At 37.7% G+C, this 140,339-nt stretch overlaps 13 protein-coding genes and 1 non-coding gene across 24 annotated transcripts; 7 read left to right on the top strand and 7 right to left on the bottom strand.

Moving 5' to 3' along the window:
* Window positions 1–24,075: 24,075 nt before the first annotated feature.
* Window positions 24,076–27,713, bottom strand: LOC116255174 (mannose-1-phosphate guanylyltransferase 1). Of its 2 annotated transcripts, none has more exons than XM_031630953.2 (5): window positions 27,537–27,713; window positions 25,632–25,872; window positions 25,459–25,521; window positions 25,117–25,356; window positions 24,076–24,975 (listed from the first exon to the last, which is right to left on the bottom strand). In XM_031630953.2, the coding sequence occupies exons 2-5, from the start codon at window positions 25,740–25,742 to the stop codon at window positions 24,304–24,306; spliced, it is 1,086 nt and encodes a 361-aa protein (XP_031486813.1). In that variant the 5' UTR covers window positions 25,743–25,872; window positions 27,537–27,713; the 3' UTR covers window positions 24,076–24,303. The 2 variants fall into 2 exon arrangements, with proteins under 2 accessions (XP_031486813.1, XP_031486812.1); XM_031630952.2 differs by having other exon boundaries at window positions 25,632–25,799.
* Window positions 27,714–33,925: 6,212 nt separating this feature from the next.
* On the bottom strand, window positions 33,926–37,617 carry LOC116254686 (uncharacterized). The gene is made up of 5 exons (XM_031630223.2): window positions 37,281–37,617; window positions 35,464–35,578; window positions 35,285–35,374; window positions 34,334–34,432; window positions 33,926–34,211 (listed from the first exon to the last, which is right to left on the bottom strand). Exons 1-5 carry the CDS (start codon window positions 37,346–37,348, stop codon window positions 34,113–34,115), a joined length of 471 nt encoding a protein of 156 aa, XP_031486083.1. The 5' UTR covers window positions 37,349–37,617; the 3' UTR covers window positions 33,926–34,112.
* Window positions 37,618–39,117: 1,500 nt separating this feature from the next.
* LOC116253807 (CASP-like protein 5B2) lies at window positions 39,118–43,607 on the bottom strand. 2 transcript variants are annotated; one of them, XM_031628753.2, is made up of 4 exons: window positions 43,156–43,607; window positions 40,545–40,677; window positions 39,651–39,861; window positions 39,118–39,532 (listed from the first exon to the last, which is right to left on the bottom strand). In XM_031628753.2, exons 1-3 carry the CDS (start codon window positions 43,284–43,286, stop codon window positions 39,658–39,660), a joined length of 468 nt encoding a protein of 155 aa, XP_031484613.1. In that variant the 5' UTR covers window positions 43,287–43,607; the 3' UTR covers window positions 39,118–39,532; window positions 39,651–39,657. The 2 variants fall into 2 exon arrangements, with proteins under 2 accessions (XP_031484613.1, XP_031484612.1); XM_031628752.2 differs by lacking the exon at window positions 39,118–39,532 and having other exon boundaries at window positions 39,563–39,861.
* Window positions 43,608–45,911: 2,304 nt separating this feature from the next.
* On the top strand, window positions 45,912–52,097 carry LOC116255002 (NADPH-dependent aldo-keto reductase, chloroplastic-like). 2 transcript variants are annotated; one of them, XM_031630692.2, is made up of 8 exons: window positions 45,912–46,105; window positions 46,380–46,511; window positions 47,893–47,943; window positions 49,177–49,253; window positions 49,349–49,436; window positions 50,234–50,503; window positions 50,601–50,849; window positions 51,856–52,097. In XM_031630692.2, exons 2-8 carry the CDS (start codon window positions 46,380–46,382, stop codon window positions 51,937–51,939), a joined length of 951 nt encoding a protein of 316 aa, XP_031486552.1. In that variant the 5' UTR covers window positions 45,912–46,105; the 3' UTR covers window positions 51,940–52,097. The 2 variants fall into 2 exon arrangements, with proteins under 2 accessions (XP_031486552.1, XP_031486551.1); XM_031630691.2 differs by having other exon boundaries at window positions 46,370–46,511.
* Window positions 52,098–53,545: 1,448 nt separating this feature from the next.
* LOC116254323 (NADPH-dependent aldo-keto reductase, chloroplastic-like) lies at window positions 53,546–60,671 on the top strand. Of its 5 annotated transcripts, none has more exons than XR_004172682.2 (9): window positions 53,595–53,797; window positions 54,002–54,142; window positions 55,269–55,319; window positions 56,337–56,413; window positions 56,508–56,595; window positions 58,299–58,574; window positions 58,676–58,927; window positions 59,906–60,062; window positions 60,403–60,671. XR_004172682.2 is itself a non-coding variant. In XM_031629658.2 (8 exons), the coding sequence occupies exons 2-8, from the start codon at window positions 54,011–54,013 to the stop codon at window positions 59,987–59,989; spliced, it is 960 nt and encodes a 319-aa protein (XP_031485518.1). In that variant the 5' UTR covers window positions 53,546–53,674; window positions 54,002–54,010; the 3' UTR covers window positions 59,990–60,671. The 5 variants fall into 5 exon arrangements, 3 of the variants coding, with proteins under 3 accessions (XP_031485518.1, XP_031485519.1, XP_031485516.1); XR_004172681.2 differs by having other exon boundaries at window positions 59,906–60,261; XM_031629658.2 differs by having other exon boundaries at window positions 53,546–53,674; window positions 59,906–60,671.
* A 451-nt stretch (window positions 60,672–61,122) lies between these two features.
* LOC116254324 (uncharacterized protein At2g39795, mitochondrial-like) lies at window positions 61,123–63,271 on the top strand. The gene is made up of 3 exons (XM_031629660.2): window positions 61,123–61,557; window positions 62,367–62,710; window positions 62,808–63,271. The coding sequence occupies exons 1-3, from the start codon at window positions 61,294–61,296 to the stop codon at window positions 62,965–62,967; spliced, it is 768 nt and encodes a 255-aa protein (XP_031485520.1). The 5' UTR covers window positions 61,123–61,293; the 3' UTR covers window positions 62,968–63,271.
* Window positions 63,272–65,264: 1,993 nt separating this feature from the next.
* LOC116253832 (uncharacterized) lies at window positions 65,265–70,831 on the bottom strand. Of its 2 annotated transcripts, XM_050078133.1 has the most exons (7): window positions 70,541–70,831; window positions 68,960–69,021; window positions 68,736–68,775; window positions 68,481–68,555; window positions 67,301–67,463; window positions 65,813–66,086; window positions 65,265–65,730 (listed from the first exon to the last, which is right to left on the bottom strand). In XM_050078133.1, exons 4-7 carry the CDS (start codon window positions 68,539–68,541, stop codon window positions 65,539–65,541), a joined length of 690 nt encoding a protein of 229 aa, XP_049934090.1. In that variant the 5' UTR covers window positions 68,542–68,555; window positions 68,736–68,775; window positions 68,960–69,021; window positions 70,541–70,831; the 3' UTR covers window positions 65,265–65,538. The 2 variants fall into 2 exon arrangements, with proteins under 2 accessions (XP_049934090.1, XP_031484646.1); XM_031628786.2 differs by lacking the exon at window positions 68,960–69,021.
* A 2,853-nt stretch (window positions 70,832–73,684) lies between these two features.
* On the bottom strand, window positions 73,685–79,112 carry LOC116254832 (PRA1 family protein A1-like). The gene is made up of 8 exons (XM_031630433.2): window positions 78,650–79,112; window positions 77,240–77,280; window positions 77,073–77,151; window positions 76,692–76,778; window positions 76,503–76,591; window positions 76,334–76,405; window positions 76,119–76,253; window positions 73,685–74,058 (listed from the first exon to the last, which is right to left on the bottom strand). Exons 1-7 carry the CDS (start codon window positions 78,805–78,807, stop codon window positions 76,150–76,152), a joined length of 630 nt encoding a protein of 209 aa, XP_031486293.1. The 5' UTR covers window positions 78,808–79,112; the 3' UTR covers window positions 73,685–74,058; window positions 76,119–76,149.
* A 1,297-nt stretch (window positions 79,113–80,409) lies between these two features.
* On the bottom strand, window positions 80,410–80,483 carry TRNAV-CAC (transfer RNA valine (anticodon CAC)). The gene has a single exon. It is a non-coding gene; the product is annotated as a tRNA-Val (tRNA).
* A 1,987-nt stretch (window positions 80,484–82,470) lies between these two features.
* On the top strand, window positions 82,471–92,961 carry LOC116254891 (folylpolyglutamate synthase). 2 transcript variants are annotated; one of them, XM_031630526.2, is made up of 15 exons: window positions 82,471–82,921; window positions 83,002–83,067; window positions 84,292–84,401; window positions 85,114–85,174; window positions 87,196–87,279; window positions 88,087–88,143; window positions 88,628–88,642; window positions 89,705–89,740; window positions 89,841–89,918; window positions 90,118–90,282; window positions 90,374–90,640; window positions 90,754–90,832; window positions 91,152–91,298; window positions 91,463–91,617; window positions 92,751–92,961. In XM_031630526.2, the coding sequence occupies exons 1-15, from the start codon at window positions 82,787–82,789 to the stop codon at window positions 92,808–92,810; spliced, it is 1,515 nt and encodes a 504-aa protein (XP_031486386.1). In that variant the 5' UTR covers window positions 82,471–82,786; the 3' UTR covers window positions 92,811–92,961. The 2 variants fall into 2 exon arrangements, with proteins under 2 accessions (XP_031486386.1, XP_031486385.1); XM_031630525.2 differs by having other exon boundaries at window positions 82,472–82,921; window positions 88,628–88,688; window positions 89,705–89,751.
* A 6,517-nt stretch (window positions 92,962–99,478) lies between these two features.
* Window positions 99,479–105,915, top strand: LOC116254669 (serine/threonine-protein kinase ATG1c-like). Of its 2 annotated transcripts, none has more exons than XM_031630203.2 (13): window positions 99,479–99,955; window positions 100,840–100,957; window positions 101,079–101,137; window positions 101,260–101,324; window positions 101,809–101,902; window positions 102,040–102,120; window positions 102,213–102,321; window positions 102,940–103,012; window positions 103,102–103,460; window positions 103,566–103,918; window positions 104,180–104,471; window positions 104,576–104,646; window positions 105,444–105,915. In XM_031630203.2, exons 1-13 carry the CDS (start codon window positions 99,719–99,721, stop codon window positions 105,678–105,680), a joined length of 2,148 nt encoding a protein of 715 aa, XP_031486063.1. In that variant the 5' UTR covers window positions 99,479–99,718; the 3' UTR covers window positions 105,681–105,915. The 2 variants fall into 2 exon arrangements, with proteins under 2 accessions (XP_031486063.1, XP_031486062.1); XM_031630202.2 differs by having other exon boundaries at window positions 100,840–100,999.
* Window positions 105,916–107,381: 1,466 nt separating this feature from the next.
* LOC116254947 (protein NEDD1) lies at window positions 107,382–117,647 on the bottom strand. Its single transcript, XM_031630618.2, has 10 exons — window positions 117,373–117,647; window positions 114,758–114,870; window positions 113,780–114,040; window positions 113,542–113,646; window positions 112,720–112,785; window positions 112,320–112,541; window positions 110,338–110,898; window positions 108,960–109,613; window positions 108,438–108,620; window positions 107,382–108,178 (listed from the first exon to the last, which is right to left on the bottom strand). The coding sequence occupies exons 1-10, from the start codon at window positions 117,614–117,616 to the stop codon at window positions 108,071–108,073; spliced, it is 2,517 nt and encodes an 838-aa protein (XP_031486478.1). The 5' UTR covers window positions 117,617–117,647; the 3' UTR covers window positions 107,382–108,070.
* Window positions 117,648–122,163: 4,516 nt separating this feature from the next.
* LOC116255112 (protein RETICULATA-RELATED 1, chloroplastic-like) lies at window positions 122,164–127,715 on the top strand. The gene is made up of 7 exons (XM_031630870.1): window positions 122,164–123,285; window positions 123,411–123,509; window positions 123,635–123,855; window positions 125,801–125,870; window positions 126,092–126,171; window positions 126,937–127,001; window positions 127,217–127,715. The coding sequence occupies exons 1-7, from the start codon at window positions 122,707–122,709 to the stop codon at window positions 127,408–127,410; spliced, it is 1,308 nt and encodes a 435-aa protein (XP_031486730.1). The 5' UTR covers window positions 122,164–122,706; the 3' UTR covers window positions 127,411–127,715.
* Window positions 127,716–136,321: 8,606 nt separating this feature from the next.
* LOC116254068 (protein MIZU-KUSSEI 1-like) lies at window positions 136,322–137,706 on the top strand. The gene is made up of 2 exons (XM_031629132.2): window positions 136,322–136,694; window positions 136,782–137,706. The coding sequence occupies exon 2, from the start codon at window positions 136,931–136,933 to the stop codon at window positions 137,534–137,536; it is 606 nt and encodes a 201-aa protein (XP_031484992.1). The 5' UTR covers window positions 136,322–136,694; window positions 136,782–136,930; the 3' UTR covers window positions 137,537–137,706.
* Window positions 137,707–140,339: the final 2,633 nt, after the last annotated feature.

Here is a 140,339-nt window from a genome sequence, read left to right as displayed (position 1 = left end):
CCCATTTGCCCCTTCAAACTTTGACTATTTTCAGCGTTTAGGAAGACCAGAGCAGAAGTAGGATTTGTTTCATGACAACTCCACAATTCCTCTAGCTCCTTCCACAAATGCTGAGCTTCTAACTCTTCTCTTTCAAGCCCAAATTTTCCCCAATTTGAAGACATGTTCTGAGACGATCCAGCTCTTGTATCCTCAGACCCAATTTGTTGGAAAACCAGCCATTGGGCCCCCTTTTGCCCATCAAAGTCTTACTACTTTATGCATTTATGAAGACACGAGCAGAAGTACGCCTGAAATTGGTTTAGCTTTAGGAAGCAATAACTCTTAGCTTAGAGCTCCGATTTAGGCATATAATAATTCGTTGAAAAGCCCTTGACATTCTCTATCTAAATCCAAAATTCAGTCCAAACAGTCTTCCAAATTTGCCACACCTTGCTGACTATTTCTGTAGTTATCTATAGAAACTTATTGTGTGAACCTTGAACTTCCACCTTAGGACTAGGACCGCGAAAGATATAATCCTAGACCTTATTCTTGTGTTTCATTGATTAAAGAGTGGCAATTCATGCATTTGGATGTTTAGTATCACATTTCATGGCATTTGAAGCACATGTAATGTGTTGTTTAGTCCCTTTATGGGTCATTTGATAGCAAAATAACTTTGTGTTGTTTTATTAATCTACTGATCAAAAGATCGGGACAAGTTCATCAAACGCTAGAACTATTGTTCAATGCACCTACTTTAATTTTTGGGATAGATTTATGAGATACACACAAAGTGTTTTTGTTGCCAAACAAATTGTTAGTGTACTCCGCTTTTGTCTTTTTACTATCACTTTCTTTGCTTATAATGCTTTCATCGCTTGTTAAGCATGGTGCCTTGCATATTTGCATACATTTCATTGTTGGAACTTGATTTCCCACAGCTTTTAGAAGTCCCATTTGTTTCTCTCCAAACTAAAGCCATTAGTCCCCTTTAGTATTAGAGGCAACCATTCGCCCCTTTTGAATTCTAGAGAACCAAAAATTAGTTTGTGTTACATAAGTTGTAACTTCATGTTCCAAGCTTAGCTTTTCATGATCTATATGTCCCTGGAAAGCTTCAGATCATGTCCCACAGCTACCTCCAAAATTTTCTAGAAATCGTGTTCATTTGTTTGCTTCTCGCTTTGTTTTAGCAGAACCTATTTTCTATCGTTTCTGTAGAAACCCAAAATTCTCAAAACCTAGAAAATGTATTTCTCTTGTTCTAGAAGTCTAAATTTTTATGATTTAGGTGTCCTTAGAAAGACACTATTTGTCTAATTTCCGAGCTCATTTGATAGGTTGTTTGCCCAAAACAGTGCAACCTATTTTTTACAAAGCCCTGAATTTTAAGATTCCTTGAAATCGAGAACTTGTATGAACTTATTGACTCTCTCTCTTTTACTCTAGGACACCGATATGAATTCCATCATCTTCAACCAACCCTAGGGCCAGTCCAGAGCCAATGTCCCAAATTTCATTTCATTTGACCTTGTTTGCGTAGTTTGTTGAAGACAAACATGGACGTTGTGAACCATGTTTTTTTTTTTCATTTTATGCCATATTTGTGTTCTTTTGGTGGCTCAATGAAGCATAAGTTGCAATTGGCAACAACTTCATGTCATTGATGTGATATGAGGAAGCGTACACCATTGTCCATTTGTTTATATTTTTATATTTTCCATATAAATTATATTATTTGTATTTTATTGAAATATTTCTATCTATATTAAATGGGCATGCATAATATAGCATTCATGCTATACACACACATTACTTTCCATTCAGGCTAAGTACAATGCACATCCCAACAAAAATCAAGAAAGATGAATTCAGTTTATTGAAGTGGTTCATCTCCTCTTAATTTCTCCAAGAAACACATTATTTTCCAAATTTAGAGGCATGCAAGCTAGTTTATAAATTCCTAGTTAAATTTTATTCATTCAAACATCAAAATGCTAGGTTGTCCCTCAATTTACGCTTTTATTTTAGCTCAATCAGATGTGAGTCCACTAACTGCCCTCTTTAAGTCAATTGATCATCCGCTTTCCCTAGATTTGGCCATGTTATTTTCTACTTAAAGATGAATTTTCAAAGATTCCCTGATTATCCACTTTAAGCCAAAGAAACTTTCATTTATCCTCTAGTTTGTTAGGTTGTCCCCTTTAAGATGCCAGAATTGTTCTTGCATTCATTTTCAATTAAATGCTTTTGTTTTCAAAATGAATTTCAAAGTTCCTACTAAATTTATATTTTGAATCTATGATAGTTTTCCTCTTCGTTTCGAACCTTACTCTGCCAAAGTCGACCCATAGAATTGACCCTGGTTCCAACTTTGAAGCAGGACCCAACTTCAACATGCCTACATCAGAACTGTGTTCCAATTAGGACTGGACTTTAATGCCCCTTTAGCCTGATCCCAGACTTTATTTCTTTTAAAATCTAGGTTTAACCATCTTTACATCTCTTTTCAAACATGTTTTTTATGTCATCGCTTTCCGAAACTCATGCATTAGGTAGATTTAGGATGCATGCATGGACCCCATGATGAACGGGCTTTCCTAAGAATATTATGTGCATTTGTAAAACCCTAGAAGTTTACATAGGGTTTTACAATCATGTGTTTTTCTACTTGCTTATTGCATCATTTTACTAAAACAAGCCTCTTTCAAATTAGCATGCATTCATATAGGCATTTCTAGGTCTATATTAAAACACATAGTTAATATTAGGCATTGCTCAACCCTTCCTTTCGTCACTCCTGGTGAGGGCACCAGGTACAGCCGAAGCTCATACCGACAGGTGGGGTCCCATTTCCCATTTCCTTTATTATCTCATATTTTAAAACAGAGGCAAGTATATCTTTCCAAGTTAGCCATCAATTGCTGTCAAAAGTTTTCATATATAAACAAGTGTTCAGCACTCAAGATGAAGCTTTGCCCAAAACAATCTGAAGCTCTATTCTTGGGTCAAGGAAAGTAGTTGAGTTCAAGCTCGGCTACCCAAGCTTGACTTGTGCTCCAACAACCCTAGCTCCCTCAAGCTCAGCTAATGTGATCCATTAAGAATAGTAAATTGTGATTTACATTAATAGCATTCAAGAGATAGGTAACCCCCCACTTATTTCTGCTCACATCTAGCAGTTAAGGAAATTAAGTTTGTCATTTTTGAAAATTGTGAATTTCTAAAACTATTAATTATGAAGCATTTGAGATTGTGAAGTCTAAAACGTTCTTTGAACATATAAAGTCCAATAGTCCAAGTCAATCTATGGATCCAACTAGATTTGGTTGAAAAGGCAGAGAACCTGATGGCTCAACAGATTGAGTAGGAAATCATGGGAAGAAAAGATATTAATAGATAAAATCTAGTTGGCTTAGCAAATTGCAAATGAAATCATTATTCAATCGTTCATGTTGCCTAGAAAACATGTGTTAATTGAGGAAGTTGATGAATGCTTTCAACAAGAAAGAGGCAAGTCAATTTGATGACCTTGGAGTGCCGATGAATCCAGAAAAAAAATCTCAAATACTAACGTTAAAAATTTTTTTGATGACCATCATGGAAATCTTGTAACCAGCTCTCCTAAAATAAAGGATAGGATTGAGTTGGCACTCCACTATATTATGAAATAAAGCTTGTCACATGTTATGGCATGGTGGAAGTACCTTTCTCATGTCCTTAGGTGGTTCAATCCATGGAACCACGTAAATATGTTTGTCTTCTCTTTTTTAGTCTTTATTTTGCATCATTTGCATTTCATCAAGATTCCTGCTCTGTAGTTGGTTGAGATTCACCATCTGCATTTTCTTTGTCCTGAATTGATATGATGAATTCGTAAAAAAGAAATAGAGCATTCAAATTTCTTGAGTCCTTGATCATGATTAGTTTAAACTTGGCAGTACTCATAGTCAAATGGGCCTTGAAAATTGTTATGAAATGAAAAACGATATGGTATGCTTCTATTACTTTTGCATGTCCTGGTGTCCAAATTTCAAATTTGGAGTTGAACCCCAGCAACCAGTCGTTCGTTTCCCAGTTGACACTTGAGAGTCGACTGGGAATGTGATTGGAAAGTAGCGTAACACCTCAAAAGTTGATCCATTATCATCCCACTGACCAAAGAGAGAGCCGAAGCCACGGTAGATGGTTCGCACAATCCAAAAGATTTTTCCTTATGCTGCAATATACAAGACAAGATCTCAAAATATGTAAGAACCAAGGAAACCAAATATGTGATCTTGTGGTCAAAGAGCATAACCATGTTATGGAACTGAACCATCATGCAGAAACAACATCAAAGATCCCATTTTTCAAAAAATGGATAATCTGTGGAATACTACCACACAGATAGAAGAGATGAATCAGCAGAAGCACATGGAAGCACGCAACATCATAAAAGAAGGTACCAACGAACCTGCTTCTGCTGATTGTTGCTTGTTGACAAAAACTCTATTGATTAATCAAAGGTAGACTGGATACCTTTTAGATTTAGGTAGTCACTTTATATTTTTCTAACACATACACAAACACACACACTTAGCCACATGCTTGCAGAAGGGGTTTGAAGAGCAGATGTTTAAGAAGTCTTGGCAGATGTTTAAGAAGCATAAAGATCCAAAGCTAAGACCGTGCATGAGACATTGAAGTGGTGCCCATAGGATTTGATCCGCGAGTGCCCGACACGATGGCTGAGGCCTTACCCACTACACGAACTGCCTCGGGAAACTCAAACTGTGGATTATCAGCCACTTGGTGGCCTGTGATTGGCATGTTCACCCAATTGGCAATCACATCCAACAGTTCCTTTGAATGTGAGTTAGAGAAAGTGGGAAAGATGAGGGCATGCCATATTCTGACCTAGAAAGCTTAACATATTTAGTGAAGTGTGGAGCAAAATTCCAAGGGAGTGAGTAGTGCTCTCGCTATTTGTAGTGGGGAGTTTGATTGGTTTGTCCATAATGTGAGGTAGGGACAAAAATGAAGCACCCCACTTTATGAAGACACTGCTCGTGTCTTCATAAATGCATAAAGTAGTAAGACTTTGAATGGGCAAAAGGGGGTCCAATGGCTGGTTTTCCAACAAATTGGGTCCGAGTACTAAAGCTGGATCGTCTCAGAACTTGTCTTCAAATTGGAGAAAATTTGGGCTAGAAAGAGAAGAGTTAAAAGCTCAGCATCTGTAGAAGGAGCTAGAGGAATTGTGGAGTTGTCATGAAACAAATCCTACTTCTGCTCTGGTCTTCCTAAATGCTGAAAATAGTCAAAGTTTGAAGGGGCAAATGAGGGCTCAATGGGTTGGTTTTTCAACAAATTGGGTCTTAGAATACTAGAGTTGGATCGGCTCAGATATAGTCATCAAATTGGAGAAAATTTGGGCTAGAAAGAGTACTAAAGGTCCAAAATTTGCAAAAGGAGCTAGATGAATTAAGGAGTTGTCATGAAACAAATCCTACTTTTGCTCGGGTATTCCTAAATTTAGAAAGCAGTCAAAGTTTGAAAGGGCAAACGGGGTGCTCAATCATCTAGTTTTCCGGCCAAATTGGGTCTCAGAATATTAGAGTTGGATCAGCTCAGATCTTGTTTCCAAATTGGAGTAAATTTTGACAACTACCTCACATTATGGACAAACCAATCAAACTCCCCACTACAAATAGCGAGAGCACTACTCACTCCCTTGGAATTTTGCTCCACACTTCACTATATATGTCAAGCTTTCTAGGTCAGAATATGGCATGCCCTCATCTTTCCCACTTTCTCTAACTCACATTCAAAGGAACTGTTGGATGTGATTGCGAATTGGGTGAACATGCCAATCACAGGCCACCAGTGGTTGATCATCTGCGGTTCGAGTTTCCCGAGGCAGTTCGTGTAGTGGGTAAGGCCTCAGCCATCGTGTCGGGCACTCGCGGATCAAATCCTATGGGCACCACTTCAATGTCTCATGCATGGTCTTAGCTTTGGAGCTTTATGCTTCTTAAACATCTGCCAAGACTTCTTAAACATCTGCTCTTCAAACCCCTTCTGCAAGCATGTGGCTAACTGTGTGTGTTTGTGTATGTGTGAGAAAAATATAAAGTGACTACCTAAATCTAAAAGGTATCCAGTCTACCTTTGTTTAATCAATAGAGTTTTTTTCAACAAGCAACAGTCATAAACTCCTCTGCGATGCGAGACGAGTGCAGAGCCAGAAAAATTTTCTGGAGGGAAACTGATTCAGAAGTTTTCATACCTGAATGGGCACTTACATGTATACATAATGTTAAGATGACACTTGCAGCTCTTCTAGATAATCTCGATGCTTGTATATGAATTTCCTTGTTGCATCCTGCAACTTTTACTAAAAAAATTTCATAAATATTAGAAACAAGTATGGAGACAAGGGATCTTCTTACTTCAATACATGTTTGTTCTCGAAGTAATTACCCCTCTACCCATTAACGAGAACTTTGTAGAAAGCATTTTCCACACATGTCATGACCTTGCCAATCCATTCAATGTGAAATCTCATATGCTTCATGTTTGCAATCAGGAAATTCCAATTTAGATAATCATATGCTTTAGTTAAATCTATTTTCGAACATACACTTGACGACTTACCTCTGGCCAATGAATGAACCATTTTGTGTGCAGGTAGAAAGGAATGATGACTATTCCTACTTGCCAAGAAAGCTCCTTGTCCTTGGTGCGCCGAGATAATTTTTCCAACAATCCATTCATTATTGAGACCATCATCCCACTAAATGAATTTTAGAATACTAATTCTTAAAGCTATAGGGTTACAGCTGGAGATATGAATGAGAGATTATGATGTAGGAACCAATACAAAGTGGTTCTTCTCCAGGTTTTTAACCAACTTGCCTTAATAAAAAAGTCTCTTATTGCATTCGAGACATCTTCACCAACTATAGTCCAATGTTTCAGAGACAATTTTTTATCTTGAAGTGCCATTAGTCTTTGCCCCAAAAAGTTCGGACCTTCCCATGAATTGCTTGGAAGCATTCCTGCTGAAGCATGATTTTCATAAAACTTCTTGAAATGTCCATAATAAGCCCACTAAATTTTCTCTTAATTATAAAGCTTCCTTCATCTATCTCAATACTAGAAATATCCTTCTTCAACCTACTCTTCTTCACCATGCTATGGAAAAAACCACTGTTCTCGTCTTCTAATTTCAACCACAATGCCCTAGATTTCTAGGACCAGTATTCTTCTTCTCTTAGTGCCTCCATGAGCAAAAATCTAGTTTGTAACTCTGTTTACGTGTCATTCAACATGATCCATTTCATGACAATAATGCAATTCCTCTAGCACCTTCTACAAATGCTGGATCTTTAACTTTACTCTTTCTAGCCCAAATTTTTTAAAGATAAAATTTGAACCGATCCAATTCTAGTTTCCTCCAACCCAAGTTGTCAAGAAAACCAGGCCATTGAGTCCCCCATTTGTCTTTCAAACTTTGACTACTTGCTTTCTACATTTAGGAAGACCCGGGCAAAAGTAGGATTTGTTTCATGACAACTCCTTAATTCATCTAGTTCCTTTTGCAAATGCTGGACCTTGAGTACTCTTTCTAGCCCAAATTTTCTCCAATTTCATGATTATATCTAAAACGATCCAACTCTAGTATCCTAAGACCCAATTAGTCGAAAAACGAGCCCATTGAGCCCCCCATTTGCCTCTTCAAATTTTGACTATTTTCTGCATTCAGGAAGACTGGAGCAGAAGTGGGATTTGTTTCATGGCAACTCCACAATTTCTCTAGCTCCTCCTGCAAATGCTGGGCTTTTAACTTTACTCTTCTAGACCAAATTTTCTCCAATTTGAAGACAAGATCTGGGTCTATCCAGCTTATGGGCCCCCTGTTTGCCCCTTCAAAGTCTTACTACTTTCTGCATTTATGAAGACCCGAGCAGAAGTAGGCCTGAAATTGGTTTAACTTTAGGAAGCCATAACTCTTAGCTTAGAGCTCCAATTTAGGCATATAATAGTTCGCTGTAAATCTCTAGACATTCTTTGTTTAAATCCAAATTTTGTTCCAATCAGTCTTCCAAATTTGCCACACCTTGCTGACTATTTCTATAGTTATCTATAGAACACTATTGCATGAACCTTGACCTTCCACCTTAGGGCTAGGACTGTGAAAGATGTAATTCTAGACCTTGTTCTTGTGTTTCATTGATTAAAGAGTGGAAATTCATGCATTTAGATGTTTGATATCGCATTTCATGCATTTGAATCACATGTAATGTGTTGTTCAGTCTCTTTATGGGTCATTTGATAGCAAATAAACTGTGTTGTCTCATTAATCTACTGATCAAAAGATTGAGACAAGTTCATCAAAGACTAGAACTATTGTTCAATGCACCTACTTTAATTTTTGGGATAGATTTATGGGATACACACAAAGTGTTCTTGTTGCCAAACTACATGTTAGTGTATTCTGCTTTTGTCTTTTTACTGTCACTTCCTTTGCTTCTAATGCTTTCATCGCATGTTAAGTATAGTGTCTTGCTTATTTTCGTACATTTCATTGTTGGAACTTTATTTCCCACAGCTTTTAGAAGTTCCATTTGTTTCTCTCCAAACTAAAGCCATTAGTCCCCTTTAGTATTAGAGGCAACCATTCGCCCCTTTTGAATTCTACTTTTTGCTTTCAGAGAGAACCAAAAATTAGCTTGTGTTACAGAAGTTGTAACTTTATGTTCCAAGCTTAGCTTTTCATGATCTATATGTCCCTGTAAAGCTTCAGATCATGTCCCACAGCTACCTCCAAAATTTTCTAGAAATCGTGTTCATTTGTTTGCTTCTCGCTTTGTTTTAGCAGAACCTATTTTCTATCGTTTCTGTAGAAACCCAAAATTCTCAAAACCTAGAAAATGTATTTCTCTTGTTCTCAAACCCAAAATGTATTTTCTACTTGAAAATGAATTTTCAAAGATTCCCTGATTATCCACTTTAAGCCAAAGAAACTTTCATTTTTCCTCTAGTTAGTTAGGTTGTCCCATTTAAAATGCAATAATTGTTCTTGCATTCCTTTTCAATTAAATGCTTTTGTTTTCAAAATGAATTTCAAAGTTCCTATTAAATTTATATTTTGAATTTATAATTAGTTTTCCTCTTCGTTTCGAACCTTACTCTGCCAGAGTCGACCCTTAGAATTGACCCTGGATCCAACTCTGAAGCAAGACCCAACTTCAACATGCCTAGATCAGAACTGTGTTCCAACTAGGACTGGACTTCAATGCCCCTTTACCTGATCCCAGACTTTATTTCTTTTAAAATCTAGGTTTAACCATCTTTACATCTCTTTTCAAACATATTTTTTATGCCATCGCTTTTTGAAACTCATGCATTAGGTGGATTTAGGATGCACGCATGGACCCCATGATGAAAGGGTTTTCCTAAGAATATTATGTGCATTTCTAAAACCCGGGTTTTCCAATCATGTGTTTTTCTACTTGCTTATTGCATCATTTTCCTAAAACAAGCCTATTTCAAATCAGCATGCATTCATATAGGCATTTCTAGGTCTAGATTGAAATACATAGTTAATATTTAGGCATTGCTCAACCCTTTCTTTCGTCACTCTTGGTGAGGGCACCAGGTACAGCCGAAGCTCGTACCGAGAGGTCGGGTCCCATTTCCCATTTCTTTTATCCCATATTTTAAAACAGAGACAAGTATATCTTTCCAAGTTAGCCATCAATTGTTGTCAAAAGTTTTCATATATAAATAGGTGTTCAGCACTCAGATGAAGCTTTGCCCAAAACAATCTGAAGCTCTATTCTTGGGTCAAGGACAGTAGTTGAGTTCAACCTCGGCTACCCAAGCTTGGCTTGTGCTCCAACAACCCTAGCTCCCTCAAGCTCTGCTAATGTGATCCATTAAGAATAGTAAATTGTGATTTACATTAATAGCATTCAAGAGATAGGTAACCCCCCACTTATTTCTGCTCACATCTAGCAGTTAAGGAAATTAAGTTCGTCATTTTTGAAAAGTGTGAATTTCTAAATCCATTAATTATGAACCATTCGAGATTGTGAAGTCTAAAAAGTTCTTTGAACATATAAAGTCCAATAATCCAAATCAATCTATGAATCTAACTAGATTTGGTTGAAAAGGTATTCGGAGATGCAATCCAAATGGATCAACAAATTGAGAAGGAAATCATGGGAAGAAAAGATATTGAGAGATAAAATCTAGTTGGCTCTGCAGATTGCACATGAAATCATTACTCAGTCAGTCATGTTGCCTAGAAAACATGCATTAATTGAGGAAGCTGATGGATGCTTTCAACGAGAAAGAGGCAAGTCAATCTGATGACCTTGGAGTGCGGATAATTCTAGAAAAAAATCTCAAATACTAATGTTAAAAGATTTGTTGATGACCATCATGGAAATCTTGTAACCAGCTCTCCTAAAATAAAGGAAAGGATTGAGTTGCCACTCCACTATATTACGAAGAAGCTTGTCACATGGTATGGCATGGTGGAAGTACCTTTCTCATGTCCTTAGGTGATTCAAACCATGGAACCACGTAAATATGTTTGTCTTCTCTTTTTGAGCCTTTATTTTGCATCATTTGCATTTCATCAAGATTCATGCTTTGTAGTTGGTTGAGATTCACCATCAGCATTTCCTTTGTCCTGAATTGATGAATTCGTAAAAAATAATAGAGCATTTAAATTTCTTGAGATCTTGATCATGATTGTGCTCTTACCATTAGGTGCCTTCATGCATAAGTATGCACAGTAAAGTGGACAACTATTTCACAGTCTTTGTGTTTTCTTTCCCATTCCTCGAGGGTTTTTGTTGTTCAATTCACTTTTTTCCCCCAATAACTTGAAGCTGAAATTGTATATGCTGATGGAATTCTGGATATAGTTGCTGCTTGGCAATATTGGTTTATGCTTGTGTGATCATTTATGAGGTACATGCCAATAAGCAAGATCCAGATGTACTTCAGACTTTAGAGAAGACCAAGAGGAAGTGCATTTGTATCTATTAATATTAAGCACAAGTTTCAGGAAAAAATATCCAATCACTACTGGGATCTTTTATCATGTAATTTGCATCTCCGTGATTGAGTATAAGATGTATAAAGTATTTTCTGAAGTGTAATAACATATCCAGCCAATCAACTGAAGACATTACAAAGGAAAACAACTCAGAGTATGTAAGCCACTGGGCTATGTCATGTGGTTGGTTCCATTTTCAGCATTATATAAACTATAGTATGACTGCCTTTCTACAAGAACTTGCGAAAGAAATTTTAGGAGAAAAGAGTTGCTCATATTCTTTGGTGGGTCTATTACCAGGACTTTCATAGTTACAAGAGTCCAGAGAGGAAGACAAAGTTTATAGAAAAGAATGTCTAACTAAAATATCCAATGCTGCTCCCATATTCCTTTCCCATCTCTGACATCTGAAACCTTCTATGTTTTAAATGGTGAATTGAAACTCTTGTTGTAACCTTCTCGTCATGACTGGCTTTCTTGGAAACAGCTTCCTTGAATTTGTTCCAGATGGCTTCCTTCACCTGTATTCTTTTTGGTGGCAATGGCTTCAGGGCAGCTCCTAAACCTCTGTTCACACTTCACAGACTGCGTCCTGTCCATGTTGTTTACAGTGCACTGCTTGATGGCAAATGGATAGATGGCAGGCCAGGTTCAGCTTTTAGCTTGAGAAACAGTGGTAATAGTAAGCAAAGCAGTGATGTGTGCAATTTACAGGCAGTGTCTTTGCTTCTGTACCAAGTCACTGAAGGGATCCATGTTGAGCCCCTCAAGATGCTATTCAACATAGCCTCTATTTTATGGCAATGAAGACTCTTTTCTTCAAAGTTTGACGATAAGGGTCTATAGGACATGTGACTGGTCAATGATTGCTTGACATAGGTCAGTTATGAACTTATGATTTGCTTCGGTATTACCAATTTCCAATTGGCTAAAACAGCTTATAAGTACACCATGTACCAGATAGCCCCTCTGTTTTTTTTTCTAGTTGGTGTTTATCACTATTCCTTAAGTCAGTTAGATAGTTGACAGTAAGAGATCTTCCTTTGTTAATCTAAAAATGCAACAAAGTTGATGGGAATCTAACCTAAAAGGCTAAATGTCTTATTATTAATCATTAATCTACTAAAGTTGTTCATTATGATGCACCTGAAGATGTTGTATAAGAGTGAAAGCAACTGGTTATACACACACACACACATGTTAATAACCAACTATTAGGACAAATATCTCATCGTCTATCTCTTCTCATTAACTCTGAAAATTCACATGAAAAGAAATAAAATGTGTTATTTGAGTAGAAGGAAGTTTGCCTTAAAAGGTGTTTGATAAGAACGTTGTATTCCAAGAATACCATGTTTTTCTTTTAGAAAGATGGTGCCATTATGTTCCAAGAGTATCTAGTTGTAAAGAACTTCAGACTTTAGTCCATCAAAGGAAAGAAGCCATTGGTTGTCATTTCTCCATTGACTGCAAATGACTTGGCCAGTAATGTAAGAAGCAGCTGGTAAGCAGAGGAATGCTACCAAAGGAGAAATTTCTTGAGCTTTCCAATTCGACGCAGAGGAGTGCTAGAAAGCACTTCTTCTGAATACTCTTTGTTTTTCAGAACCTGAACTTAAAAAAGTTAGTAAAATGTGGTTGAACTGTGAACAACCAGGAATATTGAAAAAGGTACTTAGGTGCAAACTGTCCTCATATTGTTGAATAACAGTGCAAGAATGAAGTGAACCTTCTCAATGTCACGTCTCATAGCAATAGAGAAAAATGTGACCAAGTATGTGGCTAATGTTCAGCAAAACATGCTTCCAAAAATGATCCTCTGTGAACAGCCTAAGATCTAGATTACAGAAAATCCTCAGCTGTAGGTTGATATCAAAATCGGCATCCTTCTCTCTTTCTCAGTTTTCATGTGCCTTTAGATTAATCAACATCTGGAACTCAACAACGCATAATGGACAGAATAGAAGCAGCTGAAAACACGAGACCTTCACCAGTGATTATGGACGCATTATTATGTGAGGTTCATGGTTATAATTTTTCTTCTTACTATGCATATCATGGAACCGATATAATTAAAGGGGTCCATTAGAAACTATGGCCTGTGGCAGTAAGAAAATTGACTTACTATACAATGGCAGTGTGAGTACAAGTCTATTGTTAAGCACATGATTTTTATTCATTAAAAAGAAAAGGGGAAAGATGATAAAAGAGATTCTCATATCATCAACAGACAACAGGCGTGTGGAAACTTGTAATATTAACAGCCATAGAAGAAGAGGTAGGTCAGCAATATCCTTGCTGGATTTTTATCAACTTTAGCAGAATTCAATTCTGGGCTACTCTTGACCAATAATCATCTGGCCATATTTTATTACTTTGCGCAACTTTAGGTTGGCACTTGGCTGACTGAATAAGTGATCCATGGGTGAGCATAACTCTCTGTTTTTCTTTAACACCCATCTTCCTTTCCCATCTCCAGCATCTGAAACCTTCCATGTTTTAAATGGTGAATTGGAACTCTCTGTTGTAACCTTCTCATTATGACTAGCGTTGTTGGAAACAGCTTACTTGAATTTGTTACAGATGGCTTCCTTCAGCTGTATTCTCTTTGGTGGCAATGGCTTCAGGGAGGGCAGCTCCTAAACCTTTGTTCACAGACTGCATTCTGTCCATGTTGTTTTACGCTGCACTGCCTGATGGCAAATGGATAGATAGCAGGGTAGGTGAAGAGCTTTTTTAGTTTGAGAAGCAGTGGCAGTAGTAAGTAAAGCAGTGGTGCACAGTGTAGAGAGAAATTTTTTTTTGCTTCTACACCAAGTTAGTGAAGGGATCCATGTAGAGCCCCTTACGATGCTATCCTCTATTTTATGGAAATGAAGACTCTTTATCTTCAAAGTTCGACAATAAGGGTCTATAGGACGTGACTGGCCATTGATTGCTCGACATGGGTCAGTTATGAACTTATGATTTGCTTCGGTATTACCAATTTCCACTTGACTAAAACAGCTTATAAATACACCATGTACCAGACAGCTCCTCTGTTTTTTTCTAGTTGGTGTTTATCATTATTCCTTTAAGTTGGTTAGATAGTTGATAGTAAGAGGTCTTCCTTTGTTTTTTCTACTTGGTGTTTAATATCATTCGTAGTTTGTTAGATAGTTGACAGTAAGAGATTTTGCTTTGTTTTTTCTCCTTGGTGTTTATAATCATTCATTAAGTTGGTTGATGTAATGTTATCTCTGACACGATAGTCATATGTAGGCTAGCTTCCTTTTCTAAAATTTGTTTCCCAACTTTCGATTTGCCTGCTTTTGCTCACATAGATCGCCTCCTCCATGCTTTTCCATTTGCTGGTAGGTTCCAAAGGTTTTTAATCACCCAAAGCAGCGTAAAAGATGTTGTTCAGCTGTGTTGATCGAACATGAAAAATACTCTATTACAGTCTGAGTGTCATTTGGCAGAGGAAAAGAAAACAGTAACTAAGAGAATTCAGAAATTGATCTGCTAATGATTATAGAAATAAAGTGAATACTAACTTCATCAAGCTTAATCAATATGAAAAATAGTGGTTATTAAATGAGTTCAGGATCATAAAACAGTAAGAAAAGAAAACCAGGGCAGTGGTATCTGATTTGAATGCAACAACTGGATCATTTTTTCCATCCATTTGACGTAAAAATAGGAGCACAAATGTGTGATCTGAAGTGCCCGCATCTATTAATGTTACTGCACCTTCTTACGACCCCTTTATCAATGTCATATAGAATTGGCTCAAAAGTCCCTGTTCTGAAGGAAACCATTGTGGTCAGCTTTTCCTTACGCCCTGCCCTCTGTGAGGTGTTCGTAGATGAAGGAAATAAAAAAGAAGAGAAATCCTATGATTTGCCATTTTACTTGCATGTTTTTCAATCTGGTTCCCTCTTGTTTGAACTCTCTGCTCTTCTTCTCCCTTTAGTTTTTTGTTCACGCAATCCATTCTTCATTATCACGTTGCTCTGTTTTCCTCATGTCTCAAGCTCTCTGCTCTTCTCCTTTTAGTTTTTAATTCAGACATCCATAGAGGGAGAGAAAGAGAGAGAGAGAGGAAAATAAACATTAACATAAGACCAACAAAAATTTGAACCTAAAAAAGAGATTACATCTGAAAATCAGCTCTTAATTTTGTACGACTAGCAACAGGCATGAGGAAACTTGTAATATTAACAGCCATAGAAGAAGAGGTAGGTCAGCAATATCCTTGCTGTATTTTTATCAACTTCAGCAGAATTCAATTTTACCAACTTCTGCCGAATTCAATTGTTCACACAATCCGTACTTCATTATCACGTTGCTCAGTTTTTCTCATGTCTCGAACTCTCTGCTCCTCTTCTCCTTTTAGTTTTTAATTCAGACATCCATAGAGAGAGAGAGAGAGAGAGAAGGAAGGAACATTGTATATATATAACTAAAAACAGGACTCCAAACAAGAACTTAGGAGCTTACACAAGGAAGGAACATTATACATAACTAACAGCAGGACTCCTAACGAGAAGTTAGGAGCTTACAGAGGAGCACAGAGCATTAGAAAAAGAAATTCAAAGATAAACACCTAAGACAAAAACACGCCTACTGAGACTAGGATCACGATCAGGTTCTGAAGGAGCTTTGGACGGCAAAGCGAACGGACATGCCCCTTGGCGTGTGCGACACCGAAACTGATAGGTTGTGTCGCTGGTATGGAGGCTGGACGCCGCGGCTGAGGAGCCAGGCCATGAGAAAGGATGGGATGGCTGCTGCCATGGCTAGCAGGCGGGAGGAAATGCAGCTCCACCAGCCCTCCTGCCCCGACCCTTCTCCTGCTGCGCGTTCCATTACCCAGCTTTCTCTTCTGATGGTCTTCTCCTTGGGAGTGTCTGGTAGTCTTCTGCACACGATGCTTCTCTGGTGGAGTTAAATAGGTGATGATTTTACCAAATGCAGGAAAAGGAGCACTAATTGAAGGGCAAAAGGCGCAGCCTTCCTTCAATCGATCGAACAGAAGTTGAGGGGACTAAGGTATTCCACTTGAGGTAATATACCTTAGCCTCGTCCAATGGCGGTCGCGGGCAGCATCCTCCGCCCTGCATCTTCATCTTCAGCAGAGGTTGATGCCGCTGCAGCTGCTTCATCTTCTTCGTTCCCCCATTCGATTCAGCTGAGATTTGGCTGAAACGGTTACCCGTTTACCGACCTTCCTCTCCGAGCGCTGGATCAGCCATCTCCCGCTCCCGCGCTATTTGAATTTTTTTTTCTTTTTTTGTGTGAAACTCTGTTTACGAATATGGTTGTTTATAAAAAAGAAAGAGTTATACGAGTATGAGATCAGGCATTATCAGCCTAATCAATTATGATTATATTGCATATCAAAGCCTCATGTTTGATAAAATTTATCTGATACAAAGAATTAACCAATTTTTTTATCCTGTTTTGGATGGAAAGTGTAATGCGACCATATTTTTCCATCGAAACCTGGGTTTTATTGGCACATGTAGTTTTCCAAATACGATTGCTCACTCATGTCACCAATGTTTTCGTACTTGTATCCTACAATAAATCATACATATATATTAGTAGTCTAGACGGCTTTAACTAGTAAGTCCTTATCTCTACACACGAGGCATGAACATATGGTTAGAATGGCATATAATTCCAGTTGATTCTCTTGTATCCTTTTGAAACATATGTATTGGGGTTTCCATCCCTAGCACATGGAAACACTTGTTAGTGTGAGGATGGGAATTGGGACTATGGTGGAAGAACACACGTAAGCACGAGCGTATGCATATGCAGACAAAACACACAGGAATGAGACATATGTGATTCGAAGTTTTCTGAGAAAGATATTTGGGGTTGTGGTGCAATGAAAAGCGATATACATGCAAGTAGTCCACCTTTCCTTACAAGAGTTGTTGGAAGAGCAACTCTTCGCTATATATCATCCTTTTCTAATGCTGCATTAGAGCAACTTGGCAGCAGGAGTTGTATTCCTAGCTTATCTTATGCAAGCGATATACTGTCATCCAAAACAGCAACTTTTGGAAGATGGTAGGTTCCCTGTGCCCGTAACCAGCTTCTCTTTCTTTTGGGGTTTGCATGCCACGACATTTGCCCACACCGGGCCACAAAGTATCTCCAAAAGTTGCTCCTCGCATTAATTTGGAATGATCAACTTTTGGGGTATGGTTAGTGGCATACCCTTGCATGAAAAGTTGCTCTAATGCAGGAAAAGGATGTTCATCAAAGGGAGGTACGTTGGTGGCGTGGAGGAGATGGTAGACCTCAACGAAAGTGGGGAACTTGGGGAGATGCTGGACACCGTCGGCCCAAAGGGTGAGAATTCCGGCGAGCCTTGTGAGGCCTGCGGGGACTTGAGGTTCATTCCTTGTTTGGATTGCAGTGGGAGTTGCAAGGTCTTGGACGAGAAGGAGGTGTTTGTAAGGTGCACACGGTGCAACGAGAACGTCCTATATGTATTTCCCCATCTCTTTTTGGAGCATTAAATCGTGATTGCAATCCATGTTGGCTTCTTCATATAATGTTACTTTTCATGCACGGGTATGCCACTAACCATACCCCAAAAGTTGATCATTCCAAATTAATGCGAGGAGCAACCTTTGGAGATACTTTGTGGTCCGGTGTGGGCAAATGTCGTGGCATGCAAACCCCAAAAGAAAGAGAAGCTGGTTACGGGCACAGGGAACCTACCATCTTCCAAAAGTTGCTGTTTTGGATGACAGTATATCGCTTGCATAAGATAAGCTAGGAATACAACTCCTGCTGCCAAGTTGCTCTAATGCAGCATTAGAAAAGGATGATATATAGCGAAGAGTTGCTCTTCCAACAACTCTTGTAAGGAAAGGTGGACTACTTGCATGTATATCGCTTTTCATTGCACCACAACCCCAAATATCTTTCTCAGAAAACTTCGAATCACATATGTCTCATTCCTGTGTGTTTTGTCTGCATATGCATACGCTCGTGCTTACGTGTGTTCTTCCACCATAGTCCCAATTCCCATCCTCACACTAACAAGTGTTTCCATGTGCTAGGGATGGAAACCCCAATACATATGTTTCAAAAGGATACAAGAGAATCAACTGGAATTATATGCCATTCTAACCATATGTTCATGCCTCGTGTGTAGAGATAAGGACTTACTAGTTAAAGCCGTCTAGACTACTAATATATATGTATGATTTATTGTAGGATACAAGTACGAAAACATTGGTGACATAAGTGAGCAATCGTATTTGGAAAACTACATGTGCCAATAAAACCCAGGTTTCGATGGAAAAATATGGTCGCATTAATGCACTCTTGTAGAGCTTTTGGTTAAATTGAAATGTAAATGTATGGGGTAAATTGATTTGTTGGCTCTCCTGTAGAGCACTCTTGGAAAGTTGAATCCAACACAACCACGCATACCAAATATACAGTTGCACTTAATTTAATTCTACTAGATATCATTGCTCAAATCTCTCTCTCTCTCTAAATTTGAATCTCTGAAATCCACTCCTCTGGCAACTGCCAGTAAGGAAATTCAGATCCAACTACCAATAAGATTCATTTCTGGCATGTAACTTCATTATCTGATCTGCATACGAGTCATATCTGACTGAGATCTGATATGGATCAGACCAATTTGCGTGTGAACTTCAGATCAAATTTCGTTTCCATAACTGGGTCCAAATTCAATTTTGAATCTGAGTCCAATCATATGGTATCTCATTGGATTGAATACAAACGCGGACCTGACCTGCGTAATAAACTTTACCATCCAATACCACTCAACAAGAGAGTCTAAGCCCTCACGTTTTCCCCATCCACATAGGATATTAGGTGTGCAGCCAGTCAGTGTCTCGAGCTGCTATGCTTCTTGTATTCTTCCCGCTTGCAACCCGAGACATACTAGTGTGTTTGAATTGGTCAATCTCGGGCTTGGCACTGCAAACGCAAACAGTGGACGGCGGAACGCCGAAGGTACTGCACGACCTCTTTGAATGCGCATGGTAAAAAATATTAATTCAAATGCAGGTAAAACCTTGCAGAAACAAATTAATATTTAGTATGTAAAACCATGCCTTACAAGGACAACACTTTTAAACATAGAGCCCATTTAAATTTTAACCTTTATAGTTTTTCAATCTGATTATGAATGAGTTTGTAAGAGTTTACGATGTTCCTTCAGGCATATATTGCATTCAGAAACAAAGGAAAAAAACTTGGCATTATTTTTTTAGAGTCATAAATTCTAGCTAAGGAGCATTAATGGTTTAAATCTTAAACTTTGTTGGGCTCCCTGCATATAAATAAATGAAAATTTGTAAGTAAGAAAATTTATGCATCACATCAGTTATTTTATGTAACTTATTCAAAAGTTTTGATGAAAATTTGTAAATAAGAAAATTTATGCATCACATCAGTTATTTTATGTAACTTATTCAAAAGTTTTGTGTGTTAATTTCTTTCAGGCAAGTAGAGGCTTATTCAGAATATATAAACTACTTTGCAATGGAGCATACTTAAGATTTGAGATTCAAGAATCTGATGTGACATGTTTTTTGGTGATGTGGTAAAAAATTTATGGTAAAATATATGGTTTATGAAACTAAAGATCTTGAGCTCAACGTTGTACTTAAGATCTGCATTTGAAATCATCATTTTACTTTCTTTTTTTTCATTGAAAAAAATATCTGATTGAAGATTAGAGTGAGAAGACCTAATCTTAAATTTATTGAAGATTAACGATATGTCATCCACGTCGAGGAAACTGCTACATGAACACCAACGGAGCTCATGGATCATCATTTAATGCAATTTTCTTTTTTATAACCATTACGAATTAAGACAAATTATGATGAGTGTGAGAAACTTATATTGAATTATCCCTCACTTTGTTCTTCTCTTGCAGTTGGCAAAACCTGTCCGCAAATTTGGATCAGGCAGTCGGATCTTATTTTTGCCTGGATTGGGTGCCCTCAATGTCCAAACTTGTTTACATGCTTTAGAGGGAAAATTTTTTCAATATTCCAACGCAGGTCCTGACCAATTTGCTATTTAATCAGGAGCTGCCAGGTTTTGCAATTTGGTTGCTCAAAACTGGAAGTCTGAATCAGCTGAAACTTTGGGTAATCTAAGTTGGACCTGGACAGAGGAAGAGCTAGGTGTGCAGTTGCCCACAGGTGTGATCGAGCTACTTTTTTTTTTTTAAAAAAAAATACTCATATTGGTTCCTCCACATTATTTAGTTTGTCACATATTAGAATCATCTTGATGGCAAGATATAACAATAAAAAAAATAATAAAAGACTTTTTGGTCATCTAGAATTAATTAACAACTTTTTCTCATTCTATTGTGTCAATCATAGAAAGATCAATGGCTAAAATGATTCTTTATCGGTCATGCACTTTAAAGGTCATGTACCTACCATTTTTTTTTCTCTCTTACTCTCTTTATGTATGTGTGTGCAATTCTGAAAAGCAAGATTTTCTTTTACCTAAAAGAAATGTTATGAATATTGGTCGTTTTTTAAATTAAAAAAATATTTTTAAAAGCATTCAAATTGATTTAAAAATGAAAACAATATGTACCCACTTCTCATGAGTTGAAGCAATTCAACTGTTTTAAGGACCGTCCAAGGGGGTTGGCGCAACATATGAGGCGGGCTGGTAGGGAGCCAGCATCCATTGCAAATTTTTGTAATTGAATTATACCAGAGACATCATTACAAGACACCAAAAACACCTTATAGAAGTAGGAAAAAGGGGAAAACTTCGGCTTTCACTTAGATAGTGGGATTAACCTTCCACTCATCCAAAATAGTGACAAAGAAAGAAAGAAAAAAACAAACTCAATATTATCAAACTCATGGACGGCATCACTGATTAAAGATCATTACTTGTCACCAGTGGCACCACAAGACAATTGATTCCTCTTTATCGGTTCTCAGTGGCTCATATCAGAGCATGTTTTGATCCAAATTTTAAATGAGTCCGACTTCATAGAACTGGGGTCCTTCTCAAATATACGCAGCAAGAAACTGCACCACATAAAACCTCTTTGTTGTCCCAAAAAAAAGTGCTCCAATTGTGTTCTGAAATCGTTCTTCTTCCCCTCTGACTTTCACTGTCAGCCATTGCTTTATCAGTTCATTTCTGGTTAAATCATCTTAAAAAGAAGACAGCCATACCTTAAAAGACTTAGCATAGTTGGTTGGGTAGGCGGCACGTTGGAAGTGTATTGTTAGTTTGATTCCATGGGCACCATTCTCTTGAGACCACAAACATTAGGATGGCGACACCCTATGAAAGGTGTACTATACTCCACTTAAGGTTCCAAAATGTCGGCCAACATCCCATTAGTATGGGAAATATAGGGTCTTTGAGCTTCTTTTCTATGTGGTGGGTTGCAGTAGTGGAGCTACATATAAGCTGGTGCGGGCAGTTGCCCACACCAACAACTATTTATTTTTACATATTTTTATATAGATTTCTTATAATTATTTACTTATTTATATATGTTGTGTTCATTCAGAAATAAGAATTTTTATAACAATACCGCATAACCAAAAAATTCTGACTCCATTACATCGAAAGAAAGATGATAGCGACATATAAATTGAAATTTGAAGTCATCCACGTTAGTGCATATTGGCAGACGTATAAGCCATTGAAGCTATACATGAATTGCAAATAACTAGAGGAGCGAAACTCATCCAGCAATTCCCGTCCTGTTTGAATTTGGTTCAGTTTCAAATGGGTGGTGGCGGTCAGTTGTCAAGTTGGTGCTCAGAAATACAGACACGTTGTGCACTCCGTGCCGCACCTGCAAGTGAGAAGGAGATGGGAATTTATGTGCAGGATAAGGTATCCAAACATTGGATTCGGAATCCTGTTTCGTCGTTTCAAACAAGTAGACATCTTGAACTTTTTTCCCCACCCTTTTACTTTTTGGTGACTTTCACATCTGACTCTAGGCAATTTTCCTAGTGAGAAAAAGAGAGACAAATCGTGTTAGAAACTTTCCCAGTTTCTTCCAACTGGGAGTTAGATGTTAAGACTTTTTAAGCTGAAGTTCAAGTTCAGGATTACATTTTTTGGATGAGCGAGAGGTTAACAACTATTTGTCAGAAAAAAAGGAACGAAGGCCCCGAATTCTCCCATGTCTTTAAAGTTTCGGGTCACCTGTTTTATACTTCAACGACCCTACATATTCTCAAAGGACAACACTTGTATGGGTAAATAACTTTATTTTGTAGAAATGCAGAGCTTTAGCCCTGGTTCTCAAGTACGGATGGAGGATCCATTTAAATCTTAATACGAACCAAGGTAGATCAAACCTGTCCGCAGATTTGGATCAGGCAGTCCAATCTTATTTTTGCTTGGATTGGGTCCCCTCAATGTCCAAACTTGTTTTTCGTGCGTTAGAGGGGAACTTTTTGCTATATTCGAACGCAGGTCCTGACCAATTTGCTATTTAATCTGGAGCTGCCAGGTTTTACAATTTGGTTGCTCAAAACTGGAAGTCTGAATCAGCTGAAAATTTGGATAATCTAAGTTGGATCCGGAAAGGCAGAACTATGTGTGCAGTTGCCCACAGGTGTGGTCGAGCTACGTAGTTTTTTTTTTTTTTTTTAAATATTCGTATTGGTTCCTCTACATTGTTTAGTTTGTCACATTAGTGCCCCAGCTCAATCACAAATTTCAGGCTGTGCTGGTGTACTTCGATGTTACCCTAATATGACCTAGGATCCCCTAACATATATATATATATATATATATAGCATGTCCCATGAGAAATGTTGGTCAGAAATTTGTTGGTATATAAGGAATCATCTTATCCGTTGATATTTGTAAGATGGAAAGCTGAAAAAAAAGGTCAAAGAGAAAAAATATGTCCTTTTGGTCATCTAGAATTAATTAATAACTTTTTCTCACTGAGTTTTCCTTTGTCTTCAATTTTAAAAAGTTCAATAGCCAAATGGTTCTTTACCAGTCATGCACTAAAGGTCATGTACCTACCATCTTTCCATCTTTTTTTTTTTTTTTCTCCCTCGCTCATTTTGTGTGTGTGTGCATGCACGTGCAAAGAGCAAGACATGAAAGTGGCACATTTGTGTATCATAGCAGGTTGAATAATATTGTCTCTAAAATGCAAACTTTAGGGGTCCTTTGGAGTTGAAACACTTAATAAATCTATCACAAAGATTGAGGCGAGACAAATTCATGAAACACTACCAAAGTGTTGCATTTGCCAAACAAACCCTTAAAGAATCCAAGAGGCTATACATTCATTGGCCCGTTCAGTCTATAAAAATCGGTTCTCTTTTCATGTTCAAGATAAGGAGTGCATGCCTGCAGTAATAGTTCCAAACGAATTGGATAATAAAATAATTAAAATGAAGGTTTTTCTTCTTTTCTTTCCCTGCTGTGTAGAGTTAGAAACCTCTGCAAAACACACTCAAAATCTAGATAAAGCTACTCGGAATCAATTGACTTCCAATACTTTATATGTTTAGCCAATCTATATCCCATCCATCTAAAAATGGTAGCTGGAACTTGCCTCAAGGGTTTAGCATAGCTGAACAGTTGGTCTAAGGCCAGTTGTTTGGTTCGGTTCTCATGGCTCTCAACCCCATCTGTAAGCCTAAGCAAGTATATGCCCTGAAGGCATGGGTCCTACTAGTTGATACAAGGTGAAAGGAACAGTAGGAAACCAAGTGTGGCTCTCTTTTGGCCAAGAGCTGTCGTTAGATAGGAAATAGTTGAAATCTTAAAAGGATCTTTCATTTTTCACTTCATCTTCCACAGGAACGATGCTGTAATTGAGAAAGAACGATAATAACAGAGACAATCCGAATCACTGGAACTATAATTCCCGCGCAGGTGGATTTTAATTGCAATTCGCAGTGGATTTTAATTGCCCATTCATGTCACATGCCTTCTCATCTTCAAAGGGGTTATTCTGGTGTTGACGGTCCTTCAATGAAACACTACACGCACAGACACAAACGTCAGACAAACAGTGACTATTCAGTAAGAAAACTAAGATGCTTGTGTACATCTAACAAAGACCAGACCTCTCTTTCTCTCTCTCCCTCTCTCACATAGATACTTCTTTACAGTTGGGGACGGAACGGACAGGACTTTCACGGGAACCGTGATCAACACCAACTGAATGGAGTTACTCCCCCCTTTCTCGTTGCATTTCATTTAGTCATCTACTGCATTGATCAATCAAGTTACATCACGATTTCGGGATGCAGAATGTTGGACTTGATCTCCTTGTGGGGAAGTACAACAGCTCCATTGCTGTATATCTCGTCCGAGACATGGACATCCTCGCCCAGTATGGTCATGTTCGCGATGCGAGCCCACTGACCGACGGTCGAATGCCACCCAACTATGCTGCTGGAAATGCAGGCATGCTGCTTGATGCGTGATCCTCGCATCACAGTGCAGCGCGAGAGACGAACACCAGATTCAATGACGCAGCCGGGTCCGATGGCCACGTCGGGGCCAATCAGGCAGCCTTCACCAATCTGTGCGGTTTCATCGACTAGGACGTTTCCGACAATTTCAGGACCAGAGGCCAGCATAGGAGATGATGTCTTGCGAAGGGAGTCCAGGTAGAGTCTCAGGCCTGTGATGTAATCCCTTGGCTGTCCAATATCCATCCAGAACCCTGGCAAGACCATTGCATACAGTTTGTTTTCTGCTGCAATATTCGGAAAGACTTCTTTCTCAATCGAGGTTGGCCTCAATTGAATCCGATCTAAAACTGCAGGATTCAGTAAGTAGATCCCAGCATTGATCTTGTTTCCCACAAAAATTCTTGGTTTCTCCACGAACTTATCGACCTTCCCAGTTTGCTCATCAAGAACAACCACACCGTATTTGGATGGCTCATCAACCTGTCCAAGAGACACAGTTGAGTTCAAAAATGGCATAATTAAGATCACACTGCAGACCAAGAACTCTCTAAACAAATTTCTAAGAGATGGATTTAGAATTTCTTCTGTGGAAAGAAAAAAGGAATTAGTACATAAGCAAACCTTGGTGACCATAATGGATGCCTCTCCACCGTGGGATTTGTGAAATTCAATCATTTCTTTAAGTGGGAATTCACTGATAACATCGCTATTGAGGACAAAGAATGGCTCTCCGGAGCCATCGATCAACTTATCCCTTGCTAGGGCCAAGGGACCAGCAGTTCCCAGTGGTTCAGTCTCCCGTGAGCAGGTGATCTTAATGCCAATCTTTGACTCAAACTCCTTCAAGAAGTTAAGCATCACCTACGAGGAATTTTTGGCTTTTAGCAAACCAGCTAAAGAACGGTGTAGTTCCTAGAATAGAATAGCGAAGAATATGTTCAACCTCCGATGGCTGATATTTACCTCTGGTTGGTAATTGATGGCCAACACAACTTCAGTTACTCCAACAGCCTTTAGAGCTTCAATCTACGAGCACAATCACCAAAACCAATATTAAAATTTTGGATACATTCACCAGAAAAAAAAAATGAAAATGATAAAGAAAAGTGGCATAAACTGTCACATTCCAATAATACCTGATGAAGGATCATTGGTTTATTGGCAAAGTCCACTAGAGGTTTTGGGAAACTAAGAGTAAGCGGACGCAGACGAGTGCCAAAACCTCCTACGAGAATGAGGGCCTTCATAGTGATACTGACGAACTTACTCCAAGAATGCTTTCGAAGGCCGAACGAAGAAAATGGCTGATCAGAATTAAGGAAATCAGTATGATTCAGTTATCAAAGACAAAACATCTTAGCGCGCTTTCAAGTACACCTGAAAATTTCAGTAATAGAAAATAAAAACTAAAGCCTTGTTTTTCAGGAAAAACCTGAGCAAAAGGTAACTGAATAATGACAAAACTCACGCTTGGTAGGTAAGATTAAAGCTGTAAAAACTAATACGCATGGACAAACTTCATAGATGCTAAAAAATTCGGTGCTGAATAAGTGATACATGCAACCATGTAAGAAAATGTCAAAGCCCGAGCATTAATGGCAGAATTGGAGGAACTCCATATGCAAGTGTCAGAAAAGAGCTCGAAAAAGAGTTAAACCAGGTGTTAAAAGACGCAGAAAAAAGGGGTATCTGGAAGAAACAGCAGATTTTCTACGAGGGGAAATGCGATACAGAAAGGCAAGCACCATAAGGATATACGCTGCACAATAAAACCAAAAGTCTATGGAGTGAAATAAATGAAGCCATTTTGAAAAGGTTATGAGTCTCCAGATACAATAGCAGCAGAGGAACACGCCAAAATGGACAGCTGTTAGAAAAAAAGAAGCTAGTAAGCGAAGACGAAATTTACAAAAGACAATGAACCGATTAGAGAGCGAAGCAGACAGCCGCTTTCAGCTAAGAACCAAAATCATGAAGGTTTAAAAGAAACGAAAAGCAGAAGGCGCATAAACAAGACAAAATCTGTCGATTTAATGCTCCAAGCAAGAAACCGGAAAAGCGGTACATGTATGTTTGTATTCAGTCATATTGCACATCAAGCAAACAAAAGGCATTACGCATGTGTGTGCGCGTGCCTCGCTGTGTGTGTGTGGGGAGAGAGAGAAAAGGAGAGAGCTGAAATGGGCAAAGCAAAACGTATCTGGTAAGGGAAAAGTTAAGAAATTCGTGTTAGTAAGTGAAGACGCAAATTTAATTCAGGCAACGCCAGAACACAAATAAAATTTCCTAGAGCTAGGTCCGCGTCTACAGCGTCAGAACAGGCAAGACAGACTTGTTAAAATTACTTAACAATCATCTTTTTTGTTTCAATTATGTAAAGTCCTCAGAACGTAATCACTACGTCCAAAAATGACGACAACCGGATAAAGAAAGAAAATAAAAGAGAAATTTCTGTATATCAAGTAAGATTTTTAAATTGAAGAACATATTCATAATCTGACAGTCGAATTCTATATCAACGGTAGGGAAGGAAATCAACACAAGATCTCAGTAAACAAAGAGGACCTGAAGCTTGAAAATTCTTCATAAGGATAAGCCAACGCAGGAAAAGAAGAAAGAAGCGCAGTAAAATATCAAAAAGAAGGAAAAAAAAATCCAATTGAATTACGAAAATCCTTCTCAAAATGAGCACGCAAACGCGCGTAGACTTGCAAATGAAGCAACACCGCTAAAGCCACAATAAAATTTAACCAATCTAATGCAAAAACGCGTTGCAGCGGCTTAAAAAACGCCCCGACGGAGCTTCTCGGAGTATTCAACCAGTACGACGCTGAATTTTCCATAATCACAAAGAAGACAGAGCAAAACAAATTTACAAAAACTACATTGCAACAATGATTACAAAACGCGTCAAGTTCGTGAAAGATTACAGAAAATCCGAAACCACGAGCGTTCGAAAACAGATCCCCCACAATTTTGGGGATAAAAGGGCCAGAAACTAGCGGGAACGCGCCGGAAACAGATGTTCGCCGTATACTTACCGAGAAGATGAGAGATCAAACCAATAAAGATCTGCAACTGAGTTTCCGGACGCGAGCCGTCGGGAGTCCGGACAAGAGGCCTTCCCTCGCTCTTCCTCCCGGCGCAGAGACAAAAAGAGGGAGGAAGAAAGAAAGAATGAAGGCGGGGCGGGACGTGATCTTCAACATGAACGAACGTCGCTGGCGGGTATTTAAGCGCGTCGAGAGATCGGGCGGATCTCAAACCACTCGCTTTTCCACAGTTTAAGCAACCGATTCGAGTCCGCGCGCAGCAAGGCTTTTTCCCACCCCTCGACGGGTCAACCCCCTTTCGGGCCTTCTGCCTAACCCACCCCGGACCGCTCTCTCGAATCCAGATCCAGATCACACTGCCAACGGTCATGATCCTATTAAATGGATTTGGATCATCAATACATTAACGATCCAAAATCAGTGCCGCCAGATTGGGTTTCTAAGGATCTCGAGTTTACCGAACTTTTGAATCCGTTTTGATGGTAAGATTTGGATCGGAATCCGACCAGATCCGAATTTAGCTACGTTAAGGGAAAGTTGCCGTAAATTAGTAAGGAATATCCGAATCTAACTACGAAGTCTATATGTCAAAGCTAGATGTCCGGAAAGGAGCCTGCCAACGACTTCCCGTTCATTTCCCATTGATCAAACGTTGAATTAGATCCTCCTTCGTTGCTTTCATTTTTCTTAATTATGGCATCAGACGGATTGGATTCCAATAAGATGTACTCTTAATCTTTCTCCGATGTTATGTGGATTTGAATTAGAATAAAGAAAACTCTATCACTTATCTGCATCTGAATTTGAGTATGAATCCAACAACAAAATCCACTGCTGCATTATGATGTGTTAAAAACGGGCTTCCAAAGTGTATCAACATTGGATCTAAGAAATTTAGTAAAAACTAAATCAATATGAATTCAAGTCCATTCATAAATTTGTGCAAATCCAAAGCTTATCCGATTAGATGGTATATGATTTCTTAATCGAATATTAATTTTATTTTTCGTATCTTTCTTCCTGGCATTAGTTTACGTTCGGGTTGATGCTTATCAGAATTGAAGCTTCTACCGGTCATTGAACCCACCGATTTTTTATAGCCTAATAGGCAGTTGAATCGGATATTCGATCGAACCATTCCGAAAAGTCGGATATGGACAACAATTTATATCCGATTAAAAAGTAAGGTGAGATTTGGACTTAACAAGATATATTTGGTTGGATTCATATTTGAATTCAGATATACATAAATATCCAATCGGGTTTGACTTCAGATTCATAGCGGATTTAGTTTAAAGTAGATATATTGTACCATTTAAAATAGATATTCTACACCCAATGGCTTTACATTTTGAAAATGGGCCTTGTTCGGTTTAAAATTTGGATTTAAATTCAAATGTGAATTTAAAAAATTGATTTAAATTAGATTTGTGGTGCAACATCGGATTTTGGATTTGTTTTCGGAGTTGGATATTTCTTTTCTTCATTCGAATTTAAATTTGAATATGTGAAATCATCTTGGCTGTTTGTTTTTTAAAGTGGATGATTGAGAGAAAACAAAGAAAAAAAAAATAATATTGAAACTTTTATAACAATGGGAAAGTCACATCTCTTCCAAAGTAATTTGTGGTCAATTTCATTCTTGGCATTAGCTTAATTAAGATATTTTGAAACTAGGTTTGGATCTTTGGTGGAGTCAACTGGAAAATAAGCCTAAAAAACTCAGTTGGAATTGCTTTTAGTCATGATGAAGTTCTTAAAACCAGGGGGTGGAGTCAAGGGGTTAGTCGGGGCATGGCCCTTTTCAGATTTAAAAATAAAATAAACAATTTATATGTAAATTTTTAAAATTTTAATTTGACTTATATAAAAAATTTTGAAAAACTATATTTTGGTCCTTCTTAAAATTTTAAACTATAATTCGATTCTACTAGCAAAATATAAAAATTTTGAAAAAATATATTTTGGTCCCTACTAAAATTTTAAAACTATAATGCCAGCAAAAAAATTCGGACTTCACCTATGCAAAAAAAACAAGGGGGGTAGTGGGGGCCATGGCCCTTTTCAGATTTAAAAAATAAATAAAAAATTTACATGTAAATTTTTAAAATTTCAATTTGACTTATATAAAAAATTTTGAAAAACTATATTTTGGTCCTTCTTAAAATTTTAAACTATAATTCGATTCTACTAACAAAATATAAAAATTTTGAAAAATTATATTTTGGTCCCTACTAAAATTTTAAAACTATAATGTCAGCAAAAAAATTCGGACTTCACCTATGCAAAAAAAAAACAAGAGGGGTAGTGGGGCCATGGCCCTTTTCAGATTTAAAATATAAATAAAAAATTTACATGTAAATTTTTAAAATTTCAATTTGACTTATATAAAAAATTTTGAAAAACTATATTTTGGTCCTTCTTAAAATTTTATAACTATAATTCGATTCTACTAACAAAATATAAAAATTTTGAAAAATTATATTTTGGTCCCTACTAAAATTTTAAAACTATAATGCCAACAAAAAAATTCGGACTTCACCTATGCAAAAAAAACAAGGGGGTAGTGGGGGCCATGGCCCTTTTCAGATTTAAAATATAAATAAAAAATTTACATGTAAATTTTTAAAATTTCAATTTGACTTATATAAAAAATTTTGAAAAACTATAGTTTGATCCTTCTTAAAATTTTAAAACTATAATTCGATTCTACTAACAAAATATAAAAATTTTGAAAAATTATATTTTGGTCCCTATTAAAATTTTAAAACTATAATTCCGGCAAAAAATTTCGGACTCCACCTATGCAAAAAAAACTATTCTTCTAACAAAAATCAAGGAATTTCAACAAAAAAACTCCGGCGACTGGCCGGAAACCTCTGTTTAATCTCTCTTAAGACTGACAGCGACACGGCAACGGAGGCGATGAATTAAAGCAAGGAAAGAGGCCGACGTGGTTTTGTAACGCACCAGCAACCAACGGGCAAAACAAGATCAATTTCGGGAAATGCAACGAAGAACAATGTACAAGCCCCCACCGCCATAACTCAACCATCTGAAACTACGCAACCATTAAAATATAACTGAACAAGATGAACAAGAAATCTAATGCCGAAAGATGCAAAAAGGGACCATTCATTTATTCAAATGTGAGGAATCTCGTTAATAAGGTTGTGTAAACTTCTATGAAGTAAAGAAACATAATTGGTAGTTGTTAGAGTACTATATAATCTTCAATGATCGCCTTTAAGAAGAGATTTAAAATCTGTGTGGCCCCTTCATTACGGTGGACGGCAGCCATTGTGAGTATTAATGACGTAGTACTTTTGAGGAGAACCACCATCTTTACTAAAGTAGTTGCTTTAACTATAAGTATAAAACCTCTTTTATTGCAAAAGGAGTATTAATAATATATAATTGAAGCATAATAAAAAAGGCATACAAATGGTTGGTAGAAGCTTCGGCTCTTTATAGAATGGTGGGTCTTTCCCATTCAGATCATCAAAGAGATGTAAGATCAATTTGAGAGGTGATTTATCATATGAACAGACTTGCACTAGATGCGGACATATGCATGTGCTGTATCAATGCTTATAAAGAGAGCTTCCAATACACATTTCTTAACGAGAACATACATACCATATGGCATTCAATGCAGTATTTTTGGTACTTTCTTCACATAGAAAATCCATGTGTATAGATAAGCAAACATTCCAGGATGGGAAGGGAATTACTTTAACTAGTTAAGAGAACAATTTTGCCAAGCAAAAAGCAGGATTGGTTCCTTGTCATACTTGGGGTGTCTTCAAAACATCTCTGGATAGGTCTGAAGATCTTTTCTCACATTGTTAACCTGTTTCTACTCTTAGATTGGTTTTTGATGTTGATAATTGACTGTATTTTTTTTCTTGTTGTTTCCTTGATCTATTGGTGGGGATCTGCCTAAATACAGCTCAATTGTCACAACAAGGAAAAGAAAAATCTTCTTTGACTTGTTCATAGATGCCTTACATAGGCGGTCACATCAGAATCTCCCTTGTAAGGTCAATGGCTTTGATGGCATGCACATCGCTACCACATATGCACGCTTTTGACCTTGGAAAAAGTTGGCATATTTCGACTGCATCGTTCTACTCCATGTAAGAAGATCACCAAATTATGCCAAGATTTTGGTTCACGCTTTTGACCTTGGCAAAGGTTGGCATATTGCGTCTATATTGTTCTCCCCCATGTAGGAAAATCACCAAATTAAGCCAACATCTTGGTTCAGTCTATGACAGGAGATCATGACGTACGAAAATTTCTCGTTTCTATTCACACGGATAACTGAATGTTATGAAGTATAAAGGGTGCAGCACAATCCGGTGGCAGGGGTAGAGCCATTAATTTTTTATTAAGAGACACTAAATATAAAATTTTAAATTTTTAGAGAGCACCAATATGTAATTGAAGAAAATTTCCTATAAGTATCAACATGAAAATATATTTTTTTATAGGATTGAGTGGGCAATTGCCCATACGGCATTGATGCTTCTGCCTTTGCCATGCAGCAGGACAGCTCACACTCAAAGGGTCTGAGTTTTGAATCTCATTGTCATGCTTCAGTATAAAACTCCTTTGTGTTGCAAATGGTGGCAAGTGCGACATACGGATTGAAGGATGTACCTAAGTTTAGGGTTTGTTTTCTCCTAATTAAACCGAAAAAAAAAAAATGTTCATAAAAACAGCGCCAGTGTTTCATCCTTTTTCTTGTATCCTTGTCGTGTAGATTCATGTTGATTTCCCTTGCACAAGCAGCTAGAAGAGAATAATTTTTATGGCCGGTGTTGGCAGCACAATGGCTGTTGCTCCGTCAACTCTCTGATAAGACAATCGGTGCTAAATTTCTAATCATCGACTGGATCACGTTATTAAATTGCTCTGCCGTCCAGACCAGCAAGAAGAGGGTGACCATCCCCATGAAAAAGACGCTGGAGACGACTTCAATCGCGGAACTCAGTTTCACAGTTGTTGGTCGTAATGTAGGTGCATTTGAGCAGTGTGACGCCATTTCCTTAAATCAATGAGGCAAGCTCGTGAGGTAGCCAACTTGATTCGGGGCTGAGTCAAACAAGGCCATACCTACACATGGTTGTGTGAGGATCAAACTTTTTATTAGACCCTTCCATTCGCTAACACCAATTGGTTCACTGGTTGAGGCTCTGGGACGACAATCGGGTTCAGAATGTGACAAGTTCCTGAGGTCCATTAGGCGGTGTTTGGTAAGGGAAATGCTGTATTTGTTCTGTCCTAAAGACTATAATAAATTTCATTTCATACAAAATTCTTATTAAACACTCTCTTGGTAGTCCACTGCCCTGTTCATATGCGATTCGAATTGTCTCTATATGCCCTCGTAATCTTCCGGACCCACAATTCACCCCCTCGACATTCCCATCGCAAACCGTGTGAGCTTAGAAGAACACAAATAAGGTAAGACGATCAGGATATAGGCTTTATGAGATCCAACCCAATACTTTTAACCTGATGCTGACTCGTGTTCAAAGTCAAGCCAAACATGAAGGCGTGATTGAACAATTATGAATTACCACAAGGATCCAAATATCAGGCTTTTAGCGAGATCCAATAGTGACGATCACATCCCGAATTAACCACCAGACGAACACCTCAACGTCTTGAATGAGTCGGATGTCTTCGAAAGGACACGTCAACCACGCTCTTCTGGTCTAAAGCGCGCCCTGAACCCTGCGATCGATTGGTTAGCAACCCATAGGAGTTGACCAACATAGAAAAGTTGACCAACAAAGCCGAGTTTTCATTCTCAACTCACTTTCCGATGGTAAAATATGAACATCTTATCTCATCCACGCGCTCTGCCCATTGTTTAGCATCCTGGTTTGTTAGTCTAGCGGAACCAGGAAACAAGTCAAATGGGCAGGCAGATTGACAGAGTTTCAAGTACGACAAAAAATACGAGCTCCGAATACAAACTAACGATGGATTTTTCAGACACTAAAATATTATCCTTGAAAACATTGGATAAAGATAGCGGGCAAGAACTGGAGAAGCACATAAGACTGCAAAAAGTGGATATGGAAGGCAAAGCCAAAGAACACAACGAACACGAATTAGCTTACAAGAACGAAGGAGTTGCCACAAACTAAAAATCCATTGTAAATAAGATGGATGTTGATGTTCATGAATCTATTATAATTATGATGTTCGAGATCAGATGATAATGATCTACCAACGCCAAGCAGCAGTTAGACTTAAAGGCAAAGAAATATATGATCAAAAGGCAGATGTGCTCGAACAGTGAGGCGTGAGTGTTAGAGAGGTTTTAAGCAATCTGAGAAGGGGACAAAATCAGAACAGTGTACATCAGGTAGAAGACCATTTTCTCCCTGCAAATGAGCATAAAAGATGGTCGAGCAATAAAATGTTCATCCGCAAAGAAAACTGCAATAATTTTTCCTAATTCAAAACATTTGTCACAAATAGTACCTAAAAGACTACAAAAAGGGTACATAAACATCGAATTCCTGTTCAGCACGTTCACGCGTGCTAGTTGGTCTTCGTCTTCACTACCTTCCTCTTGGGCTTCTTCGGAAATGAGTTCTTCATTCCAAGGAAGAACAACAACGCACCAAAAAGGGCCAAGTTCTGGAAGTTCGAAGTGTCGAGAGACAAACAAATCAGATGACCATAAAAGTCCTCGACAAAGCAGACCAAGAACCAGAGAGAAAGACAGTTAAGAGAAAGGGATCCTTATAAGGAAGACCTACCTGAACAAACTCAGAGAAAACAGGGATGAACTCAGGTTTCTCAAAATTATAGTTGTAGAAATCATGGAGAAGGGGTGTCACCAACGCCAGATAGATAAGCTGCAGGAATAGGTTATCAATTAGATATCGAATAGAAAAAGTAAATGTCATAACGTGAAACAGATTCTGGTATTGGAATGTGCAACTGCATCCTGACATTATTAGCATGTTCAATTGTGAAGAAACCCATGTTCTGAGAAAGCCGGTGTTGTTGCCACCGACGTTCAATCCCTAATTAATTAAGTTAGGCGTTCTGCCAAAATGGCAAAACACAAAAAACAGACGCATCATTTGTCAAAAGGGATGTCCTGCTGCATGAAGACACAGACCAACCAGAATCCAACAACAGTAGGAATGACACATCCTGTCCCTGGTGTTCCAGGGGCAACAGCCAAAGACACACTAGAACGCAAATGACATTTGCAAGTATCCTTCTCCATACCTTCTGTATAATTCACCAAAAACTTAGCAAAACATGCACTAAGAAAGTTCGCAAAGTCCCAGAAGGGAAAACAAGCAGTGTTCTTCATCTTAAGAAAGCCTTTGAAAGCTTAACAATTTAGTAATCACAACTATCCCATGCTAAACCAAATTGACACAAAACATGAAAACTCGTTAAAACTTGAACACAATTGATAATTTGATAGCATTGCAAATATCAGCACCCAAAGCAAACGAAAGCTTAAAACAACAAAAAAGCAACAAGCTAGTTGTCGCTAATCTGCACAAGTGTTGTGTAGACAAAGGTATGCAAGCATCATAAATGATGCTATAAAGAAAAGGCAAATATTGCCCAAAAAAGTCAAACTAAAGCTCAAATCCTGAACCTTATACTATAATGCCAATGTCCAGAAAGAATAGAAACACAGGCTTAATAAGGCAAAAATAAAAAGAGAGACAAGAAATCTATACCAAAAGCCAAGCACCAAAAGAACTGCCAAAGATGAAGAGAATGCCACCAACTCCTTTCAAAGCAATGGCTGCAGCTACAAGATGTTTAATCTGCAAAACGAAGATACTCAATCGAGTCACAACTCACAAACCAAGAACATCAGCAATTTTATTGCATTAACTTGCAAAATCTTATTCACCTCGATAGGTGGAAGCTCGATTCCAAGGGATTTTGTGACATGGCCTTTAAACAAGTTGTACTTTGGCTCAAATTGCTTGACTGAAGGTCCACCATCAGTGCCAAACTCATTCAGCCTGAAATCACCATTGCGTGGATAAGTCATAAAACAGCAAGCAACATTTGAAATCAAAAAAAACATTCATCCTAACTCCTAAGGTGCCATGACTTGTGTATGCATTCATATCACACTAAAATAATAGAAGTTCCACAACTAGAACTTGTGAAAAACTCCAGAGGAAACAGCCTATTTTTACATAATAAATCTCTTTTCCCTCATGAGAGAAAAGCAAAAATTTCCTATATAATTTAAAATTATGAAAAGATTCAGACACAGAGTCAATAGGCAAAAGCAGCAGTGTACTTAAAAAATGATAGTAAGAAAAAAAATACAAAAAACTTCCAGTGAACAATAAAGACGCTTCCAAACTAGTGCTCGAGTTTCTGAAATTTAACTACGACAGAGTTCAAGTTCCACAATGTTCGGAAAATTAATAAATTATAAGCAAATCCAGTTTAGGATGGCACCCAATAACACATCAAGAAAAATCAGGTATAGCCAAACTACCGGTCAGAAAAAAAAAAGAATAAATGGAGCACTATAAATCCACTTTTCATAACCTACAGTTTTTGTACCACAGAAGTACTGGATGTTCTACTTCCACAAAAGGAACCATTACAGTAACAACTCTAACAGTTACATAGAAAACACGTCCTTGTGCATTTTCATAGACCGCATAGTAGTTAGTGGCTCTAAATTTTCTGATAAGATCTGTAGTAGGAGCCCTGTTTGCCCAATCGATTTTGTGATTTATCATGTCATAGTAAGGTATGTGTTTTCAGGATTAGAAACCACAACCTGAAACTGATTTTGGACTCAAATTAATGAATGAATTTTGCCATCCATCCAGCAAAAATCAACTTCAGATATGTTAACAGGCAGTTGGAGATCTAGGATGCAATTCAAACAAATGAGCGGTTAAATAGCAAGAGAAAATAATTAAAGACACCAAGAAGATGGAACCAAAAAATCTCCCACCCTCAATCAAACGTTTTTTCCAAGCTAAATACAAGTACATTCCAAATTTTGCCTAAAAGCTATATCTTCTACAAGGAGACGAACATCAGAGAAATCATTCATGGCACTCATCACTGGAAAAAATTACGACACGGTCTTTAAGGTACTGGTCGGTAAAAGGGAAGGTCAGGTATGACGACCTAGTGGCTAAACAGTAGTTGAGCCAGTGAACCTTCTGGTAATCTCATGAATATTAACCTAATATCCAATATTTTAGAAGATAGGTTCAAAGACCCTGGCGGGATCTGTTGTTGAATGCTGCACACTGGGATCCTTCAGTCAGTGCTTCATTGTTCAAAACCACTTCCGAAAACATCTGCTCATTAACAATACGCAATTTTCACAATATTTAAGCCAAAGAACGCAAGAAATTAGACTCCACCGTGCATATTTAGAAAGCACCGCACAAATAAGAAAAGGCGAACAAGGGAGCAACAACTATGAAAGGAGAAACGCAAGCAGACGATCACACTACCAGGCTCATCAAGTAGGCTAAGCAACAAACGACGTAAGTAAGACAGAAACGGAACTTCACTCACATCAGACTCCAGAAAACGTGAAAGCTCCAAAAGCTTCGAAAAAAAAATCTTTCGAAGTAAACAACGAAAAGTGAAGCATATTTTGAGAAACAGAGCGAAGAAAATAACTAGAAAAAAAAAGACCTGGTTTGAAGGCAGAGAGAGATAAAGAGAAATGCTCACATTTGCCATGCTGACAGTACGAAAATGCAGGAGAAGAGTACTCTCCCGAAGAAGGAAAAGAACCCCATGCCTTCAGGCCAGAACGACGCCGCGTGATCCGCCGGAGAAGAAGCAGTCCAGCTGGAATCTGGGACCAGATCTAGGGTTCTCTGCTGCGGTCGTCAACTCTCCCGGATCCTCCACAGGACGCAGGGAATCCGTCGAGTAGGTCCCCGCTGGCACTACGCTCCTCTCTCCCTCCCTCAGCCGATGCTTCCTCTCTCTTCTGCAGAAGCCAAGCGGTCCACCGAAGCACCCCTCCCTCTGTCTCTCTCTTCTGGGCGGACCCTCCAAAGCGTTTCCGGACCCAGCCTTTTATACGTCCGGTTTCTTCTCGGGAGGTGTTCGTCGTTTCAAATTGAAGCAATCGCCGCCGTCGACACGCGAAGACGACCGTGACAGATCCGACGGCTCCGCTGGCGTTTGTGTTTCCTATTTGGCCGCTGACGTGTCTCCTTTATGTTAAAACGTGGTTGACCAAAGGAAACACGTAAACGTCAAACCCAACCGAACGACCTATTCATGTGATCCGAGCCGACTCAAGCACGAGTCCGAATCGAACAGCACCAGGCCCGATGGCCACCCGTAATCAGGACGAAGCACGTGAGCTGCTGCTCTTTTGTATGGCCATATGGCTCAGCGATCTCATGGCATGAAAAAATAAGTTTTGTTTGAGCTGCGCCGATGAATCCTACAAAACTTATGGGCATTTATTTGACACCCCTAGGGCGCATCTGATATACTCAAAATCACAAAATTTAGTGTTAAAATGCTCATTTTTTTAAGAAATTAAAACTATTAAACAAACTGAGTAATTTGTTTCTAGAATTAATAAATTAAAACCTGGAATTTTGATTATTTTTCAGTTTGAAGAAGAATTATGATTCTGGAATTTCCATTCTATGTTTTGGTAGAGTCAGGGTGCCGCCAAAATTTGGTTAAAATCTACTTTTTAACAAAACCTGATTTTGTCATCTCCAAGGGGATTGGTGCAACTGTTGGGACAGAACCGGTAGGCGGCTCATTCCCATTTCAAATCTTTGTAGCATGAACCCTCTCTTCTGCAAAATAAAGAATCACTAACATGCAAGTTGAAGCATAACGAGGTGGCAATATGAAACACCAAAAACATGTCTTGTACCATATGAGATAAGGGGTTGTGTAGGGCTTCAGCCTTTTTCTGGACAGTGGGAAACATCCCTCACCCATAACAAAACCTGATTTTGTCAAAAGAAATGAAAAACCTTAACAGTGGAAGTTGTTTATAAAAGAATAAGTTGTACATGTGTCACTCAAAACAAACAGACTAAGTTTTCAAAAGTCATTAAAAAAAACTCACAAGTTTTATAAAATTGAGTTACGAGCCATTCAAATGCCTCCTTAATATTGTAATGCAAAACTAAAACTAGTTTCTTGGAAGCCTGATATGTATGTTTGAGTATTAAACAATGTTTTCTATGAAAAGTTTGGAAGGGCAAGTTATTTACGCTCTTTGGAAAACATAATTTTGAGAGATGGATTTATATTAAAGTTGTCATTTTGTCAAAACTGGGTTTTTTCACAAACCCAGTTTTAATTGTCACAAACACCTTGCCTCCAAAAAGTTCATTTATAGGTATAACCCAAACACACTCTTAAACGACATCATCATCTAATACAGTATAGCTCCATGAGATTCGAACTTAGATCCAAAATCGGATTGAATTGTTGGTTAATTTGTCAGCAAAAGATTTTCAAGTCCTTGAGAGGAATACTTGCTTTATAAGGAGAAAATTTTCACTTGAAACATTGTTACCAATCAGGTACTAACAGCAATAACAGCCGCAGAGATGGAGTTTTTTACAACAATGAATCTATGAAGACTCCTAACTGTTGAATTCATTCTGCTGTTCCAATTTGAATGAGAGAACAGTGGTTTTACAAGTTTGACAAATGGTTGAAATTAAGAAACCAAATATTGGCAGGGCCAGCATGTGATTCCCAAAATATTTGCTTATCAACTGTTTGAGGCCCCAGCGACTTCAGCCACTTAAACGGTGGGCCAGACTACAGTGACAACCTCCAACGGTCAGAGATGGCTGGCTGAAGACACCCACTTCAGACGATAACAACTTTCATGTATTCCATTTGCCTACCTCTTACCATGGAAAGCATGACAACAGGTATTTTGTTCCAGCAATCAAACGACCACGATGAGATCTCCCCCGCTTTTGCTAAATATGAATGAGAGAGAGAGAGAGATGTGATGACTATAACAGTTGTTTGTAGATACGCAAAATTAAGTTCCATTTTTATATACAAACATCAGTACACGGCCAAACGAGCACCAACCTAGTTCTCAGACAGAAGCCAAAAGCCAAAACATTATGAGTGAGGAAAGTGCTATGAGAAACCAGGTACCAAACGCCAGAGCAACTGAAAGCTGAAACTTTTGGCATGGCATGGGAGCATTCTTGTTATTGCAATATCCCACGTCCCTTGCATAAAGAACCGTCACCCCGGCTGATGAGCATGCTGCTGCAAGAGAAAGTATCGCCGTAACCTGCCAATATTCATTCATACATGCAATTCAGTTCAAGATAACTCTTCTCACAATTTAAGCCAGTCAAATAAAGCACCAAATATTCTGGAGGGCCTGATTCCTAGGCTACAATCTGAACCACTTTTCCTACATCCACAGGCATCCATCTAACTTGCAGGAGACACAAAGTTGGGCCACCTCTAATCAATGGCGCTTGTAACATTTTCCTTCTACATCAATCTATTCACAATAAAAGTACAAACAAGCTCCACACTGCATAAAATGCTAAACACTGGCATTGCTATATCCATCGATAAGGAATATACGTGAACGGAAATGGTTGTAGGTCAATGTGAAGCCAAATCCATAACAGCCCCAATGTGCATAGACATAGTGGAACAATTGTATTGGTTCAAAAGGACCTGGTCATACATACTTCATCAAGTTTGAAGATCGACACAAACTAGTCATTCATTGGCAACATCTAGACATGGCCTCTGTTTCTAAGCCAGCCAAAATAACTTGAAAAGTATAATAGCATTACTTTGGGAACTCGTGCACTCTTCCTCTCTCTCACACACACATCGGTTACTGCAAATTTCTCCAGCGAGAGGGAAAATGGGAAATGAGTAAAGTAGAAGATGCATAGCAAAAAAGCAGTTAAAAGTTCCAGTCAAGTTGGAGCTTTACTGGAAGAGCCTTACCCAGTCACCAACAACAAACAGGCTCACTAGGACAGGATTCTGCAAGTCTCTCTTGATTCTCAAGGCATAGGCATCCAGACATGCTAGGCCCAGGCTCCACAATACTTGAAGGCCCATTGAAGCAATCAAATAGCTGAAAGTGAAGAAGATCTTTAGAGAAACTATCTTTTTTTTCCTTTAACACAAAGTCCATCATGAAATAGTAAGAACAAAGAAAATCCAAAGCTTTTGAAAGTCAGCATGATCCACAAAAGAAGCAGCTCCTTAGTAAAGGAGAAGACATTCTTAATAGGAAAGAAGAACTTTATTATCAAACATCTTCAAGATTTGTCCTCCTGCCTCTCCAGTAGAGACGTGCAAGTGGAGGTATTTTCGCTTTTATATGTAAAAATTCAATCACAAATGATATTAGAAGCAACAATGAGATTAACATAAAATTTATTTGACAACACACACCAAAAGATGTGGGTCATGTTTCCGTGGAATACGACCACAGCCCTTGGAATGAAAACAAGATTAGACTTGATGTCAGAATTACAACTGCAAGTTTATTGTATTTGTCACCGACTCACCTGTCATGTAGATTTTAATTGGGAAATCAGTAGAACCTGAGACACTCGTGAATATATGATCAAAGGACCCCATCCCAACTTATAAGCCAGATATCTTTGCAAGCTCAAGTGGCCAGACTTGGCTGGCTACAGCAATGGATTGTCTCTTCAAGGCCATGTTAGTGTGGTCAGAAGGAGAATTTTTGTTCTCTTCGTAGGACTTGTTTTAGGTCTCATATTCTCATCAGCTAAGCATAGAGTAAAGACCAGAAGTGCAAAACGCAACAGAATTAATTTTTAATGTTGCAGGAGAAATAGATCTTTGGCAGATATTTAATCATGACACTCGCCAGCCATGTCATGTGGTGCTTAGTGTTAATACTCTTCCATGATCGACTGTCCTCTCATATCAGCAAGAAATGTTTTGCTGTTTAACAAAATATATACTACAATACCATCTAAAAGAAGATTTATATGACCTAGCATTTCATGTAATGAAACATACTCAAAAGCTATATACAAGTAGGCTCTATAAACGTAAATACATATTTATATTTATATACAAAGCAGAATAGTGCCAGCATTATTTATAGCTAACACAAGACACTGAGAAATGTCAAGGATGAGTCACTTGTTGGATCTAACCTGATCTGAGATTTGTCAGATTTTGAGATCACAGTATAAAGAACAGACCCCACCTTCCCCTCTCTCTTCCTTTCTCTTCAGTTGATTTCACATAAAAACTTTGTCAATGAACACAGAAAAAGCATGGTTACTGCTTGAGATCCGTTGTTCAAATGCTCTTATAATAGCTGCCGAAAGGCTACCATTCTAAACATTGTGGCCACATCAAATTCTCATCATGGATTGCTTTTTATGTGTTCTATGCATTATACCCATCACCATGGAATGCATGGGACAGAATATATAGCTGCTGGAACAGATGTATGGACCCTGCAATCAAATTACCTCAAAGAGGAATACCATAAAACATGCATTTTCATAATCAGAAGCACTTCGTCACCTAGGGCCTAGATGGAAGGAGAGCACCAGGAAACGTGCCCCCCTCCAAAGGTATGTGCACTTCTTCCTTTGCTTCTCGCCTGACCTCTCATCTCGCCTTTCCCTCCCAGACGCCAAGCTTCTTATTGGCTTCCAAACATTCCTTACCCACCTCTCCATGATTTCTGCTTCCCTTCTGTATATTTTTCTTACAAACATGTATTATTCTTTTTATATGTTTGTTTCAGTGTTTTCACATTTGCTGGTACCAGTGTCCTTGTCTCATCCTGCACTTTCTTTTTTCTTGTTCACATCCCAACACCGGTTCCACATATTTTTACTTTTCCCCTGCTTCCATAGGCATTTCACAATTGCAACCCCTTCCCTCTGTTTTTCTTTACTCACTTCCTTATCGTACATCACATATCGCTTTCCATATCCACTTCTCTTCCTGGTAAGTATGTGAAAGTGATGCACCTTAAATTACTATTTATATCGATGAGAGCCTTGGATTTATAAGACATGGATTTTGGTGTTGAGTTCCTGTGACAGAGGGTCCGAGGCTCTCGAACGCACCTTCACACTTTCTCTGTTCACGGCTATACCCATTTCTTTGGACTCTGATTGCAGATATTTCTTGATCAGTCTAAGCCCATGCAAGTACTTGTCGTTGCTTTACACGAAAGAACAGAACAAACACTTCATCGGAAACCCCTAGCACATTATTACTCAATGAATCGTGTTACATCGAATGTTGCCTAAGTTCACGCATGTCTTCCACCAAATAAGACCGAGAACAAACACTCGTAAGATCAAACTAACCAGCCACCTGCAACCATGCCCTTTCTAATATATACTTGATCAAGTACAAGCCATACTTTCGAATAACAAACAAGAAATTTGCCACAACAACCGATTCAAAGTGACAACTCTTCCAGAATAATAATCCTAAAAAGGAACAACAATCGTGGCAAAAGCAACACTAGCAATCCTATGAAGAAAAAGGCATTCGCAATTGCGTAACAATAGAGAAAAAGAGAGGGGGAGGGAGTAAGAACCAGAAAGCAGTGTAGCTAGAGAAGCCAGTAGCCGTCACCATGGCGGCAATCGAAGCCGCCGCAAATAGACACTGACCCATCCGGAGCAGCAGGCCGCTAATGGTACCCGGAGTCCCCGGAAGATCCTTCATCTCTCTCACTCTCTCGCTGCCTGAAAGATGTCGGTCGGCTTCAGACAGCCCAACGGCCCAACTGCAGAAAACCTAACAGCAATCGAAACGGGCACGAGTCGAATGGCTGGGAATTGTCCGGAGACGAAATCCAATGACCAGAAATCGTTCTCTGCTGGGAACTCGACGGGAATGTCAGAAAGCATAACCCTAGAAAGCAGAGACTACCATTTTGCCTATGCGAGAGAGCAGGGCCACGTTAGAGAAGGAAGGGGCTTTCTTTGTTTTGCCATTTTTTGCTAGTATTCTATGACCTCGTCTCTGCCTCTTTCCTTTCCATTTTAATATGATCGGAGAAAAGAAGACATCCGCCGGCATCAGGCGGCCGCAGTGCATACTGGAGGCTGGATCTAAACGGTTTGGATTTGGTTCGGATCTACTCAAACTTAATGTTATAAACTTAGTTTCCTACTCAAACTTAGTGTTCTAAAACAAATGGGATTTGATTAGCATAATTTACGTGTAGGTTAGACATGAATGCAGATGTAAATATTACGACAAATTTGATTAATTATTTGGTATTATTTTTTAACAATAAACAAATTCAAATTTTGGTATCATGCGGTGATAATTTTCAGTTGCCCTCTTTTTTGTTGGAATTTTTTTTATAACTTTTATGAGTCTTCAATCCTGGTTGTGAGCTCGCTTGTTTTTAATAGCTCCATCTTTACCAGCTGGATAAAAGCGTGGCTTGCTTTTTGAAAAGTTTATTTACTGATCAAATGCAACTTTAGAGTGACTTTTTGACAGTGAAAACCAGAGGAAAAAGCTCATATGCTGTAAATATCGGTATAATAAAATTATATCTTACTATTTTATGAATCATACTTCATGCAATCCAAAGGATGGCACTTTGAGTTCCACGCGAAAATTTTGAATATGACATGTTAAAGCAAAAAACAAAAGATAATTTGAAAAAGAAGGGATAAAGATAATTATCATATTATATATATATATATATATGTGACAAAAAAAGAAAAAGATTTTGTTTCCAAAACACAGTTTCACTATGTTTACATGACAAGAAAAATGAGTTTTTGCCAAAATCTATTTTTCAAAATGGAGTGAATAATCTATCACTTCCATGTTATTCATAAAAAATAATTGTTTTGGTTCTGATAACCAATCAGACAACCCAACTTTTTCGAAAACACTATTTAAAAAGGCTAGTTTCATGCATCTAAACATAAGCTCCCACACACTCTCTCTTTCTCTTTCTCTCTGTGCAGAGTGGCACGCAACTGCAACGATCATTTGAAAATTTCAAAGTTACTGACGGAAAAGAGAATCTTCTTCTTTAGTTTATAAAACAACTTTCAAACAACAATTATAAACCAAACTTTTCTTTTTGGTTTAAATGCTTGCAAAGTTTTGGTCCCTCTCCTCTCTCTCTCCCTCTCTCTCACTAACTTTTGCTTTTTAAAAGACAATAAATTCTATCTATCTTTTCCATCTGTTTACCTTAATGTGATCACCTAATGTAGAGAGGTGAATAAGAGCGAAGTCGATCACAAGTTCAGTCAACTCGAGCCCGGCTCAACTAATGAAGCTTAGAGCTCGACTCAACTCGAGCTTGAGAATCGCTAGACCAAAGCAGCTCGAACTCGACTCGACAATTACGTGTTGACTTCAAGTCCGACTCAACTAAGGTTTAACAAACTCGTTTACATAGAATTGGTATTCATCGTTAGGTGTTGAGTTCGAATTCAACTCGATTAAGGTTCAACAAACTCGTAAACTTGTTTGAATATATCGACTTGATTAAGGATCGACAAACTCGATTAAGGCTCAAGCTCGACTCGATAATTACGTGTTGAATTCGAACTCAACTCGATTATTTGAATGAATCAAATAGACTCGTTAAGCAAATGACTCAGCTCGAATTGGTTGACTAGCAGAACTTTAACGAGCTCTTTCTTCACCCCTACTAAAATGTTGTCAAATTTAATGAAACCGGAGCATTCCCTGTTTTCTACCGTTGTTTACTCTTATTGAGTATATATAGTTGAACGCTTCGAGAAAATAAGGTATAGGTGAATGGCGTTGGCTCTTACTATCTAGATTACCATCGTTTTTCCTATCAATCATTTATTATGATGAATTTGGCAGCGCTCATGTTGATAGTCAAAAATACCATTCAATTATATATACACTTTTTGTTAACGAAATAAATTAGTGTTGTTTTCTTTCTTTCTTTCTTTTTTTTTTTAATATCAATACCCACAGGGCGCATAAAATAACAATGTTATTAGGACGTGGATTTCTCTCTTTTTTTTTTATACTCCCAATTCTCACAAATGCATATTCTTTCGGGTGCTTAAGTATGAGTGAAAGACTGGATCATTGGTACCACTAAGAGTTGTGGTGCGTTCATCTTTTCAACCGTATGTCATTTTCTATTAATGTAAAGCAACGAAGGGATGATATATTTTTTTTTTCCTTACAAATATCAACGACGGATTTGACGATCAGAATAAAAAAATAGACTCATGCGTCAATTGTGAACAAGTTGGTGACTAAATTTGAAAACGAAGCAAAACGAAAATTTGGGAGAAGGAAAACGTAAAAAGGACTGCAGCTTTAATGTGGTCGTCGGAAGCTCCAAAAGGAGTGGAGGAGAACGAAGGTGAAGCAACTTGATTTCGAAGTCGTCGTCGTCGACTATTGCTATTTCATCTCCTCTTGTCGGCGCTTCTCCGCTCATCGCTTTCGTGATTCTTCCTTCCATTCTGGTCGCCCGTCTTGATCCGAGCACCTGCCCTACATTCCCGGTTTGAAGAGTAATGCCGATCTTCTTTTCTCTCTGTTTTTTCCTCTTTTTGTTCGTTTTATCATCTTTCTGGACGTATATTTTGTAACGGAAAGAGCAAATTCGATGTTATTTCGATTTCTGTATTCTGTTGTGATCGCATGGAAATTTTCGACATAAAAGGAAGATCGCATGTGAGATTGTGGCCTTTTTTCTTGTGCGAGTTTTTTTGACTCACTGGATTTGGGTTTCTAGCTAGAAGTGAGAATTCTGATTGGATCTTGTCGTGCGCAAGGGGTTTGTAGATGGCGGAGGAAAACGTCAATGGGGTTGTCTACTTTGAGTTGAACACCGGAGCGAAAATGCCGTCGATCGGCCTCGGAACGTGGCAATCCGAGCCCGGACTCGTCGGCAACGCGGTGGAAATTGCTGTCAAGGTAAACTTTAGTTCATTTTATTCGTCTGCTTTTTCCTGTAATTTTTGTCTACTTTTTTGAAGTTCTGTTTCTACTTTTTAGAAGCTTCGTTATTTTAATTTCTTGATCTTTCAATTTGACCCTTTTCCATGATATTCTGAATTTTTTTATCAAAAAGTAGTAGTCACAATCAAAGGAGTTCAATAAGACGTCACTAGAGTGACTTTTGAAGTAGGGAACTGAAATTTACCCTCGTTTGGACTAAAGACACCTTTAACTTCGGCGATTCCGTTACGCGATCGACCGTCTTGTAGAGAAGGCGAGCTATATGGTCTTAGCAAAAATAGTGAGGGTGTTACTTGCGTTTTGAGAGTTTGATTTTGTCCATTTCGGACAATGGTCTTTTCTTCTGGCCATTTTCTGTTATTTAAAGTTTAGAGGTGTTTGATTTCTGGATAAAACTTACTGTTTCTGGAACAGAGTCTTCACTTAAGAACATTGTGTGAACACTTGTTTCAAATGTACCTTGCGCTTGCTGTAAGAAACATGATGCAATCACAAAATAGTATTTTTTTCCATTCAAAAGTTGAACGCTTGACAATAATAGCGCAATGTTTTTCAAACAGAAATGTAGTGATTTAGAACATTATTCCAAGAGGGCAAGAGCACTTTATTCTAAACGTCCTTTTTGAGTGGATAAGAAGTTACAGGTAATGTTGAAAAAATGGGACCATATTTCCTATCTCCGGTCGAAATTTAATATGCAACAGCTCTGGGTGGCCCTAAAACGATGCCCCATAAAATCCCCTTCTGGTTAAAGGGTGGGAGCACGATTGCTCGTGTTAGTGACACAACATGATAGCCGCTTTATTAAGTCGAGCAGTAAACTGGTGAAAAATCACGATATTTTATTTTCATGAGATAGCCTATGGTTATTTGATCCCTGTGGCTTGCGATGTTTCATGTAGAAAGAAAATTGAGCTCGTCGGTATGCTCCGGGATCCTAACTTGAGCTCCGTTATAAGCACCTTCTTATGGGTTTCTAAAAATTCTAAAATGAAATTAGAAAGATAAGAACCGTTGATCAAAATTAGGGTCAAAATTAGAGGAAATACCATGAAAGAAAAGTAGGGTCAAAGTTCCTGCTTGCAAGCGCCGTTGATCGTTTATCTTCTTGAGATCCAGTACTATGTTCAACATTGACAAATCACATCAAGAAATTGGTGTGGCATGGAGAAAGAAACTAATGCAGTTATGCAACAGTTGTACATTGGCGTCCCGCATCCCTATTTCTATGTTCTAAATCTGTTTCTTTCAACCAGCTTATGTTTTCTAGTTTGGTCGAACTTAACAAAAGGACTATATAGCTTTTATCCTAACAATTTCTTTCATGTTGTTGCAGGCTGGATACAGGCATATCGATTGTGCTCGACTCTATGAGAACGAGAATGAGGTTCGGACTACTGATTCATATATGCTTGATCCGTCTTTCTCACCCGCACCGTCGTCGCTACTCACTTCCAACCACCAACAACATCGATATCGCAACATAACCACCTTTTCTTTTTAGCCGACTAAATTGACAATGAGGAAGTTTACATTCCATAAAAGTTCAATCTGCAAGAGATCCAGGCCACATGGCGGAGAGGTAGGGTCCGGGCCGGGCCGGGCAACCCAGTCGGGCTCCCCCGTTTAAAAATAAAAAATAATTTTTTAATTATAAAACAATTTTTTAATATAAAATATATTTATTAATAATAAATATATATTATTAAAATAAAAAATTAAAAAATATATATTTTTTTTAACTTAAACGGGTCGGCCTATCAGGCCCGAGCCCGGTCCCAGAAAAATGCTGGCCCAGGCCAGGCCGGGCCAGCCCACTCGGCCCGACGCCCACCTTTAGCGGAGAGATGCTTCTTGTTTGATGGATACGGCATAACAATTGCCATTCCAGCCGGGTAGTTAAAGTTACCTTTTTGTTGGCATGAAAAATTAAGTTACCTTGTAGTCTAAAACTTTAAAAACTGTTCATATTAATCCACATGTGAGCGGCGTTCTTATTTAATGATCATTTCCTTTTAGACTGGCGGGGAATCATGATTTGAATAAAGAAGAAACAAACAGATCATATTCCAAATTGTGGTACTAATGCAATAATGTTGACCTTTTAAATTAACATTGCGGGCATATCATACTCATCGACCTTTATCATCTTGAGTATAATTGCCATTCCGGCCGGGTAGTTGAAGTTACTTTCTTCCTCGGCAGGAAAAATTAAGTTGCCTTGTAGTCTAAAAATTTAAAAACTGTTCATATTAATCCATATGTGAACGGCCTTCTTATTTAATGATCATTTCCGTTTAGACTGGCGGGGAATCATGATTTGAATAAAGAAGACACTTAAAAACAGACTATATTCCAATCTGTGGTACGATTGCAATAAACCTTTTAAATTAACATTGCGGGCATATCATACTCATCGACCTTTATCATCTTGAGTATTCTCTTTTTGTGTTTGGGTTGCAGTACTTTCAACATGTAAGGGACACATCTGAAATCACTTTAGATTAATAAACTGATATATCATTTGAACAAGAACTGACATATCACTTCATAGGCTTGAGCTTTTATTGACAAAATTTAGTTCTTGATACAAATAAAATAGCCCTGTAATTGGGTGCAGATCGGGGTTGCCCTGAAGAAGCTGTTTGATGAAGGAGTAGTAAAGCGTGAAGATTTGTGGATTACCTCAAAACTTTGGTTGGTTTTATTATTGTTTTCCATTTGGAATTGCTTCTTTTGTCATCTGCTTGAGCATTTTATCTGTCAGATTCTTGACGTGGCTGGCCCTACAGGAATACAGATCATGCACCCGAGGACGTACCGGTGGCTCTGGAAAAGACGCTGAAGGACTTGCAGCTAGACTACGTCGACCTTTATCTTGTACACTTTCTGTTCCCTTTATTTCATCCTTTTCAACTTGCAAAGGTCTGCTACTGGTCTTCCTCTGCATCAAGGTGCAATACGTTACGTAGTTCGCATATATGATCTGGCCTAGAGTAGGCCGTTGCTTGGGTAGGAGTCAACAGGTTGACTCTGTAACCCTTAAGAAGCCAGAAATTACAATCATTTACAAAACTATCATTTAGGAGACCTTGCTCATAGTTTCAATTTTGTAAGTTCTCGCACTTCCGATTTCTCCAATATGGGCCTCAATTTACTATCAACTGACAAATGAGGACTTGGCTTCAGCTTTTGCCAGTTGACTTTAAATAAAAATATCAACCTTGTTGATGGAAGGGATAGTGAATAGTGATATTACGTTCTAATTCCTTTTTGCATAAGAAGTGGACGCTTGACGATATGCATGTATAACAAGAATTGTAGACACAGCTCTCACGGGATTGGCATCTCTCGGTCACATTTGGTGATCACGTATTTGCCAGTCGACGTCTGTCGTGTGAGACTAGAATGTTTCTTCGTTTAGCCCTTCTACGATGGTAAGAAAGTGCACCACTAAATTAGCCAATGATCCATCTAGTGAGCCAGTGAATGCATTGTTTTCTTCTTGTATTTGGTTTCAACTAATACAAGCTTTTTATATCCTTCACGTACAATTTTCACCCCAAAATTTCAAAATCGTCACAAAAAATCAACAATAGCATATAAACATTCTGCTTAGTGCAAAAATTTGTCACGGTCATATGCTGGAATAAGTTGCTTTTTCTTCACCCTGGAAGATCCATTGGCCACTGTGGAAGAAAACTGCTGGCGCTGATCCTGGAAGCCTCTCTGCCTCTCATATTCCTAGCACCTGGAAGGCTATGGAGGCTTTGTATGATTCTGGCAAGGCACGTGCTATTGGTGTGAGCAATTTTTCTTCAAAGAAACTTGAAGATTTACTGTCATATGCGAGGATCCACCCCGCTGTCGACCAAGTTGAATGCCATCCTGGATGGCAACAAGCGAAACTTCGAGCAGTCTGCCAGGCAAACGGTGTTCACTTCTCTGTAAGTTGGAAAATATCTACAATAGCTCGTTTGGCCTGCTTCCTTATTGTCATGTGCACTGGCACTCATTTTTAAGTATTATTGTTTGTTTATGTAGGCCTATTCTCCATTGGGATCACCGGGGACAACATGGATGAACAGTAACATCTTGAAGCACCCGATCCTCACTATGGTTGCAGAGAAATTGGGCAAGTCTCCTGGACAAGTGGCCTTAAGGTGGGGAATACAGAACGGACAAAGCGTCCTTCCTAAAAGCACTAAAGAAGCTAGGATTAAGGAAAATTTGGACATTTTCGGTTGGTCTATTCCAGATGACTTGTTCTGCAAGTTCTCCGAAATCGAACAGGTTAGCTTTCTTATATGATTTGGGGCCCATAGCTGGCTGAGTTTCAAACTTTCAATGGAACTTGGGAAAAAAGAAGCACTTTACATCAAATTTTCTTAGTTTTTTCTATGTTCTATATTTGACAAGATAATTTTAGAAGCTAGAAGCAATCGTACCACTTGCTTTTCATCTGTCTGTTATGATGTAGAATGCCCATGTAGTTATATTCTCGCTGCTGATCATTGCTTCTGCTGATTTTTTTTTTTTGTCTATGATAGTGTATAAAACACAATTTTTTTTTTTTGTATGTTCATCATTGTATTATATCTGATTGCGTGTTTGGTGGAATATTATCTGCCCTGCCAACCATAGACCGGTTAACGTGCATCAGAACTGCCATCATGAGCATATATTAATGTCTGATTTATCAATGCATGTCCATCAGAAATTTTATATTGTTACTGGTATTGTAACATTCTGGAGAAGATCCTACCAATTTCTTTGTTTGACTTGCGTGATTAAGTACCTGGTATTTGGTATAGTGGTATTCATGACCAACAACCCAAAACCCTGCTTGGTAACTAATTTATATATGCTTTTTCCATGGTCAACAGTGTTGAAGCTTAGAGGGCATTTGCTAAAAGGACATTGTGTTCTTCAAATACATGTTCTTAGACCGTGTTCTGGTCCTAGTCTCCTAGAAAATACAGTGTTGTATTATGGATGTTATTCTTAAGTCCTAGTCAAGCCGCCGGACGTGATCAAACTATGTTCAGTTGAACAAGAACATAGCGTTCTTGGGACATCTGTTTCCAAGAAGAACAATACGTTTTTCCGATCGAACACTATATTAAAGGTAGTTTGCTTGAAATTGTGGTTGTCTCCAACCACCCAAATAGTGCACAAATTCATAGGTTCAGCACTCTTCAATCCTTCATGGGTGGACCGAGCTCTTGTTGGCATCAACTAGTTCTTCATTATTCATAATGTCGAATTTACTAATTGTTCTGTTTTTAATCATGGGCAGAGGCGGCAGTTGCGAGCTGAATTCCTTGTCCATGAAAACGGTCCCTACAAAAGTCTGGAGGAACTGTGGGATGGTGAGGTATGAGGAGGTAGTGAAAAATTTGCTGCAAAATTTATTGAATTTTCCTGTCTTTGTAATAAAATTTCCATACATCTTGATAAACTGAACTTGTATTAAATGGTTGTTGGAGTGTTATGCCGTCGTTTGAATGAATAAAGCTCCTGATGACATTTCCTGTGAAATTTAATTCTGTGAAGGTCCAAGAACCGATCACTGATCATGCAGTCAACCGGCTTATAGTGGGCGATCAAAAAAAGTCTCCTCATTCTACATATTACCCTAAAGTACCTAAATAAAGGAAAAATGATGTCCATAACGTCCTTGGCCTTTGGTTAGATAGATGTCTTTGCCGGTTGTGAGGACCTTTATATATTATGCCATCCTTTGTTGTTTTGGGTATACATGAATAACTATGCGGATGTTTCCTGTAAATGGATTAATGAAATTCATCTTCATTAAGTATCGATGGTTCTTGCACACGGAACAATAGGTTTGAAAAGAAATCCGGCCTTCATATATCAAATGCCCTTAATTCATAGGCAACCACTAATTTTTTTTAGAATTAGAACTTTTTTGTGAAAGGTTTACCAAAAAGTGCATTGAACTTTTGATGTCATAAAATTTTTCTTTTGAAATCAAAATTTCTAACTGAAATTGAAATTGGAATGAAAATTTCAGTTATAGTTTTCTTTGTGCTTAATAGTATGGAAATTTGATTATATAATTTAAAATAACTTGTTCGTTAAAAAGTTAAATTAAAATTTTAGAATTAAAGAATTAAAGCCTTCATGTCTTGTGCCTAAAACAAAAGGATAAAAAAAATCCAGAATTCTAGAATCACAATTTCATCCTCTTTGATGAGATAATTACATAGTTTTGGTTCTAAAACATGCCTATAATTATGGAATCAATATTGTTTGTCTAATAACACAATTCTCTAATTTAAAACATGAGAATTATCATTTTATAGTTTCATTGATTCCAAGCGAATCAAAAGTTTCTTTAAAAGGAAATTTGATGAGGCTACAATTGTGGAATTCTATAATAAAAATTCTTATTTTTTTTATAAAATGTGAATTGCGTTATGAAAAAAAAATTGGTTTCAGAATTAGGCTCGTTATTAAATCAAAATTTTAAATTTTAAAATTGTTATTCTATCTTAAGAGGTGGAATTCTGATTTCAAAATTTAGAAAGAAAAAATAATCTTTCGTTAAAACACGTTATAATGGTTTTAATTCATCAATTATAGAATTTTAATTCATGTTTGATTATGTTTTATCAAATAAAACTAGAATTAGAATTTTCATTCACATTAAAATTCGGGGCTAAATTTTGTTTGTAAAATTTTAATTTTAAACTCAAAATTCAAAGCCAAATGCCGCCCAAAAGAATTAAAGGAGGGTATGATATAAAAGATGGCTATAGTTAAGACATGCACCCCAATTATACTTCGCAAACCCAGAAAGTGGGCCAGCCAGAGTCGCGTCGTTTGAACCATACGGTGAAAGCCAAAAACTCGGAGTCGTTTTATGAAATTGTATTAAAATCATAGGATGTAAAACGTAAATTCCCAGTAAGCTTAGCCAATTGCCTGGAACTTCGCGCGCGAAAAAAGAAAACAGAAAATAAGGAGAAAGCAATGTCTTACGCGCGAAACGCGACAATGATGGAGGTAAGAAATAGGAAAACGTGAAACTAAATTCTAGAAGCTTCGGCGCTGCTGACGGAAGAAGGTGGAGAGGAGAGCAGAATCGAGAGGTTTGGATTTCGGAGGCGCCCACTGTCGGCACTCATTTGCTTTCTGCCACTCCTCTCTTCTCTTCGTCTTCTCCCTTCATTTTGGCGACTTATTTCGATCAAAGAAACACTCGTCCTGTTCCGGTATGGACAAATTTATCGAATCTTATTTCGATCCCGTTCTTCTTGAGAGGAAGAAAAAATTATCGGATGAATCATTTCCGCTTGACGTGAAAAATGATGATCGACTACTACACTGCTGGATTATGCGCTTCTGTATGCCTAGTTTCTGTTTTTTTCTTTGCGCGGATAATTGAGGGCTTTTGCTGGATATTTGGCGCGTTTTAGGTTTCTTAGATGGCGGAAGGGAACAGCGATGGTCCTCTCTTCGTTGAATTGAATACTGGAGCGAAAATGCCGTCGATCGGCCTCGGAACGTGGCAATCCGAGCCTGGACTCGTCGGCAACGCTGTGGAAGTTGCTGTCAAGGTAAGTTCTTTTATTTTTCCCCTAATCTTTCATGCGTTTCAGGAATATGATTCATCACTTGATGTCCCTGTTCAAGTTAGCTTTCCACTTTATACGTCAGAATCATTCATCAACAAAATGCTAGTTGATTGACGAGTTATAAGTTGGAAAGGAAAAAAGAAAATAAAATAAAATCATGGTACTTCTCGTTGTTTGCATTAAGTCACCAAGCTGATGATTTGCACCAAAATTATCACCACTTTTCCTGGGTTGCGAATAAGTGCCATTTCTTTTGGCATATCTATAATCTATGTGAAGGAAAGACAATGTACATCGGTAGCAGCTGAGAACCCATCTTTTTTCCTTCAGAAAGAACTTATATGATGCCACATGGATCAACAACTCTACTGAATACTCAAGTCTAAGGTGTAAAACTCTGCCTTACCTTGAGAACTGGGCCGGCCATGTAGGTGCAACCTTTAAATAGACGATTAAATGACTTGAAAAAATTTCAAGGGTTTGTTTCTGGACTAATTGTTTTTTTCACGCTTAGCTGTCTGTAGTCTGATGCTTTATGATGAAAATAAATGTCACAGCAAGAACGTCTTTATGAATCCTGAATTTTCAAACAAGTTAAAAGTTCCATTATCTCCCTTTTATCAGAAATATCCTGCCAAAAAATGTAAACAAGGGAACAAAAGGCGCAACAAGTAATAAATGAAACTGCCCTCATGAAGTTATCCTGAGAAAATTGAACATATTGTAGAGAAGGTAGAACAGTGAAACCATGATATTTCCTTTTTGTAGAAAAAAAAAGTATTAAACTATCATTGTGTTGACTATTGCTCTTAGCATTCAACTTCTGATGTTTATGAAATATTGGAACGTATAAGAATGTTGAAGTTCCTGTAATCTATATGCTTGTGGTTTTTAGAGCAGATACTGAAATCCCTTTCTCTTCTTGAGATATTACTGTATTAAGCCGTGTTAAAAATATAAAATTAAGTAGCAAGCTATCATGGCATATCTATCGGTACGTGCTGATTTTATTTTCTGTTTATGTGCTTGTTTCTTCCAGTGTAGAACAGTTGGCAATTAGGACCATGGGGTGTTTTGCGACTGACAACTACTTGTGGCCTTGTTTCAGGGTGGATATAGACATATTGATTGTGCCCGAATCTACAACAACGAGAAAGAGGTGCTGGCCACTGGTTGGACGCTTCGAATTACCCATACCTCTCTTGCGTCTCTTTCCCCAGCATAACTACTTTTCTTACTCTTCCTACGGCCAAACAAATTATCAGAAAGGAGTTTTGCACCTTCTAGAATTTAATGTGGTTAATCAGCATGAGACATGTCTAGGGGATATTCTAATTAAACAAATGCAGTTATTCCAATTTCAGATAGCTTTCCTCTTATTTAGCGAATGTTAAAAATAATCTTCGATGTTTGTAGTTGAATATTAAATTGCGGAAACGGACCAGTCAACAATGTTATTTTTTATTTTTCGATTCCTTTAGACTAGGGAAACATATAATTATGATGTTCAAAACTGACAACGTCGTAAATAATCGTAAACTGTAAATGTCATAGTAATCATAATTCATATTGCAAGGATGTAGCGATATGATGTGATATTTTAAAAACTTTTCGATATTATGAAAATATTACAATGTACATCCTTTTTTTTGTTTATTTACATTGCAATTGCAAGATTTTCAACATATATTAAACATCTGCGATACATGACACGAAATTAATCGAAATTTATTATTGTTTTTCCCATAGTCAGAAATATAACTATCGTGTAATAATTACAAAATTTTGTTGTTCTCCAGAAAGTTTCTGGGAATTCACAAATTGTAAAAATAAACAGAGAAGAAGATCAAATTACGAGTTTTTACTATTTTTCTTGCAAAAAGCGTTGATAAAATTCAAAATAGTTACTAAAATATTATATGAAACAAAAAACTTTAGTGTATACTAAACACGATCTAAAAAACAACGCGAAAATAATTTTTATATTCTTGTGAGCAATTGGAATTGGTGATATTTTCAAAATATTGGGGAAATTTTTTGGTGATATTATCACGTGATATTTTTTGTTAGGTGCTTTTTTTTTGGTCGAAAATTGACAAATGATTTCATGAATCTGAAATTTCGGTGAACATTTTTATTTTTGATGTAACTAAAGAAACAATCTGACTTGGTGCAGATTGGGGTTGCCTTAAGGAAGCTGATTGAGAAAGGTGCTGTAAAGCGTGAAGATTTGTGGATTACGTCCAAACTTTGGTTTGCTCTTTTGTGATTTTCTGTTTGGAGTGGCTTCTCTTATCATCCGTGGAAACATCCCCTCTCTTAAGTCTTAACATGGATCGCTCTACAGGAATAGCGATCATGCACCTGAGGATGTACCTGCTGCACTGGATAAAACATTACAAGATTTGCAGCTGGATTACGTTGACCTTTACCTAGTACGGTCTTGTTCCTTTTTCTTCATTTCTGTTTGCTTCTTGATTCAGTCTAATATGATTACCACAGGAATGCTCTACCTTGAAGGCTTGAACAATTGTTTTTGAAGTTGACAAATTTGTGGCATGGATTTGGATATCCTGATGCTTGATAGGTTGAGATATAAAATTTTAGACTCATGCTACAGAATCATGAAAGCTAGCCCATAAGTTATTAGGGCAATTGGGTTGACTCAGACGACCTATGAGTCAACTGCCCAGTTTGCCAACTGTTTATGCATCGTATTAGAGGTATTTTCAGATGGTCGGTATGCTGGCATGTTACATGCCATCTTGCTGAAGTAATTAACTTAAGGGAATTCAATTCTACCTGCTCAATTGCCCAGAGTCACTTGGATGTGCTTCTATAAGGTCACAGGGCTGTTAAAGAATGGGAAACCTAACAAGTGACAAGCACTAGAAGGGAAAAATCAGTTCTTCAGTTGCCTTGCTTTTTCTGGTTTACGATAAAATATTTGCCTTAGTTAGTATTTGATTACATGATCAGTTGATCACCAAAGGGTGTTACTTTGACATAGTACGTCTCCATGGGAAATGTCCTGCAGTCTCTCTTTTACGAGCCCAACCCTTTCCCTTGGAAAGTGATGTGGTCTTTGGTTGGTTTCTTTTCTTCTTGCAGCTGGACAGTCGCTGGCTGGTCTATGCACTGGGGCTGTCATGAGTCCATGGAACCGACAACGTGATACTCCATCATTAGGTCCTTTTGCCCTATACATGCAGAATTGTCCTTTTGAACCGAATCTTTTAGTTCCGTTTGCGGGTCACAGGCATTGCAAACATTGTATTTTCTACTACCTCGTGCACTTTTGATGGAGAGAAATGTTTTGTTTTGTTAGTTTGTGCCTTCGATTGAAGCGAACTATTGATAGCTGGTCGACTTATGTATTTCAAACTATGCACATTGTCTCACCATCAGCAAACATGGCTGGATATGGGTGCAGGGTGTGGGTGTGTGCGACATGGCTTTGACACGGAAAATTTGTTAATAATTTTTTTTTGAATATATAAATAATGAATATATGTCTGCTTTTGGTTAAAATCTTATGGTTGCCCTCTCTCTCCCTCTCTCTATCTCTCTCTATATATATAATTATACACATATATGTACACACACACACACACACACGTGCATAAGTGTGTTTGTATGTATATATCCATGTCCTTAAGCATAAGTTTATTGAAAGCACTTTGCACCAGTGTCTGCATTTGCACCCATGTCACATAGTTTTGAAGATGCGATTTATATTGAAAATAGGATTTCCTCAGTTGGCATTTCTTTTTTGCATGTATACAGATCTAGGGCTGTATGCATGGTGGGCTCATGTAGTAGATCTCTTGTTTCAATTTAGTGATTACACATTTACCTGTCCATGTTGCTTGATTGAGACTAGGATGTGTCTGCGCTGATTTTTCATACAACCCTACGTGTACAAACACCAAATATCTAGACAATTTTTCCATTGAGTATGGAGTCTTATATGTCCGTTCTCTTGCTTTGTTAATTGCACCTTATTGATCATTATATATCTTTTCTGTTTCTAGTCAATCAAATTTTCACAACCAGAAATGTGTGCCAGAAGTCACCTTTAGTACAAAATGTGCTATTATTGTATACTAAATCTAACTTTCACTATGCATCCTGGAAGATCCATTGGCCACTATGGACCAAAAGGACTGCTGGCGCTTCGGATCCTAAAAACTTCTCTGCTTCTCATATTCCTAGTACATGGAAGGCCATGGAGAAATTATATGATTCTGGCAAGGCACGTGCAATTGGTGTGAGCAATTTTTCTTCAAAGAAACTGGGGGAATTGCTATCATATGCAAGGATCCCACCAGCTGTAAACCAAGTAGAATGCCATCCTGGATGGCAACAAACAAAACTTCGAGCCTTTTGTCAAGAAAAAGGCATTCACTTATCTGTGAGTTGGGAAACCCTTACATGTTATTTTTGTTCATAACGTAATGCCTTTGTTTTATTACCAGAGAATTAAGTTTTGAATATTATGATTTGTTTGTGCAGGCTTATTCTCCACTAGGTTCACCAGGATCGACATGGCTTAAGGACAATAATGTCTTAAAGCACCCAATCCTGAATATGGTCTCAGAGAAACTGGGCAAAACACCAGGACAAGTTGCTTTACGATGGGGACTGCAGAATGGGCAAAGCGTACTTCCTAAAAGCACCAATGCAGCTAGGATTGTGGAAAATTCTGATATTTTGGATTGGTCTATCCCAAATGACTTGTTCTCCAAATTCTCCCAAATAGAACAGGTTTGTATTCTTGCCTATTGCAATTTAACAGTCAATGATGAGTCGAGTTTAGTACAGAAGATGAAGGTTGAATGCTTTGTATCATCTAGCTTTTCTTAATAGGGCAATGTTTATCTTTGTCAAGGCTCTATTGCAGCTTTAGAAGTTACTTGCATCCCTAAAACTCCCTTTGACATTGCCACATGACATTTGGCAGTGTTATGCTTGCGGACCATTTTCATGCATAAAATATTTTTTCCACCACAATGAGCCTGACCATTCAGTGAAAGAATAACAGCTATGATGAGTGTATACTGTTGGTCCGCCTAAGGAACATATAACAATCTAATCTAACTTCAATTCCTGGATCTTGACTACATTCATTCTTGTATAAAAGCTGTTCTATATACTCTTAAGTTGTGTTTGTTTCACTGTGGGTCTCAGATCCATGGATTTAAGGTTGGAAACTCCCACCACCTTTCCCCCTAATCCGATCTTAAATTCATGGATTTTAACATGTTGCATGGATTTAAAATCCATGCTATTGAGACATGCTCTCTCAAAACATACCTTTTTAGATCCGAGGTTATTAAATGCAACCTTAATGTCAAACTCTATCTGAATTTATTGCCTAGTAAGCCATCCATTCTGACCATATGTTATTGGTCTGAATTTGCAATGCATCCAAATTTGTTCATACTGCAGGATGGTCTTTCACCATATAATTCGTTCTGTATGAAGCTGCCCCTGCATGCTCCTGAAGACTGCAACAGATCCCCTGAGCTTCTCAGTCTTGTTTGTTATTAAACACTAGCCATCATGACCCATAACTTTATCCATGACTAACCTTGAAATTTTCCAGTCTTTTGAATCAAACATTGAGTTAACTGCTTGAAAAGTTTGGTTGCGCTTGGCAGTCTCAGATAGTCCCAGTTTTGGTGCAAGTGCTGTTATTTGTCCATATTGTTTCCGGTGACTAATATGTTTTATCATGTGCAGCGGCGGCTAATTCGAGGTGAATTTATTGTTCACGAGCTTGGCCCTTACAAAAGCGTGGAGGAGCTATGGGACGGAGAGATCTGACTTAATTGTCCCAAACGTTGCAGCTTCTTTACCGCGTCTTATGGTTTCCGAGATGAACTCCTCTTGTTTGCTGGTGAACTGATTATTATTGTTATTATGAATCTATTTGGATGGCTTTCGGGTTGTCACTCCACATTCCATCGACCATTTTTTTTTTATTTTTATTGAGATTGAAATTAGAACTGTTTCTGGGCTTATGGTTTTCTAGCTTGCAAAAAATTTAGAACCAGTGGAGCAGGTCTGCATCACATGCCACCACGCCCATGAATCATGTATGGCATCAGGACATGTTCGAGCAGGGTTGATTTAACTTGGTCTATTGCATATTTGTACTGCATGGAGTTTGAAATATCCCTTCTACGGCTTACTTTTGTGCTGGAAGCTTACAACCTTGTTTTTCCTTTTCCTTTTAGCGACGTTGAAGAACCGCCAATGATTGAATCACCTTGGATCAATCTCTCTCGATCATATGTCTAGATTGTTGAGGCTTTTGATCATACCGGGAGCAGACTATATGTCTTCTGAAATCATATTCCCCAAGGAAAAGGAACATTCATGTCTTATTTTGGTGAAAGGTGATCACCGCTTTTCTTGTAAATATGGCTTGGCGTAGTGCTTGTGGGGTTGTAAATAATTTTGTTCATATGATAACTGTCCACATAATAATAATTGTTCACACTTATGCAGAGTACTGATTGAGACTTATACTCGTATTCTTAGAAAATATGAATATTAAGTGAGATTGATAATTTGTCAAATAAGAATGAAACTCTTCGATTATACACAAATAAATTCAAGTGCAGTAAAACAAAGGAAATACAATACATCCAAAAGTGCCTGGTATTAAGAAACTGAAGGCTGACATGGTTCCCTTCACAAATTGTAATTATGAGGTCCATCTCAGCCGTTATGGATCGAAGAGTTCACAAAAAAATTAAACTTCCCAATTTATTTTGAGGTAAACCGACTTTTACAACATTACCGGACGCCTAAAACCCTAAATCCTAATCTTAGTGTGAGAGGCTGCGGCTAAGACGCCACAATGGGTCCGCAGTCGCGTGGGCCTGACGCCTTCCAAGTTCCAAGCATTAATAATATGCACAGGTTTGACGCCTTAAAACCTAGCGGGCTTTTCATCTGTCTTCGTCCGTCGTGAAGTTCGACGCCCAAGGGCGGGTAGAATTGACGCCTTAAGCCCTTATTTACTCCGTTTTAGGCGTGACTTGCTGACGTTCAAAACCCTAGTGTCTCTTCGTTTCTTTTCTCGAAGAGAAAAAGTTGCAGGAGAACCGTATCCTCGTCCAATGGCGGTCGCCAGCATCCTCCGCCGAGCATCTTCCACCGTAGTTCCTTTAGCTCTCAGGGTTCTGAGGACGCAGACAAGCTTCTACCACTCTGCTCTCCTTGCTCCTTCGAGTTCCAGGCGTTTGGCTCAAGAATTTTGCAGAAGAGTCCCCTCTTCTTGGTCGTGTTTTTCATCGACCGCCACGAAAGGGGAGGACGCGCGTCTACTTGAAGTCATCAAGTCGGAGATTAAGTGTGCCGAGGAGTCTGATTATCATGATCTGGTATCTTGTGAAATTTTCCTTCTCTATTGCTGCTGTATTGCTTTCTTTGGTTGCTGAAATGTCTGTGGGTGTGGATGGATGATTCGTGGAAGATTTGTTTGTTTTTTCGCCCTAATAAGCAGAATCGAACCCCTAAACCTTGTCTTTTGAGATGGGTTTCCTCATCATTTTGGTTTCACTTTGCTTAAAGATAATTTGTTACGTGTTTTTGTTGCTTGCTATAGAAAAAGGACCATCGATTCTTCAAATTCCTCTTACGTGCTTATGGTCATTAATCTATATTGGCATCAGTAGCTCGTTATGCGGCTTCCTGAATCTAGGGATTAAAACTCAGGTATGACTAATTGATTTGGCCGAATAGTGATGTGCTAGTCGATTAACCTTATTTAATTTTAAAGCCAACCACAATGGTGATGCTCAGATGGGCAAGGGAAAGAAGGGAAGTTCTGAATCATCAGTAGTGCTCCAGTCTGGAGCTCTCTACTGCTTCGACCATTCTCCCCAGAAGCAAACCCCACTGTCATCCCCCTGCGTAGGACGTAAAGTAAGGAGTTGCTTGCAACTCCTTATGGAAATAGCTCTGGTGCGGCAATTTTGCTCTAATTGGCGTCCGCTGATCCCCTTTTGCTTCAGAGTTTTGGTGTAAAACAAATACAGTAGTCGGCTTTTGACAGTATGGCGTGTAATGTATATATCTCTGCATCTGATATCATCATTTTCTTAAGTGATGGAAGTTTGTGCCTTGGTGAAATGATCTCGTGGTGGTTTTAGGCGTTTCTCTAATTCTTCTGCTTTTTTCTTTCTGATAGAAAGATGAGGTTCCGGAGAATTTTCCTTTTGAAATCCAAGATAATCCTGGTGAGCAAACCATCTCATTAAAAAGACAATATGATGATGAACTTATCACCGTGGAAGTTCATATGCCTGATCTTGTGACTGGCGAGGAGAGGGATGGTGGCGACGATGATGGCACTGATACCGAAAGACCTGGTCAGTCTGCCCTCACTTTGGTGGTTAACATCGCCAAAGGTGATGGACCCTGTTTGGAGTTCTGCTGTTCTGCATATCCAGATGAAGTCACCATAGATAGCATGTCTGTTAAGGAACAGGAAGCTTCTGAGGAGCAGCTTGCCTACGAGGGACCAGATTTTTCGTATGTGACTTCAGCCTTTTTTGTTTTTCAGGTTCTTCTTAGTGTTTCTTGTGAATACATTGTTTGAACATATTTTTCATCTTTGTGGTTGGTATAGGGACTTGGACGAGAATCTACAGAAAGCGTTCCATAAGTATCTGGAGCTCCGAGGGATCAAGGGAAGCACAACAAATTTCTTGCACGAGTACATGATAAATAAGGATAGCAGAGAATACCTGAATTGGTTGAAGAATTTGAAGAAATTCGTTGAAAAATAGAACGTTGCAGGCGGTTCTTACAAATGCTTCTTGTTGATCTGAATTATAATCATCATTAAGCTTCTTTCTGTGCTTTAGTCAGTGATATGGTGTGAAATAAGTAGTAAACTCTTCTTGAAAGTTTTGTAGTGGGATCCCTTGTCAGGGTTCCGAGTTCATTTATTTGCTAAACACAAACAAATGATTTTGGTTACTTCGGCTCCAGATGAATCTGCAGAGTGCGAGAACTTGTTACTTAAGCATTTCATTCTGACTGTTTTCAAGTCATGATAAATTTATAATTGAATGTCCGTCTTTGTTTGTACTCGTATGTTGAAAGCGAACAAGTGATTGTTTCAACTTCAGCAATGGACTAATCGACGTACTGAGAAAACAAGATTTTGCAGTAATACATCCTCACTTGTGTGTCACGTGCTGATTTTATAGTTAATGTTAACTGGTATGTTGATGGCTGGTTATCTATGGTGAGTGGTTCTCTAGCCGTGAAAATGAGAGGGAAGGTGTGGATGCCTTTTTTCAAGTGAAAAAGGTTGACAATTTGTTTTAATTTGAGTTTCATAGATTTGAAGTTAATGGTGCCTTGTATTTTACGGTTCTTACATCGACAATTTGCTATCATCATGGATTTAGGGTGTGCCCGTTATTAAATCTAGGTCTCGGATCTAAGCTCCAGAGTACTCAAGATACCCCCATGGGGTCTAGCACAGGTCCAATAACCTGGAAAAGGCATTTAACAGATCTTCCAAAAATAATATCCAGGAGCTACACCAGAATGTATGCTCAAATATAGAACTGGCGAGTCATCGAAACACTAGTGTAGATGAACATATTCCCGCCCGTTTTTCACTTGGAAGTTATGATCCAGTCTCTCTATGCACTTCCATCCATCTACCACTTGTTCGCTCCCCATTAGAAAGCATACTATGAAAGATGCAAACGAGTAAGCATTTCAAGCAATTGGAAGTATGAAATTCAAGTTTAGATGTGAGAGATGTGCTTTCGATTTTTTCAACATATCAGTAACATTACTTGTCAAAAGCTTATTAAAGGCTTTCTAATGTGCCAACGGATTTCCGTCCACTTGGCTGACCAGTTAAAGAACTTGGTGTTGAACAATGTCACGGTTCAACGCCCAACATTCTCTTGGCACAAACTAGATCAAAAAATGAACGAGTTTGCTAGTAAAATCATCGGCACTGAAAAAATGGCCAAGGCTTCATGAAAAAGAAAGAATGAAGCTGCTTCAGAATTGCTTAATCAACGGTTTCATCGTCCAAACATGTTAACCCTACTCAACACAAGTTGAGCAGCCAAGGAACATAAGTTGCCCAAAAAGGCGTTGTCAAAAGAATTTATGGGATATGAGGCCAAACTAATTATTTCCTGCTTGTGCATACCATCTTTTGTCGTGAGAAGCTTTTCCATACTAGCAGGCCGTCAAGCATGCGCTCTATTTGCACTTATTTCCAACCTGTACAATTACATGAAATACCAAATTCTTATATATACTTTATTCTATAAAACTTATGAGGATAAGATCATAAGCTCATATTTATTTCACACGAACTGGTAAATCATGACAAACGCCTGTTTCCACATATTTTCTCAAGCCTTAGCAAATATAGTACTCTTCTCAATAAAATCTCGTTCCAAGACGGTGGACAAATTGCCACTTTTGTAGGTAAAAGTTTTCATGTACTAAAACACAATTATTTTTCCAGGAACAATGAGCTTCGCGGAACCACTTTGACTAGAAAAGGGTGATAGATGATCAAAACAGCCTCCCTTGACAGGATGTTATTTTCTCGGCACCGAGACCAAAACGAGCTCCACGCAAAAACGGGTGCTTGCATTGTGAAGCACTGCAAAGATAAAAAGAAACTAACCATACATAACTTGAACAACAGTAGAATGAATTGAATATTTATTATTGGAAGAGTATAAAGCCCCGGAAAACAGCACGGTTTCACTGGACAAAAATTTTGACAGGACAGCCACAGCAATTCATCTCAGATCAGCCCATTCTTTAGTGCAAGTTCTTTTCTTCATTCTTAATCTTTTGCAGCAGCCTCCAAAACAAGTGAAAAATATTCATGCCAATCCAGAAGAGTAAAAGTTCCCTCAACATCAAAAAGGGGGAAAAAGGAGAGGAGAGAGAGGGGCGCTCGATACGTCACAGAAATCCAGCTAGAGATTAGAGATACAACCGTCAAGCTTCATATGTAAGTTCTAGATAAGAGAAATTTCGGGAGGGAATCACCATGGTATAATTGGAGATATAAACCATACAGTCGACATTAGATTAGAGGTACGTCATGAACATATTTATAGGCATTTCAAAAGAGTAGCATATGGTCAGTTTGTCTGCCATGTAGGATACAGAGTCTGAAAAACTACATACATCAAAGATTCAAAAATTCTGTTAGCAAGCATGGAGTAACAAGACATATATCCATGCATGCAAGTGTAATTTTTCACCATTCAAACTACAAGCCAGAGCTCATTCTTCACACAACAACCAAAGACCAATCCTTGAAGAAGCACTCTGGAGGCACCAAAAGGTATCTGCCCTTACGCAAAAAAGTAAACTTTGATAAAGATAGCCAAGGCAAACTGTAACACCAGCGAACTTATAACCAGCAGCGTTAAGTCGTTTCCTTCAATATACGACCTTATATTCAGAGTAACAAAGCAAGCTGACGTGGCACCAGTAAGGAGGATAATGATCCATCTCACAAACTCAACAGGAATTACCAACAGAATCTAAGAGTAAAAAGAGATATTGTCAGCTGAGATTCAGGCAGCTACAGGGAAATATGGATGCAATTAAAAAGATATTACTTACACAAGCTGGTAAAAAGATAAACAGAGAGTAGCCCCACATACACCAAAGACGTATTAAGCTTGAAGTCAACCCAAAGTACTGAAGCAGGAAATAGAATGCAAGTGGGAGCAAGATTACGTATCCATAAATAGCACATGCTGCCCAATTCATGTAGCTTACATCGAAGCTCCATGTTGTTGAGGAGTCGGATTTTTTATTCATCAGATACGTAGCACAATTTCCAACTGCAGCAAGCATGAAAACCAATGTAGTGGATATCCAGACAGGTCCATACCTGATTCAAGCATCAAGGATTTCACTTCAAAGAAGAAAAATTTTATATGAATTTTACCAATCCATAACATCTAAATCAAAATAGAAAGGGAGATACATTTCAGCACTCGGCAGGGGATGCATGTGAATGATAGCCTGTGGCTGTAGTAGTCACAAGCTTAGAGGTTTTTTTCGGGTATAATACGGTGAAATTGAAAAGAAGGGAAAAATATGGTAAATTTATAAAAATTTTAAAAAACTAAAAATGAAGGAAAAATAAAATAAGTGAGAAACTAATAACACAAACATCAAAAGATAAGTAGATTTGCAAAAAATTAAAAATGAAAAATGAAAAGAAAACTGTTTGGCATTAAAAAAATGAACAAAAATGAAAAAAGTGAAAAAAAGAAAAAAAAACAAGTTAAAAATGTGTTTTTTTCGTTTTAACATTTAAAAAAAAACGTGTTTTTTTAATTTTTAAACAGCCATTTAATTTATCACATTTTTTTCGCATTTAAAAAAAAAAAACACGTTTTCTGTGAGTATGGACTGTACTAAAGATCTCTGCACCTGTGATCTTCCCTGACACTTCAAAAGTACATCCTATAGATGCACCAACACTCTAGGTACAATCTCAGCATTAATTTGCAGATTGCTTCCAGATGGCACCACACAGAGAAGCAACTGATGCATGCATCCGCTGGTTCATCTAGAATAGCAACTCTAAAGCCAAATTTAAATTGCATCCATTGAAGATGTTCAGGAAACCACACAATGTGTCTCAGTGATTGCACATACCACAATAATGAAACCAAAGGTTAAAGCTTGTGATGGAAATCGGCATGCACACACACACAGAGAGAAAAAAAAACCACATAATGGTACTCAAAATTGCCTCAAAGTCAAATGACACTCTGAAACAAAGAGCGTCCACTATCTCCAGGACTTTAGGTTCAAGACACAGATGACAACAGACAATGTGGAACTACATCTTGCACATAAAAAGAGATGCACATTTAAGGTTAAGGAAATGTGAAAATATAAGCAGTGAAAAGATACATCAAATCATGCAAATTATAGACAATCATACAGTCTATTTTAGTAAAAAAGTCAGCATTAAGGAGGTGATATTCTCTAAAGGACCTAGAAGCTAGCACATGACATTTTATTGTGGAATGCAAATACTTCTCCATTAATTTCTGAAAGGCATTAGTTAAGAAGAGAAAATCAACTTACAAATCAGGGATCGTTTCAATCCTCCTAAAGAAGTTCCCGCGAAGTGGATGCATTGAGTTTGCAATCCTATCAAGGACAATATCAGTGTCCACATCGAAGTATGGAGTGTAAGACGAAATGCTAAAGACTCCCTTCCATTTGCTTTCGGAAGACTCATCTCCACCTGCAAAATATGATGAATATATATAAGAAGAATTTCAGAAGACTACATTATACTACATTGCGTTCCTACATTACTTGAGAACCGGAAGAAGATGTGAATATTGACTGAGCATCTAATGAACTTTTCTGTGTCCAGGACATGACTGTTTCCCAGCCCAACATATAATTGCTTGGGGCGTGCTTGCAATAGTAGACCAATATGGATCAATTTTGCATTGCAGTTGAGCAAATAAGAACTCAAATTGGGCCTAAGCTCAAATCATGATACAAAAGTTAACCATCTTGTATGTACAGGATGAGGTATCAGCACAACATATTTTGCCCTGAGATATCAGCATGCATGCAGCAAAAATGGTGAAGTGCTTCTTAAGATGGTGTCACCATAAACTCATGCTTCTCTTTTTACCCAGACAACCAGTTAAGTAAATCATGGGCTTGTGCTTCCCCTGAAAACTCATTTACCTACAACAAAGATACATAGTAAAATAGTCCAGGGTGATAAAATGAAAAAAACAACATTAAATTTTTATTTTTTATTTTTTGCCGTGTCCTAGCCGAGTCCTGTGTCGGCGAGTCGACACGGGTACGCGGCCTCTTTAGCCGCGTCCGTGTGACGTAGCCACAAACTCATAATTTGATTACCACCTATAAGTCCCCTTTCAGTAGATCTTTTAACCAAATGCATCTTAAGATGATGTCAATACAAACTCATAATTTGATACCTAAAATGTAGCATACACGCTGAATAATATGAACTGAACTGGATAAGATTAAATAATGCTTCAGAGTTCGGAAGACCTCTAGGTATACACCATGGATAGCATTATAAAAAGCCGTTCATGAGAGAAGAACAGAATGTAGAACTACATGACATTTGGTAATGACAAAAATAGAACATGACATCTGGCGTGACTGCAATCTAATGATCCAACTTGAAATGCACACTAAACAGCTTCCTTCACATGTATAGGATCTATATTATATATCATAAAAAAGACACAAGGGATATATCCCGTACCATATGAAGTTCCAGGATCATTTCCTCGGAAACCTCCATTAGCAGGTGGAAATATTTGCATATTTGCCTCTGGGACTGCATGGGTGTTGCAATGAAGAAAATGAATTGTAAGAATTAGCAATGATCACAAAATTACCACAATAATCAGAAAGCTTACTAGGTTCTCACAGTTCACAAACAAGCTACTTAATTCATGTACTTATTTCATGACTACAATCCAAGAAGAACACTTGAGATTTGATCATACAAATCTACCTTCATAACTTGCAGATTTGTTATCTGGTTCAACTGCAGCCTGTAAGTAAGTTCAATACAAAACAAATAAATAAGCCTTCGTGAAGCAGACCATAGAGAATAGAAAGGAAGCATTTGACAAGAAGCATCAGATATTGAGTGCAAAAGAGAGAACAAATATTTGATATGTATGTATATGTTGATATTATATGAGATTCGTAAAGTGTCATAAGTGTACAATGTACCCTTGGGAATATCCTTGCTTCTGCACGGCAAGTTCAGGGAAGAGTCCTGGAAATACAATTATCTGCCAAAAACTAAAGTTCAATCAAAGTGGTAGTAAAGGATTTCCCTGTAAATAATTACTATTTTTTTTTCCATTGTGTACAAAGATAAGGACGCAGAGATCTTCACTTTTGTCATTTTTGGGGATCCAATGCTTGCTAGTAGCTTCAATTCAATACTGTAATCTACTCTCCTCAAGCTACCAGTGGATATTGAAGCTGAACTGATATCATTTTATGTAAAGAAAAAACAAGGAAGGACTACAGGATGTGCAACGAAAGAGGGTGGAATGGGGATCAAACTGTTGACTTTAAAAAGGATACCTTTTCCACATTACTTAAAGAACAAATTCATGACAAATACTAAGAATGCCTAATATCTACTCTGAACGGTAGCAGGCAACATTCGACCGTCTTCCTTAAAGTTATTTTGTATACTGCACACTTAGAATCACAACCTATGAGCCACAAGATCCCAGGTCATAGGCACCACTCTTGACCTGCACTGATCTATCACAGTACTTTTTCAGTCGAAGATTCAGATTTGGCCTCCACAATACAGACATAAAACCAACGGTTAAATACTTTCTGATCTATCTCACGATCATTTTAATATGAATTTATGTACTAGGTTATTCCCTCAGGTCTTAATCACTCCAGGATTATATGAGTCAAAGAGATGAGCAGAAGCAAAACAGAAACATCTGAACTGCAGCTGGACCAATGAATTTTCACCATTAAACCAACTCTGGTGGAGACAAGAATAAACTTTGAAGTTAATATCTTGAGAAGAACCACATTTTGGAAAGAAAAATCCCGAGAAAGACCTTGTCAGTAAAATATTGATGTGACTATGATTTACATGAACCAAGCATCAACTCACCATTGTTTTCTTTCAGCTACACTATCTATACACTAGTTGACGTCAATAAAAGACATGCCTAAGCTTAACGAACGGAGATGGTTCGGGCACATAAGAAGACCTTCCCCAGTAGCTGTCAAAAGGTTCATATGAACATATACTTCATCATCATTCTTACCTGAGCAACAAAATAGAGAGGAGAATTGATCGATAAAGGGTTTAACCTGCCACTACCGTCTACCAATTTACACATCTTCCACTCACTCACTCACCCACCTCTTCACAGATTTCTACCGACGTACGAAAGTTCCCACACTTCCAACATTCCCTTATTTTCTGCATAATTCCTTCTCCAATCGCCAGTGCCATCAGATCAACCGCCAAGAGAAAGCTACATCGAACACCAATTCCTTCAAATAGAGGCACCACTTTTCCTAATTCCCTCCATCCACCACTCACTGAAAATCAACGTCCGATCGTAAACCGAAACCCAAGAATCAAGAAAACTATTTCGATTCAGAACTTCAAGGGCATCAATCCCATGAAAACCTTCCACAAAGACACAAGAAAACCACATAATCTAATCCGCTTTATTAAGTCACCGATCAATGAAGATACTAACAACGCCTAAACAGAAAGCGGAAAAGGAAGGAACCAGAGAGAAAGAAGAGTGATCATACCGGGACGGAGCCAAGCAAATGGCTGGTGGGGAGACTCGTGTAGGGCTCGTCCGAGGTAGGCATTCTGCGAAAACCAAGAGGCTAAGAAGAAGATGGTGAAAAGGACCAACTCCTCCTCCGCAGAAGCTCCGGTCTTAATTAGAATGCCATCTTCCCGGAAAGGAATCGTGCTATAGATATTTCCGATCGGAGAAGAAGAACGCCCCACCGGCGGGTTCAAGAAAGCGTCCACTTTGGCCCGTCTGACCTCTTAGCAAACCGTGCCGGGAGGACCGTCGGGTTGATGTTCCAAAAATCTCGTCTCATTATTTGACGTGAAATATAACTAGCAACAACTTTTAACTTGAATTTCAATAGCGTCAAAAAATAATAATAATAATAATCATCTTGGGTTTAATTTATAAGTTTACTGCTGGCTTCGATGCGAATACTTTTTAGGCCCTCTTTTGGTAAAAGAAGAAACTGCGAAAAAGTATTCAACCTTTAAACAAATAATAATTTTTTAAAAAGTTAACAAACAAATAAGCGCTCAACATTAAGAAAATTTCGCTCATTAATTTGATTGCTTGATTGTTTTTAGAAAATAGCCATTCAAACAAGATTACGAAAATCAAGATAATTTCTCAGTTTCAAGACATACAATGTACAACTTTTCAAGGTTTCTTGTTCGCCTTAGAGAGGTTTGACCAAAAACCCGGAAAAATTTTCCTTCCCAATTAAGCAACTAGAAATAAATAATCCAAGCAGCCAGTGGCTTTAATACCGCTGGAGGTTAGACCTCCGTCCATTTTATTAAAACAAAAATTGCTATAACGTGCCCACAAATACTTGCAACTTGAAAGCAAGAATTTCTTATGTATTAAAACATAAATTGAGATCTTGATATTAGCAGATAACCATATCATCTTTCAATAAATTTTTTCACCCTTCGCAATGTTCGGAGCAGGTTTTATGTTATGGTTCTTGATAAAAAAGGACTAAGTTTCAAGTTTTCTGAACTAGAAGTAAACTCCGAATATATATATATATATATATATATATATAATTACCAAAATACCTTTATAATAAAACGTGGGAACTTATCTCCCAATATTAAGCAGCCTAATGTGGAAGGTCTTCTCTTTAACCAGCTCATCCAAACGAAGAAAAAGAAGTTCAGCGATCGTTCAAGCCAGTGGCAGAGCCAAAAGAATTGGTTGGAGGAGCACTCGTTTAAAAATTTATATATAAATAAAAATAAATATTTAAAAATGCCCATTTAAAAATAAATAAATTTTAAGAGACTGGCACCATGTGGCTCCGCCAAGATCCAATTCATTTGCTCCTTCAAGCAGAAGCAAGAAGTGCATTTAGTGGCACATACTGAACAGTCTTTAATATTTGAGGCGTCAGTTCCATGTTTAACTTAAATTTAAACTTAAGAAGGCATATTTTTTATAAAGTGGTTTGATCTTAGATGAATGCAGTTTAAATAAATTTACATTAACGTTCTTGAACCAGCTACAAAATGAGTAGAATGAAAATTTTGAAACTTGGGTGCATCTTCGTTGGGTACCTTGTTTTCAAATATTCAAGGAGAATTTTTTCTTCTTTTGTTTTCTCTCTCTATTGAAACGATTGCATAAAGAACTGCTGACCAGTAGTGAGGAGCCAGGACCTCGACAGCCATGGCCCGCTTATTATGGCTTCTTTCACTTTTTTAAAGTGTACAAAATTTGGCAGCGCTGTGAAACCTCTCGACCTTGTCCTTCTTCTGAATTCAATCCTGCACTCAACCATTGTTTAGTCCCCAAAACGTGGAGACATGTGATTTGGTGTCTTTCACCAAACAAACGAGCGTCTCAGTCTCGGCTCAAGAAAGCATCACATAAACGTTTTAATCTAAGTTATATGAGTAGTTCAATAAGGTCCATTTATTGTGTAGTTATACCCTCGTAGTCATGCTTGTACTCAAGGTGGGTAATTAAACATGTTGGGTATTTTTTAAATTGAAACCATTCAAACTACTTTATTTTATTTTATTTTTTTCAACTCTGTTTTCATTTGTTTCGAAAGTTATTGTTCATTAACATGTAATGTTTTTAGTTATATCACTTATTCATTTAAATGTTGTTTACCTTTGATATTTTTGTGTTATATATATATATATATATGTGTGTGTGTGTATATATGTGTATATATATAGTTGTTGAACTCTTTCACCATATTTTCTAAAATTGTTGTATCCGAACCATATCTATACCCATGTGACTTCAGTTTTAATTTAGAGAGAATCTCAGAAGGTCCCAAAAAACAGATCCAAGAGAAATCTGATACGATAGATTCAAATACACTAGAGGGTAAGTCAACATAGAATCAGCGGAATATAAAAACCAAGCTCGTTTGTGACTCTGCAGTCATCAGGATGGAGACAGAATAGAATAAAATATAAGATGAGACGACCAACTCCCGAAGGTAGGTTAAGGAGCTGGTGGCTTAACCAATAAACACCATAGTCGCCTCCGCAACAGTAACAGTTCGAGGTGGAAGTCTGCGAAACCTCTACATTTGCCTTTCCATAACGGACAATCACCACAGTCCACAGCCGCTGCACCACCCCCTCACCGAAAACACTTCGTCTTAGGCAGGAGACGTTGCTTTTGCAAAGATATGACGCCCAACTATTGAATACATGAGTTCAATATTCAATTTTACTTTAAACAACTTGTTTACCTTCGAGGAGTTATGAAGAAGATGCAGTAACTAAATGCTAAGATTAAGACTATTCTTCCAATCAACCGCAGATAAATTGTTTTTCGAAAGAATACTTGGATTAGTACTTTACAAGCTCCAAGTAATAAATTGTATTTTTTTAGAGATCAGTTTCATTTTGACTTTGAAAAGATAATTTTAGCTGACAAGTCATCATTCATCATTGTTATACACAATCATCAAGTTTGTTTAGTGCACAAAATGCAAGACCCTTACCGTCCAGTGTTGCTGAAAACTACTCAAAGGTGTTTTACTAAAGCCAAGAGAAACCCAGCAGTAATATTACCCAAATCACTTTGTACTCGGCACCCGCTTCCGGCGTGATTTTCTTTTTTAACATTTTTTAACACGTTCAAAAGAAAGCTTATTCAGGTTTAGAGTAATCCATAGAGCTGAATGCAAAAGCCAAACATACATACATCACAACAGACATACATCACAACAGCTACATGCCATCCAAGATCCCTTCTCGTGGCACTTGGACACCATCCACCGGCAGGATCACGATATTGTTACTTAAAAATAAGCATTCGTGTTGGTTAATGATTGCCAAATTTTAAAAACTACGACCATGCTGTATCATGCTGCTTGTTAATCCAGGTGATCTTGGAGAAAGAATTCCACTAAAACATGGCCATGACTTTGCAACCCATCTCTGTACAGAGCCCTGGCTTTCACCACCTTCCGTAGCGGTTCATTGCGACCATAGCAGAAGCACTGCACACTATTGAAGGTTCGACATGCGACAACGTCATGACGCAGAAATTCTGCAAAAAGAGGATGGTGGAACAATGAAATACATTAAAAACGAAAAAGGTATGCAAAAGGCCAAGACAAGAGAAATCACAGTTGTATACACTGATGACAGCGACCCTACACAAGCCTTTTCCAGCGATGATAACATTTTTTCCTCAACTGCGCAACTAATAGCTTCAAAAGGATCACTGCATACAAATGAAAATCTAATGCGGCAACCAATCCAGTTTCATTGTATTAGGTACAATCCTTCCTACTTCCTCCTAATCATCACAAGAAAAACCAAGTCAAAGCTTATGCCTGGTTCACAGCATTCCTTTTACAACTAAAAGTAAGAAGTTGATGATGCAATAGGTGGCCGGTGGTGCTGCCACATATCTTATCCAACTTAATTGCAACATATTGGCATTGACACTAAGACTGTATTTGTAAAGCACTGGTTCCAAAAGCAAATGCCTTCTCTTGAAAGCATTGATGCAGCCTACCTGCAAGATCACTCTGTCCGTTATTACCGAACCTTTTTTTTTACTTCCCAAAGCCAGAATTATAACTTCTCTGGTAGCACAATTACTTAGAGACAACTGAATTCTAGTTTCTTTGCTCGATGGAAACACCCTTTTAGTTTTTTAAGCTAACAGTCAATGGTTTATGAGAAACCAGGGTGCTGTGAACAATGTGGGGATATCATTGTGTCGTCACTCTTAATAGTTTCACTCAGTATCTTAAATTACTAGTAAATTTTCATGTTAAGATACCAAAAATATACTGCCAATTAAATTATTTTTTTTAAAAAAAAAAAAAACTTGACCTGGTGTCCTGCCTTCTAAAAGTTCACATATACACCTTGACACATATCTACTTACCTCCAGAAGCTGTGTCCTCATGAAAAAGACCAAGTATGCTATCCTTTAGAAGACTTTCTAGTAGTCAATCTCATTCAAAAAAGAGAGGACAGGTTCAGAGGCTACTCTAAATTGCACTAAACAAGCTTGGATCAGCCATATAATCTGATGCACCACTTCCCTTTAATTGGCTTGAAACTTGAATCTTTACCTCAAAGAACAAAGAAGGTAACAAAACAATTAACATGATTAAAATGCAACATGGTTAGATGTACTAAAATAACACATGAAGTCAGTAAAGATGCAGAGGGGCGAGAATTGACAGAGAAAACCCCCAACTTGTGAAACAAAAAACACCAACTTTGACGAAAAGGTGAAGCCTCTAACAAAGGGAATATATCCAGAAGTCAAACACCCAGAAATCAAGCTCCTAACTGGATCTTCGTAACACTATCCTATAAAATATGAAAGTACCTTTTATAATGTGAAAATGGAGCTCTTGTTGATATTGTTAACAAGGGAGCTAAAGATATTCCACATGCATATTTTTCTATACTAAATCTTAAAGATTGAATAGCATGATTAGTAGAAAGTTCAGAACCAAACTACTAGTGAAATAATATATACAGGCAACCAAGAGAACTGTGCTGCAACGGTCTTGATACCAGTGGTGTATATATTTCACACTGAAAAACAGATTAAATTTTTATTTTTGAGAACTGTGAGAACAACCATAAGCATTTTGCCCGACCATGAGCGCTATAACTAGGATGCACAACAGAAGAAAACTAAAGTTGATATGGAAATGCAAAGATGCATAAAACAGCATTAGTGAAAAAAAAAAAAAAGAATTAAAACCAGAGTAACTTATTGAAACGAATATGACAAGATGCCTTTCAGAAATAAATTCTAGCATTATCTTGACATTTATTCTTCTATATCAGCAAGCACCTGCAAGCTTAACACAGAAGGAAAACAGAGAGAATAAAGGAAGGCATCAGAAGAATAAAATGTGCATACAAAGTGGCCAAATTTTCTCAATTTTGCCAAAAATACTTGCAAAAACTTGAAAAGATGTCAATGCTGTTGTACCACATGGTTAGACAAAAAAATAACACAAGTACGTGCATAAATATGAATCATACAATTGACACTTTTAAGAGGAAGCAAGTATCAAGCATGCAGTAAAACTTTTAATCAATTGCCTTCCATGAAGAAAGCCATCTTACATTGATGTATAAGCATTGATGCTCATTCACGTTACAACTCGCTGTAATTCCTCCACACTGCCCTGAACTCTTCACGGAATGTATTCAAACGAGCCTTCAAGTTAGGTGTTCTGAAGCTTGCATGAAGAAAAGTAGCTGTGGAAATGAAAAGAATTAAAAAATTGCAGTAATAAAAGGATCAAACCAGTCAAAAACCAAGGGATCACATGCATCACCTAGAAGGCCTATAAGAAATGCCACGAGGACAGTGATAATAGCACAAGAAACAAACCAAAGGATAGCACTTCCTGCAAAACAATAGTGCATCTCAAACAGATAATCAATTAACAATTGCAACTTGCTATAGTCTTTATTGAACCAAATCAGAATCCACGATCTACAGACCAATTGATAGAGCCAAAACAAACACCCAACGAGGTCGACCACAAATATGTATTCCTCTCCTTGCAGATGGACGTCCACGAATAACAGGTCTGCATAATTAACAGCAGCTGACAACCATGTGCATGTACCAGAACAGCCAACTTCTAAATGCAAGGCATCAAATTTCAGCAAAATAAATAAATAACTTACGTGATTGGTGGTCTCATCTTTGCAGCCAAATGAGGAGAGAACTGTCGCACTGTTCTAGTCACCTTCTCATTAAAACTAACTGCAAAACTGTAAATGGAAGCTTCAGAGTCACAGATGAAGTCACAAACCTGAAAGAATTGTCACACACAAGATGAAATGGACCAAACAGAACTGACATTTTCATTCAAATTTCCATCAAAGAAACATCCTTGGAAGCCTTAGGAAGAAAAAGGAGGAGAAAGAACATGGGAAGCATTAACTTGAATTGACCTTGAAACAAATATATTTGACACGAGAACAACATGATACAAGAAATATGAAATTCAACGTCTACATAAAAAACAAAATAGCAAGCAAAACCTTTATAAGTATGAAGATTACCTATCATTCAAGAAGGCAATGGCTAAACCAGCCAAAACAGCAGCGATTAGACCAATCGGTTTCCTAAGAAATCCCATGCCTGCATTAACACAGGAAAGAGAAAAAAGAGGTTACACATTTCATATCATGGGGGGGCTTTCTTTTTAAGGGTGGAAGGGGGTGCTTACCAAGAATAAATGTTATCATAATGAAGTAGTTAGTCCGGTAGCTGCAAAGCACAAAATACCTCTATCAGAAGACCATGACCAATATAATTATGATGCAAATAATACATACATATACAAACACTATCAAAAGATTAAGAACAAAAACGCTAACGCCAAAAGTCACTATAGAATATTCCAAGACCTAAAAGGAGACCTTTTAATTCCTTGAACTGGCTGGTCAACCTTTAAGCTGCCAAAAGGTAAGACGCAGATGAGATTAGACTGAGTTTACTAATGCCAACATTCCTGAAAACAGGGTCCTAGCGAATAGGTAGAGTCACGAAAGTATAGAAGACTGGAGACAATGCACAGAGGTTGAGGGTGAGGATAGTCTGACATAGAGATTGTAGAAAAAGAATATAAGTTAAAGACACTGACTGGTTTTGCACAAAAGGAACCAGGTTTGCACAAAAATAATGTAATGTGCTTCCATGAGCATATTATTGTACCCGTGATGGCTCAAATGGGTAAACTGCGATTCTTTCTCTGAGTCCATGCTTTCTAAATAATCAAAGTTATATGCCTCGTATGGAAACAAACCAATATTGTATGTGATTAACAATGTACCGAACAAAATTTGTTCACCATAATGGTCAGATTTTGTTTCTGGTTTTCCAAAGCTTCTTTACCTATTTCTAAATAAATAAATTATTCAAACATATCATCACTTATGTTCTTCAGGAACTATAACCCAATATACAGGTAAATTCAACATTGCAGTATGAAAAAAAATTCAAAACATCCACGTTGAACAAATATAGAGGTAGCAAACCCGATGTTCAATTAACTTGGTATGGGCACAATATTTCCTTCTGAAATTAAGTTTCTAGCTTGCGCATTTTGCAACACAACCGTATGTAACATGTGGCAGCTCTCTCTGCTACCACACATCACAAAAGTTGAGAACTCACATATCTTCCAACATAACCATAGCAACATGTCGCAGTTCCTAGCACATCATTGTCCTTTGACAAACCAAAAAAGAAAAAACACATGCACACACGCACAGAGAAAATAAATGAGATCCAATCATCAAACAAAACAGATGGACAATTGGTCACAAAAATCTTAATATCCGTGGCACGAATCAAATTATCACATCCACTCATTTTACCGAAATGCCTAAAAGTGTGCACAACAAAGCAGTAACCCACTTTGAGTCCTTGTTGAGCGCCAAATCTTAAAAAATTCCCCTACAAGGAACAACCTCACGCAGACAACGTCCATATACATGTTTCAATTTCCCCGTACTTTCTTCATCGACCCCACAACCAAGACAAGCACAACCAAAAACCAGAACCGAAGAGAAATTGTAACCTAACCATACGAATTCCCAAAGTTTATAGATCGCGAGGATGAGGGATTTCTTACTAGTAGAGATTGCACTTGAGGCGGCTGTTCCATTTGTCATAGGATCTGGGCACGGTGAATCTCGAGAAGAATTCGGTGAGCGGCCTCGGCGGCGACGACCAATCAACCTCCCTCAGTGCGTCTAGGAGATCCTCTGTAGTGACGTTCCCCCAATCCATCTCCCTCTGTCCGAGCGCTCAGCAAGAACAATATGACCCTAAATGATCTTCGAATGGGAAAGAAAGAGCCCTAGCCCTAGATGCTTGCTTCTCCCTTCTCCTTCACAAACTTTAGAAGATCGATCCTTCCACGTGGAGACCGATCGATCGATGAACGGATGCGAATCGAAACCCCCCGGGAAGTGAACAAGGATCGGATGGACGTGAATTCTTTTCCCTTCACCTTCTGTTCTGCAATTTCGTCTCTCTTCCTTCTCGCTTTTATGGCGTCTTTGCCGAAGGGGACAGCAAGGCTCCTTCTCCCAGTTCGGTTTCGTTCGCGCCGACTTTAAATAACAATACCGGGTGTTTAACGCCGTATCGTTATTTTCCGTATTTTAATATGTGGATGACGAACTAGCAAAGTAATATGGTATTGAACATGTTATTTCGCTTCTCGTCTCACTTAACGTCTAAATCTGATCTAGATCTTTGTTGGGTGAGCTAGAGGTGTTAACCCCGCCGCCCAAGAAGGCTCAAAGGCCTCCCATTCTCTCTGCCTTCGGGGTCCTGAGCTGCGTCGGTAACAGCGGTGCACCCTTCAGCTTGGATGTCGTGCCCTACCCCCTTAAGACACAGAAACATAACGCTCACGGGAATCGAACTAGAGACATACCTTAATACAGGCTCCTAACTCGACCAGCTACGTTATGTCCCTTGAAGCGTTTTAAAATCTTTGTTGAAAAGAAAAAATATATATGACATATAATTTCAATTAGATTTATAATAACTTATTAACTTATAAGGAGCGTTTGGTTGTATTTAGATTGAAACCCATTGACCTAGCATTTGATTTTGGTTTGTTAATAAATCCATTGTTCACCAAACTAATGATCTTCAAGCCCAATACATATATTAGAGATCCATATTTTACCTTTTTATGTGTAGGGAAAACATGAGATCTAAAATATGAGATAGAAATAAATTGATTTTAAATCCACTATTCTTATCATGAGATTTGTGATCCAAAAATAGTTTTCCATACATCTTATGAGAATTAAGCATTTTCATTCAACTTGCTCAAACATTTGAATCATGTTGCTTGTGACGCTAAGATGGAATCTGGATAAATAAGAATTTGAAGAAGCTCATTCAATACTCACTCGAACTGCCACTCACGAAATGTAAAAGATTCCAATATCAATACTCTACCACAAACAGAGATTGAGCAAATGATGTGCATGACCTGAATTGAGTGCAAGCATCAAGCCTTTGAGGTTTACTTTAGCCACGCAATGAATGTATTCTTGGACGAAGTCACGGAGGGAATTTATTTACGAGAAGCAGAAACGTGGCGGAAAGACAATGATCGCCTTTTGCTTAGGATCATCCAAGTGGCCATTTAGCCAACCAGATCTAAAATCCAAATCCAGACACGAAAATGTGAAGCCGGGTCTAACCACGCCGCTAGCCAAATCTGGTTTATTTGCATGGATCAGATGCAAACATTCATGGATATGGACTCAACCAAGTCTAGGGCGCACCGATTTTTCAATAATTAGACAAACCATATATGCTTTCTGGAAAAAAAGAATAAGCCGAAGGAAAAAGTAACTGAAAAAGTGTCTGAGCCCGGGTTCGAAGCGGGGACCTCTAGTGTGTGAGACTAGCGTGATGACCAACTACACCACCCAGACGTGTGCGTTGTTTGTAGCTTCGATTTTATTTTCTTCGTTCAAGAATTGTAAAACTTTATTCAAATTCTAATTTGCATGTGTATAAGACTATATTTCTAAGATTTCACCCTGAATAAGCAGCCTCTAACGGTATATATTTGCAAATATATATATATAATTGGACTTAAAAAACTAACATAAATGTGCTTTTGTTTTTCTCAAGTTAACTGCGTGGTGTTCCATGGTTTATGAATTGAAACATTATGGAATCATATAAGTTGCAAGGTCTTACATGTCTGAATAAAGCATGTCTGTCTTTAATGCTCGCTACTTGAATATGATAAAAGGAAATATTATGAATGTCTATGTATAATCGGGTATCTAACCGGACCCATTTCAAAAATGCCGGGTACGAAAAAAAAAAAAATTCAATTAAGAAATTGATCAAATTATTATTTAAGAAATAACATCCGGTCTAATTTGAGTTTGGATTTAGAACTACATAAATATATGTTCGTTTTCTCTATGAATTCAAATAAAATACAATTTTAAATGCATGCCTTATATCTAAGGCCTTTGCATTATGCAAATCGGTCGAATTCGATTTAAAATTTGGCCACAAGTTCATATGTAAAATTAAAAATCAAATTTGAATTGGATTCAGATTGTGAAATAGGAATTAGGATTTAGCATTTAGGCGTGGCTTTCATTTATTCATGTGCAGTTTCAAACTTGAATCTAAATACATGAACATCCGAAAAAAGTATGTACACTTAAGAGTATATTTGATTCAAATGCAATCCATTAACATCTCTAACAAAGATGCTGCCGGAAAACATGTATCTTTTACTTTAGTTCTTCTCTTGCATCTTATGTTCGAGATGAGTTATATCTTTGATAGCCTCGTGTCTAAGTACAAAGTCCTTTTCGTTGAGTCCAAAGAAAGGAAACGAGTAAATGATGAATTGGGAATCATCGGATTTGAAATCCTCTCTGGTCTGATATACGTGGTAAACAAATGCCTCTCAAAAAAATGCTGGCAACAATAACATTACTAAAACATTTGGTCAAAAGTTACTATATAATTGTTTTTAAAAGTATGATGTGATTATACACAGTATTTGAGCTATCAATTTATGCATTTGATAATAATAACATTGTTAACTAGAACACTAAATTATTGTTGTATAAAACGTATTGTAATATGTAATTATAATGAACTGTTGAGAAGAAAATAATGAGAAAAATGTGCGAACTAAACACTACAGTACAAAAATGTCTATCATTTTTTTTTTCTCTCAACCGTCTATCGCAATAGATCATACAACATTCGCGAGTGAGCCAAGTGACTCTGCATAGATAGAGTCACAATTCAATTTTCACACACACACACATATATATATATATATATGGTTTTTACAAATAACATATATAATATTTAGTGTTTTATAAATTATATATATAGGAAAGTTGGTATAAAAATCAGATCACTTAGGCAAAAAACAAAAACCAAACATTATTAAAATTAATTATTAAAAAATATTTTTGTATTTTAAATTTATAGATATGATATTAAGAGTTACTTAATGATAAATGCACATTAAGTTAATCGTTTTCTTACTCAAATAATGAATTTTAATAATAAAAAATGAACTGCTTTATAACATCAAATTTCCGATACTAGAAAGGTCGATTTTTTACCAAAAAAAAAAGACTTAAACAAAAACATGATTTATATTAAATTAATATTTATAAACACGTAAGGATCACATTGTGTTTAAATTGTTTTTTAACAAAATTTAAGAGGTTTGATTTTTATCCCTTGCCCAAGTTATCTGGTGTCTACTAAGCACTTATATCACTTATATAGTACAACGTTTTCTTTGGTAGCGTTCGCCATTTAAAAAATGTATCGCGTTTTCATCCATAGCCATTCTATTGTAAATGAATGGTTAAAGCGACACTCTCGCTGTCCTATAAGAACTTCTGGTTCGATGACAAAAGAAAATTCTGTGTCCTCTTAGAACCAACGGCTCGCGGCGTCCATCGACCCATGAGAAAAGCTAATATTTTACTCGTTTGACGCCGTAGATCGACACAGATGAACGACAATCAGAAATCATCGAAGTTTATTGGTGCCTGCACCTACTGATTCTGTGTTGTTGCGAACTGTAGGCGGCAATAATTGCACCGGGAAATCTTTCCGATTTTCCTGAACTGGTTTTGCGATTTCCAAGTTTTTTCCTGCTTTTCTTGTTTCTGGATAAGTGGGTGGCATCTACATTCCTGCAAAGGCGCCAGCCACACTTTGCATTCTTGAAGTCATGGCCGAGACTTCCGCGGCAGCTTCTGAGTACGAGGAGGCTCTGAGTGCCATCTCCTCTCTGATCACGCGGCGCACCCGTGCTGACGGAACCAATAAAGGTGATCAATTCGATCTACTGTACGATTATCTGAAGGTGGGTGCTTTGAGTTATGTGTTACTACCGATGATTCCTTCGTCGTAGACTGCTCTCAAGTTTGTGGAATCGGCCTGTAGATTCTTGAGTTGGAAGGGCGTCTTTCGAAGCTAAATGTCATCCATGTTGCTGGTACCAAAGGAAAGGTATTGATTGCTGTACATACTTCGGTATCGGTGATCTTTTTGAGTCAATGGATGGAATTGCGTTTATGATATTTCAGTTTGGTTCCTGCTCAGATGTGTTTAGTTCTAAAGAAATCTCATTTAGCATCTAGGAAGCGTGTTTCTCTTTGCTTCAATCACAACTTTCTTGTTATATTTTCTGTTACAAGAATCTATTAGGGCGCCAACCAAAAAAAAGCAGGGCGCAACAAAAAAAAATAGAAGGTTGCTATTAGAGACATTCATCTTTTCCCACTTTAGGTACGTGTCTGGAATAATTAGGATTCTTTAGTTTTCAGTTGCTTTTTTGCTGCTTTAGTTGACGGGCTGGCCGAAAATGCCATATTGGTTATATTGGTCTACCATGTCTGCAATGCCAAGGCAGTTGCCATTTTATCCCTCTGTTAAATCTGTAGTCCGGACTGGGGGCTCGATCTTTTAGATTATCCTCAAACTGACTTTAGTGGCGGCCATATAGTTGACTTGGCCAAAGTTATGGAAGAACCGCCTCAAGTTTAGGTAATGTTCTTAGTCGGAGCCAGAAATTTTGGCTGGAAGGGGAACTATTTCAATAACTTTAATGCTTTAAGGGCACCTATATATGCAAAAAAGTCAAATATATAAAATTATTAATAAAATAAAGAAACTTTGTAAGGCTGGTGTGGGCAGTTCACCATGTGGCTCGGCCACTTCTGCCTGCATTCAAAAGCAGCCTTGAGCTACCAAAGGTCTGACAACAGCAGTAGATTCACGCAGGTAGCATCACCCTTGTGGCTGTTGTGCAACACAAATTCTGTCTACGTGTTCCTAGTAATATGCTGTCATGTTGATGGTATAAATAGTCAAACTCGTATGCATGGAGATATGGTTATGCCGCTTCACGTTTCATTCAAGTCTAGCGCTCGACCATGTCACGGTGTATGCAATTGCATACTGTTCTTCAAACCAGACTTGTGTTTTTGAAATATTTATTTTTGTTCTTCACTTTACTTATCTAAGAACATTGAGAGACGGCGTTGGAACTTGCTTTCTGCACGTCTCCTGGGTTCTTGATGACATGGATAATATAGGTTTCCCACTCTTGCTTGAAACCTTGAATGAATAATTTCTGTTGATAAATTCTGTATTATGAATATAGTGTTTTTTCTCTCTTTGTGCTGTTTAACTTTTTATTATGCATCTGAATGCTTTTCTGAACTATGTTAGGGATCAACATGCACATTCAGCGAGTCTATCTTGCGAAGTTGTGGTTTCCATACTGGGCTCTTCACAAGTCCCCACCTGATTGATCTGCGAGAAAGATTTCGACTCGATGGGTGAGCTTTAGAATATACTAGTGTACAAGTAGTTAGCGCTCTGTGTGCTGCATATCCGTTAGAAGCTTTTGTTCAGATACTCCTATTGTGAATTAGTGATAAAGTCCAAACCCAAAGAAGACATGTAATTTACATATCAACAGCTATTTCTTCCTATAGTAAAACTTCTCTTTTAGTTCAAATTGATTATTTTCTTTATTGAATGGCTAATGGCTTAGACAGTGAGACTGATATAATCATTTTCTGAATATCAGCATTTATGTTTGTTTACTTTTTTCTTGTGAATTTGATAATGTTTTCCTGTCATAAATGGTGAACTTTAAAAGCTTTGGACGTGTGCATAATATTACTCAAGCAGATAAGAATCATAAGATACAGTCATCCATTTCTCCCCCATAATCTCATAGTTCAGTGACACTCGTTATACCTTTTCTGAAGAAAATTACTGTGATGGTCTATCGTCCTTGTTTCCCTTGCAAATAATTCTACTTATTGTTTTCTAAAAACTAGTATAGCTTATCATATTTCAACTTTTATGTGGGGTGTGTGCAGCCACTTTAAGGTTTATGCACACTATCATACCTTATGTTTGTGCCTATATATGTTCCTGCAGGCATGTAAATGCTTGTTTATTTCCAAAATACTGTTAAGTTTGCATTTGAACATTTTTGTGCTGGCAACATGTTTAAGCATATTTGGTCGACACTTGTAGGGTTGAGATATCAGAGGAAAAATTTTTGAGATACTTCTGGTGGTGCTGGAATCAATTAAAGGTAGCTTGCTTCTATACCTTGCCAGCTGCTACACGTGATTGTTGTGGATTCTGTCCCTTCCATTTAAGAACTTGGCTTTCATGTTGTATACTTTACGTGTGATATTGGTTGGTCGATGTTTGTTGTAGCTAGTGCAAGAGCTATGTGATTGAAAATGCATATTTCTAATAACCGTTCTGAAAAGGGGAGGAGCTTTTAAGGGCTCAGTTTTTGCGAACTTGCAAACTAGATGAAGATGTCTTTATTTGTATTACATAATATGACACAGGAATAGTCTGTAAATGTCAGGGCATTTAAATATATCAGTTTGCTTTATAAGCAGGCATCATCATGCTTCCCAAAAGAATGCCACTTGGAAGTTTTTTTTCTTTGCTGTTTCTCTCTTCTAAACATCAAAGTTGGACAGCATGAAGATTATTTTCTGTATTTCTCAAAGCAATTTTTTGAGGACAAGTCTTTCTCTTTCATTGCATATACAAATTTTAAATGCGAAAAGTATTCCTTTTAGTTGAAAAGATATAGCATTGCTGCTGAAAATTTGGCAGATTGAAGAGACTAAATGTGAAAACTGAAAAAGTGAGAGATTCTTGTCATTCTGTCTCTTTCAAGAACTTGGCTTTCATGTTGTATGCTTTAGATATTAGTCGGCTTATGCTTGATGTAGCTAGTGGAAGACCTATGTGGTTGAAAGTGTGTTTATACCATTAATGTGTACCGGTTTGCAAATTCTTGAACTAAAGGACATATCAAATACTTCGTTTTGAAAAAAGGGGAGGGACTTTTAGCAAACTTGTTGCAAACTTGCCCTCGAGATAAAGTTGGTCGACTGTATTAGATAAGTTTCACATAAATAGTCTGTAAAGATCAGTGCATTTACAATATTCATTTGCTTTATAAGCATGCATCATCATGTTTCCGAGAAGAATGCCACTCGGAAGTTCTTTTTTAATTCCCTCTCTGTTCTTCTAAGTTGGACAGTTTGAGGATTCTTTTTTCTCTATCTCTCAAAGCAATTTTTTATGTACAAGTCTTTCTCTTTTTTTTTTTTCATATGCATGTAAATGCCAAAAGTGTTCCTCTTGGTCGAAGGCTCCAAAGGATATAACATTACTGCTCTTGGCAGATTGAAGGGAGTAAAAAAATAAAAGTCATCTTTTAGACCCGTGTTTTCAGTGTGCAAGTCATTCTCTTTAGGGTTGGAAGTGTTCACTAGTTGACTGGGTTCCTATACAAACCATGGTTGATGGACCACACTTTTCCATCTTTTTGAGACAGTTGCTTTGTTTAATTCTGTCTTCAACTCAGAGAAGTTTGTCATAGTTCCAGTACATCCTAGTTCTAGTATCCTTGTGCCGTGCACTCTTGAGTACATGAATCTGAATGAATATGAACTGCTTTAGCTTGAAATGATCTGTAAAAATTGTAGGTTGTAGGTTAGTGGTTATCCTGCATATTGCATGTAAACTTGAGAACAGTCAAAGTAGGCAATCAGGCAATGAGCTCAGGAATAATCTAATGTTGTACTTGCTTATTATATTTATGTTCACTTCATCTTGCATTTGTGTGTTTACTATGTTTTTATATAGAAAACTAAAATATACTGATGCCTGTCCACCTGCCTGTCATTTATAGTTTAATGCAAGACATGAATCACATATACGTGGTTAAGTACCCAGTAAACACGTACTCTATCTATATGCTTTAGAGGCTTGATGCTTGCATGCAGTTCCCTTCGTGACCTGAATTATCTAGACACTCGTCTGACTTGCATAACTTGTGTAGGTGTTGGTTCTGTTAGCTTCTCTTGTCGGTTATGTTCCAGGACTTATCTAATGTGGTGCATTTTAAATGTTTCTGCTTAGGATATTGGTTGTGTCTTTCAAGAATTAATGGAAAGCATGAAAAATTCCATTGGAACATAATACTGTTTATGACTTTATGTAATTTCAGTTCATTACATTGCAGTAGCTGATTTGGTCGTCTCACCATTGAAATTTAACATTATGATGTGGAATTTGTAGGAGAAGGCTACCGATGATGTCCCAATGCCAAACTATTTTCGGTTCTTAACTCTCCTTTCCTTCAAGATATTTATAGAAGAGCAGGTATCAATTAATTGCTTTTATTCCCCTTTTCACTTAATTTTCCTTCTTTTTGGCAGTCTAGGTAGAATGATGATTCGGTCATGTTCTTCCATCAGTTGGGTGCTTGGGTCAAATTAAACTTAAACCTGGGGATAGAATGGAAATCATAATTCTGGGGTGTTGAGAGACATAGTTAAGAAAGATGGAATTTTTTTTTCCTTGAAATTTTGGGTTGAGTCCATCATCCTCATATCTGGCGCATGGACCTGGCTTTTTTTTTCTTGTTATGCATGACCTGACCAATTGCGCCTCTTATGCATGACACTATTCTTTAATAATCCTCTCACTCAAATGTTTTATTATCTGCAGTTGATTTTTCATTGCAATGCATTCATGTTTTAATGTTAGCACACTTTATTAATATGCTATTCTTGTTAGCTATTCAATGTACGATTGATTTGGAAAAAATATCATTTCCATTCCTGGAAAAGACTACCTTAACAATGCAGTCATCAGACATAACTGGATCATTGAGGCAAATGCTTATGGTCGCACTGCAGGGAGAAAGACAATGGGTTGGGATTGGGGCTTTTGTTGTTGGCAGGTGGTTGGCTTGGAAATTTTTTTGTTTTAAGTTTGGTATTTTAAATAGTTATATTGAGATAAGAATCATGATTGACGTATTATGACACACATATCATCTACTATTTCATGCTTTCTTTTTTTTTCCATGAAAATAAATTTTACCATATTCTCATAGTGATGATATCATGAAGATGCCATTTGTGACATGAACTTGAATCTTCTCATGGTGTTTTGCGTAAACAGGTAGATGTTGCAATTTTGGAAGTTGGCTTAGGTGGAAAGTTTGATGCAACAAATGTGGTATGTTCTTTTAATTTTTAGTTACTTGTAGGAGCGGAACTTTTTGTTTACATATCATGGGACTGTTCAATCGGTGTAAGAAGTATTGCATCGCACAATACTTTTGGAAGGACAACTTTGCATTTTTCTAAGGCAAATTAAAGCATTTACCTTCCTCTTGTTTGCCCATATTTTTTTGCAAATGTTCTACAGAATACTTTGCCTTCAACCAGATGACAATGACATTAACAGCTTTTGTCTTCTTTTTTTATAATGGTCAAAGCTAGATGCTTGATCAACAAAGTTAACTGGATGACTTGGTACTTGCATGTAATGCTGCTAAAAAGAAGCATCCATACTGTAAACAAAGTCAGCCATTTGTATGGATGCTAAACTTATTCTGAATGATACAACTACAGCTAAGACTGGAAAATTTAGGTGCATTTATTCTTGTCTAAGGAAGTTACCGCATTCTGTTTCTTTAATTGGTTGATTATTTCTGCAGGTGGAGGCACCAATTGTATGTGGAATTTCTTCACTAGGTTATGACCATATGGAAATTCTTGGTCTGTGCTTTTCCTTCTCTCCTTGTATCTGCCTGAAACAAACTTGAAAGCAAGTCTATTGACTTATGGATTCTGATTTTTAGTCAATTTCCATTTGTATGCTATTATGTTTTTTTTTGCTGTGTAATTTTTGAGCAAATTCCAGAAAAACACTAAGTTTCTAACTGCACCTAACTTTTGTAAATAACCAAAAGATTTGTGGACGTTCTTTCATCCTTCTGCCATTAGGCAAGTGGAAAGGTTGAGTTCTTTCCTTGAGACAAGGGCTTTCTCTTGGGGTCCATCCAATCTGAGTTGTCAATGTTACTGAGCAACCTTAAGTAGAAAGTGAAGAAACCCAAGTGTCAAGAAATATTTCAAAAAAAGTACCAAATTTGGTTGACAAATAAAAACCTGGCCTGACTTCAGAATGCTGTTAAAATACATTTTAGATGCATTTAGATCTACAAGAATTATGCCTGAGAATACCAAAATATTTTATTTACTTAAATATTACCCAAATATATTTTGGTTGCTATTAAGGATGTCCCCTGTCTTGGATCACAACTAAGCAACTTAACCGAACGGGCCTGTTAAAACTCTAACCTGAAGATCTCTGAGCTGTGAACACTATCTTTGTGATGCTTCTTATGTCACACTCTTTCCACTTTATATGTCACCAGATCTGAGAAATTTGAAGGTTGATTATCTTGTTATCTAGTTAATTTATGTTATTCATTTTTAATTTGAATGGTTTTTTATCATGGAATAAACTGTGAAAGAATCACATCAAAAGAGGGAGAAACCATAATAGAGGGCTAATTCCAAATTTGAAATATATTATTTTAAGTTTATATAGTTCAATAACTTCAATGAATCACCGTCTCTTTATCCATCTTATCTATTGTGTTGGATAATTAACTATTTGGATTGGAGCTGCCTCTTTACCTTCAGTCTCCAGTTCTCTTTGTATATGGGATATGGACAGTCCAAAAGGTTCTAGTCGGCCAAAACTAATGTTTTTGAGCTATGAACAGGAAATACTCTTGGGCAAATTGCTGGAGAGAAAGCAGGTATCTTTAAGGTATTCTTTTTTTTTGCAAAATTATGATTGTACTTTGTGGTTTTTTCCTTGTTGGTATTAATGTTCTTTCAATGCTTGTTCCGGTGTAGCGCGACATTCCAGCATATACAGTAAATCAGCCTGAAGAAGCAATGTCTGTGCTTGAAAGCAAAGCTTTAGAACTAGATGTGAGTAACCCTCTTCTTTTATTTCCTCCTTTCATTTCCTGTTTGAACAAAGCCAGAAACAATCAATTGCATATTTGCAGGATTTTTTTTTAGTGAAATTTTCTTTTTTTGCCATAACTTGCTGTTTTTCTATAAAAGTCAGGAGCAACATGTCGTAGTAAATGTCATACCTAAGGTTTTTTTGTCATGTGGGGTGCAGGTGCCCCTTAGAATAGCAAAGCCACTGGATATCAGCATGTTGAATGGTCAACAGCTGGGGCTTGCGGGTGATCATCAGTTGATAAATGCAGGCTTGGCAGTTTCCCTGTGTCACACCTGGATTCAGAAGTTGGGGCATGGAGGAAAACTTGATATGAAAAACTCTGTATGTTTTGTTTTGTTCTTTCATGTGGCATTCATCTTGGATATTGATTCTTTCATTTGTTTACTCATTCACCTCTTTTAACTTGAACCAGAGCTGCATACCGGAGCAGTTTGTAGACGGACTAGTGGCAGCCAGGATGCAAGGTCGAGCACAGATTGTACCAGACGTGTGCATGAAGATGCAGAATGAAGTCAAGTCTGGAGAGTTGACTTTCTATCTCGATGGTGCACACAGCCCTGAAAGTATGGTAGTATGTGGAAGGTGGTTTGCTAATGCCATCAAAGAGGCATCAAGTATGTCAGAGACACATCTTACCGATGCTTACATTTCAAAATCTTCCACTAAAAAATCTATTCAGGCAAGTTCTTTCTGATCTCTGTAGTTATTTTCTTGATGTATGCAGTGCACAAAATGCTAGTTTCTTAAAGGTACTAACTAGTTTCTCACATTATTTTTAAATGCATGCTGCAGATTCTACTATTCAATTGCATGCCAGTTCGTGACCCAAAGCTGCTGCTACCAGTTCTTGTAAACACTTTTGCTGAATATGGTATGATTATTTGGTTTTATTTGTGCAGAGGTTCTTTCTGGAAGTGCATGAGTCAAACTATGTTTCATCAGTGATGCCTTCATCGACCTTCTAATCATGTCATACCCCAGTAAAGCTTGATTTAATTTTATGTTATCTGGAACTCTGTCTAAATTCTGAACCTTCAGTTTGATGCATGCTAATGATGCATATTTTGTGGTTATCCTTTGATTTATCCTATGTTCCACAGTAGTCTATTGTCCTGCTTTTGTTTATCACCCTTTGGTACCTGTATATATAATTTGGATATATGGTTAATATTCTTGAATTGGCATTTCAGGTGTACACTTCCAGAAAGCTCTTTTTGTACCTAGCCAGTCCGTGTTTAATAAATTGGGGGCAAATGCATCAGCAACAACTGATCCTTCTCAAGTTGACCTTTCTTGGCAGTTGACACTTCAAAAAGCATGGAGAAACTTAATCCACAGTACTATATACTAGACTTCTGGTTATCATTGGTGTTTGCAATTTTTTTGTTTCAAGTGTTGACCATTATATCCAAAGCTGAACCAAGTGCTGATATTCTTTTTCTTGGCATGCAAGTAGTTCTGCATGCTTTTTTCCTTTTATGTGATTGACTTTGTCTGACAGGTAGCAATGACAATGAGAGAGTCTCTCCTATATATGATGAAAGTAACTTGGAGCTTGTCCTCAATGACCAGAGTAGTGCAGTAATATCTTCCCTTCCACTAGCTATCAAGTGGCTAAGAGGCATTGCCCAGCTGAATGAGTTAGTCCATGTTCAGGTATAACTTTTGCCAAATTTCCAAGTGAATTCGTAAAATAATCTTAGGGGCCAAGAACTGGCAAGAAGTGCTTATACAAACATGTATCTTGGGATAAAAGTTAGTTTAGTAATCTTAGAAAACATGGTCACAAATATCATTCTTGGGGCTTTATGGATGAGATTTCTCTCAGGTATTGTCCACCAAAGTGTTTTTTCTTGTGGATTCAAAAGAAAAAAGGAATATAATGTAGAAATATTATGAACTTAAGAGCTTTATATTTAATTCTCTTATAAAATTTTAAGACAAATAGACAAGGAGAACTAAAATACATTTAAGCAAGCATTTCTAGAAAAAGGAAAACACCATGATAATATTGTGAAAATTATTTTTTGGCAATATTTGGAACGATTGCAAACTTTCCAGTTAAAGCATCAACTAAAGTATTGATTAAAGCACAAAAATATCTCTGACATTTGTCACTATTCTTGGAAGTCATTGAAGATAGTCTATTGATGGAATGCCTTGTGAATTTCTCATGTTAGCATCATGGATTACTATACAAAGTGATTGTTTTTTAAATGTATGGAATGCATTTGGAAGTAGGCTTCAACACATAGTAGTGTTAGATATTGGAACTGTATTGAGTTAGTTGGAAAACTGACCAGATGGTTATATTGGAAAGTATTTGATCATGTCAACGTTTTAAACTTAGGTTGATATATGCAGGACAGAGAATTTAAAGTGGGTTATCCAGTTTTCTATATGGTTTCTCTTATTAGTTTACATTGCCCATACTTGTAACAAAAGTATTCCATTGTAATGCATTGTGATGTTCCGAAATGTACTCTTGAAGCTTGTAATATCATAAGGTGCATAAAATCAGATGTCATCCAGTTATAGACTTTGTGAGCCATTTGGTTTATTTTTAAAGGGAGTTGTTTGGTTTGGTCCGCTGAATTGAGATTGGATGCAATGGCTGCATGCTGAATATTATTGATTGATTCTTCGGACTGTCCTGAACACTAGCCATAAAAGAAACTGCTTTAGGAGATTGACTCATGCTCTCCCCCCCCTCTCTCTCTCTCTGGTTTCTTTATATGTGGAAGTGCTTTCTACTTTTTAACATTTTCTTCCTTCTGTTTGATAAGCAGGTTCTTGTGACTGGCTCCTTGCATTTGGTGGGAGATGTGCTGAGATTGATCAAGAGCTAGAAACTAATTGTTGCTTGAGCATCAGGTTGGTTCTCTTTCAAACCCTTGATGGACAACATCTGGACTTAACAGGTCTCTTCCAACTTGAGACAATTGTATTAACAATCTTGATTTTCCTGTGGCAGTGAACCAGCCAGCAATCATTTGTGCATATCCGTGTATGAGACAGCAGCACACACACACACACACACACACACACACACATATATATATATATATATATATATATATAGAGAGAGAGAGAGAGAGACACTACATTATAGTGTGGATTGGGTCAAAGATAACGAGAGCGGAGTGTTATGCACATTTGAAGAACAAAGTAAATGCATGCGTCCTCCACACTTGGACCTAGGACTGAAAAATGTAATAATGTTTTTTCAACATATACGTAGGTTTTACAAGCCATTGATTTTCAAAACATTTGATTTTCAGTCATTATTAAATAATGTCTATATAATATATATGCACTGTAGTTTTCTCTTATTATTAAGTTTTAAAGCATGGAGAGTGGAGACCACTACCATGTTTAGTTTGTTCCAAAAATGGAAGATTTATTTTAGGAAGGCACAGCGTTCATTAACATTTGTTTGACATTTGAACTCCGGTAGGCTTATTACATGCCTCATGGCTAACAATGTCTTGTTTGGTTTTCTACTCGCAGCTCGCCGACTTTTTTACTGTCATGATATTGTGGTTTAAAAAAAAAACTCTAGGAACACAAGAAAGGAAAATGATGAACTTTATAAAATCTCATTAACATCGATTTGCTTAGACTGTTCATCTTTAATTAACATATACGTTTTTCTGCATTTTCAAAATTTTGCCTGCTACTGTAAGCTGCAGTTTTTGCCACCGATTATGTGCTTGACAAAATTTATTTTTTCTTTAAAGGTCTTGCTGGGATCTAATTCTTCCCAATTCAAAAGTGATTCTATTAGGTTCTTCAAGAACATTGCTATAACAAAAAAAAATGAGAATAAAATTAATGAGAGGAAAGTAATCTCGTTCTTGAAATGATGCAAATACTAACTAATGCGAGAAATGATGTGATACCGACTAATGCAAGCCTAGGGTTTAGGGCTGGATCGGCTGTGTAGGGGTTTGATTTTCTTGGGTTTGAACTAAGACTGATCGCCTACGAGCCATTGGTCTGACTAGTTACCATGATCTGTTGAAGTAGATTCATAAAACACTCACAAAATGTTCCACTTGCCAAATTAGTAACACTCTATGTAAATGATTCATGAATCTGCCTCAAAATTAAAGTAGATTGATGGGCACGTGAATAAGTGTTATATAAATCTACTTCAACTTTTAGACATATCTATGAAACACTAACACGCCAAACGCCCTTAAAAAACATATGTTTTGGGCACTTTGTCTCAACCCCAAACAGAAGTTCAAACATGAGACTTGCGACAAAAGATCCATGTGAGAATGGAGGTCCTACAGTGTCTCAGTCCCTCAAATGACACCCTTCAGAATGCATTCATTGGTTAGACCTTGTGACAAAGAATGCAGGTGGTTTGGTATTGCCCGTACCCTTCAACTTGGAAGTTTCCTAAAATTCTACGTGTTTGTAGGCTCTGGAGCTCAATTATTTATTGGCTGTCGAAATGTAGAATATGTAGATAACAACCACAACAAACACGGCATCATGAAGAAGGGTGAGCGGAAAAGGCAATCGCAGGTAGGCGTTGAGTCTGTTGATCCCATCATAAACCACCTTCCCCCAGATAACCGTTAAATATAACATCCAAAGGAAAACTTGATCCTGTCGTTGAGGATGACATCGGTGGCAAGTAGGTGTCGTTGAGAATGACATCTGTGGCCAGAAACGCATGTAGGTTTACGTCTTCAATCATATATATATATATATATATATAGAGAGAGAGAGAGAGAGAGAGAGTTTTGAAGGATTTTTGGCGAGTCCACTTTATTGGAAATGAGTATAAATTTGGTGTATCTCCAATCATTGCATAGTGTATAAGAGAGAGAGAAAGAGCAAGAGAGCTTCGGATGTTGGGTGTCCATTTTCTTGAAAAATAAATAGGATAATTTTGGGACACACATAGATAACTGAAGTTCCATGATATATCTTCGTGTTTGTGTTTTGCTGGATTAGACACGGTCAAACCGAGAGAGAGATACCTGTGTTTGCTAGAAACTTGGACTTATAATCGTAGGGCCATTGTCAACCGTGTTTACTTCTTCAACCCACATGGTTCTTTGGTATAAAACCTCCTTTTACATAGGCCGTTCTTCGAAGAAAAAACTCTTTCATTTGACTTATGCGAAGAGTGATGCTCATGAAAATCAAACCATGACTACTGGATTCTTCCCACTACTACCTTTGGGGTCCGATAAAACACTTTCAAAAGTGTTCCATGAATATATCTCAATTTAACTGTCAAACCTCCTTTTAAATCTAAGAGTGTTTGTCACGTGGCATATCCTAATAACCCCACAATGATGAACACGAGATCAAGAAAAATATGATGTGAGCATCGATTATGTTCCATTCTATAATGCCCACGTTGTTCCTTAGCCAATCAATCTGACTTAGCATTACAATTATCATTTTGTGACAAAGAAATAACAATGTGACATCAGGCTCCTTAATGGGCCCTCCAAATTTTATGAACTAAATTTATATCAAGTCCCTTGAACTCCAAATTTTATGAAATAAATAAATAAATAAATAAATAAAATATATTATATCGAATATGTTCCATTCTATAATGCCCACGTTGTTCATTTTTTAAGTAGCCAATCAATCTGACTTAGCATTACAATTATCATTTTGTGACAAAGAAATATCAATGTGACATCAGGCTCCTTAATGGGCCCTCCAAATTTTATGAAGTAAATAAATAAATAAATAAATAAATAAATATATATATATATATATATATATATATATATATATATATATATATATATATATATATATATATATATAATCGAATATGTTCCATTCTATAATGCCCACGTTGTTCATTTTTTAAGTAGCCAATCAATCTGACTTAGCATTACAATTATCAAATATCAATGTGACATCAGGCTCCTTAATGAGCACTCCAAATTTTATGAACTAAATTTATATCGAGTCCCTTGAACTCCAAATTTTATGATGATATATATATATATATATATATATATATATATATATATATATATATATATATATATATATATATATAGATCCTTCATTTAAAAAATAAATAATGCACTAAAATCAACAAAAACTTGTAAAATATTAAAAAAATAATTTAAGACCAATATCAATGAATCCAGTAGGTTTATAGTTTGTTTCAATTCCAATCGGCTGATTTAACCCGGTTTATATAGAGGTGGTCGGTTTGTCGACATCGAAGCATTTTTCACGTTGCACACACTTCTCTTTCTTGTTGACTTCTTCGGCACCAGACCAAATTTAAAAGTTCGCAGTTTGGTGCACTTGTGTGTACAGCCCAACGACTGGACCTTTGATTGTGCAATCTAACGATCACGATGGCATTGGATGGACCAGGCAGGTTTCTAGAATTATCATTTACTGACCTACTCATGATGGTTGGTGTGATTAGCATTTTTTTTGTCTTGGTGTCATTTAAAGCCATGCAGCCGCTAGGGCCCTGTTTGGGAAGGTTCTTAAAAGATCTCGTTTGGTTTGTGATCTATTTCGCGTTTGTAAAGTTTGGCGTGCGAAACTTCTTCATTTGTGTATACTGCTTGATCTTCCTGTGTGTTTCAGTACGTTCATCTTCCTGATCAACCTGGTGAATCGTCAAAAACAGCTGTGAATTAGGGTTTAGAGAAATATATTTTTCTTTGCTTTTATTGTTTTTAGTGTTATATATACATAATATATTTTTGTATATATCAAATCATTAGCTTAGCCGATTCAGTTTCTGCAACACTACTCTAAATACATTGAAAGTTGATAGAGCTACAAATATGGTACAGCCAAAAATCACAAAGCCTCCTTCGTGTTAGCAGATGCAGATGCAGGTGCAGGTCTCGATTAGGATTTAGGCATTGCCACATTCCATGTGATCGGATTATTTATATAATCAAAGTCGTGGGATAGTAGGTGGAATCTAAACTCAAGTGGCAAAGCCAGAATTTTTTAGTCATAGGGCACTTGTTGTTACAGGCTGACTTTTTCAAACCTATTTAGTCTGTGCGTTGCTGGATGTTTTCCAAGCGTTAAGTCAATCTTAATGTAGCGAAGCATTCATCATTTTTCTGGAGCCGCGGACTAGACAAGGAGTGTTAGACACTCGGCACACCATCACCCAAACAATCTTGAAAAAGTCAACACGTCTGGTGACATAAATTTGGTGCGGTAACTGCATATAAATTTTTGAGTCAATGTTGAGACATTATAATGCAATTTCTAATGAGCTGGTGTAGGCAGTGGCCCACCCCAGCTAACAAGTAGCCTCGCTACTGTCTCCAGTTCGAGTATCAAGAGCATCAATCTCTTATATTGTTAAAAAGGAGCGGCTAATGGGGCACATAATTCTGAAGCATTAAAAGCAGACTTGAGGTTTGGAGAAATGAAAAGAAAGATAGAAAGCTTCGAATCTCTTGGATGAAATACTATTCTACTCACCTCTTAGGGAGAGCAGAAGTTGAAAGATATTGTTAAGATTGTACGGGCTTCAAATCGGCTTTACATAATACTCAAATTTGGATCTTGATTAGATTTGGACTTGGATTCGAACAACAAACCATGTATAAATTCCAGATCAAGCTATTGTTGCTGCGACCAGCTGGTCCGCTATAAGCTTGATCCCATTAAGCTCTATCAATTTGACTTGGACCTAACCAAGATGGCTCCATTAACTGGATCCATCCCCATGAACCTACTTTAGCAGCATACCTTTTTTTCGGGTCCTTGAACTGGTTTGAACCCGATATAAAAAACGTTAAATGGGTACAAGAAAAGCTGATCGAAGTACTATTTATAATGCATGGATCGGGTTTGATCTGGAGTTTCAGTTTAGCTTACTTGAGCATACAGCTGCATATGAACCGGACACAGTACGGGATTTCCTCATTTCTTTTGGATCCAAATCTCATCTTAGTGCATTTAGTTAATTAATTATCCATCTGCAATCCCATTTTTGGTATATTTGAGCTAAATAATACTCAAATTATGTAGTAGAATTTGGGATTCGGTTCTTGGTTCTTAAGATAACCCCAAGTCCGATTCTTGCCTGGATTGGACTCAACCGCTTCAAAGATCCGACTCCACCAACTCAATCTTTTCTGACCTTCCCAAGAAATGAGAGACACGATAACTATTGTTCCGGTACCAAATCCAACCTAATCTTGTCTTACCTAACTGAAATTCCGGTTCGGGACTAAATTTGAACTAACATCAAATCCGAGATACTCTATTCTTACACGCAAACTGCTCAGATTCCTATTACCAGCCTCCGATTTGGACTCGTACAAGATAACGTACCTTGGTCAAATTCATAAGTAATCGGGTCGGATTTTCTCTGCCAGACCCGAATATGCGAGGATTTGAATTTGGATCAGTATTTGGGCAAATCCCGCTCCATAGGCATCCTAAGTCCAAGACAAACTAGATCCTGACCATTGGTTTCTAAAATTCGATGGCTGAGATGGTGCTGGTTTGCCTGGAAATTTTGAATTTCTCTTTTTTTTTTTCAGGAACAGAGAAAAATCTCTGACCCGATTGTTTCTCCTCTGCACTCTGCTGTCGGCTTCTTGCTTTCCCCAGCAAATTAACAATTTAAAAATAAAATTATTTAAATATTTCAGACAAATAATAATTTACATCAACACCACCAAACAATTAGTTATTTACAAAAAGGTGCTCGCAAGGTAGGTTATCATTATTTATAAGCATTTTTATTTGAGTCAAAAAATTTTAATGATTTGAATGATCATAAATTTAATTATGATAAAGATGTAATTAAATCATAATCCATCTCTAGGAAATTCAGTCAATTGATTAATTAGTTTGATTTTGCCCATAATAAGCAATGGGTGATTGACTCAATCAGAAGCTGATCTGCCCGATTTTGACTTTACTCTGTAAATGTAATCCAATTGTTGATAAGATTATAAATATAAAATAGTAATTTATTATAAGAGAGATTAGATATGGGACAACTTAGAAACTTCTTGTTTTTATTTTTCTCCTTACTAAATATTCATGCAAGAACATTCAGTAGGAAAAAAAAAAAAAAAACTCAATTGTCTATGTTGTTTCAAGATTGATTTGTTACGTATACAGCACATATTTATTACAATTTTTAGAAAATTTTAGACAACAAAAAGAATTATGTCCTTTTTCATTAATTCTAAAACTTAGCATATGATATAACTTTATTTTTGGTATTTTGTTGAAAAATAAATTAGCTTGCCTCATCTAATTCTTTACGAGGAACATGAAATTATTTACTAATAATTACGAATTAGAGGAGATGTGTGGGAGAATTGAAATATAATGGTTCTCAATTATATGAGCAAATAAATCGAGAGAACTCAAGATTGTGAAATCAATACGTGCACCTTCAAGTGTGATGTACGTTTATGAATAAGTGTGAAATAAGCTATTTTTCGTTGTAAAATTTCGTTAAAAGAAGTAAAAAATTGAATAAACAAATGAAGCAAAGCTCGTTTCAGCAGCATCATTGCCTTCTCCGTTCCTCCTCCTCCGTTTTCTTGAAATCCCACATTTGTCCGTTTGGATTCCTTCTGCTAAAATCTTCCCCTGAAATCCCGACCTTGTCTTCTTCTTCTTCGCCCCTCTCGTTCTCTCTCCCCTTCTTCTCCTGCTTCTGCTCCTCCTCCTTCTTCTGCTTCTTCTTCTTCTTTTCTGCATTTAGGGGGACAAGGTTAGGGATCTCTGGGGGAAGGGGAGGATGGGGAGCAACAGGGGGAGGGTCATCGGCGATTACAAAGTGTGCGAGCAGGTGGGTTCTGGGTCTTTCTCGGTTGTATGGCGAGCAACGCATAGGAGTACTGGCTCGGTGTTCGCCATCAAGGAGATCCAGATGCAGAGGCTTACGAAGAAGCTACAGGAGAGCCTCCTCTCCGAGATAGTTATCCTCCGCAAGATAAACCATCCTAATATCATCCGGCTCCACGACATCATTGAGGTGAATTTCGATGTTTCTCCTCCTCTTCTTTCGGTGGTCTCTGTATTTTTCTTTCTTTATTTTCCTATTGAGAGTTCATGTTTGGTGACAAATTGTGGCTCTTCGGGCTTTCGGAATTAGGGTAGCTTTTTGCTTCTTGGTGGTTCGAACTGGGGAAGGAGGGTCTCCCTTGTTCGTGTTGGAACTTTAGATTTGGTGTATCTGTGATATTATGAGCGGTTTGCTCAGAGATACACTGAATTTCATTTCTGAAAAAAAAAATGAAAATGGCGGATTGGGCTGGATATAGTTAAGTGTATGCTGAACTTTAGATTGTTATGTATCTTAGGCAGTTAGGCTTGTTCTCTTTACTGTTTAGAGTAATCTCGATTGAAGCCGTTTATGTGTGTGTTACTTTGTTGAAGCTAGATCAAACATGCGGATTTTTGCTTTACCAATCGATTTTAAATTTAGTTAACTAAAATTGTTTAAGCACTTGGATATTTTTATTATAATTTTTTGGGTTTTGTGGAGTGCATGTAGCTCCAAATTAAAAAGAGAACAGCTTTTAACATTATTTTATTTGTTGTACGCTGAAAGTTTGTCCATGTGGCAATCTGTTAGTACGAAACAAGTTGGATGCTTTTGGAAGTTGTTGAAGAATATCTTGAAGAGGAAAGAAAGAATGAGAACTTTTTGCTTATGCTGAACTTGTTCGTCAAGTATTTTTCAGTTTGCCTGTTTCTTCGTTCTATGTGAATCCGTATATTTTTGCTTTGGATATTCTCATATTTTCCTATGGTTACGTGCAATGGGCGAGAGTCCGTTTTTTGGATGACTAAGTAGACATCAATACCATGAAAGCATGCATTGCATTGATGGGAGTTTTTTTCTTTCTGCTAAAGACCCCAGGAAAAATACACCTAGTACTGGAATACTGCCGAGGGGGTGACCTTTCAATGTATATACACAATCATGGAAAAGTCCCAGAGGCAACAGCAAAGCACTTCATGCATCAACTTGGTATGTTTAGCCTGGTAAATGAGGAAGTCAAAATATTAGCTGGTATCGTTTTGTCTGTTATCTTGTGGTTACAATCATCATCAAGTTGGATCCTATTTGACACGTCATATTTCCTCTACAGCATCAGGGTTGAGCATTCTCCGTGAACACAATATCATTCATCGTGATCTGAAGCCCCAGGTTGGCCATGATGTCTAATTATGTACTGACTCTTGGAGTAGTTAATCATGCTTTACATTATGAAGATATTTTCCAAGTATAGGATGGTAGGTGATTTTTTGTTTTCAAATCATTTGTTGCAGAATCTGCTCCTCTCTTCTAATGACAATCATGCTGTTCTGAAGATAGCTGATTTTGGATTTGCCAGGTAAGGAGCATGATAGTTCCAGTATGACTTTTTTTTCTTTGCTCGATCAATTAAGAATTGTCAATAAACGTCACCAGAATTTTAAAGTAGTCATTTGCTTTTTTTTAGTGACACTCAAGTGATAGTTTTTGGCTGTTCCGGCAATGATTCTGTTATTCTGATGGAAGTATTCTTCCTTATATGCAGGATTTGTGCTCTATCACTGTTATTTAATTATCATGTTTGAGAAAAAGGCAGAAAGCTACTATTTGTCCTAAGCTAACCATTTAGGATTTTATTGCTGAATGGTTTCTACCTATTCTTGTTCATTTTGTTTAATATGGATTATTCTCTAAATGCAATGTATTCTTCCAGAGCAATTGTTTCTATTTTTTCATCTCAAAGAGTGCTACGATCTGTTGCTGCTATTATTATGGATAAAAAAGTACATTCTGCCAGTTATATCTGTCCTTAATTATGAACCTGTTGAGATAAAATGTGGCAGGCCTTTACAACCTCGAGATCTGGCTGAGACGTTATGCGGTTCCCCCCTGTACATGGCTCCAGAAATAATGCAACTACTCAAGTATGATGCAAAGGTGCTAGTGCTTGCCTCTTGCCAGTGACAGTATGTATGCTGTCTTCTAGAGTCTATTCTTATGCGTCTGATTTGCTCTTTAGGTAATCTTATCTCTGTCTGCTCTCTTAGTTAATCTTTTTATTATATGTCTTGCAGGCAGACCTTTGGAGTGTTGGTGCTATTCTGTTTCAACTTGTAACAGGAAAGACCCCCTTTTCTGGGAACAACCAGGAACAGGTATGAGTATTCATTCCATGTAATACAGAAATACAACTGAAAATTCATTCATGACAACTGGTAAATGTGTTGTGATTTCCTATTTGATGCAGTTGCGGCAAAATATAATTAAGTCAAATGGCTTACGGTTCCCCCCAGATTCTAGGAACTTGAGTGCTGCTTGTGTTGATTTATGCCAAAAATTGCTTCGCTGTAACCCAGGTACTGCGATGTCCAATAATAAGTCTCTTTTTAAGTCTTACTCAAAACATGGTTGTAGAAGTATATTTCTTCCTGTTGCATATTGCTACTTTCTAATTGGTCCATCTTTGCAAGAATTATGATATATTCAAGCAGATGGTTCAAGCTGAGAATGCATACAACTAGATATGTAATAGGGCTGGGTGCACATTTTTCTTATTTGGTTCTAGCTATTATTGCACTTTTGACATGTGTTACTGAGTAGTAATTTTGTGATTTCTGATCTGAGTAAAAGACATGTGTGCTAATATTTATTTCATAAACATGTCCAGTGATTGTGCTGCCTGTTTTGTAAAAGGATATATGGTATAAGCCCATAATTCCTGTTTCCTTGCACTTTTGTATGGTAGGTATTATCAAATTGGTTAATATTAAGCTGGAAGTCTCTCATGCCTTTTCCATGTTTCTATCTGAATGACTTTGTGTCATGGTGATTGTATTTATTTTCACTTTTAGCTTCCAACATTTGTAAGAAAACTGTTGCTCGCTTTTTTATTTTTTCTTTTTTAGTTGTAAGAATGGTTTTTGTCTTCAATTTGTAGTGTGATCCTAATCAAGACCACACCTTTTTATCATCAGTTGAGCGATTAACATTTGAGGAGTTTTTTAACCACCAATTTATCTCTGAGCGCCTTTCAGAAGGGTCCTTGAGGTAAAAAAAAGAAAAAAAGAAAAATTGTCATTGTTGATCATTGTGCTGGGTGTTGCCCTATTCTGAATGCATGTATTTCTGCTTTACAGGACATCTGGAGTAAGAGATGAGTCTGGAAGCAGTCCCGGAAGGCTTACTGATGAGAGCTCACAAGAGGATTGTTTGCCTTTCCATTTGGATGATGAATCTAGTGGACCTGATGCAAGTCCATCCTTCCAGTCAAAAAGGACATATACAGAGCCAACCCCTTTTGCATTTCCCCTGGATGCCAGAATTGAGAACAGATCTGATGCTAATGCTTCTATTGCCAGGGATATCTGTTCTAGAAACAGGAAACCTGTGTTTGGGACTGATTGTACCAATTCTAAACTTAATTGCCTGAGGCCTACTTCAGACGTGACTTATGGAGAGTCTCCGGTAGTAACAGAAACTCTGCCATCTTCAAGAGGTGCCTAACTGACCGTATCATCCAACCTTAATTTTCTACTCGCTTGAACCCATATTCTGTCTTTCTATTTTTTTCTATTCAAGCCCATCTTCTGCTATTTTGCAGTAATGGATTCACAGGAAATTGTTGAGGACTATGTGATTGTACCTGGTCCACCTGTTGAAGTTTCTTCTTCAGCAGGGAGTGTATGCCAGGCAGCTAACTTACCCAGCAGATCTGATGGTTCACAAGGAAAGTCTATGAAGGATGCCACATTAAGTTCACCAATGCCAATAGCTGGCGTGATGATGGGGAACATGTATGGAAGTCTTGGAAGTAACAGTTCTGCACCATCTGGGACCTCACTAGGGTCAGTAGATATTGGAGATGTTTCGGAGCAGCCATCTACTGATTGTGTAACACGGATTAGATCACTGCAGCAATGTGCATCTGCTATCAGTGAGATAGTGACTGAGAAGGCAAGATATCTTGTTTAGGAAATTGCCTTCATAAGTGAATCATATTTATATCCTTTTGGCATTTCTGTACAAGTTGAACATGGTTATTGAGTGGGATGCATCAATAGGTTCCAAGATGATTGGGACAGATGCAAGAATCAGTTGAACTTTGTTTCTTTTTTCCTTTCTTGTGTGTGTGTTTTTGGACCTCTACTACATTAATTCTGCTTCATTGCACTAGATCGGCTAGTATTTACCTAATTTTGTGAATTTCGTGCTCAGATAGAATGTGGCAAGTGCTTGGAGGCTTTTTCTGTTCAGTTGGTAATTCTTGCAATTTGGAAGCAAGCTGTAAACATCTGCCATGCACAAGCTGCTTCAGCAAGTGAACCTAATCTATCGCAAGAAACTGTAGGAAGAAGAGGCCACATAACATCACATTACATAGACATCCTTGATGCCCCCCGTACCACTGCGCTAGAAGGTCAAGTTGCTTGCTCCACGATTGAAAAAGATTTTCTTCTTGAAGTTGGGCGAGCAGAAGAACTAGCTCGTGAACTTGGGCCAGTTGATGGTACGTTGGTCAATATTTGTGGCTCCAGCTTATTGAAGAGTGTGTAGTGTTGAAATGTGTTCTTCGTTGCACAATTATTCCTGACCAATAAAATTTTAATGCAGGGGGCACGGAGATGCCTGATGCAGTGGAGATCATTTTCCAATTTGCCCTTGCATTGGGACGTTATGGTGGTGTATGTATTAAACTTCTAAATATTTTCTCATGTCAAAACTGCAAGTAGACTCTGGTTATTTCTGGGCCATGGTAGCCCCACGCATTCCTTGCCTCTCTGCTTTAAGAAGCATACTGTTTGAATGGACACGTACGTATAAGCTGCTGTATGTGATGCCATAACTTATAGGATGACCTAGCCAGATGGGGCCTTAATATCCTATAATTGGGTCCATTACCATTTGCATTCTTGGTTTCACTGCAATTATTTTGGCTTCACTTCACTGCAAGGATATAGTTTACCTTTGATACTTTATACTCGTCTATTAGGAAATTCTTTCCTCAGCATGTCTGAGGCAGTCTGGAGCTCCAAAGTAAGATTGCTTGAACAAACTTTGTTTCCAAGTACCAGGATTTGATTTTTGAGTAACCTTTCCCAAGTGGTCTTATCCAAATAAAAGAGATTATCCCTGTGTTGTTCATCTGTATATTTTGGTTATTCATGGCTATCATTGTCATACAGATTTTTTCATATGGTTTGATCTGGCAATTCTCATTCAACCAGGGGATATAGGTGACCCTAAATCTGATTAACCAAAACTGTGCTGGTTGGTCAGCCTATTGTTTTTCAATTTCAGAAGCCTTTTGCTGTTTTTTCTGTGGAAGCAACTGATATTTCTTTTGACTGATGTTCGGATGTATTTTTACATCTCTGATAAAAGTTCGAAGCCATATACTGCTCTTTCTTCTGTAAGAAAAATCTTCCTAATTTTCTTCCTTTGGGCAAAAGAGACCTGATTGTGATGGTCCATTTTACAGGTCGAGGAGTTGATGGGTAACATGGAGAGTGCTGCAAGCCTCTATGCAAAGGCAGTTCGCCTGTTTTTCTTTCTTCTGGTGGAAGCACCATCCCTCATTCTAAACCCCCCACTCTCCCTTACAAATGCAGATCGCATGCGGCTGCGTAATTACATTGACATTTTGAACAATCGGAAAGGTCAATCCAGATCCATGAGAATGGCTCTTCTCAACTGTGGGGAGCAAACTAGCCTCTGATTGAGATCTTAGCCCTGTTGGTACTTTCTTTTGTAAATTTGCATTATTTGTACAGTTGATTTTTTCCATCTTCCTTTTTTTTGTCCTGAGAAAGTGAGCAGGAGAAAACGCAAATGTATTCCCTGAATTAAATGAAGATGATGTAAGGTGTGAATTTCTTGCTTAATCAGTTATTGTATAAACATTTGTTTCAAGTGCAAACCAAATTGCGTTCACTTGTTGAACTTGGTTTTCATTTTTTCATTTTCTATCTGTTGGATCCTTCTAGGAGCTTATCTTCGACGTGGCATTCCCAGCCAATGCTATTTATGCTGGGCCTCCTAATTGCGAATATGTGGTGAGGGGACAGAGAGAGGCAATCATTGTCAGGTGGCAAAAAAGATGAGGGCATCCTTGCCTTGGTTCTTTCCCTCTTTATCCGTGATGAAGTTTCTTTCTTGCGGGTCAAAATTCTTCCATCAATTGCCCCTGATTTGATTGAATGAAAACGTTTCCCTTTTTAATTGTGCAAGGGCAAACTGTCCCTTGCCGGCAACGTCTTTTAGCCGACTCAGGTTGGCAAGCCTTGAGGGGCATCAGAGAATATACGAAGTTTAGATTTTGCAATATGGTCGACGATAATTTTATTGGCTTTGAATTTTTAACATATCGTAGATATTTTTCTCGCCTTAGCATCTAATTCACATTCCTTATTGCCGTTCTGAATCTATGTTTACACATCCCACTTAGCGGATCGATGCTTACAAATTGTATTTTCATATTTTCTTTTATTTTTTTCCCCATTAAACTGGTTTAGAACAGGTGCCAGGGACTGACAGAAAAGAGGAAATAAAAGAAAATCTACCGAACATCACGCACACGGGTCTTTCTTGACTGAAGCCAGTCTCCGAATCTCCCAGCCAGTCTGAAATCTCGTCTTGAAGCAACGAGTTCCATAAACCAGCTATATACTTTACGCAAGTATAAGAGACAGCAGGTGAGTTTATCGGTTCAGAGGTTGTCTACGAGTAGGTTGCAAGTAGGGAAGCCTTTCCTCTTCTTTCTTATTGACGACGGCTTGATGCTTAGCGCCCTTGCTTCTAAACGACATTGGTTTTAGCTTGCAGGCAAGCCATTACCCAAGAATAAAGAAAAGTAAACAGAGGATATTCAAGAATCCCATGTTAGTTGACCATGAAAAACAATTAAAACAAGACAACCAAGAATTCCTATATTTGAGTCAGATTTGCTTAAGATCACGTTGACGGTTAGAGTTCAGACCTCGGAATGCATCTCTTGGTAATGCCAGCTCAAACTGGCAACAGCTATAATCAACTGTTTTTCTGTTTACGTAATAAATCATCATGGCATTCATTCTACCAGATTTTGGTACCAAACAGCTTCACTTTGAACGAATTTGAAACCTGGAGAATTTCATGTCAGGTGAACAAGTTACCTGACCGCCAAAAACAGGGAACAAGCCAAAAAAGGCTGTCCATCAACGGGGCTACATACTTAAGACCAAGGAGATCAAGAGTTTGATACCTATATCCTTTGAATAATGCGACAGAGGTCTCCTCCCTAAACCATAGTTCAGAGGAAGGACAAGTTAACAGCTGCGACCAACTGGTGACATAATCAGGTAGGGGCTGCCAAACCATAGGTTGCTTATCCCCAATAAAAGAGAAAGAGAAAAAGAATATGTCAATAGATGCATCGTGGTAAATGAGGAAATTAGTTGGAATTCCACCAACAGTAGTAAAGTTGCTGCAAAGTATGCTGTTTGGTAGTACAGCACATTCAACCGTCTTGTTTTAAAATGCAATTGTCCGTCTCAAGGGGGTTCAGCATCATGGTTCAGGCCAATGCTGCTACAGCGAGAACGCCACAGCTATACCCCATGGACGTCATCTGTCTTGCACAAGCCATAGCATGCCTTACCCTGGGGCCAAGGGCACAGACCACGGCCTACGAAGAAGTGACAGTCCAGAAAGGTCATTTTTCACAAAGTTGAACGTAAGACTCCAAGAAAGAGTGATCCAGGATTCAGCCGTTTCATCTCTCATCTGTTTATCACATCAGAAATTTGTTAATCCATATAAACTTGGAGATGCTAGAACAACTAGTTTAGGGAAACAAAATCTCTGCCTAGAAAGGAAAAGGGCCTGAACACTCCTACATCAGGATGATTAATTTTACAAGGAGTGCAATGAATACAGTGATAACACATGAAATAATGTGGACAACGTAACAGCAACTGGTACAACAGAATGACGGCATCTTCCATCCGGATTCTTCATTCCTATCCTTGATGGCCATTCTTATGGAAATATTGATATTTTATCTACATCAAAGCATAAAAACACAGGAAAATGTAAACAAATAACTTGAATACAGAAAACTGCAGATGCTTAAAGTAGCCGACGTAGCTGCTGGTTTTCTTTTTGAAGGGTTTCTAACTTCTTCATGATCTCCATTTGATTTTCCAGAACAGTGTTTATCAGGTTGGTTGTTCTTGTCTGTGAGAAAGAAACAGCAAATTCTCAGAGGCAGCATTTTTATCAGTTCTGAACACAAAATACTGACAAAAAACATCGATTTGAGTGTGGAGATTGGACCAAGAAAAATGATATGTCGTCTCCCATTCCTTGGTCAAACTCCTTTTATATGCCAACCTTCCAGGTGTCATTGTCGGCAAGTTTTCGATGTTTGAACAATGAGAAACAACAGCCAAAAAAGCAAAAGGATGAGAACATAGCAAGGAATCAAGATATGGACCTCCAGCATATGAAATTGCCGTAGCAGCTCAATATGAAGGTTCCTCACATCTTCATGGTTCGATCTATTCAGAGATCCAAGAGTCTCTTTAATAGCATGCTGGACAAGCTGAAGAGAGAATGGGGAGGTACCATGCAGTTCATCAGCCGAAGTCACATTCTTTGGTGGATGTGGGTGTACTCCCTGTCCAAGAGGTTCATAATTAAAACCTTCTAATCTGAAAGTTGATTACCAAAATGAAGCTACGGTTGCAGAGCAATTCAACACCAATGCAAACACAAACAAGCCGTTTTCCTCACATGCAAGTTTTCCAGCCTACCCAGGATGGATCTCACACACACACACATATGCAATACATACATGCACAGAGCATGCATTCTGAAGCCTGCGTGCATGCACAATATCCAAATTCTCCCACATCCTCAGACATGCTGTCAGCCACATGCATGGGCGAAGACAAAAGGACAAACATGACAGTACACACACACACAAACAGAGAGAGAGAGGGAGAGAGAGATTAACATTTGATGTTGTAGAGATATTCCCCACAGTAGTGGCACTTGCTGTCGTAGGAATGCTCCCTGCAGTGGAGGTGGCCTCGGAGAACAAACTGTTCACCAGCTCCTCCCGTGTTTCTGTTCCAGTCTTTTTCAGTTTGGGCGAACCCACAGTAGGCGTAGCTCCAGCACTAGAAGAACGGCTAGCAATTATCCTCTCTAGATACGAATTTTTTCTTGACAGATTCAATGACAAGGAGCTGGGCAAATCATAATTTGCTTGTCCCAAAACCATTTTGGAAAGGTTTGGCCCCGCTGTAGAGACAGTACTGACACCAGAGGATGGTATTTCGGAAGGGAAGGAAGCTGTCTCACGGCTAGAGATATCTTTTCCCTGAGACTGAAAAGCTGTGAAGCTTGCATGCGGATTGGGACCTGTAGAAGGCAGGTTTACAGAAGCTGGATCCTGCAAACCTTGGACGTTGGAAGGCAGCTTTCCGCCAGGTGCCGATGACCCAGTTGGTAGGGTATTTAATGAAGCAAGTTCTGATCGTCGATGACGATAGCTGAGCATATCAGATAATCCATCTGCTCCCCAATCTTCAGGAGGAGTGGCAGAATGTGATTGATCACTATGCAGAGTTGCTAAAGGTGTCACAGTTGATTGTGAAGTATCCTCCTGCAACCCATAGGCATAGATTACTTAAATTAAAAAAGAAAATTCTACAAAATGATGAAACTACTTTCTACAAACTAGAAAATGGCTGTCTTAATAGCAAGATCGTACAAGGATAATGAGAATGAATACATAATATATAAAATAACAAGGAAAACAAATTAGAGAGAGAGAACAATGAGTGAGTGACAAAGTTAAGACACAGAATAGAGAATAAACTGAGCATGGATCTTACATGCAGTTAGACTATGTGGATAAAAACAGCAGCTTCCAACTAATTTGTGGAAAGAAACTTTGTCAAAAACTTTGACCAACTTCTAAATTGTAAAAAGAAACAACAATAAAAAGAAAAAAGAAAAAAAGAGAAAAGGGAAGCGAGAACTGACAAATGTAAGTTGTGGGAGTATGGATAAGAATACGAGGATGATGCAACTACAAAACTGATCGTCCAGAGCATGATGCGTTACAATGAGTACATGACAAAGCTTACTCTTGTCCAAAGACTAAACTGAAAAGACTTAAAATCGAGGAAATCTGCAGTTACTGAAATTATAGGTAACAGCCTACATAACATTAACCACGAAGAATTTACCTAAATAAGTAAATTCTAAGTTTCAGTATAAATTAGTTGAACACAACAACCTCTAGAGAAAACTTGTAAATGTGACCATCTAAATGATATACAAAAATGTATCAAAAATTATTCAGAAGAGAAAATTTCACATACTTGTCTATATGAGACCTCTGATTTTACATCCAATACAGTATGTATATCTTCTCCACCCTCAGTGTAAGCATGTCTTTTGGAAGATGTAGAGGGCAGCAGCAATGATGATTTTTTATCATTTAACAAGTAATCAATTTTTGCATCATCACGATCATCATGCCAGCTGGAAAGTGATGGTGTAATCGGCTGAACATCCACAAGCGGAGAAAAAACTTCCATATCATCCTTAAGATTGTATTCAGTCCGCACTGCTTGTAGCCATGGTAAAGCTCCACCTAGACGAGTCCTCACAGGAGTCTCTTCTACAGTTGAAGGATGTGATGCAGACATGGTTACCCCACTGTTAATAGGTAGAGAAGAGGTATCACTGCCTGAAGCAGAACGTCCAGAATTGCGCAAACCAACAGCAGTTGCAGAGGCAGGAGCAGATGAGGAGGGACGTGGATCTGGCATGAGAACTGAATCTTCTCCACAGTCTCCCAGAAGAGCAGACTCCATGGTACAATTGCTCTCATTTACTAGAACTGGCTTAGACCTCTGCCAGCATATACTTGTGACGGCCTGTTAAGAAATTAATGAAGTTCAGTGGACCAGAAGAAACAATGTTACAAGTGATGAAGTTATGAAATCTCAAAAACCTGCATTTCCTCCGAACTAAAGCAGAAAGTTCTCATATGACAGGCATACAGAGACAAGTTACAACTTAAAGAGGAAACCTTTGGCACACTGCAGAAAGTCTGAACAACAGATTAAGCAACCTCCTACAAATTCCCAGATCAGTTTGTAAGATTAATGGACGATGAAGAACCAGACCGGTTCAACATTTAAAAGGTAAAAAAGGAAAAATTTATCTAACAATCTCACAAACCAGTGGCCACAGCAATAATTCTTTCGCAGGAACTTCAACAATTCACTGCAAAATATTGCTAAAATAAGGGCTTGCCAAAATTTGGAATGTCTGTTGCTCCTCAGGCCCCAGGAATACTCAAATACAAGCAAGAAGGACACATATTGTCAAAGATATTGGCAATATTTTGGAAATATCACAATTTTATATCAGCAAATGATTATAGAAAAGTAATGCAGCATTTTTATACCATCAATACATACATGTATCAATAAGAGTATCGTATTCTGCAAAGTATACATAATAAAAGCTTCATCTAATGTATATATACACGAACATATGTATGTCTATGCCTTCTGCCCTTTTGAATTAAGGAACATAAAATCTACATCGTTAATCAAAGAGGACACCAGAAACTCAGAATTCTTGAGATGTAAAAGTTCAAAGAGAAAAATGGAACGTATATTCTTCAAAGATATTATATTCATGCCTTTAATGGTTTTGTTTGGTAGAAACTAAACAAGTTTTTCCTTTTCAGTAATGAAGGAATTTTCAGCAATAATAAATGCTAAAAAGAAGATTTATGAAATAAAAATAGATTTCTTCAAAAAAGATTCCATACAGGCATAATATGAAGTTCAGCAAATATATTTTCACAAAATTCCAGTTTAACAAAATATTTTCCCTGTCACATAGAATTGGGTGAACATGATGAATCAATAAAACTGTGACACTTTGATAAAAGATATGGACAGGTTCAAAGGCATGGATCAACAAAACTATAAAATAATCCATTCTTGCTCTGAATTTGAGACAAAGGTTCCTGCAAATATGGCTAGATGCATTTTAAGGCAACTATTTGGAGAAGCTATATCTTATGAAGGCATTTCAAGATGGAAGTCACGAATCCTGTCACTTCCAGGTAAAACAATCATAGTAGAGAAATAATAGTGAAGCTACAAATTTTTTGGGGGAGGACTGCAGTAGCAATCAATAACAAAAAATGAGAATGTTAATTACATAAAGAAACTTGTGGACTACTTGTGGTATTCTTTAGTTTGATTCACATTGATTCAGAAAAACTGAACATTGGACCACGTGGTCCTATGTGTACAGAAGAAACATAAAACTCCACCTCTGAACTGTTATAAGCACGAAGCAAATTGACAGGCTGCAGCTTCCCACGAACATCATAAAATACTATGGAGCCACCATTTGTTCCAGCTGCCAGGATCCGACCATCATCTTTGAATGCCAAGGATGAGAATGGTGCCTCAAAAGAAGCAACAGATGATACCCTTTTACTGCCAGTGTCAAAAGTATATATTTTCTTATCCAAGCCACATGTAGCAATTATCTGCATGTCAGTAAGCAAAAGCAATGAACTGCAGACACCAGGAAGAATCAACTCAGTACAATATTTTAAAAAGCATATCTTATAGAGTCAACATTCACTTATGCTTCATCTAACCCACCCTGCAAAAAATTAAACTTCAGTAGGAGATAAATGCCAGAAAAGGGTTGGGAAAAAGTACCTTGTCATTCGTTGGTGAGAAGCAAACACCAGTAGTGGGTGCTGAATGCTGCTTCAGCCAAGAAGCCTATAGTGAAAAAACATGGTAGTTACATCTTCATCAAACAATAACTACACATGGAAAGTAGAAGATCCTAACAGAATAGAGTGAAACAATCAAATGGCAGGAAAATATTATCACAACCTAAAGAACAACAACATTAACTACATGTTCCTCTCTATTATTGTAGTCAGAAGGAGCTATCCACAGCAATAGTTTGACCCAGATTCAAATGAAAATAATAGACGACAAAGTTTACTCAACAACTAAAGAAAACCAGGAGCTTCAACCTCTCCATATTCAGATGGACATAGTTCCAATATGACTTGGATTTTTCTTTTTTCCTCCACCAACAGCATTTTATGGTCATCTTTGCTTGAAGCTTTTACTTGCAATGTCCTATGTAAAGAGCGACGATGCTTGCTCTACTGTAGTACAGATTGATCTGCATGCTGTCTGCCCTGGTCTGGTGCTTGCAATCCATTGGAAGGGCCATTTGAGCTTTGTATTCTTTAATGATGAGGGCAAGCTTGAGGGTAACAACATATAAGAATTTAGACGTATCAAGTTTCCAAGTACTTCGATCATGTTGGTCAACATGGTGTCACAGTTATATAAATAACTGAATAGCCCCATCCAGGAGAGTGGGCGAGGATGTGAGGGAGAGAGAGAGGTAGTCAATTTCATCCATAAAGATTGGAGCTATCTTTGCAAAAATGTGATCACCAAGCAAAGTGCACCATATCACAAAGTATTTCATCAATAAAGCTACATGGAATATACCTTCCTATTACGTCCATTCGTGTCCCACAAAAGTATGGATCCATCATCACCTGCTGTCACCAAAAGATGCCTGCTAGTTCGAGAATAATCAAGCACTCTCAATACCTGGGCTCCAGCAGATGAAATTAACCAGCTACAAGTTAGTCCAGAGAAACAAAAGGAAATACCAAAACCAAAAACACAAGTTCTTGCAAATTTCTATATATTTTAAATTGATACAAAATGTGCATAAAAGAACCTGTCCATTTGGATCCTTAAGTTCTGCAGTCCGGGCACCGGAAACAAGATTATGGAGAATTAGATCCCCTTTCACGCTAATAGATGCCAAATGTTCATCCTTGCAAGTGTATGCAGCTCCTGTTATTGTACCTGTGTGACCCCTCAACCATTTGATGCACCGTTTTCTTTGCAAATCCCATATTCTAACAACTCCAGCGCTACCCCCAGTGCAGACATACCTAGAACTTTTGTTGCTAAAGCTTATAGAGAGGATTGACTCCTGCAAAGCCATACAAATAACAGATCAAAAGGTCAACACGGCATATCCTGTATATTCACATTTTCACCATGCAGAAAATGACAAATTCAAGTTTCAAGAATCATAACTGAAAATAATCAAGTTTAGACCATAAAGAAACTTGTCTAACTATGCAAGAAAAGTGAACCAGGACCACTGAAGGTACAAAGATAAAGTACTAGAATGAAGGTGACATATTTCTCTAAATCTCAAATGGAGTAAAACTGTAGTGGCTGAAATTCTTCTTTCCTAGTGCTTATGTTTGACATGCATTGATCCATTTGGCAGACAGGTCACTACCATTTCTTCCTTATAATAGTAGAGTCATGCAAATAAACAGCACGCTTATTATTTAAGATGATTTACAAGAGACAACGCCAGAAGGACATGAGCACATAAAGAAATGCAAATCAAGCACAATTACAGGGGAATCAATTTTAAACTTTTCAACAGAAGACAAACAAAAAGAACATGCATGATACAGATATAAGCATCATAGAGAAATTTATGGGGAAAAAAAATAAAACTATACCAGATTACCAGGTATTGCCTCAGAAATTGTAGAAACATCAGTTCATAAAAATATCAACAAAATTGTGATGACTTTTTTGAAAAATATTGGATTGGTGTCATTCTATCTATATCCACCAACTATTACCTAATTGGTTTTGAACAAATAATTGTGAGACAGCTTCTTACATCAATGTTATCTCCAATATCACTGGTAGAAGGTTGTATTGTACCCAAACTTTGTCCATTTTTTCTCCATAATGAAATTTTCTTATCATCTCCAGCACTTGCCACAACTAAATCTGCAGAACTTTCAAAAACTTAGTCCTGCACATGCTTAGGTAGTTTGAATTAAAATACAGAAAAAAACTAAAGCAAACAAAACTCGACAAAGAAACATGCTTTTAACGTGCAGTGCATTTATTGTTGCTTGTCTCACAGCAAATAACCAATCATATGTGCGTGAATATCGAGAATTGCAAAAAGAATAACTGGTAAGAATAGTTCAAATTCTAGATAGGCTTAAAGAATATAAGAGCCACAAACATTAAAAAGCAGTCATGAATTGTATAAATGTTAATGCAACTCCTGCCTTCCCTAATCGGTGATTCAATAAGATGCTAAATCCATAATTTAGGAAAGGGAAACTATAAGCATGTAGAATCAAATATATTGGTTAAAACTTAAAACCATTTCAACAACAGAATACTGTAGATATTGTAATAGGAACTGGTTTCCGAAAAAGCGACTTTAGGAATTCGACTTTGCTTCAGATCTTTCTTGCACCAAAAAAAAAAAAACAGACATCAACTAAAAGCACATAATGTACAGTTATAAACTTATAATTGAGGGATCTCAAGCATATATTTTTGTTTTAGATAGCCAACCCTTTCGCATAAATCATAAATGCATCCCAAACAAATAAATCAACTACTAGAAGAACCAAAGGTCCCACTTTCAGATAAAGCCTCCATGTTTTGCCTACTTGTGTGACAAATATTATTTGGTGCACATGTTCTCTTGTAGGCTCCATTCGTTATGGTCACACATGAACAATACACCATAGGAAATGAATTTCAGTATACATAACTCCTGCAGCTTTGACCACTGGAGAAGATAAATTGCAATCCTTTTGTTATCAACATCAACAAGTAATGTGGAATTAACACCATTGGCCTTCAAGTCAAGGAGATTACCTGGCTCCAAAATATCGCCAAAATGATCCAACTAATCTTAACGCAATTTGCTACATCGAAAGCTGAATATTTGTGATTTCTTTTGATGTACAAGAAGTGAGACCTAATCAGATTAAGTAGATACTATTAAGGACTTTAGGATTCTCCCCGTCACACCACTTATCTGCTCACATTTATGCTAAGCCCAATTGCATTCTATGGAACTCAAATCATCAGCCTCAGTATATGTTATCAAGATACATGATCAATTTCAGCATGCCTGATTGTGTAGTTCCCTCTGAAGAGAGCATTTTGATGAAGGAACCATAACAATAAATAAGCTTCTTAGATATTTACCTTCATCTTCACTTTAAGGTCAAGTCCATATGGAGTTCCAGTCTCTGCTTTCCATCTGTTATCATCAATAATATAACCAACCACTTATCCAAGTGGTGCTTCAAGTGTCCTAGCCACTAATCTCTAACCATGCCAATATCTTAAAGCCGACTAGTGAATTCCTAGCCACGCTTATATTCCTTCTCAACAATCAACTCAGGACGCTAATTTAAAAAATCAAACAAGCAATTCAAGTGACCCGTTGCCATCAACAGTGTGGTCCTTGCCACTTGGTTTTGCAGCTTTTGCAGGATACGTGCACATACAAGTTGGATGGATAGTATACTTAACCCTGCTAAGTTGTACTTGTCATATAGGAGATTGCTCTATGAGACAATAAAATATAAACCATTGATTTATCAACATAGACATGTTTTGGATTCAATTCACACCCATTGTTTCTCATCGCCGGGAGAGTAACAAATAAATGATGTAAAGGAAGAAAGAAGAAAAATCTATGCCTCGTGACTGAAGAAGCACAAAGAAATCCTCAATTGGTGCCATGATTTCAAGGGGACAAGGAGAACCACCGATCGAGAATATTTTTCCCTCCAACAGCACAGGGTACTCGATCGTCCATAACCCATCGTCAAAAAAACGCTCGTACATTCGCTTACAGAACGTGGATGTGATTTAAGTTTTTAACAGAGAAGTTCTCCACATGTGTTAACAATCCACATTGTATCTAACACATCATCGAAGATAACAGTTCATTGACAATGATATTTCGGAAATTAGTCTACTCTCCACCCTAAAATTATGCCTTCATGATATCGGAACTCCAGTCGCTGAAAACACAGAACACTACACCATACTGATGGTTCCTTTTCGCAAATCGAGCTTAGCTGCCATATGCAGATTTCATTATGACAATAACTCCAAGAACCAACTAGCAATATGAAAACGGACACAATTAAACAAAAAATCCAGACAATTAGACATGTCAACAAGTTCATCAAAAACAGCTCAAAATCAAAATCATAAGAACTGGAAAACAAAACGGATCGAGATGCATTCATCATTTATCAGATACGGACGCCTAAAGATGAACTTCGGAAATTATCATCTTGGTCCCATTAACAGAGATGTCATAAAAAAGGGGGGGAAATCAGTCGACTAAAGGGTTCAGAATACCGAAACAGGCAAAGAATAAGAGGATCTTGATGCATTAACAACCAATCAGGTACAGGAGCTCTGAGAAACGGAAATGACATAGAGAGAAAGAGGGTATACTGGTATGGTTCCATTTGACGGAGTTGACGGAGAAGCCCGGGGAGGGAGAGTACTGTAGAGTGCAGGGATCGCCGCAGTCGACGGCGGTATCAAAGATCTTCACCGTGTCGCCGGCGCACGCGGCCACTAAGGTTTGGCCACCGGCCATGGCCACCACTCCCGCCTGCCTGAAAACACCACCGACCTCCTCCTTCCCCCCTTTTTCAAAAACCAAACAAGATTTCCGCCCTCTCTCTCCCCTCATTGACGGAATCAATCCTTCGCGTCGGCCATAATTACATCAATGGATCTTTTAAATGTTGTGTAAATAATAGAGTTGCTTCTGCCCTTGTCGGATATAAGCTTGAACGACGCAGTGTGCTGAAGCGGGCACGAGAGTTTTGGACGCTCCCGCGATCCGGTGAAAAATCCAATGGAGACTTTTAAGCCGGCAATTAACGGCGGGTAAAACTAAAATAATACGGTCGAAATGATACATGTGTTTAAATAAAACTAAAAGTAAGCAAAAAAGTGAAAATGCGAATGTTAAAAAAATCAAGTGAAAAAGAGAATGTTAAAAAAATCAGCTTCGAAATAAATTGGTTAAAATCATTGTTTTTATATTTCTGCGCTTGACCCAGAACTCACTTGTCAGGGTCTTTCCTTAAAACAAATAAAAATAAAAAAAATAAGTGATAGTTATTTTTATTCAAATAACTCTTTTAAATTACTTGAGTGACTTTGAATAGTCACGATCACTATTCATTTATATGTGTGGACCAGTCGCGAAGTTAGAAACATCTTTTATATATATATATATATATATATATATAGCTACTAATATGAATTAAATTACTTTCAGCTGGATGTTTGTGTGTTTGGTGTCATATTCCTCTATATTATGGAATTAATCTACGTTATTTTGTGTTTATATATATATATATATATATATATATATATATATATATATATATTATTTTGTGTTTGTATATATATATATATATATGAACCTCTGTGTGCTTGTTGTATTTGGGTTTATGTTTGAGGAAATAGATTTTTAAGCTTGATAAGAATAAAATAAGAAAAAACAAAATAGTTGAATTAAGCGTTGTTTGAGAATCCAAAAGTAACTTTTCATCCTGAATTTTTCCACCCCTTGAAATGAAAAGCAATTTTCGAAAAAAAAAAAACTTTATGAAAACCAACTCAACATTCACTTTTTATGTATATATATAGCTACTAATATGAACTAAATTACTTTCAGCTGGATGTTTGTGTGTTTGGTGTCATATTCAAAAAAAAAACTTTATGAAAACCAACTCAACATTCACTTTTTATGTATGTATATAGCTACTAATATGAACTAAATTACTTTCAGCTCGATGTTTGTGTGTTTGGTGTCATATTCCTCTATATTATGGAATTAATATACGTTATTTTGTGTTTATATATATATATACATATATATATATATAGAGAGAGAGAGAGAGAATTTTAAGCTTGACAAGAATAAAATAAGAAAAAACAAAATAGTTGAATTAAGCGTTGTTTGAGAATCCAAAAGTAACTTTTCATCCTGAATTTTTCCACCCCTTGAAATGAAAAGCAATTTTCGGAAAAAAAAAAAACTTTATGAAAACCAACTCAACATTCACTTTTTATGTATATATATAGCTACTAATATGAACTAAATTACTTTCAGCTGGATGTTTGTGTGTTTGGTGTCATATTCCTCTATATTATGGAATTAATATACGTTATTTTGTGTTTATATATATATACATATATATATAGAGAGAGAGATAGAGAGAGATAGAGAGAGAATTTTAAGCTTGATAAGAATAAAATAAGAAAAAACAAAATAGTTGAATTAAGCGTTGTTTGAGAATCCAAAAGTAACTTTTCATCCTGAATTTTTCCACCCCTTGAAATGAAAAGAAATTTTCGAAAAAAAAAAACTTTATGAAAACCAACTCAACATTCACTTTTTTTTATCCCAAGTTTGATGAACAGTAAAAATTTTCAAAAGTTTTAACTTTGTTTACATGGCTAGAGGAAATATCCTGCCCATGAAATGGGCCCTTATGTTTGGAGTTTGGTAATTTTATATTTATTGTAAAAAAACATGTGACATGAAATAACAAAGGTGTGGAGCCATAAACCTTATGAATGATGACACATGTAACAAAACTATTAAAACTCAATGGTAGCAAAAAAAGGGCTCATGCAAAGTAGCCATTGAATGCAAAATGGCTTACTAACAAGACAAATAAAAAAACCCCAAACCTTGAGCAACAACTGGTCTGGTCTATGTCATGTTAATCTCTATGCATTGACAAAACATCATGTCAATTTAATGATGAAGCTAGTTGTTGATTTGAACCCATCCACAACATTGACAAAACAGGGTTTTCCACTGTCCAAAATAAGGCAGAAGCCCGACCCAACCTTTTATCTTTCAAATATATAGGACATACTTTTGGTGTTTTAGGGTGTTACTATCGTCATGCGTCAACGTGCAAGTTAGTAGACCTATTTTGCAGCATATATAATTGATGTCCGAAACAAAAACCGACCACCTATTGAACCCGCCCCCAACCAGTGCGCCAACCCATACATCATACATCCTTTTATTGATTTTTAGTTATGAAAAATGGACCTAATAATTCAATTTTTAAAACTTAATACAAGTAGGTGGAAGGTATAATTGGGCAAGCAATAGAAATATTTAATCATACTACCAAACTAGGGAATTGAAGTCCTCACCCTTCCTTCTATTCTCGTAAGGTACCAGACCTTGTTTCAATGCATCGAGGTGGTGCCTCTATTATGTTTCAATTTACATATGGTATCCTATATTTGTTGACATTAGGACTTGATGTGAACGCAATGTACATATAATTTGTGTAATGCTCGACCTGCGATAATGTAATTGACCACATGAAATGAAGATGGTTGTTGGCTCGATCAGTTATACAACGCTCTCAAGACGAAATTGATTTTTTTTTTTTTCGATATTATGCGATTTAAAGACTCACTATGAAGCAGCCATGAAGTTCCACTCTTCGAATTGATCTTCGCAAAGCAACAGATGAGATGTCCCTTTAGCATGGGTCCCTTCGTAGCAAGATGTGAACTAAAGCCAGCTTTGTGGGTTGGGTAGGTGGTTGGTTTGACCCTTGAGTTGGTGAGCGCTTTGACCGCAGACTTCCCCAACTGGTTTGGATTGAAAAAGAAAGGGGTGGGTAGAATTAGAACGTTACGATCAGCCACGATATTTTCGTTTGTAAATACCCGAAAGTCTAATTATCGCCGCATGGTAAGTGGTTTGTTCACATATTTTATGAATTCAGTCAGCATTAGACAAAGTTAAGCGACTCAACTAAATCAATTTGCAACTATTACAACCGCAATTTAAAAACAAAATACAAAAAGCAAAAATAAATGTTAAAAAAAAACAAACAAACAAGCCATGCTTCTGAAACCGATTAAAAAAATGGACTTTTACTAAACCAAGCTTTTATGAAATTAAAAGCCATCATCTTAACATGATTTAAGAGTTAATATAATCGAAAAATGCTGTCTTTAGCTTAAATTTCCTCCCCTTTTCCTATAGTAGAACAAAAAAATGTTCGTTTGACATAAGGTTTTTGAGGTTCAAAAGACGTTGAGGACGAAATAATATTATACTACAAACATGAGATCTGCAGTAATTTCTAATCACCAAAGATTTATAGTCCTGGGATATAAAGTCTTGCCTTCTTTCCCTTATATCCATGCGGCCGAATTCCTATTTATTGGTACACTAAATCTCACATAACATGATTTAGATTAACCTTGAATATAAAATCCGATGTTATCAAACACCACTTGAATGGCAGATGCAATCATCAAGAGCAAGTTTATCTTCGCTAGTGAAGTTTTATAGCAAAAAAGGTGGCTTAATGATATATTACATATTTGAGTATGATATAATTCGTGCCGTTTTAAACCAAAATAACGTGAACATAGGAAGAGGATAAAATAAAAAAGGAAGGAAAAGGACGGATTTGTCAACTAGTGACCAAACCCGAAGTAGGTGAAGCTGACTGAATTTGTTGAATGATCCGTCGGCATAGCAAAACGTTCGTCAGCGAAGGCCATCCAGGCCCACGGAGATCCAAACGATATTCGGATCTGGTTCGCGTTAGTCGTATCCAAACCCAATTGCGAAGAACAAGACCCACGCTTGCTGAAAGAAACGGAATGGATCGGATCCTTAACGAGATTTCCCGAATCCCAACGTAAGCCATATGCCACCACGTGGATGTGCCAAACAGGCCGGATCAAATCTCGATTTGGGTCCGGATTTTCGAATTTTACAAAATGACTGAAATACCACTGATCTGTCAACGTCTTCTCTTCCGTGCTTCCTCCACTTGTGATTGAGCCTGAGCTTCAAGTCATAATCCTAAAAGCTACGTCATATTTATGGAAATTTCAAGACAGTCCTCACAATTTTGTGAATTGTCAAACGAGAAGGTTACCTTTCATCGGATTCAAGAAAGAGCTCAGTGAAATTGAGAAGAACAGCAGCAATGTCCATTATTTTTTATCGAAACTAATAAATATTATAAATAAAAAGGAACATGCGAAAAAGATAAAAAATGTTGCCTTTTAAGCAATAACGATTTTTTTTTTCGGCGTCAGGTGGTAGTCATAAAAAGCTAGGAATGTGACGGCGCTTTTCTGTAATTAAGCATAAAGAAGGAGACCCTAACTGAAGATCTTCCCTACTTATACGGCGTGCCCTTCCCCGCCTTCTTCGAGATTGGGGACTGGAGGCCGCCTCTCGTCTCGAACCAGATATCCTAGCGGTTTCCCGGCGAAGCCCCTTTCTCCTTGAGAGTGGGAATCGGATCTCCGGCGAATTTGACTGCCTACTTTTTCTGCTGTCAAGTTGTGGATCCGACGGCGCAATAGCAGCCGGACTGGGTTTTCTGCCATTCTCATTTTCCGGAATCGAGGAGAATCTCCAGCGCCTTTTGTTACGCCTTAGCCGAGGGACCGACGCGGGAATACCAGGGAAACGAACGTTCTTTCTCACTCTGTCCATCTGAAAACTCGGTTATTTTCCACTCGGCTGCTGCATTTTTCCTCGAGTGGTTGAAAGCTAGCTGTAGGCTATATAGTGCTACGGGTCGTCATTTACGAGACATTAGTTTCCGTTGATCGTTCTAGGTTATCCGTCGACTTAACTCGAGGTTGTTTCCTTTTGTTATATTGATTCTGTGGGCTGTGGATAGTGTGTGGCGTTACCAAACAGGAATCCTTCAAGAAGGTTGTGATTTGGATCGTGTTTCTGAGTCCTGATTAATGGCGGTTTCTTCACTGAGGTTCGGGTTGGCTTCAGCCGAATTCGGGAGCTTACAGAGCAATCGGGAATTTAATTTGCTAGGATTTAGCTTACCGGCGGGATTTAGACGCATGCAGAATGGAGTAACTTTAGTTTCAGGACAGGAGTGCAGGTCCAGGGTTCGGGTTCAGAGTTTTAGTGTGAGGAGCGAAATGAGCGTGCAGAAAGAAGCAGTAGATGTGGTGACCCCTAAGAAGGTTGAAGGTGCTTCATCTTCTGACGGATTTATGGTGAAGGATGAACAAATAGTGTTGCAGAAAAAGCTGGAGGTTGACAATGGGCATGGTGGAGGCTCATTTGGCGGTGTGGGTGGTGATGGTGGAGAGGGAAGTGGAGGAGGGGGCGGAAGGGATGATGGCGATGGTGGGGAATTTGACAAGGGTGACGAGGATATGGAAGAATTCGGGCCGATTCTGAAGTTTGATGAGGTGATGAGGGAAATTCAAGCCCGAGGAGCGACTCTCCCTGCTGACATGTTGGAGGCAGCGAAGACGGTCGGCATCCGTAAGATCATTCTTTCCAGATACTTGGATCTGCAGGTGACTTTTTGGTTTTTCTTGCCTACTTTTCTACTTTTTAGTTTTTCCTCCTCCTCGAATGCTATTAACGGTGATTATTTTCCTCAAGCATTAACTGAACTTCACACTTCTTTTTTATAATATAGGGGTCAGTTTGGCCTCTTGGTAGAGCAATTCAATCTTGTGGAATGCTTCGAAACAGGATGCTCGCAGACCCTGCATTCCTATTCAAAGTGGGAACTGAGGTAGGCTTGTCGTATTATGTTCTTAATGTCGAGTCTCAGCTGATGGAATGATAGACTGCATGATGTTACTGGTCAATATAATGTTGGAGGCGTAACTTGAGATTTTGATGATTTCCCTGAAACAGATAGTTATAGACTCTTCTTGTGCAACGTTTGCTGAAGTTCAGAAGAGGGGAAAGGACTTCTGGCAAGAATTCGAGCTTTATCTTGCCGATCTTCTGGTTGGTATCGTAGTTGATATTGCTCTTGTTGGTATGCTCGCACCATATGTTCGCTTCGGACGACCACCTGTGGCTAAAGGTTTCCTTGGTGGAATACAACGTACTTGTGGAGCTCTGCCTAGTAGGTCCGTATCATGTGTTTCAACCTGTAACTTACATCATCCTTTTTTTACAAGTATGGACTATGTATTAGTGAATGGTAGTCATATGTATTTTTAGGTTTGAAGCTTTAGTTCTCATGTTACCTTCCATGAGTCGCACATGCTTTTAGAGTTTCATCGTTTGAATTGGAGACCAGGCTAACCATATTAACAATATCAGGCTGCAGAATCAGCTTAAACTTAGCCAAGGAAGTAAAAGAGTCGGACTAGGTTTGGAGTCGGAATCTATCCTGATTGGTTGTATTCTAGTCATGTTCAAGTTTGGATTAGAATCAGGTGAAAAGATACAATAAGAAATTCAGTATTTAGTTAATTGGATGTATTTCATATGTTTTTGAGCATGTTTATCCATCCAGTCTTAGTTCAGATGCCAACAAAAAGTTTTAATTGGGATAACAGAAACCTAGACCTCGTTATTGAGAAGTGAGGACCTACGTGTTTTACTCAAGCTGATCATTAAGATTTGGGTTTGAGATCCAAACCTGATTCATTGACATCTTTGGCCTGATCTTTGTCTAGTATATTGATAGAACTTAATATACCATATTGTTTGATGAAAGAGGCAGATGAGGTTCGCTTTTTATAATGGGGACTGTGACCTTAACATGGCATTTAGCCTTTCTTTATGGTATCTATCTGACTGCCTGGTGGTGTCTGGTATGGGAAGCATAATGTAACAATAATGTTCAGTGATCTACTGTAAATGTAAATGGTATGTGAGCATCTCCAAATACCATTCATGACCATATTGATAATGACACGTGAGATGAAAGTGCTATTACCAGGCCTATCAACATAATACAACTTAGGATTCTAATATGTCTAATTAAAAGTAAGTCCAGACTCTAGCATGTGCCTTGTGCCACATTGAAAGCATCAAGTGCAAAGTGTCAATTACTCTGAAGATGATAACCTTTGCCTTTTAAGCCAGAGCATAGTGCAACAGATTGTAAAAATTGTTGTTAGTTGTGCGTGTGTTTCTCTCTCTCAGCGTGTGTGTTTGTGTATATGTAACATTGACATGAATATCTTTCCCGGGATGTATTGGCAATGTTTTTCTCAAGTATTAATCAGGAAGTTTGTTTTTTTGGGGCAACTTTTGGAATTCCAAAACTAAAAAAATATAAAGAATAATTGACTTTTTTATAGTAATATTCTTACACAAACATTAATAAAAAAATATTAAAAGCAATCTCATATATATATATATATATGTATGTATGTATGTATATATATATGAAATGTGAAAAAAGCACAATATTTTTCCTTTGGTTTTTTCTCTAAGCTATCTCTTTTTTTTTTCCATTTTATCTCATTTTCCTGGCTTTAATGCGATATGTATCTTTTTAAAAATGACAATGTTTGTGACAAATCCAGACAACAATGGATCACAAAATAAAGTGTTCTTTCTTTTTTGTAGTATGACATTGTAGATGTGATTTTATGATTATTTTTAAGTAAGAAACATATATTAGGTCAGCAAGGCTACAACTTTTATAACACCAACAATTTGGTGGTACAAGTGTCATTGTTAGAGTGGCTGACCATTGAGTTGTTTATTCATTATTTTATATAACAGGAAAAACTGCCATACCTTGTTTTATCTATTTGTGTTGACTGGGAAATATTAGGGTTACAATCTGTCAGCATTTGTACCAATAAGTCATCCAAATATGTGTAAGATTATTTGTGAATTTGTTGGAGATGAACAACTATATCCAAATAAAATGATACTTTTGTTTACTTCTATTAGTCCGCATTCTGGTTATGTTGATCTTGTTAGTTTTCTCACATTTTTTATATTGTGGATTCTTGGACTAATTCACCTTCGCTTGCATATTGAAGTACAGTATCTTAACAAATTGCTTCTTATTCCTTAACAGATTGCTTCTTATTCCTTCTTATGCAGTGTTTTTGAGGCTGAAAGACCTGGGTGTAGATTTTCAGTCCAACAAAGGATCGGCACATTCTTTTACAAGGTGCCGTTTGTGTGCCTCCTTTTCTTTTTGTTTATATTGCTTTTTATTTGTCTGTCATCATCTCCTTTTTTCTGCTCGTCTTTCGTCTTTTGGCTTCATGCTATGTTCCACTCATCAGGAATCATATGTTCTTAGATGCTTGTATTTCACTATTTTTGACATACTTTAGGGCTGATTCAATTGTTTGGAAGTAATATCCTGTTTATATACAATTAATGCAGGGAGTGATGTATGCATCAGTTGGATTTGTATGTGGAATTATTGGCCAAGGCATTGCAAATATGATCATGACTGCCAAACGGTATGAATCTGTTTTATGTTTTATAGCATCAAAATCAGGATATCTTTGTCCTTTGTTTATGCCGTCAAGTATATGTTTTACTGCTTATCATGTTAGTATGGTCTGTATTGTTTATATGGACTATGAGATTCAAGCTAATGAAATTTTATAATTTTCTGTGGGGGTACATTATTCCATTCAGTTGTTCCAATGGAATTTCAGAAATTATTGCAAATTAATTGCGAACTATGGAAGTAGCTCTTGTATGTCATAAATAGGCAAACATCCAAGGAAATCAAAGTCCTGGCTAATCCCTTGGTTGAGATTGAAATCTAGGTCCACCAGTTATTTGAGCGCTGCTTAGGATTTTAAGCCGCTTCTAATGCAGCCTAATCTTCCAATAAAATCTAGACATCATGTGACATGATTAAGGTTCAAATTTTGCTGGGTAGTTACACGTGACTATAATAATGTCAGATTGTGTAGAAGCTTATGAATTATAAACTCATTGCAAAAAATTAAATGCACTAAAAAACTATATAGAATGATTTAATGATTTGTTATATGAAGAGAGGAGGCAAAATCTGCAGGAAGGTTTACTTAGTTTTCGTTGATCAAGGCAAAAATGTGGACGATGAGATGTATTTAAACCCAGCAAGCCGACTTGTCATTAGTACCTTAAGAAGCATAAAAGCCTTCTTGGTGTTTACTTTGATCGTTCCTTGTAGGTTATGGCTTTGATTTGAAATGATGGCCTGTCACTGAATGTCATTTTCCTCTTATCAGGCAAATTAAATCATCTGAACATGACATACCTGTACCACCTCTTGTCAAAAGTGCAGCTCTTTGGGGTATGTGTCCTTATTACTCTTCAATCTCATTTATTCTATTTTCTTGTGTTAATGTCATAGGAATCGCTGACTGATATGGTCGTCTTTAATATTCTCTTCTCTGGCATTCATGCTCTCCTTTTCCATTCTAGTGCACATTAAGACATGTTCCTCTACTTGTCCCTGAAAAATAATTTGTGTTTGAAATGCTAATATGGCTACTTGGGATGTTACAGGTGTCTTCCTTGCAGTCTCTTCTAACACTCGTTATCAGATAGTGAATGGCCTAGAACGTGTGGTTGAGGGGTCGCCGCTGGCTCGACAAGTCCCTCCTGTTGCGTTGGCTTTTACTGTTGGAGTGCGATTTGCCAACAATATATATGGTGGAATGCAGTTTGTTGATTGGGCTCGATGGAGTGGCTGCCAGTGAGGAATTACTGTTCACTACAGTTAAAAGATTTGTTTTTGCAGGAAAAATACTTGATGATGTCGAATTGGTTGAGGTTCTTCCGTAGATCCAAGGTGAGTTGGCAGTGGGAATGATGACCTTCAAGTTGAAGAAGGTTAATACTTGGGGTCCTGTACAAGCAAGCAGCCTATGAGCACCGTATATCTGCCATGGAGGAAAATGTAATCCTGTAAACTATTGTTTTTCATGGCTTAAAGAAGTAAGGGGGAACTCAAGGGGTAAAAAAAAAAAAAATCTTCGGCAATAAAAATCTTCAGTAGATTAAATGCTTGTTTGTGTTCCTTCACACTACCGAATGAGTTGTTTTTGACAGCAGGAAACGTGGCCATGCTGGTTTTGACTTCTAATTTGCCTGCCTAGCTTCCGGTGCATATCTGATTTTTGGTAGATGTCTGGCTTAGGTTAAGATTTTAGTTTATGTCCAGTCGATATATATATATATATATATATTAGATTTTGGCACATTATGAATCTAACTTTAATGCCTTGCGTCTGGTTTGTGTAATGCGAACTGATTTGATACCCAGACCAAATGCCAATCTTGCTCAATTAGTATCCCCATGTTAAGCTATAGGTGAAAGATGACATAATTCCACAAAACTTGGCTCGAGCTTAAAACGAAAATGTATTATGGAGATGGTATGAAATGAGTATGAACCCTGTCACTGTCCAAATTAAATAACAACTTGGGTTAAGTTCTGAATGGGATCGGTTCGGGTCAGTTCCACCAGATCACTTTTTTTTTTTTATTGTTTATTTAAGGGAACCTATCTTTGTTAAAAAACTCAAAAGGTCATAACTTATGTTTCGGAGCCTGTGTATACCTCTCTTATCTCCTTCAAATTAAATTAGGTGTCATGCTTGCCATATAAGTAGTCAGTTGAGAAGGAAAATATACATTTTGGTGCAAGTAAATTTTTAGGAGCAATAAAACAATGCGGACCTAGTAGATTAAACAGAAGATGGATACTCAGAGCCCTGATATTCAATAGTGGTGCTTACATGTGGATCTGGATCCGACATTCTCTGGTACTACTTTGGAGTGCTTTTGACTGAACAATGCTGATTGGCAAGATAGGGTTAGATAAATTATGTCAAGAGAAGTGAACTCTTGACCTCCTTCAGCTTAAAAAAGATCATAACCAAATCATAGATCTAAGTCTGTGGACCTACATCTGCGGAGCCCTTCACGCTTATAGAACTAGGAAATGTTATCTGCTTTTAAGAGCTAAAGGGTCAGCTTTTCGCTCGAGCCAATCAGTTATGAAGACAGGTAGGGACCCAGCCAGTCTGTACTTAGAAAAAAGATCATATCTACAAGGATCTGTAGCAATCTTATTAAACTCTGTGGGTTTAGATGGTTTTATGAAAGACTTATATGTGTCCAAATGAATCCAGGTTGGCCAAAGAACAGATGCCTTTTGAAACCTTATGTATACGCGAGCTGATTAAGTGGGTCCAGTTTGATCTGGAACGGACCCATTTGCCTCTTATATCAGAGTGAATTGAACCCAGTAGGGCTCTTGGCCATTAGAGATAAATGACAGGAAAGTTAGGTCTCATTCATCGAACTAGAAGGAAGATGTTAACTGTAGATTTACCATGGCCTCTTCGGATTGAAAAGGTGGGCTAAAGCCTTCAACCTTTCCAGCAGGGGGACCTGGTGACGTCCATGAGCAGCTCCTACACTACCAGCAGAGCCCTCTTGAAGATTAACGTTCGCATGCATCCAGATATAAGTTTTAAGTTCGATTTAAACTTGAAATTTAAATTTAAACTCGATTTCAGATGCAAACCAAACCTTGATAAAAGTCAGATTCGCGTAGTACTGGAGCAGGAATCTGATCACCAGATCCAACCTTAGGATTTATAAATCCCCAACCTTTTACAAATTTTGAAGTAAGCGTTGCTTTCCAAAAAGATATGTATCAACGGCTTTTTGAAAACTATGAAAGCCCACGAGAGCTGCCTCACATGAAAATTCTTGCTTTGCATTGCATAAGCAGGCGCAAGATGTGGGCCATGGCCCACACTAGCCCACAAAATGGCCTTATTTTTTTTATTTTTATATTAATAGTTTCTTAATTTTTGTTAACTTATTTATACTTAAAGTTCGAAACTTAAACAATTAGGTTGTGTTTGATTCTTCATGGATCTCATATTAGAGAGGATCTTAAATCCATGATAACTGAAATCCACATTTGTATCAACACCAGACCAAGCTGTCGGCAGGTACCCAATACCTGGCCCCACTTGGGCTTGGGCCCCGAAAAAAGGGTACAGGATAGACTCGATAATTTATAGGGTTGACCCGGTTGGGTCTGATAATGTTTTTTTAATATTTATTATATATATATATATATAATATTTTATTACAATTAATTATATTTATATATTATTTTATATTATTATTTTTTATTTAATCTAACCAGGTTCGAACTCAGGTTTTAATGGTCTGGCCAAACTTGAACCCAGGTTTTGGGTGTGGGCCAGCCTAACCCAACTCTGTATCTAGTTGGGCTGGCCGGCCTGATGCCGCATCTCCTAAGGAGGATTTCAAATCCACACATTAAAGTAGAAAGAATAGATTTGAAATGGGATCGTTTTTGGGACTTGAAAACCACGATCTCAAACTTGCAGTAATCCAAGGCAAACTTAGTGTCCTTGGCTTTTCTGTTTCCGCCACTGGCGGTATGGCGGCTACGCTCCTGTCATGTCACTACATAATGTGTGCTTCTTCTGCGTTTTAACCATGCTTAGATGCTTTGGATCATTTCATATCAAATTCTGATAGAATATGTTCTACGGATCATCACGCTCTTATTCATATACAGACGCAAGAGAAGACTTACAGACACAGGAGAAAGAAAAGACTCTACAATGAAGGCGGCCAAATCTAACAGCGAAGCTAAGAAAACTAGCAGCTTCGACTGAAGCTCGAACACCGCTCGTCCTGATACTGACTCATCAGAAGAACGTGGCCACAGCTCCAGGCTGAGCCCATGCACGTTATAAAGTGCACCGACTCCTTCAGGGCTTCTTCACAGCACCACCCTGACCAGTACGCCATGGAGGGATTCGCCGGTGGTCGGGCGGCGGTGGCATCGACTGGTACTGCGGGTGCAGGTACTTATATGGCACCCTGACGCCAGCCGGCGACGGTGGTGACGGATTCTTTGGTTGGTAGTTCTCGGAAGGTAGTGGCGTCATTCGGCCCATGCCCGGTGGGGAGAACCCGTGAATTGTTGGTGGCGGCTGAGAATGAAACTGGTGGCGGTGACGGTGGTGGTCGGCTTGTGCATGAGAGAGGGAGCTCATACACAAAAGAGCCAGAATCAAGGTGAAGAGCAGAGTGAAGCGCCGAGTCATTGTGTCAGCCATTGAAGACAGGGAGATCACCGAGAGTGAAACGAGGTCAGTGACAAAGTGATCAGAGGTAAAGATGCATATATAAGAGAGAGAGTGAGAACGAGAATCAGAGAAAGCGAAGTTGGTGTTCGGTCATCAGTAGTAAGATTCGGAGCCATGAAGTCTCTGCAACTTACACGTCTTAGCGTCCATGTGGACAGGAAGAAGATTTTAACGGTTTGGTCCATAGACACTTGTGGGGCGTTTCAAAGGTAGCTTCCATGGAGAAGGGACACAAAATTTCTTGTTCTGGTGAACTTTTTCATAATCAACACCGCCCTTTTCTTTCTGGAATTTTGCGATAATGACTGCAAGTTGCAGTTTGTCGTCTTTTTGAAACATAATTACAACATTTTTCTTTGTCGTCGTGCATTTTAAGTATAATACGAAGGAATTTCCATCAATACGTCCTCAAGTTTCAATTTTTTTTTTCATATTTTTAGTTTACAAAATGAATCTATTAGAAATTTTTATATATGAGCCTTAATTTTAGTAAAAACGACTAAAGCATGGATCTCAACTTAGATCTTATGACTTACAAGTTCAGAATTTTTTTTTTTTCATGTTGAAAACTGTCTATATACTTTCATTCAGTTTATAGGGAGCCAACATAGCTATTAGGGTTGAGTGCATTTTGATGATATATCTCTGCTTTTATTCTTATATGTGTTTTTTTTTTAAAAAAAAACTAAAATGTGGGTTGTCAACCTCTAATATAGTTCGAGGAATTGAAAGAAGGGGGAGAAGCACTTTGGATCCTGTTTTTCAAATGGTGGGTTATTAACATCTCGCTTACCTAAAACTCGTAAGATTTTTAAGTACTTGAATTGGTAGACAATGATAACAGTAGACAAAATTAAAACATTTCAACGAGGACAAAAATTTAGACACTTAAAAATACTATGCTTAATTCAACTATTAATGCTCTAATATGATTTTAAAATATATTCGTTTAAAATAAAGCAGAAATTTGATTCTATCATTGACCTCAATATGATATGAGGAGAATTAATTTAACCTCATTATGGATGCCATACGTACTCTCTCTCTCTCTCTTCTTTTTTCCTTGGCTAATCTTTTGTTGGCAATGGCTGGTCAAGTTATATAACATATATATTTATGTATATATACAAATATATAGATATTCATTTAATGTAAAATTGCGCCATATCCTGCCCATTGTACCACGTATCTGCTTCAATTTGTTCGCCCTCTTAAATTTTTTATTTTCATTAACTTTACATGTTTTAATTTATTTTTGAAATACCTTTTTAAATATTTTCGACCAATTCACAATCACAAGAGTCACTGAATTGGCCGATTCGGTTCAGGAACGAATTTTCACGAGACTACGTTGCTAGCGCACTTCCACCGCTCCCTTTTGTTTATATATATATATATATATATAAACACCACAATAATATATTTAGCTGCATGATTTTACAATCCATATTTGGATGGACTTGTTCTAAACCATCAGCCTTCGTTTATACTTCCCTTGGTTTTTACTCAGACCGTCAGACCGCCATTGTGTTTGTTTTTTTGGGGACATCCGATAAAATTGAAACGATGGGACTTTGTGTTTTTTGAAACGTTAATAAGACCTCCATTGCATTGCATTGGTCTATCAACCAAAATTGCTCAATGTTTTTTGGAAAAAAAGGCAGCCCCCGAGGGGTTTGGCGAACCTTAGAAAAGAATAAGATAAAATCATATCGATTCTCGAAATACCTTTCTGGGCTGTTCACGGAATGTGGAAAGCAAATGAATAACCAATCAATGGTTAATAAACGGTCAGTCATTGGTTCAATTCTCATATCTACCCATAATGCATGTCAAAGATCATGCGAGCGGGGGAACATTTTCACTCCTCGAGCAAAAGATGAAGCTTCTAGATGCATTGCAGTTTCTATCAATAAAATGAAAAAAAAAAGTGCCTCAAAAGGTGTAGCTACCGCAACCAAGCGAACGGAAACTCATAACTAAAGGGTTTGAAGTTTAAATCTTTAGATCACTGTCATGTTCTAGTGCGCAACTCTTCTGACCTGCAAACAAATGGCAAACACAACATCGGAATATAAGAGTATGACTTACACATTAAAGGACGTTTCCTCCATGTAAACATTCAGCAAAAAAATGAAAAATACATGAAACTGACGTTTGAAAATACCAATATACAACTAACTAGCCTTTGTAAACGTGAATATTACTTGTCGGTGATTATACGAAGGATGATTGAGTCTAAAATTAAAGGGATAAACACTGATATTATTAATGGACCACAAGAGTTATCATCGCTCAATCAAATGTCATCTTCCAAAATAAAGCGATGGCAATATAGCGTTGTGCTTCTTTTTGGAATCCAAGTACAACTATTGTTCCGACGCCTTTCTCACTGGTCAAAAGTGGATGGAAGGATGATATTGAAAAAGCAAAAGAAAAAAAAAAGGAAAAAATTATCTTAAAGCAGAAAAAAATGGATGACATAGAGATCAACTACGTGTAAATGCTAGATGCACATGCGTGGCTTGATAAAGAAGTTACAAAAGATTAGAGAAAAAGAAATTGAACTGTTTTAATATGGGCTTAGGTTGAGTGTGCATCTTTTTAGAGTAGGGAGCCTAAGCAGGGTAATGACAAAGTTAAAATATCGACATTTTCAAAATCTCGCGACCACATTAATTTATTACGGTTTATTTTTCATGTTTTACTATATGGGTTCACAATGATGGCATATTTACAATGTACCACCTAATTTTTAGCATCTAAAAGTTAGGATTTGAATTAAGGGTGGGTATTGGGTCGGAGAGGCCCGTAAGGTTAAAAGTTAGGATTTGAATTAAGGGTGTTGGGCCGGGCTAGGCCCGGTAAGTTTCGGCCCATTGGGCCGTCAGCTTGGCCTGGGTTCGGCCTGTTTAAAAATAAAAAAATAAAATTTTAATTAGAAAATAGTTTTTTAAATATAAAATATATTTGTTAATAATAAATATATAATATTAAAACAAAAAAAATTAAAAAATATTTTTTTAATCATAAACCGACCGAATCGGACCAGGTTTTTTCCGGCCCAATGCACAGGCCTAATTTGAACCGATGAGCATGATTGATTGACGATCCAGATAAGAGTTTAGTTGTTAGTTTAATTCTAGCGAACAAATAGTAAATGTCCAACACTCTAGTTGTTAGACCTTTGTGAATTATTTGTTAACCTAAGCAGCTATTTGTAATTCACCAACATTGGGAAGTCTCTCACAATTAGTATGCTAATGGTTGGATGGTTTCATAATAAGTTTCTCTAATTTATTTTATTAATAAAAGGATACATGACAAAAAATAATGATTAGATTAAAAACATTAATTTCTTAAAACAAATAGTATGTAAAATTATAAAAAAATTAAATTACTTTCAAAATATTTAAAAGTTGACACGTGGCAGCAGTAATATATTATATTATCGTACAACAACAAAGATCTTTATATTTATTTCGAGCATGTGAATATTTCTCAGTACTTTAAAGAAATACTTAAAATATTTTGATCTAATAAACTTTTTGCAACCAGATCGTAAGTTCCCCTCCAAACTTGTATAAACGTCAAATCTTCTGATTCCATGCAAGAAAGCCAATAAAACCAATATATCTAAATATTCTTTTATACTCATATATCTTGGAGCTTAACTTTCATGTTGAAACTATTGCAGAACCCTGTAGTGTAAGATCGGACTATTCAAATCAAATCTGGTGGCAGAGCAATTTAATTTAATGACCAACAAACAATTCAAGTTAAATTATCATGGAACCAAGTATTATATATATATATATATATATATATATATATATATATAGAGAGAGAGAGAGAGAGAGAGAGAGAGAGGGATTAGTTAAAACCAAACACTTAGCTCAGGGATAAAAACCAGACCCTTTAATTGTTTGCTTAAAAATTATTTTAAATAAAAGACAAACATCTTAATATATTTATAAAAGCTATTTTGATTTAAAATATGCTTTGAATCAGGCTGTTTTTATGACCTAAAATCTAAAAAATAGTTACTATAGGGAGAGAGAGAGGTTTGTAAAAACCAAACATTTAATCAATTCAAGTTAATATATATAATTATATATATATCAATCTCTCTCTCTCACTATATATATATTTGAACTATAATAGTGTCTTTTTTTGGTTTACAATTAATTTAGCTGAATGAAACAATTCACCAGATTAACATGCTGACCGGCTGTATTCAAGATCTGATTGTTGCGACACTGGGTGGAACCCCCTTATTGTAATGCTACATGCCCCCATTTTAACTGTAGTAGTGGCTCACATCTTTGGACTTCGACACGAGGCTGTTTATGGGATACGGGCAAAAGCTGTTGTCCCTTGTACGAATTTTTCCTCGTTTAATAGAGCCATAAATGCACGCCGAAAAGACACGTACGGGATTGCTTATAACAATTTGCTTGCTTTTTTTTTTATGCCAAGGAAAATCTTTCTCTCTCCACAAACATGTAAATATAAATAAATACTTATATATATATATATATATATATATAAAACATTCGTAGATTTCTTTTGAGTTCTTCGAATTATATCTACCGTGTGCAATGTCCATGTCAAACATGCACCAGTAATTAGACTAAGCTCAAAATAGCTGGACCGAGTTCTAAAAAGCCTATATATATATATATAGCAGTAGGGTGATATGACTCGATTTTATTGTACTATTCAGCTAACAATACGGCCCCGGCATCAATATTTATTACAAAAATAGTACATTTTGTCAAAATAATCCATTTTCCCCTCAAATTATACCTTATTATAAGCTTCATAAAGTTTGTTTAGACCAAATTAAGAGGACCAAGGTTTTTCTTCATGAGTAAGAGATATCATTTGATTATATATATCATAGAGAGAGCAGATTCAATTATTTTCATTTTCTTCTAATATAACATGAACAGATCAATTTATGGCTGGTTGGCAGTCGGTCCCCAGTTTTAATGGTATAGACACTCTCTCCTCATGCTCTAGAGAACAAAAAGCAATATACAGACTCAAGTGTATCACATGTTTTTTTAATTGAGATTATATATATATATATATATAGAGAGAGAGAGAGAGAGAGAGAAAGAGAGAGAGAGAGAGTTGAATTCTAGAAATGAAGTTATATATATATATATATATATATAAAACTCTCTCTCTCTCTCTCTCTCTATATATATATATATATATATATATATATTCTCAGTTGATGAATACTGGAAGAAAGCGAGACATCAACGGTCCAACCAAAAGGCTAGGCTTTTCATTTCACTTTCAGCTAACCTGTAACCATGCCAGGCAAGGGGAGAGAGAGAGTGGTGGTAATTGTGGGATTTATTAAAAAAGTGTTTTAAAAATAAAAATAGTTATGGGATGAAATAAAAAGGAACTTTGGCGGAAAAGCAGGTCAGGCAGCGAACGGCTCGACAGTGAAACATCTCTATATCTTCCTTCTCTCTCTTCCTGAGGCATAAATTTCAGACCGTCTGCAGCCAGCCTGTACGAATTGATCTCTCTTTCCTCGTCTGCGCTCTTCCCCTTCTTCACAAGATACACAACATATAGCACAAGGAGGAGGACGTTGAGTAATCTTCTGCGCTCTCTCTCCCTCTTTGTTTCTTTCTTTGAATCCCAAAAACCCTCTGCGCAGAGCTCAGAGGAGATTCCCAACGGACTCTGTCTCTCTAAAAAAGTCTTTGGTCCTTTCTCTCTCCCCCTGCCTCTGAATCTGTTCAGAAATTTGCTTCTTTCTTGAGGAATCTTTTCTCTGTCTCTCCCGCTCGCGCGCTCTTACAGAGGTTGGTTGTTCTTCCTCCTGTTCTATAAAAGGAGTCTCTCTCTCTCTGTCTCTCTCACCCTCTGTCTGTTCTATGCTTGGCATGAAGATGCCGCCGACGCTCTGCGGCCGCTCGAGCATTAGCACCGTTACCACAGCGACGGAGGACTCGTCGCAGACCCTTGTTCCCCACACCCCCTCCAAGAAACCGCCGCCCCCCAGCTCCATCTCCCACCTCCTCCGGTTCTCTCTAATCCAATGCTGCTCCACCACCACGACCACCGCCGCCACCGCTCCCGCACCCGCCGCCCCACCACCACGGGCTCCTCCTCCGACGCCACGGCCGACGACCGCCCCTCCATCTCCGGCACCACCGTCACCGGCACTTTCTACGGCCACCGCCGGGGCCACGTCAGCCTCTGCCTCCAGCAGGACCGACTCGCCACCACCCCTCCCCTCCTCCTCGACCTCGCCATCCCCACGAAGCTCCTCGCCAAGGAGATGCACTCCGGGATCGTGCGGATTGCACTGGAGACGGACCGGCGCCGGGACGGACCCCAGTCCGAGTCCGGCGCCGACCCGCCTCTTCACTCCGTACCGGTCTGGACCACGTTCTGCAACGGCCGACGGCTCGGCTACGCCGTGAAAAGGAGGGTATCCGAGAAGGACCGTCTCATCCTCAAGACCGTACAGTCGACGTCCGTAGGCGCCGGCGTCATCCCGTCGGAGGACGGCGAAGTCATGTACATGCGAGCCGGGTTCCGCCGAGTCGTCGGCTCCGCTGATTCCGAGTCGTACCACCTCATCAACCCGGACGGCACCGGCGGGCAAGAGCTCAGCGTCTTTTTGCTGAGGACCGGGTGAGGATTTTCACCGAAAACGCAAGGGCATATCCGTCAAGCAAATTCTTGGTGGCTTTTCTCTTCTTTTTTTTTTTTTGGTAGTCACTTTGATTGTGTTTCTTGTCATTTTCTTGTTCTCTGTTACTCTTTCTCGTGTTGATAAATTCGCACCGCTTTTTCGCCCTTGTTCTATTTGACAAATTTAGTTACTGTAAAAACAATTGACTAATTTGCCCTTGTTCTCGGCGGTGGCACGTCCTCCGATATTTTAAAAGCGGCCCTTGAAAAACGCCGGTGCACGATATTTTCGTGACTCGGCCTCATAAGAAGAACGCAGCATGCTTTCTATCTTTCAATAAGACTCAAATCTTGAAAATATCGCGTTATCTATGTGGATATGTCGACTTGTGTGAATAATTTACAAAGCCTGAGTGGTTGAGAGGATTCTATGGAAAGTGCGAGTCTATCCAACCAGCTTCGAACACGTGGTTGGACATGGCGTCTTAGTAACTAAGATTGCAAGTTCAGGTTTAAAAATGGCAATAAGGTGGTGGGCCATTGATACGAGAAAGAATCTCTGTCACAGTTCATTAGTGGAAGAATGGGCAATCTTATATATCTAAAATTATGCGCTAATTTGATTAGACTTCTAGCAGTAAGATAAAATTTCCGTTGCAAATGTGTTATGTCTGGAAAAAGACTTTCTCGCTCACCCTCGGCATAAAACCCTCAAGGTCATTTTTTTATTTCCCTTTTGAGATTTGAACCATCGACTGGCTGCATACCCAAGTGGCCGAACCAGGTGCCCCAAGCCTTTCTTCAAATCGAAGATGAAATTGCAAAGATCTTAGAGCTTGCTTTAAATAAATTTCAATTGGGATCTCTAAGTTCAAGGGGGTACAAAATCAAGTCATTTCCATGCAATATCTTTGAAGGAAGTCGTTTAAATGCTAACATGAACTCTTTTCTCAAGTTTTTATGATGTGACGAGATGCATATATATTTTTTAAATTTGGATATCTTTTATATATATATATATATATATATATATATATATATATGTATTTGTATAGTTCCATAGTAAAGCCTTTTTTTTAAGTCGAGTCTCTTTTGAAGACTTTCACTCTATAGCGATGTAAGATTTTCAATAATAAATGGATACTTACTACTACACAAAAAGAAGAAAACAATGGAAAAGGTACAAACACAGGATCCATTATTGGGGATACATGGGGACTTTGGTGGCAGCTAATCCGGCACACCAATGGAAATGTTGGTCCGAGCATGGGCCCAGAGTTGGAGCCCAGCCCAATCATAGACCGAACCATGCACATTATAATGGGCCAAGTTCATTGAGGCCAACACATTGGGCCTGACTTTTTTTTGCATTAGATTGTTAAACCACGGTAAGTGTATGGCTTTGGGTGTTGCGCGATGAAGGTAGTTTCTACCAAGTAAACATTAAAAAGAATATTTACCTTTGTCCATTGCATGAAAACATACAATATTGAACTTTGAGATCCGACTGTTGCTTGCTGATGAAATCCTTGATCAAATTCAAATATGGTTCTTTACTTTTAAGAAATTCGGTAGTTGGAGGCTTGAGAACATCAATTTCAATTAGTTTTGTGTTTTTAAGTCACTAATTTATTTATTTTGGCCACATTTGACATAGTCTACTGCAAATTAAGTTTGTACAAGACAATGCAGGCAGCTCGAGTTCAATTTAGAATGAGAAACCTGCTTTTCATGTAATTTATTTTCACTTCATAGATGCGTTTTAAAAACTCGCCTTTCACATACTATATGTGTGTGTGTATCGAAAAATTAAATGATAATTCTGAGTTATCTAAGTCACCTAGCTCATTCATGAGACCATATGATATATTGTGATAAATAATTGAGAGAGAAACAAGGAAAAAAAGTGATATCTATTTTTATTACCTAGTCTTAGTAACATATTTTCATTGTTTTTCTATCAACCATCCATAAATTAGACCGACATCGGATACCAATGTTCACCATTCACTCACTCTATATATATATATATATATATATATATACATACATACAGACACACACGAAGACATTAATGATAGCTTATAGTGTAACAACATTTTGCAGTACTTCTAGTAATAGTTTTTGGTATCTTTAACAATGAATTTTTAATTTTTAACTATATGACAACATCTACATATTATTTGTTCAAATAGTCTTTTCTTGTATTTATTCGGTTTGCTTCCCTCTTCTGCTTTGCGTAGGTCGGTAACTATGATCTATGGCCCGCCGAGATGCCGAATCCTTTGAATCTATTTTTTCCTACACTGATATGCCATTTGTGATTTAACATCCAACATCTAGGATTGGCCCATGGGCCCTTCGGCCCTACCACCAAAGCCGGAGCCATCGACTGGTCTTCTTTCTTTCAGTTAATGCTGATTGGCAGCAAATTGAGCATTGCTTTCCCTTGCATGTGCCCCTGCACTTCTTGGTGCCATGCATGTGCTCTCCTCCAGCACAAGCACAACAATGCACATCAATGCAATAATTATGTATGTTTATCATTGTTTGGGAGCCCAAAAAGGCTTCACTTATTGCACTCTTCTCAATTGCCACAGTTGACTCCATTAAATTTGGTAGATTTTTGGCACATTTGTGATGGGCTTAGATGAGCAATAATTCTCTTCAAATACATGTTACAGTAGGTTAGAGGATAAAGTTATTGTATTTCATGTAGGGTTGTACATGAACGGAATCAAGCTCGAGGTCAGTCAGCTCGAATCGACCTATATTGCTTGGCTCGAGCTTGAGTCGAGCTGCATATG

This window comes from Nymphaea colorata, chromosome 5 (genome assembly GCF_008831285.2).
Source record: "Nymphaea colorata isolate Beijing-Zhang1983 chromosome 5, ASM883128v2, whole genome shotgun sequence".
NCBI lineage: Eukaryota > Viridiplantae > Streptophyta > Magnoliopsida > Nymphaeales > Nymphaeaceae > Nymphaea > Nymphaea colorata.
This window is presented reverse-complemented; position numbering and strand designations above follow the sequence as displayed.

Coding starts and splice junctions, on each gene's coding strand:
- LOC116254891 (XM_031630525.2), top strand. CDS start 82,787: ATGGCCGAGACTTCCGCGGCAGCTTCTGAGTACGAGGAGGCTCTGAGT. Junction 89,752..89,840: donor AGAAAGCAGGTATCTTTAAG/GTATTCTTTTTT, acceptor GTTCCGGTGTAG/CGCGACATTCCAGCATATAC. Junction 91,618..92,750: donor ATGAGTTAGTCCATGTTCAG/GTATAACTTTTG, acceptor TTTGATAAGCAG/GTTCTTGTGACTGGCTCCTT.
- LOC116254947 (XM_031630618.2), bottom strand. CDS start 117,616: ATGAGGGGAGAGAGAGGGCGGAAATCTTGTTTGGTTTTTGAAAAAGGG. Junction 114,871..117,372: donor CGTCAAATGGAACCATACCA/GTATACCCTCTT, acceptor AAAGTTCTGCAG/ATTTAGTTGTGGCAAGTGCT. Junction 110,899..112,319: donor GTGCTTATAACAGTTCAGAG/GTGGAGTTTTAT, acceptor ATTTCTTAACAG/GCCGTCACAAGTATATGCTG.
- LOC116254323 (XM_031629658.2), top strand. CDS start 54,011: ATGGCGGAAGGGAACAGCGATGGTCCTCTCTTCGTTGAATTGAATACT. Junction 54,143..55,268: donor CTGTGGAAGTTGCTGTCAAG/GTAAGTTCTTTT, acceptor GCCTTGTTTCAG/GGTGGATATAGACATATTGA. Junction 56,596..58,298: donor ATTACGTTGACCTTTACCTA/GTACGGTCTTGT, acceptor GCATCCTGGAAG/ATCCATTGGCCACTATGGAC.
- LOC116255112 (XM_031630870.1), top strand. CDS start 122,707: ATGGCGGTTTCTTCACTGAGGTTCGGGTTGGCTTCAGCCGAATTCGGG. Junction 125,871..126,091: donor TCGGCACATTCTTTTACAAG/GTGCCGTTTGTG, acceptor CAATTAATGCAG/GGAGTGATGTATGCATCAGT. Junction 126,172..126,936: donor ATGATCATGACTGCCAAACG/GTATGAATCTGT, acceptor TCCTCTTATCAG/GCAAATTAAATCATCTGAAC.
- LOC116254669 (XM_031630202.2), top strand. CDS start 99,719: ATGGGGAGCAACAGGGGGAGGGTCATCGGCGATTACAAAGTGTGCGAG. Junction 102,121..102,212: donor CTGGGAACAACCAGGAACAG/GTATGAGTATTC, acceptor TATTTGATGCAG/TTGCGGCAAAATATAATTAA. Junction 103,919..104,179: donor GTGAGATAGTGACTGAGAAG/GCAAGATATCTT, acceptor TTTCGTGCTCAG/ATAGAATGTGGCAAGTGCTT.
- LOC116254324 (XM_031629660.2), top strand. CDS start 61,294: ATGGCGGTCGCCAGCATCCTCCGCCGAGCATCTTCCACCGTAGTTCCT. Junction 61,558..62,366: donor AGTCTGATTATCATGATCTG/GTATCTTGTGAA, acceptor TCTTTCTGATAG/AAAGATGAGGTTCCGGAGAA. Junction 62,711..62,807: donor TACGAGGGACCAGATTTTTC/GTATGTGACTTC, acceptor TGGTTGGTATAG/GGACTTGGACGAGAATCTAC.
- LOC116255002 (XM_031630692.2), top strand. CDS start 46,380: ATGGCGGAGGAAAACGTCAATGGGGTTGTCTACTTTGAGTTGAACACC. Junction 47,944..49,176: donor TCTATGAGAACGAGAATGAG/GTTCGGACTACT, acceptor AATTGGGTGCAG/ATCGGGGTTGCCCTGAAGAA. Junction 49,254..49,348: donor TGGATTACCTCAAAACTTTG/GTTGGTTTTATT, acceptor CTGGCCCTACAG/GAATACAGATCATGCACCCG.
- LOC116254686 (XM_031630223.2), bottom strand. CDS start 37,348: ATGGGGTTCTTTTCCTTCTTCGGGAGAGTACTCTTCTCCTGCATTTTC. Junction 35,579..37,280: donor GTACTGTCAGCATGGCAAAT/GTGAGCATTTCT, acceptor TGGTGATTTCAG/GCTGAATGAGTTTGGCACTG. Junction 34,212..34,333: donor TTTTCTCTGAGTTTGTTCAG/GTAGGTCTTCCT, acceptor TCGAACTTCCAG/AACTTGGCCCTTTTTGGTGC.
- LOC116255174 (XM_031630953.2), bottom strand. CDS start 25,742: ATGAAGGCCCTCATTCTCGTAGGAGGTTTTGGCACTCGTCTGCGTCCG. Junction 25,357..25,458: donor CCATCAATTACCAACCAGAG/GTAAATATCAGC, acceptor AATTCCTCGTAG/GTGATGCTTAACTTCTTGAA. Junction 24,976..25,116: donor CATCCATTATGGTCACCAAG/GTTTGCTTATGT, acceptor TCTCTTGGACAG/GTTGATGAGCCATCCAAATA.
- LOC116253807 (XM_031628753.2), bottom strand. CDS start 43,286: ATGAAGGATCTTCCGGGGACTCCGGGTACCATTAGCGGCCTGCTGCTC. Junction 40,678..43,155: donor TCTAGCTACACTGCTTTCTG/GTTCTTACTCCC, acceptor CTTCACTTTCAG/CTATTTGATTGCTTCAATGG. Junction 39,862..40,544: donor TGTTTGTTGTTGGTGACTGG/GTAAGGCTCTTC, acceptor GAATATTGGCAG/GTTACGGCGATACTTTCTCT.
- LOC116254832 (XM_031630433.2), bottom strand. CDS start 78,807: ATGGATTGGGGGAACGTCACTACAGAGGATCTCCTAGACGCACTGAGG. Junction 76,592..76,691: donor AAGATGAGACCACCAATCAC/GTAAGTTATTTA, acceptor TTAATTATGCAG/ACCTGTTATTCGTGGACGTC. Junction 76,406..76,502: donor TGTTTTGGCTCTATCAATTG/GTCTGTAGATCG, acceptor ATTGTTTTGCAG/GAAGTGCTATCCTTTGGTTT.
- LOC116253832 (XM_031628786.2), bottom strand. CDS start 70,603: ATGCCTACCTCGGACGAGCCCTACACGAGTCTCCCCACCAGCCATTTG. Junction 66,087..67,300: donor ATTGAAACGATCCCTGATTT/GTAAGTTGATTT, acceptor TGCTTGAATCAG/GTATGGACCTGTCTGGATAT. Junction 65,731..65,812: donor TTATCTTTTTACCAGCTTGT/GTAAGTAATATC, acceptor TTTTACTCTTAG/ATTCTGTTGGTAATTCCTGT.
- LOC116254068 (XM_031629132.2), top strand. CDS start 136,931: ATGCTGCTCCACCACCACGACCACCGCCGCCACCGCTCCCGCACCCGC.